The sequence below is a fragment of the Salmo salar genome, chromosome 18, assembly GCF_965601325.2.
Source record: "Salmo salar chromosome 18, fSalSal1, whole genome shotgun sequence".
NCBI lineage: Eukaryota > Metazoa > Chordata > Actinopteri > Salmoniformes > Salmonidae > Salmo > Salmo salar.
Window position 1 is genome coordinate 79,707,453 of NC_138308.1, and position 123,708 is coordinate 79,831,160.

The 123,708-nt window shown below is 44.6% G+C and overlaps 5 protein-coding genes across 10 annotated transcripts; 4 read left to right on the forward strand and 1 right to left on the reverse strand.

Annotated features, from left to right (window-relative positions):
• Window positions 1-29,462: 29,462 nt before the first annotated feature.
• Window positions 29,463-39,795, forward strand: LOC106577763 (erythropoietin). Of its 2 annotated transcripts, none has more exons than XM_014156088.3 (5): window positions 29,463-29,581; window positions 35,663-35,793; window positions 36,360-36,446; window positions 36,661-36,825; window positions 38,363-39,795. In XM_014156088.3, exons 1-5 carry the CDS (start codon window positions 29,566-29,568, stop codon window positions 38,504-38,506), a joined length of 543 nt encoding a protein of 180 aa, XP_014011563.1. In that variant the 5' UTR covers window positions 29,463-29,565; the 3' UTR covers window positions 38,507-39,795. The 2 variants fall into 2 exon arrangements, with proteins under 2 accessions (XP_014011563.1, XP_014011562.1); XM_014156087.3 differs by lacking the exon at window positions 29,463-29,581 and adding an exon at window positions 29,590-30,060.
• A 538-nt stretch (window positions 39,796-40,333) lies between these two features.
• On the reverse strand, window positions 40,334-41,442 carry LOC106577764 (ribonuclease P protein subunit p20). Its single transcript, XM_014156091.3, has one exon. The coding sequence runs from the start codon at window positions 41,344-41,346 to the stop codon at window positions 40,972-40,974; it is 375 nt and encodes a 124-aa protein (XP_014011566.3). The 5' UTR covers window positions 41,347-41,442; the 3' UTR covers window positions 40,334-40,971.
• A 469-nt stretch (window positions 41,443-41,911) lies between these two features.
• Window positions 41,912-78,431, forward strand: LOC106577760 (GRB10-interacting GYF protein 1-like). 3 transcript variants are annotated; one of them, XM_014156082.3, is made up of 26 exons: window positions 41,912-42,139; window positions 45,934-46,493; window positions 46,685-46,748; window positions 47,352-47,481; window positions 53,242-53,337; window positions 53,527-53,644; window positions 55,810-55,921; window positions 56,404-56,621; window positions 56,765-56,976; window positions 58,638-58,743; window positions 58,914-59,126; window positions 59,305-59,465; window positions 59,715-59,874; window positions 60,143-60,360; window positions 60,798-60,901; window positions 61,074-61,174; window positions 61,400-61,473; window positions 61,680-61,817; window positions 62,011-62,208; window positions 62,545-62,747; window positions 63,610-63,776; window positions 70,873-71,027; window positions 71,130-71,177; window positions 71,266-71,410; window positions 71,669-75,276; window positions 75,464-78,431. In XM_014156082.3, the coding sequence occupies exons 3-25, from the start codon at window positions 46,714-46,716 to the stop codon at window positions 71,734-71,736; spliced, it is 3,180 nt and encodes a 1,059-aa protein (XP_014011557.2). In that variant the 5' UTR covers window positions 41,912-42,139; window positions 45,934-46,493; window positions 46,685-46,713; the 3' UTR covers window positions 71,737-75,276; window positions 75,464-78,431. The 3 variants fall into 3 exon arrangements, with proteins under 3 accessions (XP_014011557.2, XP_014011560.2, XP_014011558.2); XM_014156085.3 differs by having other exon boundaries at window positions 60,143-60,309; XM_014156083.3 differs by having other exon boundaries at window positions 41,973-42,139; window positions 45,937-46,493.
• A 1,635-nt stretch (window positions 78,432-80,066) lies between these two features.
• LOC106577758 (telomerase Cajal body protein 1) lies at window positions 80,067-91,772 on the forward strand. Of its 3 annotated transcripts, none has more exons than XM_014156079.2 (11): window positions 80,067-80,266; window positions 81,114-81,577; window positions 82,123-82,285; window positions 82,487-82,582; window positions 84,191-84,299; window positions 85,097-85,185; window positions 90,093-90,316; window positions 90,493-90,704; window positions 90,884-90,987; window positions 91,110-91,253; window positions 91,413-91,772. In XM_014156079.2, the coding sequence occupies exons 2-11, from the start codon at window positions 81,301-81,303 to the stop codon at window positions 91,645-91,647; spliced, it is 1,653 nt and encodes a 550-aa protein (XP_014011554.2). In that variant the 5' UTR covers window positions 80,067-80,266; window positions 81,114-81,300; the 3' UTR covers window positions 91,648-91,772. The 3 variants fall into 3 exon arrangements, with proteins under 3 accessions (XP_014011554.2, XP_082821304.1, XP_082821303.1); XM_082965178.1 differs by having other exon boundaries at window positions 80,067-80,174; XM_082965177.1 differs by having other exon boundaries at window positions 80,067-80,161.
• Window positions 91,773-97,090: 5,318 nt separating this feature from the next.
• On the forward strand, window positions 97,091-103,960 carry si:dkey-111f13.5 (uncharacterized). The gene is made up of 6 exons (XM_014156075.3): window positions 97,091-97,810; window positions 98,726-98,919; window positions 100,065-100,310; window positions 101,776-101,903; window positions 102,934-103,003; window positions 103,532-103,960. The coding sequence occupies exons 1-6, from the start codon at window positions 97,729-97,731 to the stop codon at window positions 103,682-103,684; spliced, it is 873 nt and encodes a 290-aa protein (XP_014011550.1). The 5' UTR covers window positions 97,091-97,728; the 3' UTR covers window positions 103,685-103,960.
• The last annotated feature ends 19,748 nt before the right edge of the window (window positions 103,961-123,708 follow it).

Genomic DNA, 123,708 nt, shown 5'->3' on the forward strand with positions numbered 1-123,708 from the left:
ACCGTTTTAATAGTCGAGTAGATCTGTTTTTCTTACTAAATTGGACATTGTTCTCAGATGATCTCCCTCGGTGCTTGACTTGGACTGAAATAGGTGCTGGTACTCATTTTGGGTGCTGGCACAGTTTATATTTAGGTGCAGGAGCTCCACAATAGTTTTGAGTTCATATTCTATAACAGGAACAGGAGCTCAAGTAGTAGAATGGTGAGCTCCTGCCCAAGTCAAGCACTGCCCATAGCCGTGGGAAGTATGTTGGGGGGGGCTGGAATCAGCTATATCAGGACTATTAAAAGGCTCAGTGCAATACTTTTATTTTATTTTTATTATATATATATTTATTAACATTTTATTTGTGTCAGATTCTTCAGGGGGTGCTGTAGCACCTTCAGCACCCCTACTTCCCGCGGCTATGGCACTGCCAACAATCTTATGTTTTACAATTTAAAAAGTGTTTTCTCCATTTAATTGTAAACATGGTAGCTAGGCCTACACACAGACACAGGCCCTTTTTTGTCATTGACCATGAAATACTGCCAGCCAAAATAATATTGAGAAAGACCATTTACTCTGGACTCACTCCCATAGTACTGTAATCCTGAATATAGGACCATTTCAGATGTAGCCCAGAGACACCATGTTCTGAAAAAGGTGTGCAGGAATTCAGTGGATCGTCACCGTTGGATCGTCACCAAGACGAAAATGTGATGGTTAGAAAAGGATGCCTCTGCTTTCGATTAATTACCTCCACTGCAATTCCCACGTTTATTTATTCACATTTTACCTGTAGTTCGTCTTTATCCCAATGTTGTTCTGATTTTAGGGTACTTGGAGACACATTTGAGACAGGTTTTTGGCTTGAATGAGAAGCGGTGGATCAAACTGGCAGAGCTGGAGGCATCTCGAGATGACCGTTGGAATTCAAAAATCTGCAGTCATCATCGGCACGCGGGCACAAGGTAGGGAGAGTTACAGGATAATTACTTTAGGCCTGTTAATGGTTCTTCTCCTCACCCTTGCAGCTGAATGGATAATGGCTGATCTACTCCAACAAGCTGGTGTTATCTCCTGGAATGTTCCCCACCCTCAGTGGAAGCCTGATAGTCAGAGGGGTTCAAATGGTCTTACCTGTTGAGTGCCACCAGAGAGGAAGAGGCAAAATGACACAACTGTTACCCCTTGGGGCAGCAGGTAGCTTAGTGGTTATAGTATTGGGCCAGTAACCAAAAGGTTGCTGTATTGAATCCCGAGCTGACAAGGTAAAAATCTGTCGTTCTGCTCCTGAACAAGGCAGTTTCAGTTCCCTGGTAAGCCGTCATTGTAAAAAATAATTTGTTCTTAACTGACTTGCCTAGTTAAATAAAATAAACTGAGACAAAAATGTATTCTCCAGCAGGTGGTGTTGTTTTGTTTCTTTCGCTCACCAAGCGAGGAGTTTTTGTATGGAGGTCAATGAGAGGAGTGTACTGATATAAGTAGGACACATGACATCTCGGCAACTTTCAGAAAAAACACTTTTTTATCGGAGTTGTCTCGAGATGGCTATGCATATTCATGATATGAGGCTAGTAGCATAGCATCTGTGTCCATTGAATACAAACGGTTGACATCAACGCCCCTCATCCAATATTCAAAAATGTATTAAAATAATGAGATGTATATATCAATCCAAAGAGAGGAATAGGCGGGAGCTTAAAGCCTAGGACCAATAGGCATGGAGAGGCAGCCTTTAGTTACTATGCCCCCAGCCTCTGGAATAGCCTGCCAGAGAACCAGAGGGCCGAAACTGTGGACATATTTAAAATGGATCTTAAAACACACCTTTTAAGCTTTGCTTTTCCTCAGGGTGCTTTTTAGTCATTCAGTTTTTATTATTCTTTAGTTTTGTATCTCCTTATGTTTGTTGTGTAGTAAATTTCAGTATTTATTTTCATTGTTTTAAATTAGTTTTTTCCCCAGTGATGCACATTGCATTGCATTCCATGTCTGAAATGTGCTGTATAAATAAAGCTTGATTTGATATGATAGTGGAGGTCATAGGTAGCCATGTTGGGGTCAATGGCTTCTCACTCTTTTTCTCCTACAAATCAAACAAGTTCAGAGATATAATATCCATCCAACTGGGATCAAGATGTAAAATAGCGGGTTAAATATAGCCTACATCAGGATGGGAATGCATGTGTTTTTTGTGATATGTACCATTTTCTCTAAATAGGCCAAATATTATGTACCTACCCCCATCATGGCACTCACGACTGACCTCTTATAGTGGCACCAGAGATTATATAATGACAAGCTACCTATGTCTCCACCCTAACATTGGGATTCATTGTCCACCGAGCAGAATGTCCGGCTTTGGTATAGTTAAAAGGCCAGTGTCAGAGGACCTGAGGGACCTACTGGGTTTGTAACTTAAAAGCATGTCTGACATGTATTGGGGTGCACAATCATGGGTTGATTTAAAAACCAATAGAAGAATCTTAAAATTAATTCTAAAACTCACAGGTAGCCAGCGCAGAGTCTTTAAAACCGGTGTAATGTGTGCTCTCCTTCTGGACTTGGTCAGTACCCGTGCTGCAGCATTCTGTATGTTTTGCAGTTGACCAATGGCTTTCTTGACTAGACCAGACAGTCAATCACATTTATTTATAAAGCCCTTTTTACATCAGCAGATGTCACAAAAAGCTTATACAGAAACCCAGCTTAAAACCCCAAACAGCAACCAACGCAGAAGCATGGCAGCAAGGACAAACTCCTTAGAAAGGAAGGAACCTAGGAAGAAACCTAGAGAGGAACCAGGCTCTGAGAGGTGGCCAGTCCTCTTCCGGCTGTGCCGGGTGAAGATAAGATTACATGGCCATTAAGGCAAGATCGTTCTTCAAGATGGTCAAACGTTCATAGATGACCAGAAGGGTCAAATAATAATCACAGTGGTTGTAGAGAGTGCAACAGGCCAGCACCTCAGGAGTAAATGTCAGTTGGCTTTTCATAGCCGAGCATTCAGAGGTCGAGACAGCAGGTGCGGTCGAGAGAGAGAGACAAAAACAGCAGGTCCGGAACAAGGTAGCACGTCCAGTGAACAGGTCAGGGTTCCATAGGCAGAACAGTTTAAATTGGAGCAGCAGCACGACCAGATGGACTGGGGACAGCCAGGAGTCATCAGGCCATGTAGTCCTGAGGTATAGTCCTGAGGCATAGTCCTAGGGGGGAAGGGGGCGGGACAGAGTGGGGGACAGAGCGGGGGACAGAGTTCTGAGCCAGTGGGACACTGAAGAATGCTCCACAGTCATCAATCAAGAAGACTGATAGTGAGTATAGGTCTAGCACATGTGAAATGCATGTGATAACAGAGGAAATATTCAGGCGGACCTAAATATTGACTGGCTTTCATCAAGCTGCCCAATCAAGAAAAAGCTTCAAACTGTAATCAGTACCTGCCACCTGGTGCAGGTTATCAGTCAACCTACCAGGGTGTTTACAAATAGCACTGGTGAAATCATCCACATGTATTGATCACATCTTTACTAATGCTGCAGAAATCTGCTTTAAAGCAGTCTCCAAATCCATTGAATGTAGTGATCATAATATAATAGCCATATCTAAGAAGTTCCAAAGGCTAGGCCTAATATAGTGTATAAAAGGTAATCAAATCAAATCAAAGTTTATTTGTCACGTGCGCCGAATACAACAGATGTAGACCTTACAGTGAAATGCTTACTTACAGGCTCTAACCAATAGTGCAAAAAAGGTATTAGGTGAACAATAGGTAAGTAAAGAAATAAAAACAACAGTAAAAAGACAGTGAAAAACAGTAGCGAGGCTATATACAGTAGTGAGGCTATAAAAGTAGCGAGGCTGCATACAGACACCGGTTAGTCAGGCTGATTGAGGTAGTATGTACATGTAGATATGGTTAAAGTGACTATGCATATATGATGAACAGAGAGTAGCAGTAGTGTAAAAGAGGGGTGGGGGGGCACACAATGCAAATAGTCCGGGTAGCCATTTGATTACCTGTTCAGGAGTCTTATGGCTTGTGGGTAAAAACTGTTGAGAAGCCTTTTTGTCTTAGACTTGGCACTCCGGTACCGCTTGCCATGCGGTAGTAGAGAGAACAGTCTATGACTGGGGTGGCTGGGGTCTTTGACCATTTTTAGGGCCATCCTCTGACACCGTCTGGTGTAGAGGTCCTGGATGGCAGGCAGCTTAGCTCCAGTGATGTACTGGGCCGTACGCACTACCCTCTGTAGTGCCTTGCGGTCGGAGGGCGAGCAATTGCCGTTCCAGGCAGTGATGCAACCAGTCAGGATGCTCTCGATGTTGCAGCTGTAGAACCTTTTGAGGATCTCAGGACCCATGCCAAATCCTTTTAGTTTCCTGAGGAGGAATAGGCTTGTCGTGCCCTATTCACGACTGTCTTGGTGTGTTTGGACCATTGTAGTTTGTTGGTGATGTGGACACCAAGGAACTTGAAGCTCCACTACAGCCCCATTGATGAGAATGGGTGCGTACTCAGTCCTCCTTTTCCTGTAGTCCACAATCATCTCCTTAGTCTTGGTTACGTTGAGGGATAGGTTGTTATTCTGGCACCACCCGGCCAGGTCTCTGACCTCCTCCCTATAGGCTGTCTCGTCATTGTCGGTGATCAGGCCTACCACTGTTGTGTCATCTGCAAACTTAATGAAGGTGTTGGAGTCGTGCCTTGCCATGCAGTCGTGGGCGAACAGGGAGTACAGGAGGGGACTGAGCACGCACCCCTGGAGGGCTTCAGTGTTGAGGATCAGCGTGGCAGATGTGTTGCTAGCTACCCTCACCACCTGGGGGCGGCCCGTCAGGAAGTCCAGGATCCAGTTGCAGGGGGAGGTGTTTAGTCCAAGGATTCTTAGCTTAGTGATGAGCTTTGAGGGTACTATGGTGTTGAACGCTGAGCTGTAGTCAATGAATAGCATTCTCACATAAGTGTTCCTTTTGTCCAGGTGGGAAAGGGCAGTGTGGAGTGCAATAGAGATTGCATCATCTGTGGATCTGTTTGGGCGGTATGCAAATTGGAGTGGGTCTAGGGTTTCTGGGATAATGGTGTTTATGTGAGCCATTACCAGCCTTTCAAAGCACTTCATGGCTACGGACGTGAGTGTTACGGGTCTGTAGTCATTTAGGCAGGTTGCCTTTGTGTTCTTGGGCACAGGGACTATGGTGGTCTGCTTGAAACATGTTGGTATTACAGACTCAATCAGGGACATGTTGAAAATGTCAGTGAAGACACCTGCCAGTTGGTCAACACATGCCCGGAGCACACGTCCTGGTAATCCGTCTGGCCCCGCAGCCTTGTGTATGTTGACCTGTTTAAAAGTCTTACTCACGTCAGCTACGGAGAGCGTGATCACACAGTCGACCGGAACAGCTGATGCTCTCATGCATGCCTCAGTGTTGCTTGCCTCGAAGCAAGCACAGAAGTGATTTAGCTCGTCTGGTAGGCTCGTGTCACTGGGCAGCTCGCGGCTGTGCTTCCCTTTGTAGTCTGTAATGGTTTGCAAGCCCTGCCACATAAGACGAGCGTCGGAGCCGGTGTAGTATGATTCAATATTAGCCCTGTATTGATGCTTTGCCTGTTTGATGGTTTGTCGCAGGGAATAGCAGGATTTCTTGTAAGCTTCCGGGTTAGAGTCCTGCACCTTGAAAGCGGCAGCTCTGCCCTTTAGCTCAGTGCGAATGTTGCCTGTAATCCATGGCTTCTGGTTGGGGTATGTACATACAGTCACTGTGGGGACAACGTCCTCGATGCACTTATTGATAAAGCCAGTGACTGATGTGGTGTACTCCTCAATGCCATTAGAAGAATCCCGGAACATGTTCCAGTCTGTGATAGCAAAACAGTCCTGTAGTTTAGCATCTGCTTCATCTGACCACTTTTTTATAGACCCTTGTCACTGGTGCCTCTTGCTTTTTGCTTGTAAGAAGGAATCAGGAGGATAGAGTTGTGGTCGGATTTACCAAATGGAGGGCGAGGGAGAGCTTTGTACGCGTCTCTGTGTGTGGAGTACAGGTGATCTAGAATTTTTTTCCCTCTGGTTGCACATTTAACATGTTGATAGAGATTTGGTAGAACTGATTTAAGTTTCCCTGCATTAAAGTCTGGCCACTAGGAGCGCCACCTCTGGGTGAGTGGTTCCCTGTTTGCTTATTTCCTTATACAGCTGACTGTTTTAATGCCAGCATCTGTCTGTGGTGGTAAATAAACAGCCACGAAAAGTATAGCTGAAAACTCTCTAGGCAAGTAGTGTGGCCTGCAATTTATCACAATATACTCTACTTCAGGCGAGCAAAATCTACAGACTTCCTCAGATTTCGTGCACTAGCTGTTGTTTACAAATATGCACAGACCATACAATAAGTTTTGTAATGATTCCTGTGTTGAGTAATGAGGAGCAACCAGACACTGCCACATTTATGAAATTGCTTATTCCAGTTACTAATAAGCATGCACCCTTTAAGAAAATGACTGGAAAAACAGTTAAATCCCCGTGGGTTGATGAGAAATTGAAAAATTGTATGGTTGAGAGGGCTGAGGCAAAACGAATGGCGAATAAGTCTGGCTGCACAGCCGATTGGCAAACGTACTGTAAATTCAGAAATAATTTAACTAAACTGAACAAACAGAAGATGAAACGGTCCTATGAAGCAAATATAAATTATATAAAGAATGATAGTAATAAGCTTTGCAGCACCTTAAATGACATTGGTCAAAAAGGCAAACTCGGCTCCATCATTTATTGAAACAGATGGTTCATTCATCACAAAACCCACTGATATTGCAAACTACTTTAATGTTATTTTTTTCATTGGCAAGATTAGCAAATTTAGGCATGACATGCCAACAACAAATTCTGAACCTACACACCCATGCATAACTGACAAAATTAAGAAAGACAAGCATTGTAATTTTGAATTCCATAAAGTGAGTGTTGAAGGGGTGAAAACATTATGGTTGTCCGACCAATCAGCCTGTGCCCAACCCTTAGTAAACTTTTGGAAAAAATGGTGTTTGACCAGATACAATGCTATTTCAAAGTAAACAAATTAACAACAGCTTTTCAGCACGCTTATAGGGAAGGGCATTCAACATTATCAATCTAATCTGCTGCTGGAAAAACTTGTGTTATGGCTTTATATCCCCTGCTGTAATGTGGATCTAGAGTTACCTGTCTAACAGAACACAAACAGTGTTCTTTAATGGAAGCCTATCCATCATAATCCAGGTTGAGTCAAGCATTCCCCAGGGCAGTTACTTTTTAAAATCTTTACTAATGACCTGCCACTGGCTCTGAGTAAAGCCTGTGTGTCTATGTATGCTGATGACTCAACATTGTATACATCAGCTACCAGAGCAAGTGAAATCTCTGCAACACTTGACAAAGAGCTGCAGTCAGTTTCAGAATGGGTGGCAAGAAATAAGTTAGTCCTAAATATTTCAAAAATTAATAGCATTGTACATGTGTTTGGGACAAATCATTCACTATACCATAATTACAATTGGCCCAGAACAAAGCACCTGGGCTGGTCCTTAAATGTAAATTGAGAGGTAACATTAATCATATGCATGTCAATCTCTCCTGGCTCAAAGTAGAAGAGAGATTGACTTCATCACTACTTGTTTTTGTGAGAAGTATTGACATGTTGAGCTGTCTGTTTAAACTACGAGCACACAGCTCAGGCACCCACGCATACCCCACAAGACGTGCCACCAGAGGCCTCTTCACAGTCCCCAAGTCCAGAACAAACTATGGGAGATGCAGAGTAATACATAGAGCCATGACAACATGGTACTCTATTCCACATCAAGTAAATCATGAAATCAATAAAAACAGATAACCCCCCCATAAAAATCACCTTATGGAACAGCAGGGACTGTGAAGAGACACACACAGGCACAGACACACGCATACACACACACGATAACGTACGCACTGATGGCGCTGACAGAGATGGCCGCCTCACTTCTAGTCCTTAGGAAACTATGCAGTATTTTTTTATAGAATTATTTCTTACATTGTTAGCCCAGAAAATCTTAAGTGTTATTACATACAGCCGGGAAGAATTATTGGATATCAGAGCGACGTCAACTTACCAATATTAAAACCAGGAATACGACTTTCCCGAAGCGGATCCTTTGTTCGCACCACCAACCAGGACATTGGATATGATTCCAGAGGCCAACCCAAAACAACGTCGCTGCAGATGAGGTAGACGAAGCGGCCTCCTGGTCAGACTTCGAAGACATGCACACCACCCACCGCTTCCGAGTATATTACTCACAAATGTCCAGTCTCTAGATAACAATGTAGACAAAATTAGGGCAAAGGTTGCTTTCCAGAGATACATCTGGGATTGTAATATTCTCTATTTCACGGAAACATGGCTCTCTCGGGATATGTACAGCCACCGGGATTCTTTATGCGTCGCACCAACAGAAATAAACATCTCTGGGAAGAAGGGCAGGGGTGTATGCTTCATGATTAACGACTTATGGTGTAATCGTAACAACATACAGGAACTGAAGTCTTTTTGTTCACCTGACCTAGAATTCCAAATGCCGACCAAATTATCTCCCAGGAGAATTCTCGTCGGTCATTATCACAGCCTTGTATATCCCTCCTCAAGCCACCGGGATTCTTTATAACCTAACCAGAAGCCGATACCACGACGGCCCTCATGGAACTTCACGGGACTCTATGCAAACTGGAAACCATATATCCTGAGGCTGCATTTACTGTAGCTGGAGATTTTAACAAAGTAAATTTGAGAACAAGGCTACCTAAATTCTATCAGAATGTTGATTGTAGCACTCGTACAGGCAAAACACTGGATCACTGCTACTCTAACTATCGCGATGCATACAAGGCCCTCCCCCACCCTCCCTTCGGCAAATCCAACCACAACTCCATTTTGCTGGATATACCCATGACTAGAACTATCCAACGCTGGTCTGACCAATCGGAATCCATGCTTCAAGATTGTTTTGATCACGCGGACTGGGAAATGCTCCGGGCAGCCTCAGAGAATACCATCGATTTACATGCAGATTCAGTGAGGAAGTGCATTGAAGATGTTGTACCCACTGTGACTATTATAACCTAACCAGAAGCTGTGGATAGATGGTGGCATTCGTACAAAACTGAAAGCGTGAACCATCGCATTTAACCATGGAAAGATGACTGGGAAAAAGGCAGAATATAAACAGTGTAGTTATTCCCTCTGCAAGGCAATCAAACAAGCGAAATGTCAGTATAGGGATAGAGGGGAGTCACAATTCAGCGGTCTGCCCAACGCATCACCGGGGGCAAACTAGCCACCCTCCAGGACACCTACAGCACCCGATGTCAGGAAGGCCAAAAAGATCATCAAGGACATCAACCACCTGAGCCACTGCCTGTTCACACCGTTATCATCAAGAGGGCGAGGTCAGTACAGGTGTATCAAAGCTGGGACCGAGAGACTGAAAAACAGCTTCTATCTCATGGCCATCAGACTGTTAAACAGCCATCACTAGCACATTAGAGGCTGCTGCCTAGAGGCATAGACTAGGAATCACTGGCCACTTTAAGGAATGGAACACTAGTCTGTTTAATAATGTTTACATATCTGGCATTACTCATCTCATATGTATATACTCTATTCTATACTATTCTACGGTGTCTTAGTCATTTAATGTTTACACATCTGACATTACTCATCTCATGTGTATATACTGTTTTCTATACTATTTTATGGTATCTCATTCACTTAATAATGTTTACATATCTGGCATTACTCATCTCATATGTATATACGGTTTTCTATACTATTCTACTATATCTTAGTCTGTTCCCGCTCTGATATCGCTCGTCCATATGTATATAGTCTTAATTCATTCATACTTAGATTTGTGTATTGGGTATACGTTGTGTAATTTGTTAGATATTACTTGTTAGATATTACTGCACTGTCGGAGCTAGAAGCACAAGCATTTCACTACACCCGCAATAACATCTGCTAATCACGTGTATGTGACCAATAAAATGTGATTTGATTTGATTTAGCACTGTGCCACCATTGCGACTACCAGATGCTCTCGGACTATGAGAGAACACACAGTCAGGTGACGAGAGAACAGCTGGAGTAGTTGTGTTCTCTGGGGAAATCCATGTAGGCTGTCTCGTCATTGTTGGTGATCAAGCCCACTACTGTTGTGTCGTCTGCAAACTTGATGATTGAGTTGGAGGCGTGCATGGCCACGCAGTAGTAGGTGAACAGGGAGTATAGGAGAGGGCAGAGCACACACCCTTGTGGGGACCCAGTGTTGAGGGTCAGCGAAGAGGAGATGTTGTTTCCTACCTTCACCACCTGGGGTCGGCCCATCAGAAAGTCCAGGACCCAGTTGCACAGGGAGGGGTTGAGACCCTGGTCCTCCAGCTTGATGATGAGCTTGGAGGGTACTATGGTGTTGAATGCTGAGCTGTAGACAATGAACAGCATTCTTACATAGGTATTCCTCTTGTCCAGATGGGATATGGCATTGTGCAGTGTGATGGCGATTGCGTCGTCTGTGGACCTGTTGGGGTGGTATCCAAACTGAAGTGGGTCTAGGGTGGTCGGTAAGGTGGCGGTGATATGATCCTTGACTAGCCTCTCAAAGCACTTCATGATGATAGAAGTGAGTGCTATGGGGCGGCAGTCATTTAGTTCAGTTATCTTTGCCTTCTTGGGTACAGGAACAATGGTAGCCATCTTGAAGCATGTAGGGACAACAGACTGGGATAGGGAGCAATTAAATATGTCTGTAAACACACCAGCCAGCTGGTCTGCGCATGCTTTGAGGACGCTGCTAGGGATGTCATCTGGGCCAGCAGCCTTGCGAGGGTTAACAAATTTAAATGTTTGACTCATGTTAGCCACTGAGAAGGAGGGGGGTGGGGGGCGCAGTCTTTGTTAGCGATTCGCGACGGTGTCACTGTATTATCCTCAAAGCGGGTAAAGAAGGTGTTTAGTTTGTCTGGAAGCGTGACGTCAGTGTCCGTGATGTGGCTGTTTTTGTCCCTGTACTGGCATTTCACTTGTTTGATTGCCTTGCGGAGTGAATAACTACACTGTTTATATTCAGCCATAGCTCCCAACCTCTTTCCATGGTTAAATGCGGTGGATTGCGCTTTCAGTTTTACGCGAATGCAGCCATCCATCGATGGTTTCTGGTTAGGGTAGGTTTTAATGGTCACAGTGGGTACGATGCCTCCAATGCACTTATTTATAAATGCACTCACCAAGTCAGCGTATAGGTCAATATTGTCCTCTGAGGCTGATCAGAACATATTCCAGTCCGTGTGATCAAAACAATCTTGGAGCGTGGCTTCCGATTAGTCAGACCAGCGTTGAATGGTTCTCATCACTGGTACATCCTGTTTGAGTTTCTGCCTATAAGCCGGGACGAGCAAGATGGCGTCGTGGTCGGATTTGCCGAAGGGAGGGCGGGCTTTGTATGCATCGCAGAAGTTAGAGTAGCAGTGGTCGAGAGTATTAGCCTTACGTGTCGTGCAATCAATATGCTGATAAAATTTAGGTAGCACTGTTCTCAAATTTGCATTGTTATAAGAGAGGATCTGCTTCTACCTACAATACAACATGCCCTCAAATGAGCAAGACTGTTACACAAATAGGCCTGAAACTAATCTAAATCCACAATGACAGTCACAAGTACTGAGCAATCAGACAGTTCAAACAGCCATGACTAACTAGGCTACTAAATAAAAGACAGCACTTAAATGAAATGACCCTAGCAAGACAATGTCAATCAAAAATGATCCTTGCAGCTCTTGTAAGAGTTGATCCCCTTCCAAACTATAGATGTAGACTAGACGAGAAGCTTGTTCACGTTGACATAATATACACCGATTATATTGACTAATTGGATGGGCTACTGATGGTTCATCAGTGCTTCTCATCCTTGCAGTGATTAGTGAATGACATGACTATAACTTTCCTCCTATCTCCTCTGTCCTTACAGCAGAAGAGTCAGACACCACAGTGGGCCCACTCCGGACTTGACCGTACTCCCATTGAAGAGGCCAACTTTCTATTGCTGGACAACCTTCTCCACTTCCAAACACTCCATCCTGAGTTTACTTCAGGTGGGTACAGAGGATTTTAAGCGAAGAGAATACAATGAAAATACACTGATAAAAATAAACATTGTGAAAATAATATGTTGATTTTGTTTGCATGAATAATGTCTCTGAAAGCATGTGGTGTTGAGATGAAAATGGGTAGAACCCACAGGTAGTGAACTATACTGGGGTCCAGATGGATCAGGTAGTTTGAGTATCACCATGAGTGTGGTGGGGAAACTCCCTCATAGGTAGGGCCCTGTGTTTTGGTTGATCATGGCCAGGATTTTAACCTTTATTTAAAGCTTTTTCATCCCACTGTCTTTTTATGTCAGATGGTCCTGCACCATCCTCAAACAATTGCTTACATTTTTGGTTTAATTCTCATTTCTGGAAAAGGCTTAAAATAAAAGTTCAAATCCAGGTCATGTGACATGATAAACCAAAACACAGGTCATACTCACAGGTCATACTTCTATTTTCTTCTGCACAGAGGATGTTTTTTTCTGAAACAAGGACATTCAAGTAGTATGTCTAAATACTGCCTGTAAAAGCTGTGCAAAAAAATCCAGAGTTACACTTGAACATAATGGATGTTATGTATCTACCTACGATTAACTGAACATACCCATAAAATCCCAATCTGTGCTTTCCAGAAAAAGCCTGCCATTTCAACGAGCACCAACATATCCCCATTGTGAAAAGAAAGGAAAACAATCATGTTAACATAGACAACTGAGAGGCTTAACATTTCTTCTCCTCTATAGCTCGTATGTGCTCTGCATCCCTATCTGCTGGAGAAAGTCACTGTTAAAAAAAAAATCTCGTATTTTTCTTAAAACTGCATTGTTGGTTAAGGGCTTGTAAGTAAGCATTTCACTGTAAGGTTGTATTTGGCGCATGTGACAAATAAAATGTGGTTTGATTTGATTTTCCCATCACAGGAAACGAGGCAGTTCGTATTGGCGACTGTGGTCTTGCTTACAAGAAATCTCTTATGGTCAAGACCTGACTGTTTAGTCCGGCTCTGGATCTAGGACCTGACTGTTGCATCTGAATCAATAACATTCATAGGGGGGAAAAAATTACAAAGAATTATACCACATTATATAATCACATGGCCTTATCTGTTGCTTTTCCTTACAGCATGAACTTTTCCCATGATAGAGCCAACTTTAGACATTAGGAAGCTCAGTCAATGAACAGGGGCCTCAATGATTTTATAGATTACAGATTATTCAAATAGGGAACTCTGTGGCCCAATAGCTAAGGAGAGCATCAAGCGTGTTCAACCACGGAACCACAGCACCTGCGAGAAAAAATCCATGCATTTTTATTCGTTTGTTACGCTTGTTGGATTTGCGCCTTGCCTGCTATTATGCAATGTTACACAATGGGATTGGGGCTTCTGAGAATGTAATTGGCTTCTGCTCCCTAAGTTTGAACAGCTGTGTGAGCCCTCAGCCCTCCACTGCTTATAGTCATAGGGATCTCTCTTTTGGCACAGTTCAGGAGCATAATAGATGTTACAATGTTTTGTTTTTGTTTGATGAGGTTGTAGCATTTAAATAGGGCCATAGTGTTTTGATTGCTCACCTGCCACAAGTTAAAATGTCAATGGACCAACCAGAGTAGGGCCCGCCAATGTACTGGTAGACAGCTTTCTAAACAACCTGACAGGATAAACCATAAACGGAATCCTCCAGTAGAACTACCGCAAATTAGTCCAATTATCATTTGTCAGGGGTCTTACATAGGCTAAAACTTGGATCATTTCCCACCCTAAGAAGAATCTAAAAGTAGGCTGACCTTTCCCCGTACAGAAGTATACGGTAATATAAGTGTTTATTATTCATTCAAATGATTACAGAAAAGATCTATGGAGGAGTGACAAGGTTAAATACCGAACATATCTCTGCTCTTTCCTGCCAGTGTAAAAAGGTTATTCTAGCAACGTGGAACCTGTCCCAGACCAAGTTGTTGTTTATCAGTAGAGGAGGCTCTTCTCAGTCTATTAAAATCTTCCTGCTGAAGAGTCGCCTGGTCTTCCTAAAACAATCAGCAGGGGTGACTCGGGGTCGGCGGGTGGGTGGGTGGGGGGGGGGGGGGGATGGGGGGGGGGGGGGGGGATGGGGGGGGGGGGATGGGGGGGGGGGGGGGGGGGGGCGGCTAGGCCACAGGGACAGGCGGTGTGTGGAGCCTGCCAAAAGTGAGATTGTCATATACAATGCAGTTCAAGTGTGTCTGGCATCCAGATAATGACGTAGAGTGGGGAGGTAGTTGTGATGGTTATCATAAGCATTGTTTACATCCATAAGGCCAGGAAGTTCATAAAATGTATTAGCCTAAGTGGCTACTTGCTACTGTTATTATGGGCAGGACACAATACAAAAGACTCGGGGGAGGGGCTCCCTAGCCTTGTGGTGACGAGCTTCGGGGCTTCCTGTCCCAGAAAAGCCCTATTGGACGTGAACAGTATCATAAGTGACCAGAGGGCTGTAGAGGTCACGACATTAGTGGAACCTGTCCCAGGCCAGACACGACTGGAAGATTACTCTGCCTCCGCGGACAGACGCCTGTGTTGGTCCAAAACAATAACTTCCGACAGGCTACTGTCCTGGCTCCTGCCTCTCTGGTCTACCCATTCTTTTATGTGAAATTCCTGTCTTGTGTCGCGCCAGTGGACTGACTCGCAGAAAGTAGATCTATCTGGCTCTCTTCCCAGCGGCAGGGAGAAAGACTGTCGCCATGAACTTTCACTGGTGCTGTTTACTATGTTGTGGATTCTCTCTCTCTCTCTCCCCCCCTCCGACTCCTGGCTTTCTTTGTTTATTATCAAAAAGGGCAGGGGGGTGTCCTTGGGTTCATCCCGCTTTCCCTTTTAAATCATCCCTAATTCAACGACAACATTGGTTCTACCCACGGAGTCATTATGACGGGACGCCCCCGCACCCAGCTCCGACACATGGCTTGCAGCACGTACCTTGTCTCTCTGTCCCCTCTCTCATTTTGGCTCAGACATAAGCAAACAGCCCAGGGTTTTATTTGAGCAAACAGTACAGCAAGCCATGGTCCCAGACATTCTGAGAATCATGACGATGTTAAGAGCCAGTGGGACTGGACAGCCAGTCACATGTGGGTTGTCTTTGACGCCTCACTGCGTGTCTTTGTGAAGGTGTCCTTTGTAGTCCACCTGTCCTTTGGAGTCTACCTGTTCAAGGTGCCCACAAGTTATTTGAAATGCAATATTTTACAGCAATAATTGGTTAAAAATCCACACCTTCTGCCTTCCATGGTTTTGAACAAATATTTATAGAAAGTCTGAAATTATGCCATTATTGTTTGAATTTGAATTTGGTCTGTAGTGTTTCACTTCACCATTGAACTTTGTTTCTTAGCAAGTTTAAGATTTTTCTTAAAATTCTATCAGTTTAAATAATGTGTTCCAAACTTATTTAAAGTTGCACTGTGTAGAAATTGCTCTGCCATTTTCTGGTTGCTAAAATTCTAATAGGTCGCCTAATTTCAGTTTATTTGACAAAACAAGCAAGTACAGTGTAGAGAATCACTGTACCATCTAAACCGCTGAGAAATATATTTTCCTTAAACAAAAATATAGTATTTTCAGCTGTTTTGAAGCTGGTGTACAAAACCGAAAGTAAAAGACGCAAAAACGAAACTGTTGGGGCTAGGGGGCAGTATTGAGAATTTTGAAAAAAATATGTGCCCATTTTTAACTGCCTCCTACACCAACTCAGAAGCTAGGATATGCATATTATTAACAGATTTGGATAGAAAACACTCTGAGTTTTCTAAAACTGTTTGAATGGTGTCTGTAAGTATAACAAAACTCATATGGCAGGCAAAAACCTGAGAAAAATACAACCAGGAAATGAGAATTTTGTGGCTGTACTATTTTCGAGTCATTGCTAATAGATCACACAGTGACAAAGGATTCATTTCGCACTTCCTACGGCTTCCACTAGATGTCAACGATCTTTATAAAGTTGTTTGAAGCGTCTATGATGAACAGAGACCGGATGACAACGAAGAGAAGTTGACGTCCCTGGGATGTCGTCACTTCATTATTGTGCGCACCTGCGCATGCATGTGAGGCGAGACATTTTTCAAAAACGGTTTTCAAGACACAGGAGAGGTCGGGTTGAAATATTACTGATGTTTCACGTTAAAAATGGCCCTAAAGATTGATGCTAAACAACGTTTGAGATGTTTGAACGAACGTAAATAGATTTTTTTTTTTTACTTTTCATCGTGACTTCCCCCCCTACATTTTGAGGAGCCTACCGAACGCCTAACAACATGGAACAATTTGGAGATATTTGGACATAAATTATGAATTTTGTCAAAAGAAACCACATTTGTTGTGGACCTGGGATTCCTGGAAGTGCCTTCTGATGAAGATAATCAAAGGTAAGGGATTATTAACAATAGTATTATTGATATTAGATGGTGCTAACCTGTATATCCTAGCCTATTGTTCTTAGCATAGGATCCTGTTTATTGCAAAGTGTGATTTCCCAGTAAAGTTATTTTGAAATCTGGCAATGCGGTAGCATTTACGAGATGTTAATCTATAATTCTTTGAATGACAATATTATAATTTACCAATTTGAGGGAGAAAAAAATTCTGCCACTGTAAAATGCTGTTTTTGGATATAAATATGAACTTGATGGAACAAAAATGCATGTATTGTATAACATAATGTCCTAGGAGTGTAATCTGATGAAGATTGTCAAAGATTAGTGCATAATTTTAGCTTGTTTTCTGCTTTTGGTGACGCCTGTCCTTGAATTGAAAATGGATGTTTGTACTTTTTTGGCTATGTACTGTCCTAACATAATCTAACTTTATGCTCTCGCCGTAAAGCCTCTTTGAAAATCGAACAATGTGGTTAGATTTAGGAGATGTTTATCTTTTAAATGGTGTAAAATAGTTGATTGTTTGAGAAATTGAAATTATTAGATTTTTGATGTTTTGAATTTCCCGCCTTGCTAGCAATCCCAACTGGGGGATTAAGGCTACCCTCGATCCCCAACAGGTTTTAAAGCTGCAATATATAACTTCTTGGGCGACCTGACCAAATTCACATAGAAATGTTATAGAGTTATAGAGTTATAGATCTGTCATTCTCATTGAAAGCAAGTTTAAGAAACGGTAGATTTGTTCTATGTGCATTATTTTTTATAATTCTTGTATTTTCAGCTTCAAATAACTGACAATACAATATTTTTGGTTATGTAAAAGATACTGTATTTCAAAGCGGTTTAGATGGTACAATGATGCTCTACACCAGGTATTCCCGGTATCCCCCAGGAGTACGAGCAATGCCGTCGGGGGTTCACCAAATAAAAATGTAATTCACGTTTATTTTTTTTTAAATCACATTTTCAAACAGTCCATTTAGATTTTCCAACGGGGCAATACATCTGGTTGATAGTTTTTTTTCTTTCCTTAGTAGCCTCGTTTCACTGCCAAAAATAAAATTAAACCATCTAGTGTTCAGCGAAATAACAACACAATGTCAAATACAGGTAGCCTAGTCAAATAATTAACATCCAATCACATTAACCGGGAATTACACTAACGGTCTGTATCTAGCCAAACGTAGCTGCTGCTCATTCTGTTTGCTAAAAAATTGATTCATGTTTTAAAAAAGTAAGGCCTGCATCCATAGAGACACATACCAGCTCTACTGGTAGTACTGCTACTACCATCAGTACTACCCCTGCACCTGTCGACGACACAAGCTGTTCTGTTTCCACGAGCACATCCAATGCAAGCATCAGTAATTCTACATTTGCTGTTAGCCCAGCTAGCATGGACACTGACAGTTGTGAATCTGATGCAGCCGAAGAGCTACTTCCCCCTTTACCCGGGAAATCACTGAACAACAGACAGGGACGTTGGACCATCGAAGAGGCGCAAAGATGATGAGAACTAAATTGATTTGGGATTCACTTATATTGGGAGTAGTGCCTTTCCTCAGCCACAGTGTGTTATATGTGCAAAAGTACTATTTCACAACTCGATGAAACCTTCACTCTTGCGCAGACATTTAGAAACAAAACATACCAATTTTAAAAATAAGCCACAGGAGTTTTTGAGGAAGAATTAAGACGACTTTCGATTAGTAAGACGTATAAAAGCAACAGATACCATTAATAAGAAGGGGCTAGAAGCGTCTTATATGGTGAGCTAGCGAGTGGCTAGGACAGGCAAGCCCATATTATTGTGGAGGACTTAATTCTTCCTGTTGCTGCGGATATGGCTGGGATGCTGGGGGAAAGGCCCAAAAAACTATACAGACAATCACTTCATCAAACAACACCATTTCACAACGCATCAGTGACATGGCAGGAGATGTTTTGAAACAGTTACTGCTTCGCATACAAGCCAGTGAATTCTATGCGTTACAGTTGGATGAGTCAACAGACGTGGCGGGCCTGGCACAGCTCCTGGTATATGTCTGTTACGTTAATGAGGGGACAATTAAGGAAGACATCCGCTACTGGAAACCATTGGAAACCAGGATAACAGAAAAGGATATTTTGTAAGTACTAGACAGTTTTGTGACATCAAATGGACTTTGGTTGTCAAGATGTGTTTATCTGTACTGATGGCGCAAAAGCCATGACAGGGGGACATAGTGGAGTGTTAACGCGCGTGCAAGCAGTTGCTCCTGACACTATTTGGGTACACTGGGTCCCTGAACTGTAGTGTATTTTCTGCATTATGCAATGATATGGGCAGCGACCATGTAACGCTTTTACAACATACAGAAGTGCGCTGGTTATCAAGAGGCAAAGTATTGACACGTTTTTTAAATTGAGAGACGGCTTAAAGTTTTCTTTACTGACCATCATTTTCACTTGTCTGACCGCTTGCATGATGATGAGTTTCTCACACGACTGGCCTATCTGGGTGATGTTTTTTCTCGTCTGAATGATCTGAATCTAGGATTACAGGGACTCTCCGCAACTATACAAAATTGGGGCAAAGGTTAAGAAGTTGGAGCTCTTCTCTGTCTGCATTAACAAGGACAACACACAGGTCTTTCCATCATTGTATGATTTTTTTGTGTTGCAAATGAACTCAAGCTTACTGACAATGTCAAATGTTATATAGCGAAGCATCTGAGTGAGTTGGGTGCGCAATTACGCAGGTACTTTTCCGAAACGGATGACATAGACAACTGAATTCGTTATCCCTTTCATGCCCTGCCTCCAGTCCACTTACTGATATCTGAACAAGAGAGCCTCATCGAAATTGCAACAAACAGTTTTGTGAAAATGTAATTTAATCAGAAGCTACTGCCAGATTTCTGGATTGGGCTGCGCTCAGAGTGTGCTGCCTTGGAAAATCGAGCTGTTAAGACACTGATGCCCTTTGCAACCACGTACCTATGTGAGAGTGGATTCTCGGCCCTCACTAGCATGAAAACTAAATACAGGCACTGACTGTGTGTGGGAACTTATTTAAGACTGAGACTCTCTCCAATACAACCCAACATTGCAGACTTATGTGCATCCTTTCAAGCACACTCTTCACATTAACCTGTGGTGAGTTATTCACAATTTCCGATGAACAAATAAGGTTTTATATGTAAGATGGCTAAATAAAGAGCAAAATTATTGATTATTATTATTATATTATTATTTGTGCCCTGGTCCTATAAGTGTCACATCTGATCCTGCCATGCCCTCTAGTGCTCATCCAGTGTCCCATAGTGTCACTGAGATGGCAATCGAGTTTCGCTCCCTCGCCGCTGAGAGTGGCTGGAATGAGGAGGCCCTTCAAGGAGCATTCCAGAACGCTCTCACCAATACCATCAAGGATGAGTTGGTGTCCAGGGATGAGCCTGGTGGACTCGAGGAGCTCATCTCTCTCGCCATCCTTATCAACAACATCTCCATGAGCGTCAGAGAGAGAGGGCAGAACCCGAAACCACACGGCTCGACCGGGCCCGTCTCTCTCCTGAGGAGAGGCATCGGTGAGTCAGAACTAGGAGCTGCCTATACTGTGGCCAGGTTGGTCAATTTGTCTCCACTTGTTCACTGAGGCCAGTCAAAGGGGGTGGTTCGGCTGTTGTGGGGGATATACTGTTAAGTCAAAGCGCCTGTCCATCTTCCCCCAGACCCTTGCTAGATGGCACTCTTGTATGGCAAAGCTAGGCTTTTTCTCTACCTGCCCTCATCGACTCGGGTGCCGATGAGAGTTTCCTGGACCGAGGTGTTGTTACGCAGTTGGGTCTGGACACTGTTCCACTCGATTCACCCCTCGATGCTAACGCTCTCAATGGACAGCTCAATGGACAGTGTCAGTGAGAGAACCGTGCCGGTCATCCTGTGTCTCTCTGGGAATCACCAGGAAAGGATCAGTCTCCACGTAATCGACTACCCTTGTTCTCCCCTGGTTCTTGGCCATCCTTTGTTAAAGCTGCACAACCCACAGATCGAATGGACTGCTGGAAGGGTCACCACTTGGAGCACATTTTGTCACTCTAATTGTCTACATTCTGCCCTTCCCCCTGCCTTGTCTGTGCCCCAGTCCATTCCAGAACCTCCGGAACTGTCATCAGTTCCTCCAGAGTATCATGATCTAGCTCCTGTGTTCAGCAAGCACCACACCCTGTCTCTGCCACCTCATCGGCCATACGACTGTGCTATTGACCTCTAGCCTGGAGCTCCTCTCCCCTGTAGCCGGTTGTATAACCTCTCTCGCCCTGAGCAAGGGGCTATGGAGGGGTACATCCAGGATTCCCTGGCTGCAGGACATGTCAGGCCTGCTTCCTCTCCGGTAGGGGCTGGATTTTTCTTTGTCAAGAAAACAATGAGTCACTGAGGCCATGCATAGACTTCCGTGGGCTGAATAGTATCACTGTTAAGAACAAGTATCCCTTGCCACTCATCAGTTCTGATTTTGCCCGCCTCCAAGGTGCCATGGTGTACACTAAACTCGGCCTCCAGAATGCCTACCACCTTGTCCGCATCAGAGAGGGGGAAGAGTGGAAAATGGCATTCAACACACCACTTGGACACTTTGAGTATTTGGTCATGCCGTTTGGTCTCAGTAACGCTCCTGCTGTTTTCCAGAGACTGGTTATTGACGTTCTGAGGGATGTGATTGGACGCTTCGTTTTTTGTCTATGTGGATGACATTCAAATTTTTTCTAAGGACCCTGAGGCTCACAAACAACACGTTTGACAAGTTCTCCTACGGCTGTTGGAGAATAAGCTTTTTGTTAAGTCTGAGAAATGTAAGTTTCATGTTTCCTCTGCGTCCTTTCTGGATTACATATTTGCACAAGGACAGTTACAGGTGGACCCTCGCAAGGTCAGGGCAGTCACAGAGTGGCCTGTGCCCTCGAATCTGAAGCAGCTACAGCGTTTCCTGGGGTTTGCCAATTTTTACAGACGTTTCATCCGTGACTACAGTCATTTGGCAGCTCCTCTCACCACTCTCACCTCCACCTCCACTCCGTTCCACTGGTCCCCTGAGGCAGAGGCAGCGTTCCAGGAACTCAAACTCCGCTTCACTTCCGCTCCGATCCTCACCCAGCCAGACCCAGAACTCCAGTTCGTCGTCGAGGTGGACGCATCCGACACCAGAGTAAGTGCTGTTCTGTCTCAACGTTCCCCCTCTGATCAGAAGCTCCACCCATGCGCTTTCTTGTCCCGCAAGCTCTCACCTGCAGAAAGAAATGTCGCATAGGTAACCAGGAACTTCAGGCTGTGAAGCTGGCTCTTGAGGAGTGGCGTCACTGGTTGGAGGGCAAGGTTCTCCCCTTCATTGTGTGGATGGACCACAAAAACCTGTCCTACATCTAGACCGCCAAACATCTGAACTCCCTGCAGGCCAGGTGGGCATTTTTCTTTGGAAGATTCAACTTCACATTCACTTATCGCCCCGGATCTAAGAATACCAAGCCTGACGCCCTCTCCCGTCAGTTCACCGCCGACAACACAGGTTCCGAGCCAGAGATCATTATGCAATCCACGTGCATCGTTACCGCTGTCTCCTGGGAGATCGAGTCCCGTATTTGCCAGGCTCAGCAAAACCAGCCTGACCCAGGTAACTGTCCTAGAAAGGCTCTGTTTGTTCCAGATCCAGTTCACTCTGAAGTTCTTCAGTGGACCCATTCTACTCACCTCATCTGTCACCTTGGCATGAACCGGACTGTCACCTTCCTACGTCAGCACTTTTGTTGGCCCACCATGGAGAGAGACGTCCGGGAGTTCGTCTCAGCCTGCTCGGTCTGTGCCCGGAACAAAACCTCAACCAAACCCACTTCCGGTCTGCTTCACCCTCTTCCCATACCCAGTCGCCCCTGGTCACACATAGCTCTGGACTTTGTCACTGGCCTTCCCCCATCTAACAGTAACTAGGTCATCCATGCCATTATCGACAGATTTTCCAAAGCGGCTCACTTCATTCCCCTCTCCAAGCTTCCATCCTCCAGGGAGACTGCGGACCTGCTGGTATCCCATGTGTTTCGGCTGCATGGAATTCCCACTGACATCATTTCCGACAGAGGGCCCCAGTTTACATCCCAGGTATGGAGATCCTTCTGTTCAGCACTTGGTATTAATGTTAGTCTTTCATCTGGATGTCACCCCCAGACCAACGACCAGACCAAACGGTCCAACCAGGAGCTGGAGACTGCCCTACGTTGTGTGACTTTGGCTAACCCTTCCTCCTGGAGTACTCAGCTACCCTGGGTGGAATATGCCCACAAGACGCTCATCCACGTCTCGTCAGGTATGTCACCCTTTGAGTGTGTTCTGGGCTATCAATCCCCTTGTTCCCTGCCCAAGAGGTTGAGGTAGTGGTGCCCTCAGTCCATGATCACATGCGCCGTTGTCATCACACCTGGAGGAGGGCCTGGGCCGCCCTTCACCGTGCCTCCGCCAGGACCCAATCCGAAGCTAACCGTCACTGTGCCTCAGCTCCAGTCTACACTCCAGGCCAAAGGGGATGGCTTTCGTCGAAGGACTTGCCCTTGAAAGTGGCTTCCAGAAAACTTGCCCCCCAATTCATTGATCCCATTGAGATTGATCATGTCATTAACCCCTCTGCTGTGTACCTGAAACTCCTAGACTCTCTTAAGATCCACCCAACCTTCCATGTGTCCCTGATTAAACCTGTCTGCTCCAGTCTCGTCTCCTCCTGCAGCAGCTCCTCCACCCCTCAGCTCATCGATGACCATCCTGCCTATACCACCCTGCAGCTTTTGGATGTGCGCTGTCGGGTTCGTGGCTGGTAGTACCTGGTGGACTGGGAGGGATACGGGCCTGAGGAGCGCTGCTGGGTGCCCCACCGTCACATGCTGGACCCCTCCCTCTTACGGGATTTCCATTCCTCACACCCAGATAAGCCTGGTCGGGCGCCATCTGGGTACTGTCACATCTGCTCCTTCCACGCCCTCTAGTGCTCATCCGGTGTCTCCTTGACCTGACGCTGTTTTCTTCTCCGCTACAGTTCTGCCCGCTTGGTCCCTGTCTCCAGTCCGACTTGTCGTCAGTCCTGCTACTTTGTCCTGGATTCCCCACTCTACGCTCCCTTGGATTCCCCTCCGGACCTGCTTACCCTGTCCCCACACCTCTCGCTCCAGCCTCAGCCTCCGCACCTGGTTTCCAGCAACCAGCCCGAGCTTGATGGCCTGCACTCAATCTTCTCCCTGTGTTTCAATAAATACTTTGGTTACCTCATCCCAGTCTCCTCGTCTGAGTCTGCTCTTGGGTTCACCTGTTCCGCTCTACATAACAATAAGGACTCTTTGTCACTTCCCCGTGTTGTGACAAAAACTCACACTCATTCTTATGTTTAATAAATGTATCATATAGTGTGTGTGTGGCAAGTTTACAATGATGGCAAAAAAATATATTTGAGAGTGCGCTGACCCTGGTGCTAGAGGGGGTACGCAGCTGGAGGTTGAATGTTTGAAGGGGTACGGGACTATAAAAAGTTTGGGAACCACTGCTGCTTCACTATACTTGCTTGTTTTGTCACATAAATCAATCAAATGTATTTATAAAGCCCTTCTTACATCAGCTGATGTCACAAAGTGCTGTACAGAAACCCAGCCTAAAACCCCAAACAGCAAGCAATGCAGGCATTTAAGCACGGTGGCTAGGAAAAACTCCTTAGAAAGGCCAGAACCTAGGAAGAAACCTAGAGAGGAACCAGGCTATGAGGGGTAGCCAGTCCTCTTCTGGCTGTGCCGGGTGGCGATTATAACAGAACATGGCCAAGATGTTCAAATGTTCATAGATGACCAGCAGGGTCACATAATAATAATCACATATTAAGTTTTAGCTTTAGCCAACACCATCTTCAGATTAGCCTTAACGTCGGTAGCCCTGCCCCCTGGTAAACAGTGTATGATCGCTGGATGATTCGTTTTAAGTCTAATACTGAGGGTAATGGCTAGGGTTTTCAATTTGTCAGAGCTAATGGTGGGAGGCTTCGGCATCTCAGAACCCGTAACGGGAGGAGTAGAGACCTGAGAAGTCTCGGCCTCTGACTCCGACTCGCTGCTTAATGGGGAGAACCGGTTGAAAGTTTCTGTCGGCTGAATGAGCGACACCGGTTAAGCATTCCTACAGCATTTCCTTCCAGAAGCCATGAGAAAGTTGTCCGGCTGAGCGGGGACTGTGCGAGGGGATTTAAACTACTATCTGTACTTACTGGTGGCACAGACGCTGTATCATCCTTTCCTACACTTAAATTACCCTTGCCTGATGATTGCGTCTGAAGCTGGGCTTGCAGCACAGCTATCTCGCCGTAAAGCGATCGCTCTCCTGTACATTATGAGTATAGCGACTGCAATTAGAAGGCATCATGTTAATGTTACTACTTAGCTTCGGCTGGTGGAGGTCCTGACGAACTACGTCCAGATAAAGCGTCCGGAGTGAAAAAGTTGAATGAAAAAAGTCGAGAGAGGGAAAAACAAAAAATGTAAATGGTAATTAAAAAGTAAAAACCATAAAGTTGGCAGTTAGCAAAGTAAGATTAGCAACAAAACGCACAGCAGCACGTAAACAAGTCTACAAGTTGTGACATAAACTGAAATTATGCGAACTATTAGAATTTTAGCAACCAGGAAATGGTGGATTGATTTCTGCATAGTGTATCTTTAAGCATGGGAAGCATAGAAATAGTGCACATAGAACAGATATACTGCTTCTTAGACTTGTGTTTAATGAGAATGGCAGATGTATAACTCAAATTCCTATGTGAATTTGGTCAGGTCGCCCCAAAAAGTTACAAATTTCAGCTTTAAGGGTAAATCTATTTGATTCAATCTATATGATTGGACCTGAATGCCAAGATATTCAGGAGATAAAGGTGCTCAAAGTTGACCCATTTTGCATACCCCACCATACCATCAGACATCCATGTCTTTGTCACTGGAAAAGATGAACGGTTAAGTTTATCATTTACAAACAGGGTTGTCAAACTATTTTATAATATCTTGGGGGAACGTTTTTTAATTAACATTTAAAGTCATATATCTAAAAAAAGTGTAAAGTCTGATTTTTTCATATTCGCAGATGTAGCTTAGACCCTACTTTACATCTTCTAAGGTTTCTGACACAACAAGCTCTTGACTACAGGGTATTATATAGAAAAATAATTAATAGAATGGGTCTATCCCTTCATACCACTGCAATTGAGCTGGTACACCATTGAAATGTAATTAAAATGTTAACTTCTAATTACTACCACAAAGATCGCCACCAGTCCACCTAACGCCGAACGTCAATTTAAATGTGTATTCTATTATTTATATTTATATGATTTCAACAGGTTTCATATTGAGGCTTGATAGTATAATTTAAAAGAGCAGATATTCCCATTCAAATCAACATTCTCTGATGTGTAGATCTCCAACCATCTTTGTGGTAGCATCTGAAAGTTGAAATTTCCATTTGATTCCCATTTTAGTACATTTATTAGCCAAAACACAACACCAACCCTGTATTCAAGAGCATGTTGTCTCAACCGATGGTGGGCACAACACCAAAACATCAGATGATCTAAAATAAGGTCTAAGCTACAATGTATGCAAAAAAGAAAAAAATCAGAATTTACTAGTTTTTAGATAATTGACGTTTAATGGTAAAAAATGACAATTGTTTTTTAAACAAACTTTTTTTTATAAACACATTTTCTAATATTTTGACAACCCTGTCTGTTAGCTTTTAAATTATGTCAATGTCAACCGTTTAGCTTTTCCAGTGATGAAGACATGGATGTCTCATGGTATGGTGGGATAAGCAAAACAGCTCAACTTTGAGCACCTTCATCATTTTAATGTTTTGGCATTCAGTTCCAAAAAGTCCCTTTCTGAACACTTCTACAACGGGCAAATATGAATGGAAGGTTTAGTTCAGATCAAAAGAGGTGCTATCAAAAACTGATTGAATTCAAAGGGATTTACCCTTAAATGACTTGTGTAGTTTGAGTAATTTACCCAGATGTTTCACAGAACACTGGGTGTATTCTTGTAGACCAGCTGGCCCGTGGTGCCACGAGCATAGTCACTGTGTGTGTACGTGCATGTATGCGGGTGGGGGTGCATTTACAGTACGTTTGTACAGTATAGAATGTACATGAACATGTATGTGTCTACAGTATCGGGTTTCCCTGTATTTCTTTAAGTAAGGCAGTATGATCCGCTAAGCATCAGAGACACCTGATAGGGCACATTCAAACATACCACTACTTCCTCTGTGACGTACAAGGATCTCATATTCAGCTAAAAGGGGAACTCTTTTAGACCTTCTATTATTCCAGGAATGAAGAGGAGTAATAAAGTCATCCTACAAAAACTATCTTTAGAGTGTACAGAACTACTAGGGCGGAGTACTTGTTTCATTGTAACTAACACAAGGGAACTATACCAGCAGGAAACGTTTCTAAGAATGCCATCCGCAAACATGCATCAAGTACTATACGTACTATACGTCAAATACTATGCATACTATAGGTCAAACGATTTGGCGGAGTTCTGAGCAACAACCATGTCATTACGGTTTCTTAATGAAACCATATATAATCTTATAAAATGTAGGGCTTATGTACAAGGCTTTATTCGATAACCCAAGTCCAAAACAGAAGGAAACTATTCGGACCTCCTTCTGTGATTGGCTGTATATCAAATCAGGGTCTTAGTCTATATCCAAATGAAAACTATGTTAGCCCATTGAGCTAAAGCTTAGACATTTATCTAGGGGAGCCAACACAGGACCTCGGGTCTTACATCACTTGAGAGAATATTAAATAGTGTTTTACAGTGCACACTACCAAATTAGGTCTTCTTGTTTGGCCATGAATATGTTTTTTTTTGTCCCCCCACCACTCCCCAGTATCTAACATGTTGATGTTAATTGAGGAGGGGATCATCAACTCCTGCATCTGAGAGCAAAGAAATTGACATTGGTCCCCCTATTGTGCTGATGTGTCATCTGTTTCTGTGAACGTGCAGGACAGTGACCAACATACACTACTTGACCAAAAGTATGTGGACACTTGCTCGCCGAACATCTCATTCCAAAATCATGAGCATTAATATGGAGTTGATCTCCCCTCTGCTGCTATAACAGCCTCTACTCTTCCGAGAAGGCTTTCCACTAGTTGTTAGAACATTGCTGCGGGGGCTTGCTTCCATTCAGCCACAAGAACATTAATGAGGTCAGGCGTTCTAATTCATCCCAAAGGTGTTCGATGGGGTTGAGGTCAGGGCTCTGTGCAGGCCAGTCAAGGTCTTCCACACTGATCTCGACAAACCATTTCTGTACGGACCTCGCTTTGTGCACATGCTGAAACAGGAAAGGGCCTTCCCCAAACTGTGCAACAAAGTTGGAAGCACATAATCGTCTAGAATGTATGCTGTAGTGTTAAGATCTCCCTTCACTGGAACTAAGGGGCCTAGCCGGAACCATGAAAAACTGCACCAGACCATTATTCCTCCTCCACCAAACTTTACAGTTGGCACTGTGCACTTGGGCAGGTAGCGTTCTCTTGGCATCCGCCAAACCCAGATTCGTCTGGTGGACTGGCAGATGGTGAAGCGTGATTCGTCACTCCAGAGAACGCGTTTCCACTGCTCCAGAGTCCAATGGTGGGGAGCTTTACACCACTCCAGCCAACCCTTGGCATTGCTCATGGTGATCTTAGGCTCGTGTGCGGCTGCTCGGCCATGGAAACCCATTTCATGAAGCTCCTGACGAACAGTTCTTCTGCTGACTTTACTTCCAGAAGCAGTTTGGAACTCGTAGTGAGTGTTGCAACCGAGGACAGACGATTTTTACGCACTTCATCACTCGCCGGTCCTGTTCTGTGAGCTTGTGTGGCCTACCACTTGGGTGCTGAGCCATTGTTTCTCTTAGACGCTTCCACTTCACAATAACAGCACTTACAGTTGACTGGGGCAGCTCTAGCAGGGCAGAAATGTGAACAACTGACTTGTTGGGAATGTGGCATCCTATGAATGTTCCACGTTGAAAGTCATTTTACTGCCTATGTATGTTTATGAAGATTGCATGGCTGTGTGCTCGATTTTATACACCTGTCAGCAACGGTGTGGCTGAAATAGCCGAATCCACTCATTTGTAGGGGTGTCCACATACTTTTGTATATATAGTGTATTTGGACAGGAACCTCGCAGGGCTCCATGCCTCTCCACCCCCGCCACGCGTGGCTGTGTCTCCTAGACAGCAAGCTACAGGTCAGGGAGACAACCGCTAGAGACTTGCGTCAACAAAACTGGGTGGGGGGTGTTTGCGTCTCAACAAAGCTCTAAGATGTTGACGCTAAAGGCCTCTGAGGAATACCATCAACATGCAAATAACGGCATTATTAAAGTAACAATCTAGGACAAGGCTATTTCATTTGGTAATGTTCTAGGCTGTCAGCGCACCATGGCGCACCGGCACTTCTGGCACACTTGCATTACAGGATTACAAAGAATGTCACTGTGTCCAGTGAATCAAAAGTGAGGAATATTTGATCTATTGTTTACAATGTTATTTCTGTAGAAATTGTAGTCAGCCAAGTGAAAAATGTGTACAGGGATCAGAAGATTTGTGAATGGGAAGTCCCTGCTTGCTTTTTTATAACATGATTTACATTTGGGTACTATTGTTTGAAAACATGGATATTATTTGAATGACAATATAATAAAATAAATGTCCTAAAACAAAGGAAGTCGTTCAGATAGTCATCACAGGACAACGTAACTTTATTTTCATTGTCATCAATTTTAAAAAAATCTCACGAATCAGTTGTAGAAACACCTACCGGATAACCCAGGGACCATAAAAGAGCTTCGGGTTGCAATTAGTGGGCAATAGACGGGCCAATGTGCGAAACGGCGAGGATCCTGTGAGGGACTATGCAGATTCCGATATGGAGTTGCCACCCAGTGAGTAACTAGTAATGCTTTAGTTTTATTCTACTGAAGTTGAATATTTTCATGGTTTGGCAAAGGACGACCTGAGTTGAGGTTTTATAGCTCTTGTCTGTGTTGATGCGTAGGCCTGAAGAGCGTGCGCTCATCCCAATCGGCTGTATGGCCTTATCGCTTTGCTGAGGGGAGGTAAATACGCGTTTTAGTGACTTGCCAAAGCAGTGATGAAAAGCCTGATAGATCGTTGCTCCGGTGAGGAGGCTACTTACTGTAGCCTATATTTGGCTCTGACTGGTAGACGCACCTACCCAGCACTAAGCTCCTCGCATTCAGCACCTGGAGAATACGAACCAGTACACTGGGCATGGTTGGGAATTTTTAATGGACCGATGGCTTTTGCATGTTGAGGAGTGGGTGAACAGATGTTATTATTTCGCGCAATGTGTTTAAACGACACATCACTGCTTTGCGAATGTTCCACAATTCAAGTCGAGGTAAGACCGTTTTCTAATTACTTGGTATGCTATAAACGAAATAGTCTGCTAAAGTCACATTTTCTGGTACGACTAATAAGGAGGCTATACATATTATACAGCCCAAATAATGTGGAGCCTAAATTCTGTCGATGTGCCCTTGGGCAAGGAACGTAACCATAGTCGCTCTGAATAAGAGCGTCTGCTAAATGTACATATCAGCATTTCAACCACGTTTTAATTTTGGCTTTCAAATTATGCTTTCCTAAAGGAACTTTATTACAGTAAATGTAGTTTATTTTCACATCTAGGTTTTGACAGAGAATGGGACAACTACGTGCGTAAAGTCCCCTATATCAATAGTCAAGTGAGGCGAAGCATGGACGCGCAATATCTCCGCCGTTCCAGCTCAAACAGTTTGGGATTTTGTGTAGTTTAAAAAAAATACATTTTATTGATTGATCGATTGATTTAATCAGAAGGTACTCATGGTTGACATATGCACAGTACTTTTTTACCCATGACCTTTCCATGAGTACCAACTCAGTGGCCTTGTGGTTAGTGTCATCCCTGAGATTGGAAGGTTGAACTGATGGATTGGGGGTAAAGCCCTGCCCTGCGATAGAAGGCTCAGTATCCTGTCCAGGGGGTATACTTGTACATCCAGTTGGCTCAAGCTACAGACAGAAACAGGAGAGAGGCTCCTGCCCTATGGGCCGTTCCTGCTCTGACAATGCTACTTCTTACTTATCATGAGTAAGGCTATGGATGTGTTTCCTGTTAGTTAACTGTAGCATGACTGCAATGTCGAGGCAGCAAGGAAGTGACAGGCTTCAAGTTAATGCTGATTAATGTTAGAATGGGATGACTTTACATTTCTCTAAGGATGATTTAACAGACAAGGGATTTCCATAGAGGAAGTCCAGGATTCCACCCTTTGACTTTGCATTACATTGGGATTCCTCACAGGAAATGATGTCACATCAGTGTGACCTGCTTGCTGATTACTCACAACTTTGCACTTTCAGTCTAAGAGACAAGGCTGGCTGTGTAGTAGGTTGTTATACATCCTATATCTGTCACTCTTCCCAATGGGATTGAAGTGTTGAGTTCACCTCTAAGAGAAAAGGCTGGCAGTGTAGTAGGTTGTTATACATCATTTATCTGTCACTCTTCCCAATTGGATTGAAGTGTTGAGTTCACCTTGAGAATGAACCAGTGTCATGTAGAAGTCATTTGATTTATTAAACGTCAAGAGTAGGAATGAAATCGTCTCAAACGAGAGCATCACTGACAGCTAGGTGACCTTTGAGAGATTAATCTGCCACTCTGTGTCTGGTGCTTGCCAAGGTTCACCATCAGTGCACAGCACAGAACTAGACCCTAGAATGGCAAAAAATAGAAGTCAAATCTTGGCATTTGGTGCTGCTGGCACAGGTTCTGTTACCTTTCACTTTGGCCAGCTTCCTGGACTCCAGAGTCCCTGTGCTCAGCACGTGACTGGCAGACAGGCAGGCAGGCAGAGTAGTCTATGGGTCAGCGTTGTCAGTCAGTGAGGGAGTCTGGGAGTGAGTGAGTGTGGGGGCATGGGGGGGCATAGGGAGGACACGCAATCAGTCTCACACATAGGTCGGCAAAGGTCGGGCGGTCACACTAATCAACTTGTTAAACATAGTGATTGAAAAGTGTGGAATTCAGACATTCAACCCTAGAGGAGGTCAGTTATGAGGTTGGCTATGCTGCTCTTTCCAAACCACCTACAACCTCTCAGACTGGAATGGGGTGTAAGGTTATATGAGTGTAATCCATACTTTTGTTTGTCTTGTCATTACATCGTGTCTCTAAGTACCATGCACACACACACACACACGCACACTTAAACACACACACGCTGCTGCTGGCCTAATTTCTTTGTCTCCAAAGAACCAGTGTGGGGTTCCACTATGTGACACAGATAATCAGCATTACTTTAGAAGCATGCGACCATATCACCGCAGCTAGTGCTTATAGCTGACTTAGTTACGACTAGGGTTGCAAAGCTATCGGTAGTTTACCAAAGTTACCAGAACTTTTAGTAGTTTTGGTAATTAACAGAAAGTCTATGGCAATCTATTGTAACTTTGGTAATTTATACGTGATTAACTTTTTTTTAAAGTATTCATATATAGCATAATTTTTTTTATATCAGTCCATATTGTCCATGAGTTTCTAATAGATGGACAATGTGGTTATTCATAAAACATAAAAACACACTTTTATTTATAAAATAAATAAAAGTGTGTTAAAAAAACAATATGCTGAAACCCTCATATTAAACACCAATGGTATTCACTAAGTTGATGGGATAATGTTTTACAGCTTTGTCATTCAAGTTGTTTGAAAATCATCTTATTTCATTATTTAATATACACTGAACAAAAATATAAACACAACTTGTATAGTGTTGGACCCATGTTTAATGAGCTGAAATAAATATTCCAGAAATGTTCCATACGCACAAAAAGCATATTTCTCTAAAATGTTGTGCACATTTGTTTACATCCCTGTTGGTGAGCATTTCTCCTTTGCCAAGATAATCCATTCACCTGACAGGTGTGGCATATCACGAAGCTGATTAAACGGCATGATCATTACACAGGTGCACCTTGTGCTGGGGACAATAAAAGGCCACTCTAAACTGTGCATTTTTGTCACACAACACAAATTTGAGGGAGCACACAATTGGCATGCTGACTGCAGGAATGTCCACCAGAGCTGTTGCCAGAGAATTGAATGTTCATTTATCTACCATAATCCGCCTTCAACATAGTTTTAGAGAATTTGGCACTACGTCCAACCAGCCTCACAACCGCCGACCACGTGTATGGTGTCATGTGGGCGAGCGGCTTGCTGATGTCAACGTTGTGAACAAATGCCCGGCCTAATGCACCGCCCCACGTCGCAAGGATCTATGCACAATTCCTGGAAGCTGAAAATGTCCCAGTTCTTCCATGGCCTGCACACTCACTAGACATGTCACCCATTAAGCATGTATGGGATGCTCTGTATCGACGTGTACGTCAGCATGTTCCAGTTCCCACCAATATCCAGCAACTTCGCACAGCCATTGAAGAGGAGTGGGACAACATTCCACATGCCACAATCAACAGCCTGATCAACTCTATGCGAAGGAGAGGTGTCACGCTGCATGAGGCAAATGGTGGTCACACCAGATACTGACTGGTTTTCTGATCCACGCCACTACCTCATTTTTTAAGGCATCTGTGATCAAGAGATGCATATCTCTATTCCCAGTCATGTGAAATCCATAGATTAGGGCCTAATGCATTTATTTCAATTGACTGATTTCCTGATATGAACTGTAACTCAGTAAAATTGTTGAAATGTTCATGGTGCGTTTATATTTTTGTTCAGTATATTTTACATGTGATGAGACCACACAAAGAGCCAGAGACAATTACAGACATCTGTAAAAAATTGGAAGTACCCAAAAGAGACACTAGATGTCTTGTAATAGATTACATAAATCCTTGAAAGATGCCAAAGTTCTGGTAGTTTACTGGTAAACATAGAAAGTTCCCAGTAATATACCCTCCCTTTCCAACCCTAAGTATGACACAGGGGACAACACAGACAGACAACATAAAGGGGTTTTATGTACACACAGGGTGAAGACCCTGAGAGAGGGTTAGGGTTAGAGGGGGCATTTCCTCTGACCCTTAAAAGGGATCTCTGTGAGTCCTCTTTGTCCTCCCCACAGCCAACATTGTTTTTTAAAAACATCAATGGTCTAAGAAAATCTTTTATTATCTGAGTTTAAAAAAAATCTTGGTTGATAAGCCAACTTTCTATGTTTAGACAACTAAAGGCTAAACCCAAATAATTGGCAAACATTTTACTGAAGAATCTTTTTGGGGAAACAGCTGCGGAGGCTACCAGTGCTCAGCCTGACACGAGGCAGCCTTGGAGAGCTGTCTGTAATCTGTAGCATTTTACTGCGTCAGTGAAAGAGCTCATTCAGCACGATGTCCATATTTGTATTTATTATGGATCCCCATTACTCTTCCTGGGGTCCAGAAAAATGAAGGCAGTTATATGACCTGAACAACTACATTGAACTGTCATGTGTAACACATAGGGTTTACCACAATTATTATGGAACAGTTTGCTCTAGGAGAGGTCCGTGCGAGACTGAACACGTGGAAAGGCCGGGGGTGTATTCATTCCGCCGATTCTGTTGCTAAACGTTTCTTAAACGTAAGCAAACAGAACGAAACAGGGAGGGACTTACCTGATTTGCCCAATACAAACTCTTGTTTTGCTCTGTTTGCTTCCATTTGGTTCTTAAATGGTAAACGATTTCCATAATGCATACATCACTGTTGAGCCCATTTTTACCAGGCTGTCACTAGAAATACCACAAAATGCATACACTCTAAGAGCACACATGAGCCAGTATGCATGAAGTTCAGGAATACATAGACAGCAGATTTCCACAAAAGCACTGTTATGTGCTGTGTACAGCAGCATTGTGCTGGAATACTAGCCACTCTGTGTGTCCAGGACCATGTCTGATCTCATGTTCTGGATGACAGATCACAAGTAACCTTGACCCATTGCATTGCTTGCAGGTCAAGAATACCAAGTAACACCCAATTCAAACAGTTATTCTTCTACAGTGTAAAATAAATAATCTTGGCCTGAATAGAACAACACTAGTTTGTCTTGAGTGAAGAGGCAAGCAGTGGAGAACATAGTTACAGTAGTGTGCTGAGAGACCCAGCCCGTGCTACAGTAGTGTGCTGAGAGGCCCAGCCCGTGCTACAGTAGTGTGCTGAGAGGCCCAGCCCGTGCTACAGCAGTGTGCTGAGAGGCCCAGCCCGTGCTACAGCAGCACGGTCAGAGCAGGAAAGAACAGTTCAGACGTCAGAGTATGGGTTTGACTTAGGGGTAGCTCCTGTGACTGGGTGGTTAGTATGTTGCTCCTAGGTTCACAGGGGGGTTGCAAAGGCCCATGGGATGGGCTCAAAATATGTGGCAAGGAGATGGGGGAGGGGATGCTACAGAGGATGAGAGGCAGGGAAAAGGGATTCAACTTGGGACAGATGGATGTAAACAGAACTGGGAGAGACTAATAGAACCAGAGAGGTCTGGGTAGAGAGGGGATGACACCTACATGCATAGGCTAGCATACATAGCTCCAAGCCAATGGCATGTATTTAATGAGAGTTTAAAAGCCTGAACACAGCTATTCATTCATTGGCATATATATATATGAAGAAAGACATTCTTTGCATCAGTATTAGTAGTGTTGGAGCTCCTTGTGTAGTGATGCAACATGCAATATGACTCCCTGCTAACATACAGGATAAATAACATCCAGAGTCCCTCTTGTGCTCAATACTAGTGCCAGAGCATGATTGCATTTGACTCACCCAAATACAGACACATGTAGTCTATACGTAATTAGTCAGCCTTGCTCAAATCCACCCCTTGCCCCTACCCCTTAGATAACATGTTTTCCATATTGTTTATGGGTTAAGCTACATATTGGTTATGGCTGATAATGGTATGGAGTGTTGATAGTGTGTTTGCTGAAGCCCCTCTCTGTGTGTGTGTGTAGGACTCTTTACGTTCCTGCTGATGCTGTTGGAGTGGACCAGACCAGGCCTACCGTCCCCCCTGCGGCCGATCTGTGACCTGCGGGTTCTAAAACACTTCATTGAAGAGGCCAGAGATGCCCAAGCAGCCATGGTGAGAGACACACCACATCCATGTCTGGTCTGGTCTAGTCTAGTCTAGTCTAGTCTGGTCTGGTCTGGTCTGGTCTAGTCTGGTCTGGTCTGAGCCCTTATTAATAAATCGTCTAAAAGTAGGAGTGCTTATCTGAGATCATGGCCCCCTCCCCCCTTTTCAGTTCTTTATAATCTTATGGCTCAGACACACCAATAGAGTTCGCTGGCTGAGAGTACTCTGAATATCATTTGTGAACTGAGTGTGCACCGATTTCACATGTAGAGTCGCATGAAAAATAACGGAGGTCGGACCTTTACAGCCGGTGGTCCCTAAAACACAGTGCGGACACCACGCAGACGAACGCGAGATCCACATTCGGTGCGATTTGTGCGAGCTTTAAGAGGAAAACTGATCCTTAATCAGCATTCATATTCACCCTTTATGAATACGGGCCCTGGCCATGAACTGGTGCTTTTTACAGTGATAGTGATAGTTACATTTCATCTCACACATCTCTCTTATTTTCTATCAATTTTTTCTTGCCCTGTTTCTTTTCTCCATCCATCTCCCGCTCCCTCCCTCAGCTGACTTGTAAAGAAGGATGTGGTCTTCCAGAGCCCGTCACTGTTCCCCAAACCAAAGTAGACTTCAGCGTCTGGGAGAGAAAAAATGTAAGTAACAACAGTCTCCCTCTCTCTCTCGCTCTCTCTCCAAGAAGAAGAACCAGTCTACCTAAGAATGTGCTCTACTGTTATCAGATCAGCAGTATATCCTGTTATCTCATTGCAGAGCCACATGGAGAGAGTTTGGGCATTGATGTTTCAACCTAAACCACATGGCTCTGGTCAACTGGTGAACTATGTCTGTCTCTGTGTGTTTTTGTAGGCACTGGAGCAAGCTCAGGAGGTACAGTCTGGCCTGTGGCTGTTAAACCAGGCCATTGGCTCGCTACGAGCCTCCGTCACCAACACAGCGTTGCAAAGCCACATAGACAACAGCCTCATAAACATCTTCAGAATAGGAAAGGTGCTGCGCAGCCTCAACATCCAGGTGAGCCAGGTCAGGGAATAAAAGTGCAAGGGCTTGTGGAAGTTGCTATTGCAGACAAGCATAGGAATGCATAGGAATGAATGGTCACTATCTTATGTTCACTTTGGGCCCTGTCCAGATGCATTCCTAGAGACACGCAATGTTTAACCTGAATGACCCAGTTACTGCTATTCCCACACAGTGGTTGGAGCTTGCTGCTGATGGATAGCTGTGTCATGCTGACTGTACGCTCTTTGGGGGAAAAAAGGTGTTATCTAGAACCTAAAAGGGTTCTTCGGCTGTCCCTATAGGAGAATTCTTTGAAGAACCGCTTTTGGTTCCAGGTAGAATTCTTTTGGGTTCCATGTACTGTAGAACCCTTTCCACAGAGGGTTCCACATGGAATCCAAAAGGGTTCCACATGGAATCCAAAAGGGTTCCACATGGCCAGGGCCACGGCAAAAAGGGTTCTTACTGGAACCAAAAAGGGTTCTCCTATGGGGACAGCCAAAGAACCCTTTTGGAACCTGTTTTTCTAAGAGCGTAAGGGACTGTTAGGTAGAGAAATTCAGAGAATCCCCTCGGGGGCGGTGGTTCTTAGATAGTAGCAGAAATGACAACAACCACACTCACATCCACCAGTGAGTTGGGGCACTAACTGGCAGGCAGAGTTTACTGGGTATACACCAAGGCCATGGAAAGACAAAATTAGCTCCAGTCATTCCATCTGTCCTTTCAGGCTTAAGGGTTACTGCAGAGCTTTCATAGTATAGACATCAATCTAACAGCGCCCTAGGCTTGTACCTTGGTGAAATACTGCTGAAATACTGCTGATATTCCTTAATCATGGGGATATTTTTTTTATCTTTATTTTTTAAATCTTTTTTTATTTATTTTTAATCTTTCCATCCAGTCTAGTGTCTAGTGGCATGTGTCATTTTTTAAATATTGATTTCATGGTTGTGTTCATTAGGGTACACTGTAGCGAAATGTTGTACCACGGAAAAAGAAAACAAGCGCTTCTTGGACAAGTTCAGATGGAATCTCCCCGTTTCTCGCCGTTTCGGACAGTTTTCTTCTGGCTTTTGCCAAGTGAACAAAACCCAGTAGGCTACTCCATTTTGTGTATACTGACCAGGCTTGGGCGATATACCATATACTGGGGTATTTAGACATACTGACGGGGGGCTCCGGTAGTGCGTGTTATGCCACTGCTTATAAATAAATTATCTAAGATATGCCAAATAAATGATATCCAACTCAGGGCTCCAGCTATGCATTTGGTTTGCTAACTTGCTAGCTAAGTGGCTAGATGGCAAGATCAAAGTTATTGGTTACAGCAGAGACCATCAATCCCCTCCTGGATTAAGATCCATGTTGCCTAAATACATTTTGTGTGTAAAAAAAAAAGTACATTTTCTAAGAAAGAGCGCCCCTTGTGTGCACATCCGGTAATACCATATACCCCGGTATGGTACAGAAACGATATGATGGTAGGAACATCTAGATACTGTCCAACCCTAATACTGACATATTTCTTCTCCTGTCTTCCTGTCAGGAGTGCACCCCTCCAGCAGGAGGAGTGCCTGGAGGAGAGGAGACATGGCGGGTGTCGTCTGCTTCAGAGCTGCTCCAGGTCCACGTCAACTTCCTGCGAGGCAAGCTGCAGCTCTTGCTGTCCAACGCGCCCGTCTGCCACTAGGGCGGCAGCTTATTGGGGCTCTCCGAGGCGGGGCCGAGTTGATTGGAGCTTCCCGAGGCAAGGGGTGGGATCTGACACTATTGACCCTGCTTGTTGCCAGGTAGAACTCTAAAAGATGAGTGTGGACCAGATCTTCACAGGAGAGAATGAAGCTATATGGACAGAACAGTTCCTATTGGACTTTAAAAGGAAAAGAGCAGGTAGCACCTTGAACATGGAGATGAGGGAAGTATGTGGTTAAGAAATCACACGCCGAAAATGAATGGGGCCTACAGAATACACAGCTCCACAGCTCTTTAATGGGCAGTCTTCAGCACTTTGTGTGTGTCTGTATGTCTTTTAGCATGAGTGTAATTCTGTGGCCCCTACTGCAATGGAATGTGAGTTCTCATCGCCAAGCCCGCGTAATCGACACAGATTGCACATGATGACACCTTGTTGGAGTTCTACTCAACTGTCATTGACTGCCTATCAAATACCAGAATGAGGGGGCCTCCTAGCCTGTACCACAAACTCTTCAAACACCACCTGCCTCGTTCTTAAAACACAACACTTTTCCAACTGCTGTCTATCAGTGTCCTTATATGTATTTTATATTGCTAATGTAATTACTTATTTATAGAGATTTATATTTTTACTTTTAAGCTGCAGTTACTGTCAGGACTATAGTATTATGAGAGATATACTGTAACTAGGAGCTGGAGACCACAGTTGAGCTCTAACGATTGACCATAATTACTGTATACCACCACTGAACATTGTTGTTAAGATATTTGTACAAGTCAATATCCAACTGTTCACTGTCTGTTACCCTTTGTAGAAGAAATGATCTGTGTTTGTATGTACTGTATGTGTGAGAGAGTACCTGTATGAATGAGTTTTATACAACTCCTTATAACCCTATTGAATGGACTAGAGGGGGGGGGGGGGGGGGGGGGGAAGAAACAGAAGCAGAGGTTCTGTCGGTTGAAGGAGGAAAAGATTGAGCGGAAGAGGGAGAGGGGGGCTTACGTGAGAACTCCGAAGCTATGCTGTGATTATCAGTGTCTGGTTTATGCAGACCAGCACTCAAATAGAGCTTCGACGCAGATAGCATGACTGCCAGGAAAAATATTGATTGGTTCTCATGATGAACATCCTGCATGCCTCTCTCTCGCCTTCATTCAAGCAGCAGCCAATCAAGCGCAATCCTGGGAACCTTTGGAGTCGCTGACGTTGGGGATTCTTCCAATTTCTGGATTAGTTTTTTTCCTCCTGTGTTTTGTTTCCCGTATTAAAAGTCTTGCAGGCACGTTGCTGATGTTTGTACATGTTTTTTCCTGTTTGTTTCAGATGTTTTGTCCCTTCTATTACACTGCCATTTGGTATTTAAATACAAAATATTATTCTTAGATTAAAAGGATGGATGAAAACAATGCAAGAGGAAGTTTGTCTGTGTGATAAGTGCCTCTCTTTTGAAGTCCAGATATATCTGGTGTTGAAAGAAAGCCTTGTTTTGGGGTTGCATACTTAGCAACAGTTCAAATTAATTCAGGTAGAAAACATGTGTATTGTCAAATTTCAAACTCAAATCATGGTTCAATAGTTTCGCATACCTGAAACATGCATTGTGCAAATGAAGCATTCTATTGTCACCTAGTGGAAATTCACTGTTACTATACCTGTAAAAATGACCGGATTATAGTTTTGCACTTTAATGTTTTATTAACTTCAGTACTTTTCTAATTTTATTTTATGGCACATAAAAAAATTTGATTGAAAATATACAATAAATACTGTATATACATGTTCAAATACTGAAGCTAAAAAACAAAATGTGGCCAAAAGTCAAATAAAAAATAAACATTTATTGACTCTTCGACAGAGCTAGATTTGAATGTATGGAATCGGTATGTAAAACACATGATTGGCATGTCTCATGCCCAGACTTAGTTTGTAAACTTAAATTTGACCAGAAATGACTGAAATATTACTTATTTCCCATGGTCAAATAATATTCAGTGTTATCACAAGAAACAAAAAACGTGTAACAAATACATTTTATGAAAGATTCAAATCCACAACCTTTTCAGAGATTAAACATATTCCCACATGTGGAACAGGTGTATTGTAGCTTGCATGAGTTGGTGTGTGGTCTGTCCCATTTCCTATGGGAGTTTGTTTCAGGCAGTAAGGGATTGTCTGGAAATGACGATGCAATGAAACAACACACTCTTGATACTGACAAATACACTACTCTGACTGACATCATGCATGACAAAATATGTAACAAAACTGAGAAAGAGATTCCAATAGTTCATAGATAATTCTCCCTGCATCTAAACAACACTGTCAGTTTTAACCACTGCAGGTGGATGGAATAAGTGTACCCCTGATATGACTAGACTCCATCAGTACGATATTACAGACACATCAATGGAGGTAGTTAGCCATATCCAAGCTAGGGACGATAGTTGTGTTTTGGGTCACTGTGGGTCTGGGTAGAACACATTGATATGAATAGCAGAGTTATTCCGGGAGCGCGCCATGGGTTCCCCCACCTCGTCAGGGTCCTCAGGCTCCATATCGTCCACCAGCTCCACTGTAGACGTGTTGGCTGCCAGCTGTAGCGCCCCCTGGCTACTGGCCTGGAGCTGCAGGGCAATGTTGATGGCCCTGTTGATGGCCAGGCCCAGACCGTGGACACAGATCTCTCCGTGGCCTCCTCCTTCCAGCAGCTTTTGGCAGCGGGCCAGCTGGGCCCGGAAGTCTGTCTTCATGTTGACGTACACGTCGTTGCGGCGCTTGGGCAGCTTCCTGGGGAGACGCTTGCGTAGGGTGTACTCTATGGGGTCCATCATCACCGCCGTACCAAATTATTCTTATTTTTCGTCTATCGTGCTGGAGACTTTCAACCTGACTATGAACGTCCGGAAACAGAGGTGCCCCGGAAGTAATCATTTCATAATGACAACGTTCTCCTCCAACAGGGAATTATTAAAAGTAATATTGCGCCACCCTCTGACTGCTCGAGAAATTAAAACAACGTTGCAGTCTGACCAGAGTGACTTTTCAAATCAAATGGTTCGATTGAATCGGTGCGATAGTTATCTGTTACAAATTTGCAGGCGCAGCCCCCCATGTAAACAACACGCGTGCATTATAGCCTAGGCAGCGGATAGTGAAGCAGATATAACGCTCACTTTCGGCTGCCTAATAAGCGATGCACAGTGCGGTGTTTCGTATGTGGATCGATTACGGACCCACTACAACCACTTGCGAGCACTTAAAAAAGGCGTTATTAGCTTCAACCAAATTGACAAGAATTATACATGTTGTGTATGCTAAGTTATACATGCTGTGCAAACGGGGTGATTCATCTTACAATAGTATACCGATATACCTAAACACTGGTCAACAACCACTAGTAACGCAAGTCAATGTAAAGTCACGTGGTGCGAGTAGAACGGCCATCTTTCTCTGAAAACACAAACAACAAGAGTAGCGAGCCGACAAGACATCAACACGCAGTGACCGTAGGAGAGGGGGGAAATAATACATACAATATTTTTAATCATTCACAAAATATTGAATGAATGAAGATTGTACACAAAAATAACGTATTTGAAAAATAAACAACATTGCTTCAGTAAGGTAAGCTATGGTTGTTAGTGTCACATATAGTAGCTAGTTAGTTTGCTAGCCGCTTGATTTAGCTGGCAAATCACTTAAATATGAGAGGGCACACGCAAACACGAGTCGAATGCCTAGCTAAATTATCTTGTTTAAGAAGATAGGGCTGTGAGCGAGCCGTTGTAGAGTGTTTTTTATCGATTACCATTGCTGTTTTATTGGTTTGTTTTGCTCAGGTTGTGGAAGGCCAAAGTAAGCAGCGAGGTAAGGTTAGTTGTAGCTTGGGCGGCGGATTGACGAGGGGGGAGCGCGATTAACACACGGCGGGCACTCCGCCCCTCTTCGCCATATCTCGTGTCATTTGAACCTTGGACGTAAACCCAAGGCCTTACACGGCTAAAGATACACAGTGTAAGTGTTATGTAATCTAAATATGATTAGCTGGAGAAATCAGTGTTCAATGATAAGTTACCCAGGTAGTTAACATTTTAGCTAAAAGCGATTGTCCAGTTCATTTTCAAATTGCGTTTTTGACTCGAGCCTTGTTAACGTTCCTACATGGCCCCACAACGCCGGTAATGTTAGCTAACTAGTTGCTACTCGAATTCCAAACAAGCGGGATACTGTAGTAACTCAAATAAGTAATTTCCATAATGGTTAAACTTTAAGGAAACTATTTATAAATTATCTGACATTAAAGGCAGTAACAAGCTGATATTATCACTTTATTTTTCTTAAAATAACACCGGAATCCTGCTAGGTAATTGTCGTTACAGAACCGACCAATCGGACACCGGTTGGCCATGTTGTTTACTGTAGGCTAATATTGGACAGATTCGATTATTCTGAGCCGCGGGGCACTAGTATATGGTCTGTGACTTGAACGGGCAAACACGGTGTGGGAGGAGCGCCCTCTTAACTCAAACAGTGAGGGGGTTCGATTAATCTCACCGGGGTGGCCGCGTAGGCAAGTTTTGCATCGGCTGATTAAATTCGATTTGGAAGCGGGGCTGCCTCCTGGGCGTGAGCCAGGTTCCCGTATCAAAGCCCATGGCGAAATCTGCTCAAAAAGAAACTGACGTAATTACGCGCGTGTAATAAATAATATGATTCTGTGTTTATGTGCAAAAGTCCACCTATGCATAACTGGGCATCTCTAGGAAGAGGAGAAGCCATAGAATTAGAATCACCTGATCAGATTGTGCTAAGCCCCTCAGACTATGGCATTCTATGAATTCTAATTCTATGGGGACAGCACTACAAGCCCATAGCCTAGGTGTCTGACTGTTGGTTGTCTGTTTTTACCGCAAAGCCTGGGGTTGGCATTCTGTTCCTTGGATATTGTTGTTGCCATTGTGTTTTCAGGTTCTGTCTCCAACTGGTGCAGTTTTTTTGTAAGTGTGTGACATCATAATTGTATTAGTCGCTGGGGCTCAATTTCTGTTTAAATTGAAACTTAAGTTAATTATTATTGACGGCAAAGGTCTTGCACTGTTGACTATTAATTTGTGTGAGGAAAAAATACACATAGGAACACAGATGCATGCTCATGGTGGAAGGCTAGAGTACAGTAGCTGTGCATCGTTTTCCATGAGTTTGCCTACAACTCCCGCACCTGCGGAAAGTACCTAGATGTGCGTATGTTCTTCAGCTAGAGTACAGTAGCTGTCATATTATACAGAAAAAGAAATCCTGAAAATGTCAAATGCTTTAAGAAGTTTACCAATCAACACTCACTAAGCATTCCAATCTGCTTTAAAAAAATGTTTTAGGTAGGGATGCACGATATATCGGTGAACATATCGGAATTGTTCCGATGTTGTCCTACCGGAGTTACACATTAATAGCGTCACTGCTATTACCTTCACGACATACGTACTATTGAACGCTGTTTGGGTCTGTGCGTGTCAAAAAAGATACAGTAGCATTGTCAAAGCTCTACAGAAAAGTCAGCAAACAAGCAAACACCAGCCACCAACTATGTGTTTACAATACCGCGTTGGTAATAAAGCATAATTTGTTTGACCGCAACTTCTGGGGTAGCTAGCTTTAGCTTGATACCTAGCTAGCACCAATACAACCAGCCTGAAAACAATGACCAGTAAAAACTGCAGTCATTTTCATTATTCTTTGCAGTGATTTAGGAATCCTTGTGAGTAAGTATTAGCTAGGTTGCCACTTGTTCGCCTATTGAAAATGAACATCAGTTCATGAAAATAAATAGCTAGCCAGCTACTTAACCCTGTTGACAAAAGCTAATGTTATAAGCAGCCAGCTAGCTTCATCTGGCTGGTGAGGCTCGACCGGACCGGGTTATGTGTTGTGAAGCTTGCCACATTAAGGATTAGGCACAATAGTGGAATTTGCAGTTTGCTTTCAAAATAAAAGTGTGTCATTGACAGTGATGCGAATGAATACAAATTGTATAATTATGGAATACTTTTATTTTGCAGGCTAACCGCAAAGTCCACTATTGTGGCCAGCTTCACATAGATGGGTCCGACCACCATTATTCAAATAAGATGATGACACCTAGCTATATAGCTAACTATAGCTACTGAATCAGATTTTCGTTTAGCTATGTTTTTGGGGAAGAACATTGTTTGCATCCATGAGCTAGCTAGCTTTTTTTTAATGACCAGCACTGTAGGTGTGCGAGACAACTTTACCAGCATCATAGCATACGTATCGATGAATCGTTTTGACATATGAAATACAAGTGATGGTATAATCAATGTGTAATAACTAGGTAAAAAATGTATGAACATGTTTCAATTATTGTGACTTGCAGTCATGCAGGTCCTGATTGGTCAACAAGCTTATTTGACACGTCAAATAGTGTTAAATAGTATTTTTTTTGACATGCAAAGAACCAAACGGCGTTCCACAGAAATCCTGGTTGAGAATGAAACGACTGAACAAATGAACAACTAAACAGCACAGCAAGTAAGTGAAAGAAATAGGTTTTGATTATGTTTTACTGGTAATGGGGACATACGTAAATGCTGACAAAATAACTTTTTGGTCAGTGTGTGTAACCTTTTATTTAACTAGGCAAGTCATTTAAGAACAAATTCTTATTTAAAATGGCGGCCAAACCTGGGCGACGCTGGGCCAATTGTGTGCCTCACTATGGGACTCCCAATCATGGCCGGATGTGATACAGCCTGGATTCGAACCAGGGACTGTAGTGACGCCTCTTGCACTGAGATGCAGTGCCTTAGACCGCTGCGTCCGTGTGTGTGTTAACTATTTAACTTTACTAGAATGCTTAAAAGGCCGCAAAAACTTTAAATATCGGTTATCGCTATCAGGTTTTTTGGCAAGGAAAATATCGGATATCGGACAAAAATGTCATATTGGTGCATCACTAGTTTTAAGGCAAAACAAGAATCCAATTAGAAGGCTGTCTGCCAAACAGTGACTGGGTGTGTGTTTCTTACTCTTCTGTCCCTGTGTCTATTTGTGTGGGTTAATTTATTTTCAAATCAAATTATATTCGGCACATGCGACAAATACAACAGGTTTCACCTTACAGTGAAAGGCTTACTTACGAGCGCTTAACCAACAATGCAGTTTCAAGAAAATACCCCCCAAAAAGTAAGAGATAAGGATAACAAATGATTAAAGAGCATCAGTAAATAACAATAGCGGGGCTATAAACGGGGTACCGGTAGAGTCAATGTGCAGGGGCATCAGTGTCGAGGTAATTGAGGTAATATGGACATGTAGGTAGAGTTATTAAAGTGACTATGAATAGATAATAAGAGAGTAGCAGCACTTGCTATTATTCACTTCTTTTTCTTGTTTTGCAGCAGTTTGAAGGGAGGTGGTCAGGAATCAAAGGTGTCCTCACCTGGAGAGTCTCGGTCAAGCCACGTTTCAGTTGGAGAGAGAACGACAGAAGGAGAGGGAAGAGAGGGAGAGGAGGAGGGAGAGAGTCGCGTCTGTTCCTGGCAGCTGTTCCAGCAGCCTGTTTTCTTCCCTGCGTTTAGATTTAAATCGAGAAGGATCTTTATTTTTTTAAGTGTGATATTACTGCTGTTGTCGTCCAATCATTATTGTTACTATCGACAGTGTTTTATTTTGTTTGTTTCATTGTTATTGACTTGACAGTTTATTCCAATTTCTTTGTTCTTGTTTTTTATTTGTACTACTTTTTTCGGCTGTGAGCAGAGGCTTCTTCCAAACTGTTCTCTTACCCGAACCAGCACTCTATCCCCTATACACACTTGAAACAGGCAGCTATTCTCTATCTCTGTGTGTTTTGGGGAGCTCTGTGATCACAGCTAAATAAGCACCACTCAGCCTTCTCACCTAAGCCTAACTAAGCCAGTCCTAGCCTGATCCAGCCTGGTCCGATCTTCTGGACAGGGTAAGAGCAAAGTGCGTGTGTGGGTGGGGGGGTGGGGGGTGTTCTTGTCTGGAAAATGCTACGCCTAGTTGGTGTGATTATACTGCCTGTATGCGTGTGCACACGTGTTTGTCGGTGTGACCAAGCATGCATGCTGTGTGTTAGTTGGTGTGTCACTGACAGATGCATCCTTTTCTTGCACTTTTCTCTAGATACTCAGCTCTATAAAGACGTAAGGAATATGACTGCTGAGACACTTAACTTCGGCCCCGAATGGTAACTCAATCTACTTCTCTTCCTCTCTCACCGCTCTTGCTACTCCATCCTTACCACTGTTGATCCGGACTCCTTCCCTTACCCTCCTCGTCCTCTTCTTCTACTTCTATTCTGTCCATTTCCTCTCCTGGGTGCTGAGCCCTCAGTAAATGTTTGTGTAGAGATTAATGTGAGGCGGGAGGGAGGCGTAGGCCTTGGATTGGTAGGCGGCCAGTGGCTGGTCACCTCTAATGGACTGCTGGCTGCTGTGCCGTGTGCATCTTGGTGCTCCGCCAACCACCAGATCACTCCACCCACCAACGTAACGTTTGCATGCAGCAGTGCACACACACATTCGATGCCTTTTTCCACTTTCCTTCCCTTTTCTTCAAAAGTACTGGCTGGATATGGGGTGGTGGCTTTGTATCCCGAAAGTTTGTAAAATAGAGCTATTGTTTGTGACAGCAGGTCTTAGAATCTAGTATTTTCTAAGACATTTTTCAATTAAATGCTCAGATTGTAAATGAGGTTACTATTATACGTTTGTGGTGTTTGCCAAGAAGTGAGTTGTGACGTAATCTGAGTGTGAATGTGTGTTGACTGTCGTCCCCCCCCCCCCCCCAGGCTCCGTGCACTATCCAGTGGGGGGAGTGTGACGTCCCCCCCTCCTTCCCCCGCCATGCCAAAGTACAAGCTGGCCGAGTATCGCTACGGCCGAGAGGAGATGTTAGCACTTTATATCAAAGAGAACAAGGTGAGCTGGAGGAAGCCACACGGTGCTCAGTCTTATGAAATAGGTGGTTACAAAGGTCAAGATGAAGTCTGTTGCTGCTGTGGCTACTGTTGCTGCTGCTGTGGCTACTGTTGCTGCTGCTGTGGCTACTGTTGCTGCTGCTGTGGCTACTGTTGCTGCTGCTGTGGCTACCGCGGCTGCTGCTGTGGCTACCGCGGCTGCTGCTGTGGCTACCGCGGCTGCTGCTGTGGCTACCGCGGCTGCTGCTGTGGCTACCGCGGCTGCTGCTGTGGCTACCGCGGCTGCTGCTGTGGCTACTTGGAGATGAAATGGTCTGAAAATTTCATATCACGATTATAGTGACCAAAATTATCACGGTTATCAGTATTATCGCGGTATTGTTAAAATGTGCTGGAAATGTTCAATAAGTACTGATATACTGAAATCATTTCACCAAGTTTAATATTTAAAACCAACAAACAACAAATACAATTAGCAGCACTTTTTGTGTGCATAAACATTAAAATAAGAAATGGCATCATGTCCTTTGCAATGTATTAGGAAAGGGCTGCAGTGAGGGCATGAGAATTTTTTGATGTGGGTACATAAGCAGCCTGCCTTTTTAAATGCTTCCTCGAGTGTCTGTCACAATTGTAGAGGAGGGACCAGTAGCATCACTGGGTTTGCCTGCTGCACACTGTAAACAAGGGAATAGTGACTTTATTATTATTATTGGTGTTACATTATAATTTATTATTCACACACACACACAGTCTATCTTCTGGATTGCATTTGAGTATATGCGATGACCGCATGCACAATTTACATAAATACAAATGAGTCTTAAGAAGACAGTGATAGTAATTGCAATGAGCCCAACAATTGACATAAATACAGGAGTCTTGTATAGGAGTATATAGTGTTTCTCCTGTTGGAACACTTTAACAACCAAGTCGACGTCTTGACGGATTTTAAATGAACAAAATATGTTGGTTGGTTGACTAAACTACATAACGTGTTATCGTGTGCAATGGGCGAATAATCTGCAGACACACGACTCATACAGCAGCAGAATAATGTGTAGTGTTTTTACAAGAGTACCGTAAATTCCGGACTATAAGCCGCAACTTTTTTCCCACGCTTTGAACCCCGCGGCTTAAACAATGACGCGGCTAATATATGGATTTTTCCCGCTTTCAATTTTTTTTTTCTCCAAAAAAACATTCTGTGACGTGCTCAGTTTTTTGGCGGCGTGAAGCTTTCATTAGACCAATGAAATTGCCGAACGGGTTAAGGTCAAACAACTTTTTTGTTTACTATTTAGATTAAATTGAGCGCTCTCAAACTTCCCATCATTCTGATTACGGTAGTCATTTTGTCACCCTCATCATGGCAAAGACACGGAGAAATGCATATGATGCAGCTTTCAAGTTGAAGGCGATTGATCTGGCTGTTGGAAAAGGAAATGGAGCTGCTGCACGGGAGCTTGGTCTTAATGAGTCGATGATAAGACGTTGGAAACAGCAGCGTGAGGAATTGACTCAGTGCAAAAAGACAACTAAAGCTTACTGCTAATTTTTTATTTTTTGTTACAAGCCATGTTTCGTTAAAGCCTATTTATTTTTGTTACAAGCCGTGTTTCGTTAAAGCCTGTGTAAAGTTCATTTGTTTCAATGTACTGGTAGGCACCTGCGGCTTATAGACATGTGCGGCTTATTTATGTTCAAAATAATATTTTTTTTAAAATTCAGTGGGTGCGGCTTATATTCAGGTGCGCTTAATAGTCCTGAAATTACGGTAGGTAACACTGAAAGCTTCAGTTTACATTATTGACAAGCTATTAGCAAGTTAGACTGACAAACCACATCATGCATTGAGCTAAAAGTTAACTTATCTTGCATTTGCTATAAAGTAGTGGGTGGTGGTTGCCCCCTTTCGCAGCGATTTTGTTGTTGCATGTTCGACAGACAGGGTGACCATCTTTGATTTAAGTTTCCCTCAGCACTCATGTAAAACCCAAAATACGACCGCACTTTAGATTTGGTCCTCTTAGAAGGCTGAAAAATCTCCAGAGCGCTGTCACTGCCTTCCACCATGTTTTCACACAAAACAAAAACCACTTTGCAGGCTGCGCCTGCGTCAGACTGTTGCTAACTTTGGTTGATGCTGGACAATTTACACCGTTCGTTTTAATGATAATTAAAATTTGAAACGGTAATACCAATCGCTGGGAATTTTACCGTGGTTTATTGTGAAACCGGTAACCATTTCATCCCTACTGCTACTACTACTGTTGCTGCTACTACTACTACTCTTGCTGCTACTGTTGCTACTACTACTGTTGCTACTACTACTGTTGCTACTACTACTGTTGCTACTACTACTGTTGCTACTACTACTGTTGCTACTACTACTGTCGCTACTACTACTGTCGCTACTACTACTGTCGCTACTACTACTGTCGCTACTACTACTGTCGCTACTACTACTGTCGCTACTACTACTGTCGCTACTACTACTGTCGCTGCGACGCTACTACTACTGTCGCTACTACTACTGTCGCTGCTACTACTGTCGCTACTACTACTACTGTCGCTACTACTACTACTGTTGCTACTACTACTACTGTTGCTACTACCACTACTACTGTTGCTACTGTCACTACTACTGTTGCTACTGTCACTACTACTGTTGCTATTACTGTCACTACTACTGTTGCTGCTGTCACTACTACTTGCTGCTACTGTCACTACTACTGCTGCTGCTGTCACTACTACTGCTGCTACTGCTGCTACTGTTGCTGTTACGACTACTGTTGCTGCTGCTACTGCTACTGCTGCTGCTACTGCTACTGCTGCTGCTACTGCTCGCTGCTGCTACTGTCGCTGCTGCTACTGTCGCTGCTGCTACTGTCGCTGCTGCTACTGTCGCTGCTACTACTGTCGCTGCTACTACTACTACTACTACTCTTGCTGCTGCTGCTACTACTACTGTTGCTACTGTCGCTACTACTACTGTTGCTACTACTTTTGCTGCTACTGTTACTACTACTGTTGCTACTACTACTGTTGCTACTGTTGCTGTTGCTACTGTTGCTGCTGCTACTGTCGCTGCTGCTGCTGTCGCTGCTGCTACTGTCACTGCTACTGTCACTGCTACTGTCGCTGCTACTGTCACTGCTACTGCTGCTGCTGCTGCTGCTGCTGCTACTGCTGCTGCTACTGTTGCTGCTACTACTACTACTCTTGCTGCTGCTACTACTTTTGCTACTATTGCTGTTGCTACTGTTGCTACTGTTGCTACTAATACTGTTGCTACTACTACTACTCTTGCTGCTGCTGCTACTACTACTACTGTTGCTACTGTTGCTACTGCTACTGTTGCTACTGCTACTCTTGCTGCTACTACTACTACTGTTGCTACTACTACTCTTGCTACTACTACTGTTGCTACTACTACTACTCTTGCTGCTGCTACTACGACTACTGCTACTGCTGTTGCTGCTGCTACTTTTCTACTGCTGCTGTTGCTGCTGCTACTTTTCTACTGCTGCTGTTGCTGCTGCTACTTTTCTACTGCTGCTGTTGCTGCTGCTACTTTTCTACTGCTGCTACTGTTGCTGCTGCTACTTTTTTACTACTGCTACTGTTGCTGCTGCTACTTTTTTACTTCTGCTGCTGTTGCTACTTTATTACTGCTGCTGCTGTTGCTGCAGCTACTTTTCTACTACTGCTACTGTTGCTGCAGCTACTTTTCTACTACTGTTGCTGCAGCTACTTTTCTACTACTGCTACTGTTGCTGCAGCTACTTTTCTGCTACTGTTGCTGCAGCTACTTTTCTACTACTGCTACTGTTGCTGCTACTACTACTACTGTTGCTACTGTCACTACTACTGTTGCTACTGTCACTACTACTACTGTTGCTGCTACTACTTTTCTACTGCTACTGTTGCTGCTACTACTTTTCTACTGCTACTGTTGCTGCTGCTACTTTTCTGCTACTGCTACTGTTGCTGCAGCTACTTTTTTACTACTGCTGCTGTTGCTGCTGCTACTTTTTCTGCTACTGTTGCTGCTGCTACTTTTCTACTACTGCTACTGTTGCTGCAGCTACTTTTCTACTATTACTGCTGTTGCTGCTACTACTTTTCTACTACCTACTGCTGTTGCTGCTACTACTTTTCTACTACCTACTACTTTTGCTGCTACTACTTTTCTACTACCTACTACTGTTGCTGCTACTACTTTTCTACTACCTACTACTGTTGCTGCTACTACTTTTCTACTACCTACTACTGTTGCTGCTACTACTTTTCTACTACCTACTACTGTTGCTGCTACTACTTTTCTACTACCTACTACTGTTGCTGCTACTACTTTTCTACTACCTACTACTGTTGCTGCTACTACTTTTCTACTACCTACTACTGTTGCTGCTACTACTTTTCTACTACCTACTACTGTTGCTGCTACTACTTTTCTACTACCTACTACTGTTGCTGCTACTACTTTTCTACTACTACTACTGTTGCTGCTGCTACTTTTCTACTACTGTTACTTTTGCTGCAGCTACTTTTCTACTATTACTGCTGCTGTTGCTACTACTTTTTTTATTACTGTTGCTGCTACTACTACTACTACTACTACTACTACTACTACTACTATTATTAGGGTGTCAGTTAGCTTAGCAGTTAGAGCATTGGACCAGAAATCAAAAGGTAGCTGTTTCGAATGTTGTTTCTACTACTACTGTTGCTACTACTACTAGTAGTACTGCTATTGCTACTACTACTTTTTTACTACTGTTGCTACTACACCTCACGACACAGCGCCTCCTCCCCTATTTGACCTAGTTAGTTTGTGTATGCATTGATATGTAGTCTACGTGGCCTTTTTAAAAAAATTATGTAGTTCTGTCCTTGAGCTGTTCTTGTCTATTAATGTTCTGTATTATGTCGTGTTTCATGTTTTGTGTGGACCCCAGGAAGAGTAGCTGCTGCTTTTGCAACAGCTAATGGGAATGCTAATGAAATACCAAAATACTACTGCTGCTGCTGTTTCTGCTGCTGCTGTTTCTGCTGCTGCTGTTGCTACTACTACTATTAGCTTAGCGCTTAGAGCTTTGGACAAGTAACCGAAAGGTAGCCGGTTTGAATGTTACTTCTACTGCTGCTGTTTCTACAGCTACTACTGCTGCTTCTGTTGCGGTATTGCTACTACTGCTGCTGTTGCTAATGCAGCTGCTACTACTACTACTACTGCTGCTGCTGTTGCTACTACCGATACTACTGCTGTTGCTGCTGTTTCTACTACTGCTATTAGGGTGTCAGGTAACTTGGCAGTTAGAGCATTGAGTCAGTAACCAAAAGGTAGCTGGTTCGAATACTGGAGCCAACAAGGTGAACATTTTGTCGATGTGCCCATGAGTAAGGCACTTAACCCAAATTAACACCAGGGCGTTGTACTACTATGGCTGGCCCTGTAAAACAACACATTTCTCTGCACCTATCTGGTGTATCTTTTTTTTCCTACTGCTGCTACTACTTCTGCTACTACTTCTACTTCTGCTGCTACTACTGCTACTTATGCATTTAAGTCCAGGAGTACGCTTAACTTGAGCCCTGCAACCTGCCGTAATTGTGAAATATGACATGTAATGGTGGTATGACTGATTTCATGTGAGGTTATGCTACAATTCTAAAGTGTTTTGTGTTGTAAACTTCCCCATATTAAGTTGTTTGTTTACATTGTGTTGCTGTTGTGTTCTCTTGTTGTGTCCAGGCCCCGGAGGACATGCAGGATAAGGAGTTTGCTTCTATTCTGCAAGATGAGCCCATGCAGCCGCTGGCACTGGAGCCTCTCACTGAGGAGGAGCAGGTTGGACACACGCACACGCGCACACGCACACACACACACACACACACACACACACACACACACCTGTCTCAAACTGCTGGTCATACAAGCTGCTAAACACTCAAATCTATTTTATCTCTGTCTGAGAGACACATACTTGATCACACCCAACTGACATTCTGCTGACATTCTTTCATTCTCTCCTACCAGAGGAACTTCTCAATGTCTGTGAACAGTGTGGCTGTGCTGAGGCTCATGGGTAAAGGAGGGGGTGTTGCCCCAGCAGGCGTGGCCCGAGGCAGAGGCACCACGCGAGGAGGAGGCCGAGGTGAGACACAATATCAATAATTGCTCCCTAGACACTGATCGAAGATCAGTTCTGCGTTTTGCCACTAATGATTAAGGTTAGGATTTATCAATCAAATGTAATTATAAACCCCTTTTTACATCAGCAGATGTCACAATGTGCTTATACAGAAACCCAGCCTAAAACCCCAAACAGCAAGCAATGCAGATGTAGAAGCACAGGAGGGTAAGCTGATCCTAGATCTGTGCCTAAGGGCAACTTTTACCCAGAACACATAATCACAGGAGCAATGAGCTCAAGCCATAACAATTTCAGTCTAGGGAAAGGAAAAGCCAGACTTATTTAAGCCAGACTTTTGCTTGTGTGACCTCATCTGATATCTGTGATTCCTCTTGGCCCTGTCCAAATAGTCCATTTGTCAGGACACAACTGTCTTAGACTGCCTTGCTTATGTAACCTTGTTAAACGCACAGTACTTACAGTGCATTCGGAAAGTGTTCAGAGCCCTTGACTTTTTCCTTGTTTTGCTACATTGCAGCCTTATTCTAAAATGGATTAAATAAAAATAAAAATCCTCATCAATTTACACACACTACCTCATAATGACAAAGCGAAAATAGGTTTTTAGAATTTTGGGAAAATGTATTATAAATTAACAACATTTACCTAAGTATTCAGACCCTTTAACACAGGTGGATCCTGTTTCCATTGATCATCCTTGAGATGTTTCTACAACTTGATTGGAGTCCATCTGTGGTAAATTCAATTGATAGGACATGACTTGGAAAGGCACAAACCTGTCTATGTAAGGTCCCACAGTTGATCGTGCATGTCAGAGCAAAAACCAAGCCATGACGTCAAAGTAATTGTCCGTAGAGCTCCGAGACAGGATTGTGTCGGCAGAGATCTGGGGAAGGTTACCAAAAAATGTCTGCAGAATTGATGGTCCCCAAGAACACAGTGGCCTCCATCGTTCTTAAATGGAAGAAGTTTGGAACCACCAAGACTCTTCCTAGAGCTGGCCGCACAGCCAAACTGAGCAATCTGGGGAGAAGGGCCTTGGTCAGGGAGGTGACCAAGAACCCGATGGTCACTCTGACAGAGCTCTGGAGTTCCCGTGTGGAGATGTTTGTCCTTCTGGAAGGTTCTCCCATCTCTGCAGCACGCCACAAATCAGGCCTTTATGGTAGAGTGGCAAGACGGAAGCCACGCCTCAGTAAAAGGCACATGACAGCCCGCTCTGAGTTTGCCAAAAGGCACCTAAAGGACTCTGGCCATGAGAAACGAGATTCTCAGGTCTGATAAAACCAAGATTGAACTCTTTGGCCTGAATGCCATGCGTCACGTCTGGAGGAAACCTGGCAACATCCCTATGGTGAAGCATGGTGGTGGCAACATGCTGTGGGGATATTTTTCAGCAACAGGGAGTGGGAGACTAATCAGGATCGAGGGAAAGATGAATGGAGCATAGTACAGAGATCCTTGATGAAAACCTGCTCAGGACCTTAGACTGGGGCGAAGGTTCACCTTCCAACAGGACAATGACCCTAAGCACACAGCCCAGACAAAGCCAGAGTGGCTTTGGAACAAAGCTCTGAATGTTTTTGTGGGCCAGCCAGAGCCTGGTCTTTAACCCGCTCAAACATCTCTGGAGAGACCTGGAAATAGCTGTGCACTCATCCAACCTGACAGAGCTTGAGAGGATCTGCAGAGAAGAATGGAAGAAACTCCCCAAATACAGGTGTGCCAAGCTTGTTGCGTCATACCCAAGAAGACTCAAGGCTTTGATCGCTGCCAAAGGTGCTTCAACAAAGTACTGAGGAATGGGTCTGAATACTTACGCAAATGTGATATTTCTGTTTTTTTTATTTTAAATAAATTTGCTAACATTTCTATAAGCCTGTTTTTGCTTTGTCATTATGGGGTATTGTGTGTAGATTGAAGCAAAAAAAAACAATTTAATCAGTTTTAGAATAAAGCTGTAATGTAACAAAATGTTGAAAAAGTCAAGGGGTCTGAATACTTTCTGAATGCACTGTATGTACTTGTACCTTGTTAAACGCACAGTACTTATGTGCTTACACGGCATTGTTTGCATATGAATCTTGTGTGTCCGGTCTGGTGCAGTGGAGGAAGTTACATTTGGAATGTTTGTGTGATTTTCATTGTGTGTGTTCTTTTTCCAGGGCGAGGTCGAGGCGAGAGTGGAGGATTCTACCAAAGAAGTATTGAGGAGGGAGAGGCAGGCTTCGGCCGTGGAGCCAGAGAGATCCACCGCAGCCAGAGCTGGGACGACAGGTAAAAAACGCGTATTATTGCTTTTAAGTCTGAATTAGTTAGGCTTGAGGATATGAACGAAAGATATTTGTAATTAAACACTGTAGACTAGTGGTTTCCAACCTGTGGTCCGCGAACCATCTGCGAGGGTACCTCCGGTGGTCCAAAAAAAAGAAAATGTAAAAAGAAAATGTAATAACAGTTGGGAGTATTAATGGTATTATAAGGAATTTTACTTTTCACAATGCAAATTGTTTAATAATAATAATAGGCCTTTAATTTATTACATTCACTGCTAAAATGGACTCAATTTGACCGTCAAGATATTTAATAATAAATACAAAAATATCCAGTTCTTGGCCAATGGTAGTCCTCGAGCTTTTGATGGTGATTTGGTGGTCCCCAGAATGGAAAAGGAACCACTTCTGTAGAGGCAAGTGAGTCGATCCAGTCATCATTCCTGACCTCTCTTTCCTCCCTTGTCTCCCTCCCTCTTTCCCCAGGGGCGAGAGGCGTTTTGAGAAGCCTGTGCGTGCCAGGGAGGGGGTACGTGTTGGCTTCGAGGAGGCGACTGGTGTCCCTGTGCCTGGTGTACCGAGGAAGGACTACACGCGGTCGGACAGTGAGAACTGGCGTAGCCTCCGAGAGGAGCAGGAGGAGGAGGAGGAAGGGGCCGACCCCGGGGGCAGCTGGAGACTGGCCGGAGCACGGAGATTAGATGGTAGGAAGTTCTATGCAAACACATTATTTTTCATGTCAGTTTAGTTGTAAGAGAAAATGTTGATGTTGCTGATTGTATCGCTCATGGAATTCTCCCCCCCCCCCTCTCTCTCTGTCTATTTCTCTCCCTCCTCTTTCTTTCAGATGGAGGTCCAAAGTCAGCAGGCTGGCGGGAGCACGACAGTCAGGTTGAGGGGCGTCGCAGGAAGTTTGAGTTTGACTTCAGCGGGGGTCGCAGGCGGGCCGGCAGCGAGGGGTTAGAGGACGACAGAGACGGACTGCCTGAGTGGTGCACTGATGAAGAAGGAGAGATGGGCACCTTCGACGCTTCCGGAGCCTTCCTACCCATATCCAAGGTAGTGTGTGTTAACCTGTTGGGTCTAGGGGGCAGCATTTGCACGTCTGGATAAAAAAAATGTACCCGATTTAATCTGGTTACTAATCCTACCCAGTAACTAGAATATGCATATACTTATTATATATGGATAGAAAACACTCTAAAGTTTCCAAAACTGTTTGAATGGTGTCTGTGAGTATAACAGAACTCATTTGGCAGGCAAAACCCTGAGACATTTTCTGACAGGAAGTGGATACCTGATGTGTTGTATTGACTTTAAACCTATCCCATTGAAAAACACAGGGGTTTAGGAATATTTTGGCACTTCCTATTGCTTCCACTAGATGTCACCAGCCTTTACAAAGTGTTTTGAGTCTTCTGGAGGGAGATCTGACCGAACAAGAGCCATGGAACGTTGATGTCCCATTAGACACCTGGCGCGCTAGTTCATGTTGGGTACCCTCGTTCCAATACGTTATAAAAGAGTATGCATTCGTCCACCTTGAATATTATTCATGTTCTGGTTAAAAAAGGCCCTAATGATTTATGCTATACAACGTTTGACATGTTTGAACGAACGGAAATATATTTTTTCCCCTCGTTCATGACGAGAAGTCCGGCTGGCTTACATCATGTGCTAACGAGACGGAGATTTTTGGACATAAATGATGAGCTTTTTTGAACAAAACTACATTCGTTATGGACCTGTGATACCTGGAAGTGACATCTGATGAAGAGAATCAAAGGTAATGGATTATTTACATAGTATTTTCGATTTTAGATCTCCCCAACATGACGTCTAGTCTGTATCGCAACGCGTATTTTTCCGGGCGCAGTGCTCAGATTATTGCAAAGTGTGATTTCCCAGTAAGGTTATTTTTAAATCTGGCAAGTTGATTGCGTTCAAAAGATGTAAATCTATAATTCTTTAAATGACAATATAATATTTTACCAATGTTTTCTAATTTTAATTATTTAATTTGTGACGCTGACTTGACTGCCGGTTATTGGAGGGAAACGATTTCCTCAACATCAATGCCATAGTAAAACGCTGTTTTTGGATATAAATATCAACTTGATAGAACTAAAAATGCATGCATTGTCTAACATAATGTCCTAGGAGTGTCATCTGATGGAGATTGTAAAAGGTTAGTGCATCATTTTAGCTGGTTTTATGGTTTTGGTGACCCTGTCTTTGACTTGACAAAACATTACACACAACTCTTGTAAATGTACTGTCCTAACATACTCTAAATTTATGCTTTCGCCGTAAAACCTTTTTGAAATCGTAAAACGTGGTTAGATTAAGGAGATGTTTATCTTTCAAATGGTGTAACATAGTTGTATTTTTGAAAAATTTGAATTTTGACATTTATTTGGATTCAAATTTGCCGCTCTTGAAATGCACCTGCTGTTGATGGAGTGCACCACGGGTGGCACGCTAGCGTCCCACCTAGCCCCAAGAGGTTAAGTGCGTGCGTGCGTGCGTGCAAGGTTGTTGTCTACAAATATGCCCATCTTTCTGTTTCCCCGTCATCTAGTTATTCTCTGAATTCAGTTGGTCGTTGACACCTAATGATTGATTAGAAAATCGTAACTCTCACTCTCTCCGTGTCTCTGTCTTCTCTCTCTCTCTCTCTCTCTCTCTCTCTCTCTCTCTCTCTCTCTCTCCGTCGGAAGGGAGGAAAGGAGGATGAATTTGACTTCCAGGGAATAGAAGAGGAGGAGGAAGAAGAGGGGGAGAGTCTTTCTGACATGAAGAGGATCATGAATGGAGGACAGAGAGGTGAGGGGAACTGCACTCTTTCTTACCTTAATTTACTGTTTAATTGATATCTTTACCTCAATCGCCTCATGGTATCAAGGTTTACGATTGTTTTTACATATTGTCTATTCTTTCTAAAAAAAAAACCAGAAAAAAACAAATATTTACTGGACTTTTTCTCCTCTCTCCAGTCGATGTAAAGGAATCCGCTGGTACCAGTCCCTCTTCCTCCTCCTCCTCCTCCTCTCCCCCTGGCCCCCTCTCTGCCCCTCCCGCTCTGGCTCTCAACCCCCCCATGCCCCAGCTGTCCCTCACCGTGGCTGAGCTGGAGGCCTCTCAGATGGCCAACAGCCACCCTGTCCCTGTTCCTGTCCCTGTCAAGGCCAGCAAGATGCCAAGTGAAGGTACTACATACACACTGTGACAGAGAGACAGTCATAAGACTATCGCTAATGAAATGTAAATTAAGTAACATGTACATTTATTTTAGCAGTACATGAAAAAACCAAAACCATACAGATACATATATAAACCGTGAGCACATCAAGTGCTCTTCACCGACATGCTCTGATTTTGTTGCAGTTCTCGAGGGCTCTCCAGCAGGGTCCTCCACCACCCAACAGAGCCCCAGCACCACCTCCAGTCTGCCTTCACCCCCTCCCTCCTCCTCTGCTGCTAACCATCTCTCCCTGCCACCGGGGGGTGACACTGAGGACGACGAGGGCATGAAGCACCTGCAACAGGTACGAACAGTACTGGGGCTGGTTTCCTGGACACATTTTAAGCCTAGTTCTGGACTAAAATGCTAATTGAGAATCTCTTCTTTTGGTTTGGTGTAAGACAATTGATGGTCTGAAACACTAGTCTCAGTACGTAGTAATATTTCTGGTTAAGGTGCTAGTTGTTTTGGAAGAACCTTTGGTAAGAGCACAGCCCAGATAAGTGTTGTCGATGTTTAATGAACCATCCTGTGTGTCTTCCTCTGTGTGCAGGAGGCAGAGAAGATGGTGGCGTCCCTGCAGGACACGTCTCTGGAGGAGGAGAGTTTCACTCAGACGCTGCAGGAGAGCAGAAACACAGCCTCCGCCCTGCCCCTCTCCCACGACGCTGCCATGAAGTGGTTCTACAAGGACCCCCAGGCAGAGATCCAGGGTACACGCACCCATACAGAGATGCATAGGTCTACATGTGGGCAGACACACAATCATATGGACATGTACAAAACCACACACACAGGAAATGGCACATACCTAGGCAACAAGTTGCACCTCTCAACTCTGCTACCTCTTCTCAGCCTCTTTCTCCTCACATCATCCTCTGTCTCGCCCTCTTTTTTTTCTCTCCTTTATCTTCTTTCGTTCACTTTCTTTTTTTGTTATATCTCCCCCTCCCTCTACTCTCCCACCACCTCTCCCCCCAGGTCCATTCACCACCCTGGAGATGTGCGAGTGGTTCCAGGCGGGCTACTTCTCCATGTCTCTGCTGGTGAAGAGGGGCTGTGACGAGGGCTTCCAGCCGCTGGGTGACGTCATCAAGATGTGGGGACGCGTGCCTTTCGCCCCTGGGCCCTCCCCGCCGCCCCTGCTGGTGAGATCTCCACCGCCACGCCCTCAACCTCTACCGCCCCGGGGGTCTGCTGTGAGTGAAAGAGCTGTGGATAGGGGGGGGTTTGTGTGTGTGTGTGGGGGGGGGGGTGTATGTGGAGTTTGCTGGAGGGGAAACACAATGTTGTTGTGGTTTATGGACTGTGGAATGTAGAGTAGTGAAGGTTTACTGCCTTGAATGAGTTTCTTGTTTATTTTTAGAGCAGTGCTGTTATAGTAATAATCTAAGCCCTTCAGCAGACGCTTTTCTCCAAAGTGACTTAGTCATGCGTTCTCAATGCTCTAGTGCCCTGTAACTCAACTGTGGGACCTGGAAGCCGGTTCTAGTGCGTGTGTGTAGAATTGTAGGGTTTGCTCTAGTTTTGTTGTATAAGATTTACTGTTGCGTACGCTCGTGTGTTTTTTAATTCCGATCTGTGTGTGTGATTGCCCCTGTGTTTATCCTGTTTGTTCCTTACCTTCTCCTCTCAGGGTAGCATGGATCAGGACCGTCTGAAGAAGCAGCAGGAGCAGGCAGCAGCAGTCCTCTATCAACAGCTCCAGCAGCAGCAGCAGCTATTCCAGCTCATCAGCAGGTGTGAATTACACATGACGTTTGTGTGGAAGATGGAATTTGAAACTAAGAAACAACAACAAAAAGTGAAAATGATTGAGTGAGAGCTGGGTTGACCTATGGGCACAGGAATGTCTCCCATATTTTCTCTTTATTTTTCCATGTCTTATAAGTCTCTTGCTTTTCTGTCCTAGGTGCGGAGAGCAGGGTATTTTGCCTTCGGTGAACAGGTCGATGTCAGTGCCAGATACAGGGTCCATGTGGGACATGCATACCTCAGCTTCACAGCAATCAGGTACACACACACCCATATATATTAGAGGTCGACCGATTTTTTTTTTAAATCGACATGGCCAATTATTTCGTATATATATCGGTGTATCGGCCGATTAATCGGTATCGGCTTTTTTGGTCCTCCAATAATCGGTATCGGTGTTGAAAATTCATAATCGATCAACCTCTAGTATATATGCTACATTATAGTGTGGAATGACTGCAACACTCTCTTCTGTCCAATCAGGCGGTGAAGCCAGTTTATGGGACTTAACAATGAATTCTTCAACTCAGGGTCCAACTCTCGAACAGCTTCAGAAGGTGAGTGCTGGCGCCCTCTGGCTGTGGGAATCTAGTAGCACTTGTCAAAATGGAATAACTCTGTCTAGTAGAGTAGAACCCATATGGACAGTACAGTCCAAAACATTCCTTTTGCCCCTTTTTCATTTTGAACTCGCTCTTTGAAAACAAAGCGATCTGTATTCCACCCTGACCCCCATGACCTTTGCCCCCTGACCCCTGGTCAGCTCCAGCAGGAGAGGAGAGAAGCTGAACTCAGGGCGAAGCGCGAGGAGGAGGAACAGCGCAAGAGGAGGGAAGAGAAGAGGAGGCAGCAGGAGGAGCAGAAGAGGAGGGAGGAGGAGGAGATCTTCAGACGCAAACAGGTGAGCGAGACGGAGGAGGAGAATTACTTTATCTAGATTTATTTATCTCACAAAGGGCAATTGTGATGAGGCGGTAGTGTGATTGCTGTCTCGGCGAGTGTTGGCTGTGTGTATGTGACGTGTGTGTGTTATGGCAAGTGTGTTTCCATCTTATGTTGTACCGTACCCTCATACTGTGTGTGTCTTCCTCCAGTGTCGCCAGCAGCAGGAGCTGATCATGAAGCTGCTCCAGCAGGCCCCCCAGCAGGGCTCAGGCTCCGGGGTGGGGTCTGGCTGGGGCACTGGGGGTCTCAACAAGTCAGGGGCCAAGGGCCTCAGTCTGCTTGACATGCAGGAGGCAGAGAGGCTTCTTAAACAGCAGCAGAGAGCCCAGCAGCAGCAGAGAGAACGTGTAAGTAGTTACTAAAAGACACACACACACAGACGGCAGAATAGCATACGTAATAGCATTCACACACACGTACGTGTTCTTCAGAATTTATGGGATTACCCATGTTCACTTTGCCTAAGAAAGCCAACTCAAATAGCAAGAGAGGGACTGTGTGAGCACAGACACGTCATCCACAAATGGGGGAAAATGAGAGAGTGCTGACACTCCCACGCAGCACTCACAGTGAGTGGCTGTGAACGATACAATGCATTAGTGTATTACATTTGGTGCTTTTCTGTTGGTTTCCTATCCACTCTGTTCTAATATTGATGTTCCGTCTCCTTTCTCTCACCTCAGCACCAAGGCCTGTCAATGGGGGGTTCCTCCATGGGTCAGTGGGGGGACAGAGGTGCTGTCACGGGGGGCCTTTGGGGAGGCGGAGGGGGGATGGAGGGTAAGGCTGGGGGCGGCATGGGTCTGTGGGACGAGGCGGTGAAGAACCAGACCAGAAGTAGCAGCATGCAGGGACTGAAGAACAGCCGCAGCAGCCCCTCACTCAGGTACTGACAACAGACACACTGACTGTACGAAACATTAAGAACACCTGCTCTTTCCATGACAGGCTGACCACGGGAATCCAGGTGAAAGCTATGATCCCTTATTGATGTCACTTGTTAAATCCACTTCAATCAGTGTAGATGAAGGGGAGGAGACAGGTTAAATACGGACTTTTAAGCTTTGAGACAATTGAGACATGGATTGTGTATGTGTGCCATTCAGAGGGTGAATGGGCAAGGCAAAAGATTTAAGTGCCTTTGAATGGGGTATGGTAGTAGGTGCCAGGCGCACAGGTTTGAGTGTGTCAAGAACTGCAACGCTGCTGGGTTTTTCCCACACCAGTTTCCTGTTTTTGTCAAGAATGGTCCACCACCCAAAGGACATCGAGCCAACTTGACACAACTGTCAGAAACATTGGAGACAACATGGGCCATCATCCCTGTGGAACGCTTTTGACACCTTGTAGAGTACATGCCCTGACGAATGGAGGCTGTTCTGAGGGCAGTAGGGGGTGCAACTCGAGGTGTTCCTAATGTTTGGTGTTCTGTCTGTCTATACTAGCTACGTATTAGGTGTGTGGGTTTTGAGTGTAAACTTTCACTCACCTGTCCCTATGAACAGTAAATGGTCCTAGTGTGTTTACATAAAGGGTTGCTCAGTGGAGATTCTCTATTGAAAATGCTTTTTAGTCTAAGGGGAACCAGCCCTTATTGTGTAAAGTGTATTTAACCTGTACCTCTTTCCCCTCCGACTGCAGTGAGTCGTACATGTTGAGTGTGTGTCCAGGTATGTGTCTGTATATTTAAATGTTAAACCTCTCTCTCTTTTCTGTGTCTTTTGTGTCCCTCTCTTCCCTCCCTGTAGTGAGCAGTATATGCTGAGCTGTAGGAAGCAACGTACGGATGAGGAGGACAAACTGCTGAAGCTGCTGCAGGGCATCAAGACGCCTCAGGACGGGTTCACCACCTGGTGTGAACAGATGCTGCACGCCCTCAACACCCAAGCCAACAACACCTCCTCTCCACTGGACGGTAGTCTATGCTGTTTGTCAGAGTTCCTCTCTCTTGATATTAACTCGCTTCCTTCTCCACACCCCCTGTCCTTATAGAACAATCAATAGTTCAGCGCTCCTCCTATATCACTCAATCCTCCACCCTGGGCCTGGTTTCCCGATGAGCGATCGAAAGTAGGCTTACGAGCGTTTTGAACGATGCATCGTGTGAATAACGGTCGACGACATCGCACCTGTTTTCCAAAAGGCCACGCAGTGCACTTGTTACAAAGTGCAACTTAACCGTGTCGTTACAGGAGCTGTCCTGTGCTGAAAAAGACTCCAGAATATAGCCTGAAGAGCTCACTGTAGCTCTTAAATGATTTATGGCTTTTCAAAGTCATCTTGAAAAAAATTGTTACACAGGACGTCTTTCCTTTCGAGAGAAGTGTTCTGTAGCCTATTGTGTTTTTAATGTTCGCCATGATGCAATCATAAGTGTCTTCTCTTCGCTATTTTGCATGCAATGTTTATGTAAGTTCTGCGTTTCTTCAGTATGTGTAAACTATAATATCAACGTCACCTAAAAATTAGGACAGGATGACAACGGTTTAAGTAATTGCTCAACAAATCATTGCAGCCTAATGGAAGGCAGGAATTGAGCTTCAAGTACAATTAAATTATTCAACCAATTAAAATAACTACAATTATTAAACATGAAGTAGCAAGTTAATCGACATTGCCATAGACCTAATATGTTGACCTTCAGGTCATTGGTTAGGCTACAGTGAAATAATAATTTTGTCCTAATAGATACCAATATTGAAGCGGCTCAGATGTAGCCTAATGGCTTAATACTAGGTCAAGTCGGAAGTTTACATACACTTATAGTTGAAGTCTGAAGTTTACAAACACTTAGGTTGGAGTCATTAAAAGTCATTTTACAATCACTCCACACATTTTTTTGTGAACAAACTATAGTTTTGGCAAGTCGGTTAGGACATCTACTTTGTGTATGACAAAAGTAATTTTTCCAACAATTGTTTACAGAAAAATGATTTCTCTTATAATTCACTGTATCACAATTCCAGTGGGTCAGAAGTTTACATACACTAAGTTGACTGTGCCATTAAACAGATTGTGAAATTCCATAAAATTATGTCATGGCTTTAGAAGCTTCTTATAGGCTAATTGACATCATTTGAGTCAATTGGAGGTGTACCTGTGGATGTATTTCAAGGCCTACCTTCAAACTCAGTGCCTCTTTGCTTGACATCATGGGAAAATCAAATGAAATCAGCCAAGACCTCAGAAAAATTATTGTAGACCTCCACAAGTCTGGTTCATCCTTGGGAGCAATTTCCAAATGCCTGAAGGTACCACGGTCATCTTTTTTTAAACAATCGTACACAAGTATAAACACCATGGGACCACACAGCCGTCATACCGCTCAGGAAGGAGACGCGTTCTGTCTCCTAGAGATGAACGTACTTTGGTGCTAAAAGTGCAAATCAATCCCAGAACAACAGCAAAGGACCTTGTGAAGATTCTGGAGGAAACGGATACAAAAGTATCTATATCCACAGTAAAACGAGTCCTATATCGACATAACCTGAAAGGCAAGGAAGAAGCCACTGCTCCAAAACCGCCATTTAAAAAAAGCCAGACTACGGTTTGCAACTGCACATGGGGACAAAGATCGTACTTTTTGGAGAAATGTCCTCTGGTCTGATGAAAGAAAAATAGAACTGTTTGGTCATAATGACCGTCGTTATGTTTGGAGGAAAAAGGGGGATGCTTGCAAGCTGAAGAACACCATCCTAACCGTGAAGCACGGGGGTGGCAGCATCAAGTTGTGGGGGTGTTTTGGTGCAGGAGGGACTTCTGCACTTCACAAAATAGATGACATCATGAGGATGGAAAATTATGTGGATATATTGATGCAACATCTCAAGACATCAGTCAGCAAGTTGAAGCTTGGTTGCAAATGTGTCTTCCAAATGGACAATGACCCAAAGCATACTTCCAAAGTTATGGCAAAATGGCTTAAGGACAACAAAGTCAAGGTATTGGAGTGGCCATCACAAAGCCCTGACCTCATTCCTATAGAAAAATGTGTGGGCAGAACTGAAAACGTGTGTTTGCGAGCAAGGAGGCCTACAAACCTGACTCAGTTACTTACACCAGCTCTGTCAGGAGGAATGGACCAAAACTCACCCAACTTATTGTGGGAAGGTTGTGGAAGGCTGCCTGAAACATTTGACCCAAGTTAAACAAATTAAAGACAATGCTACCAAATACTAATTGAGTGTATGTACATTTCTGACCCACTGGGAATGTGATGAAAGAAATAAAAGCTGAAATAAATTATTTTCTCTACTATTATTCTGACATTTCACATTCTGAAAATAAAGTGGTGACCCTAACTGACCTAAGACAGGGAATGTTTACTTGGATTAATTGTCAGGAATTGTGAAAAACTGAGTTTAAATGCATTTGGCTAAAGTGTATGTAAACTTCCACTTCAACCGTAGGTCTATCGATTGCACATACTGTACCAGTCAAAGTTTGGATACACCTAGTTATTCCAGGGTTTTTCTTTATTTTTACTATTTTCTATATTGTAGAATAATAGTGAAGACATCAAAACTATGAAATAACACATATAGTAACCTAAAAAGTTTTAAACAAATACAAATATATTTGAGATTCTTCAAAGGAGCCACCCTTTGCCTTGATGACAGCTTTGCTCACTTTTTGTGTTCTCGCAACCAGCTTCATGAGTTAGTCACCAGGAATGCATTTCAATTAACAGGTGTGCCTTGTTAATTTGTGGAATTTCTTTCCTTCTTAATGCGTAAGTTGTGTTGTGACAAGGTAGGGGTGGTACACAGAAGATAGCCCTATTTGGTAAAATATGAAGTCCATATTATGGCAAGTACAGCTCGAAAAGCAAAGAGAAACGACAGTCTTTTTTTTTTGGGGGGGGGGGTTTATTTAACCATGTAGGCCAGTTGAGAACAAGTTCTCATTTACAACTGCGACCTGGCCAAGATAAAGCATAGAAGTGCGACATAAACAACAACAACAGAGTTACACATGGAATAAACAAACGTACAGTCAATAACACAATAGAAAAAAAGTCTATATACAGTGCGTGCAAATGGCGTGAAGATGTAAGGCAATAAATGGGCCATAGTAGCGAAGTAATTACAATTTAGCAAATTAACACTGAAATGATAGATGTGCAAGTAGAAATACTGGTGTGCAAAAAGTAAATAAAAACAATATGGGAATGAGGTAGTTGGATATGCTATTTACAGATTGGCTGTGTACAGTAAGCTGTAAGCTGCTCTTGACAGCTGGTGCTTAAAGTTAGAGGGAGATATAAGACTCCAGCTTCAGTGATTTTTGCAATTCGTTCGTCATTGGCAGCAGAGAACTGGAAGGAAAGGCGGCCAAAGGAGGTGTTGGCTTTGGGGATGACCAGTGAGATATACCTGCTGGAGTGCGTGCTACGGGTGGGTGTTATTATGGTGACCAGTGAGCTGAGATAAGGCGGAGCTTTACCTAGCAAAGACTTATAGATGACCTGGAGCCAGTGGGTCTGGCGATGAATATGTAGCGATGGCCTGCCGACGAGAGCATACAGGTCGCAGTGGTGGGTGGTATATGGGGCTTTGGTGACAAAATAGATGGCACTGTGATAGACTGCATCCAGTTTGCTGAGTAGAGTGTTGGAGGCTATTTTGTAAATGACATCGTCGAGGATTGGTAGGATCGTCAGTTTTACAAGGGTATGTTTGTCAGCGTGAGTGAAGGAGGCTTTGTTGCGAAATTGGAAGCCGATACTAGATTTAATTTTGGATTGGAGATGTTTAATATGAGTCTGGAAGGAGAGTTTACAGTCTAGCCAGACACCTAGGTATTTGTAGTTGTCCACATATTCTAAGTCAGAACCGTCCAGAGTAGTGATGCTCAACGGGCGGGCGGGTGTGGGCAGTGATCGGTTGAAAAGCATGCGTTTAGTTTTACTACAGTTTTAAGATTAGTTGGAGGCCACGGAAGGAGTGTTGTATGGCATTGAAGCTCGTTTGGAGGTTTGTTAACAGTGTCCAAAGAAAGGCCAGATGTATACAGAATGGTGTCGTCTGTGTAGAGGTGGATCAGGGAATCACCCGCAGCAAGAATGACATCATTGATATATACAGAGAAAAGAGTCGGCCCGAGCATTGAACCCTGTGGTTCCCCCATAGACTGTCAGAGGTCCGGACAACAGGCCCTCCAATTTAACACACTGAACTCTATCTGAGATGTAGTTGGTGAACCAAGCGAGGCAGTCATTTGAGAAACCAAGGCTGTTGAGTCTGCCGATAAGAATACTGTGATTGACAGAGTCGAAGCCTTGGCCAGGTCGATGAATACAGCTGCACAGTACTGTCTTTTATCGATGGCTGTTATATCGTTTAGTACCTTGAGCGTGACTGAGGTGCACCCGTGACCAGCTCGGAAACCGTTACTTTAAGACATGATGGTCAGTCTATCCGGAAAATTTCAAGAATTTTGAAGGTTTCTTCAAGAGCAGTCGCAAAAACCATCAAGCTCTATGATGAAACTGGCTCTCATTAGGACCACCACAGGAAAGGAAGATCCGGAGTTACCTCTGCTGCAGAGGATAAGTTCATTAGCGTTACCAGCCTCAGATTGCAGCCCAAATAAATGCTTCACGGAGTCCAGAAACATCTCAACATCAACTGTTCAGAGGAGACTGTGTGAATCAGGCCTTCATGGTCGAATTGCTGCAAAGATACCACTCCTAAAGGACACCAATAAGATGTTGAGACTTGCTTTGGTCAGGAAACACGAGCAATGGACATTAGACTGGTGGAAATATGTCCTTTGGTCTGATGAGTCCAAATTTGAGTTTTTTTTTTTCCAACCGCCGTGTCTTAGTGAGATGCAGAGTAGGTGAAGTGATGCTCTCCGCATGTGTGGTTCCCACCGTGAGGCATGGAGGAGGAGGTGTGATGGTGTGGGGGTGCTTTGCTTGTGACACTGTCTGTGATTTATTTAAAATTCAAGGCGCACTTAACCAGCATGGCTACCACAGCATTCTGCAGCGATATGGCGTCCCATCAGGTTTGCTCTTAGTGGGACTATCGTTTGTTTTTCAACAGGACAATGACCCAACCCAACTCCAGGCTGTGTAAGGGCTATTTGACCAGGATGTAGACTGATGAGTGCTGCATCAGATGACCTGGCCTCCACAATCACCCGACCTCAACCCAATTGAGATGGTTTGGGATGAGTTGGACTACGGAATGAAGGAAAAGCATCCAGAAGTGCGCTGCGTATGTGGGAACTCCTTCAAGACTGTTGGAAAAGCATTCCTAGTGAAGCTGGTTGAGAGAATGCAAAACTGTCATCAAGGTGAAGGGTGGGTACTTTGAAGAATCTCAAATATGAAATATATTTTGGTTTGTTGAACACTTTTTTGGGTTACTACATGATTTCATGTGTTATTTCATATTTTTGATGTCTTCACGATTATTCTACAATGTAGAGAATAGTACAAATGAAGAAACTCTTGAATGAGTAGGTGTATCCAAACTTTTGACTGGTACTGTACATGAAAGTGATATCAATATTTAGCCTTATCTTGCTATAATATAAATTGGTTCTCGGTTTTTATTTAAAAAAAAAGGTGTCCTTGCTTCGCTTGTTTATAATATTGCAAACTTTTTATGCTATTTATGTTGAGAACTATGACGTTTTCAGCGGTCACAGAGAGACAAACATTTTTATTCTATGTTTAGCAGATGTTTTCTGTATCTAAAGTGACTTGGCAGGGCAAATGGTTAACTAAAGATGCACTTAGCTGTTCTATAAGTGGTCTGAGGCAGGCGTTGCGTTAGATTACGAGCGTTTTCAAGTGCAACATTAATAAAGACGGTTTTGGGAAACAGCTCGGAAATGTAAAGATGCTCTTCCATCGGTTCTAGTAATGAACTTAGCCTTAAGATCAATGTACCCTCTAATTTGTTTCGACACAGAGCAAATTTCAGGTCTGCAGGGCGCAAACTTGAATGTTGTGAAAATTCTGTGCAACTTCTAGCGCACGTTTACTGTGAACACTGAGGCTGTACCTGCTTAAATTTAGTTTTAACACTGGTCGAGTAGTCTACTGTGGCTATTTGATCATAATGTAGGCCTACCAGAGTGGACTACCATCAAAAACAATGGAGAAAATGCATCCCATAACATTTTAACATGGAAATAGCTGTTCTTTCATTCAGCATACAGTAGCAGCCAATGTGTGGTGTTTAATGTAGGCCTACATTCCATGAGACTTTTGAAAAAAAACATGCGGGGCTTGACATTTGATCCACTTGCCCTTCAGAGGAGGTGACTGAAAATGTTGTTTGATGCAAGAAACCACATTGCAAAATAAAATGCATTATTATTCCCATACCGTTATTACAGATAGAGACAAATTATTCTACCCTCTGCCTATTGGCTACTAAGCTTATTCAAGCCTGTCTCAAAATACACCACTGCCCATTTAAGACAAAAACAATCTCTTTACCTGACTCTCTTTTCAAATAGTCTAGAAATGTATACATTTTGTGCTCTTGTAGGAAGTAATCACTCCCTTTTACTGACTACAAATGATCTATAACTGGGCTAATAACTAGCAAAGGATATTAACAAAATGTGCACATGTGGCTACAATCACCTCTTGCTTTGATCTCAAAACAAGCGTACCTGCTCACGACTGCTCATAGGCCTACTACAGCTCTGATTGGTTATGCGGCACCGGTCTGTGTCGAGCGTGTCAGTGCAACAGAATCCTACTTTGATGCGTTCTGCCTACAACAGAATCTCTTGCGTAGTTAGTTTTTGTTTCGGTATGTTGCGTTGAAAGTGGCTAATATTGCCGTCTAAGCATCCGTGCGGAGCTTAGACGGAACTTTGCTTAAGATGTTTTGGGAAACCGGGCCCTTGTCTATAGCCTCATTAAGTTTTTTTTTTTTTTCTCCCTCCCATCTTTCCAGATTTGAGGCTTACCATTTCCTCTCTTCTGTCTGTCTTGTCCCCATGGGATCTATGCTTATCTTATCACCATGTGTGTCCAGTGTCCACCATCGTGGCGTACCTGAAGGAGGTGGAGTCTCCCTACGAGGTCCATGACTTTATCCGCTCCTACCTGGGAGACACCATGGAAGCCAAAGAGTTTGCCAAGCACTTCCTGGAGCGCCGTGCCAAACAGAAACAGAACCTGCAGCAGCAGGTACGTATTCTCTGCCTGTTGTGTGTGTGAATTTATAGCTTTGAGGATGCCTTGGTTCATATAATGATCTGCCGTTCGCCCTGTCCTCTCGTCTTCACCCAGCTATCAAAGGAAGTAGCAGGGCTGGCCATGAACAACTTCCCTCTGCCGGTAAGACTTGTTTCTCACAAGTCTCCCTGCTATGCGTGACACTCACCTTAGTGGATCCCTCGTAACTCCTCCTCCCATCTGTCTCCAGGACTCCATGCGGGGAGTGAGCCCCAGCACCCTGCAGTCCATGTTCCAGGCCGCCCAGATGGGGAAGGGAGGGCTGTACGACACCCAGGGGGCCATGAAGAAGAAGAAACAGCCTGTGGTGTTGCACTCTGACCCCAGCATCTTAGGTAGGACTGGCCTCTTCAGCCTATTGACACCTGTTACATAGTGTACTTATTACTTCCTTACATGTACCTGAATATGACCTGTGACCACCCAACTCAGGGAAACTGCATACCTGATGGATGTTCTCATCGGCTGCTGGGAGGCTGGTCATAGCTCTAACTGATTGAACTGCTCTATGCCTTCCCACATCCATCTCTACCCTCTCCTTTTCCATCCTCCTACTTGTCTCTTTCCCTCCATCTCTCCCCTCCTGACTCCAGGGTACTCATACCACAACGCGGGCGAGCGTCTGAGCCTGAATGAGATGGAGATGGTGGAGGATTACTGATCCAGATCTGATCAGCGGCAATAGCTACTACCTGAGGCCTTCTGTCTACTAATCAGACAAATCTGATGACGAATGTGCACTGCTTGAAGGGAGGGAGGGGGATGGTGGAGAGAGGGAGGGAGGGGGATGGGCAGAGAAAGAGGACGGAGAGGGGGAGGGGAATGGGTGCTTCGAGGAGGGGAGAGAGGGAGGGGGGCCGAGAGGGAAAGAGGGATGGGGCAGACGGGGATGGAGATAATGGGGGGGGAGAGAGACGGGGGGAGAACTTGTATGGGGAGAGGGAGGAGAGGATTGTGTTCTCCATCTCCCTGCCCTTGAAAAGAGAAAGGCTCCCCTGCTTTCAATCGTTCACTTGAGAAGGGAGAGTGATGTGGTGGGGGAAAGAGGAATGATGGGTATCCCTTGGCACTTATAAGACTAAGCACCTTAAACTGAACTAATGCACTTTATTATTAAGAGGGGATTTGAATAGGGTTTTTGTTGTCAGTGTACGTACGGTGTGTGTGTGTATTGAATCTACACAAGATGCTGTACATATACACGTGAAAATCTGAACTGGAAGGGTTAGGTGAGGTGTAAGGTTGGTGGGATAGATTCACTGGGAGGGGGAACTCAAAGATAGAGGGGACCTTTTTTATTTTGAAACCTTATCAGAAAAACAAATCCTTTCTTGAAAGACAAACACTGTTGTTTTTTGTTTTTTACAATACATTTATATGAAAAGTAAAGCTATGACAAAAAAAATACATAAAAAAAAACTTGAAGACTTGCACTTGTGTTAAAAAAAACAAAGATAAAAAAATAGAAAAACAAATTAGAGATTAATATTTCTGTGTGTGTGTGCGTGCGTGTCTGTGTGTGCGTGCGTGTGTGCATTGTGCAGACTAGTATGTTTCTAATGTCTGTTATTTTTTCTCCATTGCTTACCAAGATGTATGAACACATACCAGGCCATTATGTCATTTTGTTCAAATAAGAATTGTTGTATTTTCCATGAGTAGAATGTGTCCTCTTGTACAGAGGGACTTTCTTTGTATCTACGTGTGTGCGTGTGCGTGTGTATGATTGTGTGTGTGACAGAGAGAGGGGGCAATGGCACAACACATCCTTTCTCTCACCAGCTCTTCATCCCCAGAGAAACGTAATAGAAATTCAGACATTTGTAGAGGAGGATTATGGCTTTGCGCTCCTTCGTGTGTTGTTAAAGCACCACTTGTTTCTGGGGTGTTTTGGAGTACGGGCTGATGGAGCAGTGCCCCTCCCCGCTGTCTTCTCTCAGCCACGGCCTCTGAGCGTGTGTGTGTGTGTGTGTGTGTGTGTGTGTGTGTGTGTGTGTGTGCATGCATGCATGCACATTTGTGCCTAAGAACTCTGAAAGGGTAAATGGGACAGAGGGAATGTTCAATGGCCATTGAGACATTTACTTTTTGAGTGTGTTATGTTTATGTTAAGCGCTCTGTGTATGTCAATCATATATCCTAATATTTCAGGTTTAGTCTGGGGATGATGATTCATTGGAAGGTTAGTCCAGTTTAAGTTTCCTGGGATGTGATCTCGTTGCCTTGTCAGTTCTCTTTAACTCGCGTGTGGAAGGTGTGCGTGCGGTTTCAGATTCTGCTCAAAACAATTAGCATCAAACTGTCCACGTACAGGATGGTGCACAAAATGTTAGCATATTCTTGTGTTACTTATTCATTATTGTTGCTATTGTTGATGATGACGTTTCTTTTTTAGGAATATAAATGAAAATGCATACATGAATAATCAAAGAAGAAAAAAAAAAGTATTTGGACTACGATTATGATGAACACTGCTATTTTTTTATTTTTTTTATCCCTTAATTTTGTTTTTGTTGCATTACCGCCATGTGAAGTGCGTTTTGTTATTTCTTTCTTAAGAAAACATTGAATGTATTCCCAAAAAAGTCAAAAAAATGTGATACGGGATTTCTTTCCTCACAAAATGTCTAAAAATGGAATCTAAAAAAACCCTAAAAATCTAAGATTGAAGAGGTCGGCGAGTTCTTTACTCTTTTCTTTTTCTTCACAAAAAAGGAAGAACTCGGGAAGGCTACAGTTGAACACACTGCCTCTGCAATCCTGTTCGTACAAAAACAATATTACTATGAAAAAATAAAGAACAGACTCTTTACTATTCCTTACTGGAGTTTTGGTTGTTTACAAAACACATGGATTTCTGTGGGTGCAGTTTTTGGGGGGTTAGGGTGGATAGTGGGTAAGGGCAGGGTTTTGCAAGTGCGCTTCTGCAAAATGGACATTCAGTGGCCTATGTTGTTTTGACCGGAAGGAAGAAGGACATCACAATGTGACCCTTTAGTGGATGTGGCTCTTTTAACTGACTGATCATCAAGGAGTGCAGGTGAAAAATCAAAGATTGTCATTTCTTTTTTTTCTTTTTTACTGCCTGTATTTGAACTCAAGGACTAAGTGTTTCTGTTCGTGGAGTAGAAAGCTTAATCAAAAAGCAGAAACAGCAAAGGAGTTTTTGGTACTTAAAACATGCATAAAGGAAACAATATCATCGCTTTAATACATAAGTCTCCTGGAGTAAAAATATGGAGTACATTTTTTTTCTTTCTCCTTGAACATGTAAACGAAACAAAGATGGACAAACCCGTGAGGAGGAGTGGTTGAGAATAAAGGAAATGTAAGAAGATTTTGTAAAACCGTACATACAAATGACATTGACCTCAAATCTACCATTGCATTCAATTGGACCGTGTGCAGGCAGAATTATTTTTCCTTTTTTGTTTAAAAGGGGTCTCAGGGTGTGCAGTGGGGGTATTTTAACCCTGCGATGAGGGGAAATGAAAGGATACTAGTACTGATCTCTGGTGGACACCCATCAGCCCTCGTCAACACTCACTGTTGACGAGGGCTGCCCCGACCACTCTCACTATGCACTTTGGTTCATTCAAACTGTGAGGTGCCATCACATTTGGGATAGGAGCACAGAAATATTGTAGTACAAAGGGAGGGTTTAAAAAAAAATGTAACTTTGAGTTAATACCGTCTCACTGAAAACAAGATTTTCGAAACGAGAGACAGGAACACGCCTTCTTCCTCCTGTACATAACCATATTTTTGTATTAGGCCTAACTTTAAAGAAGATCACTTGGACAAAACTGCAAGGCTTGATATACAGACTAACAGAAGAAGGAAATTCACGAGACATTGATTTACAGAGTGAACAATCCTGTGGTAAATGAATTACCTGGAAATTCCCCAAACTTTGCCAGTAGCCCCATGTCTTCAGGGATGGGGAAAGAAAAGACTTAACATGGATGGCGCTGGGGACTGCAGGGACTCCCAAGACTGAATGATGATCGCTGCTGCAGAACCCAGCCCAGAGTGTTTGACCAACCAATGGAGAAGGCAGGGGAGAGACACTCAGGCGGATGTACCAGGGGACCTGCTGCCCAGATGCCCCCCCCCCCCCCCCCACACCCAACCTTCTGTCACCTAGCCACTACCTGGAGATCAATCACGAGCTGACTGCAAGAAGACAACCATCATATGGGTAAGAGTGTATTTCTTACCCATCTATTTAATGTTTATAGTGAATCTATGGACTGTGTAATGTTGGGAACTGTCTTTTTGGAAATTCTGTTTTCAGTATTGTTTCATTTGGAGATCTTCATTCCGCTCTTCTGTCTCTTGCTCGCTCTCCCTCTCTCCCATCATTCTCACTGGCTCTCATTCCACAGGGTCCTCACTGTTCCTAGCTGCCCTCTGCTGGAGAGAAGATGGAGCAGATCCTCAGCCCTTTCTTCTTCCACTCCTCCTCTCTGCACCCCTGGTGGTGAAAGAGCAGGAGCCACATCAGCTGCAGTAGCAGAGGACCTGGAACCATGGAGAAACTGACCACACACACACAGCTTTACACACATGTCCATGCAGCATTCTCAAATACTCTCTTTTCAAGTACCACATTCTTGAAAACCACACACACACACACACACACACACACACAAAAGCAGAAAGGCTCAATACCATACACTTGAGTTCTGACTGCTATGTAAATAATATAAAAGTATTTTCTTTTTTCTGTTCAACATGCCTTAACTGTGGAGATCCACTTTTGTATGGCAAACTCTAAAACATATATTAACAGTAAGAGTGAAAGCCAGTTGGAGAACCTGATAAAGACTATAGCATTTGAATAAGGGGGGGTGGTGTCAATGTTCTACTTACCTGGACGGCGTCTTATTGACGAACAATACTGTTGTATGTTACGTTATTTCTATCCAGCATCTATGGCAACAAAGTAGAACTGAAGGCAATCCCTGACAACGATGATTAAGACTGATGGTTTGCCTTTTTTCAAAGCAAGAGTGACTGTTCTGTTATCCAGTTTTAAATGCCCAGACATGTAGCTGACGGTGCAGGCTGAGTAATGAGGAATCTGAAGCCTGTGTATTATGGAGCTGAGCTGACCAGGAAGAGTGTGTTAAATAAACCCTTATGTTCCTTTACAGTTCTACACAGTGCCCCACTACATATTACTGTGTACCCCATCACTGTAGTCATTTTTTGACAAAGGATTTTGACCCAATGATTTTGACAGTTTGAGACTTGATTTGAAAGAAGTGTTTTATCCTGTTGAGGACCACCCTTTAAAATGAAGGATATACAGTGCCCTCTGTAGTTATTGAAGAGTTGTTTTTCTTATTTTGGCTCTGCACTCCACAAGTTTTGATTTTAAATCAAACAGTTATGAGGTTAAAGCATCGGTTCTCTGCTTTTATTTGAGGGTATTTGTGTGTACATATTGGTTCCACTATTTAGAAACGACGACACTCTTTATGCATAGTCACCCCATTTCAAGGGACCAAAAGTATTGGGACAAATTCACCTGTGTGTATTAATGTAGTAAAAAGTGAAACATTTGGTCCCATATTCATAACATGCAATGGCTACATCAGCAATGTGACTACAAACTTGTTGGAGGCATTTGCTGTTTGTTTTGGTTGTTTCAGATTCATTTGTGCCCAATAGAAATGAATGGTAAATGTCTTGTCATTTGGAGTCACTTATATTCTATTCTTATTTACAATAAGTTTCTAAACACTTCTACATTAATGTGGATGCTACCATTATTACAGATAATCCTGAATGAGGCTTGAATAATGGAGTGAGATCATACCCCCAAGACATGCTCACCATTACAATAACAGGAGGTTAGCATTTTTGGGAGGTACGATATTTGTGCGTTTTTAACTTTATCACTCATTATTCACGATTCATTCAGAATTATCAGTATTGATGGCAGCATCCACATTCATGAAGTGTTTATAAACATATTCTTATTAACAATAAAAGTGATTCCAAAATGACCCAACACATTTACCATGAATTTCTATTGGGCACAAAATAATCTGAAACGCAACCAAAACAAACAGCGAATGCATCCAACTAATTTGTTTAGTCACAAGCTTGATGTAGCCATTGTGTGCTATGAATATGGGACCAAATATTTCACTTGTTACTACTTTAATACACACACAAGTGAATTTGTCCCAATACTTTTGGTCCCCTAAAATGGGGGGGACGATGTATAAAAAGTGTTGTCATTTGTAAATGGTGAAACCAATATGTACACAAATACCCTCAAATAAAATCAGAGAATGTATAGTTTAACCTCATAGTAATTGTTTGATTTAAAATCCAAACCTTTGGAGTATAGAGCCATAAGAACAAAAAATGCTTCACTGTTCCAATAATTTGAGGGCACTGTATCTCTTTTTGGTGGTCCTCTGAGTAGATTATCTTTGTAGATTGTCTATTTGACACTTTGATTACTGACCATTGTACAGATTGTCCTTGTATATTAGAAGCATCTTACTAATGTGAATGGCTGTGTATGTTGTATGTATGCCATCTATGCAGTTGGTAATGGTTTTGTCTGTCTCTTTAATAGAAACCAGGTTTTCAATAGAGAAGCTCAATTCTTCCCCTGTCAGTCAGGTTGAACGGATTAATTGTTTTGTAAAGTGTTTTCCTATTTAGAATCTGCTTCGGTTGGTCAGACAAACGAATATTAACTTTGGGAGATGAGACCCTCTACTTTGAATGAAAAATAAATAAATATATATGAGATATAGTTTGGATCAGTTGATCTATTAGTTAATGCAACTGGAGGAATATCTAAAATGTCACTGAAGTATTTTATGAATACTGTGGATTTTGACTTCTATCTTTCAACTCCATCAGTGTTGGATAAGAATACCGTTCATAGGCTGGTTTGCAGTGAACTGTTAATATGTAGCCATCTCTAAATTATTATTCTCTGAGTTATATGTGGGTGTTTCATTTTTTAAAGTTAGCATTGTAATTGTTGGTCACCTGTAGGAGAACAGTGGGTCTGTTCTGTCTTTCTGTTAATCATTGAAGTTCAAAGTTATTGATGTTTTGGCACTGTGATGCCCCTGGGTGAGATTGCCATGACTTTGACGTATGATTCATCAACAAACAGATTTTGATCAAATTATATCCATTTTCTTTTCCCCCCCAAATGGTTGGCTCAGTTCCATCGCTTAAACTTTTTGAATGTTTTAGAGATAAGTAACATAAAAACAAATGCATTCAGAAAAATAACCTAAAAAGTGTAAATAGTTTGGGTTTTGTTGGTTTGAAGAGAACAAAAAATGATTAAATAAAATGCATTTAACAATGGATTTGACTGACTGTTTCTGCTATGCTCCTATTCTTACTATCAATTGTCATTCATTTTACTCAAACAGACAAACTCGTGAAATGGAACATACCTAACTATACTGAACAAAAATATAAACGCAACATGTAACAATTCCAAAGATTTTACTGAGTTACACTTCATATTGTGGCAGCCCAGGGGAGTCAGAGGTGAAACTCACAAAATAAGATGGCGGGAGACCGTTTTGAGGTGCTCAAACGAAAGCTGTTCTTTAATTAAGGTTGGGGGGAACGGGGAGGAATACAACTGAAAGGCCTCTCGGGTAACGGGTGGGTCATTTGGTGTCCGGTGTGGCAGCTCCTCCGACCGCCTGGGGTAATGAAGAGAGAGAGCGATGATTCCGGTCTTTCAATACTTGTTCTCAACTTGCGCCGGGCGGTGTGCTGCCCGGGAATGGGTCCTCTTCCTTTCGGGGCAAAGAAAGGGAAGTGAGAGAGACAGGTGAGTCAAACATTGCCTAGTATCTTCTTTGGCGTCTGATCGAGGTACTTATCATACTCAGTCTGGTTCTTTTGAAGTCTAGGCGTACCCTCTGCCTGTCCTGTCCGAGTGACTACACCTCTACTTCTACTCATTTGGTGGGACCAATTCCAGGTGCCAATTGGTTGCAGCACCTGGACTGAGTAGTATTTGTGTTGAATCAAAAGCCCCAGTTAGTGCCTGTCCATGGTGCTGACTCACCTTGGCTCTCTAGCCCTCTGGAGCTGACCAAGGCCCCGCTCCTTTCTTTGTAGCTCCCTGCTGGCCCCCGGGTTGCCACAATATACGCTGTAAGAGCTTTCGTACCCAAACCACTGCACTGTAAGAATTGTAAAGGATTTAGCCATGTTCTAAGTGTGTGCAGACGGACAGCGTATGCTGAAGAACAGTGTAGAAGGCTGACGGTGGCGATCATAATTGTGGTGGGGATCATGATCCCGAGTTCCTGGAGTGCCCTGTAATGGTGAAGGAGATTGAGGTGATAAAAGTAAGAGCGGTCAAACAAAGGCTATTAATAGAATTGAGAAAACAAGTGATGCTAGTGAAGACATGGTAGTGGTTGCACCACAGCCTGTAGTAAATGTTTGCTGCCAGTCGAAAGATTGGATTTTGTGGCGTTCATTGCCACAGTTATAAACTGTATGGTACAAGTCTCAAAGACTTCTAAGAAACTGGCATTATTGTGGCAGAAAAGTTTTTGGGACTGGTGCCGGAGGACCCGCCCTCCCTGGTTCCCCTAGAGCCTGTGTAGGGATCAGATTGGTTTAATTCTTTTACAGAAAAGTTGTTTATTTAATTAATTTTTTGGTAGTTTTTTGGTAGTTTGTTCCGTTTTTTGGGGAATCCTGTTTCCATCCGGCACAGTGGGTGGCGGGATGCACATTAAATTGTGCAATCACCAATATACCATAGAAGACGAACAACAAGAATAACAACAACATGAACAACAACATGAATAACAACATGAACATCCTTGTTTGGAGGAGGGGGGGCATTCAATACCCCGTACAGCTGGTGGCGGTAACGCACCATTAACTTTGGATGCTAACCGCCGTTAAACTCCATCGAAGAAGAAAGAGGAGGGCGGGCTATGATAGCCTGAAGTCTCGCGATAGTTCCCCTCAAGGCAGTCAATGTTTCATGGTGGCCCCCCGTGTTTACAAATTCGCAGCATGACTTGATTTCGTGACTGCTGCTATATAACTCCAGGGTACGGCTACGTTGTAAGCAGACTTCTAGTCATTCGAAGAACAGTGATTACTTTGCCGAGGAGGCTGGTAAACCTAATAGAGAAATCGTGAGGCAGACCAAATTGGTAACTTGCTAGCTAGTTGTCCATCAGTAGTTAACTCATGTTTTGTAGTTAGTTTGCTAGATAGCTTGTCAGAAGATACCGACCCTACCGTTTCGCTTGTTTACACTGAACTGCCCTGGGATCGGAAGGCAATCATGGTTACATTTAGACACTGGAGCAGGAGTGAGATATCAGTCGGAAAACGTACCCCCAATGCAGGGATGGGATATGCGACTGTACAGTACTCCAAATGTTACCTTTGTCCACACTGCGCCATCGAGAATATAAAAAATACTACCAGTTTTAATGGGAAATGCACTTTTTGTCCCTGTGCAAGCTAGCAGTGGCCAAATCAGCCATTATGGAATGGCACATTGCTTGAACAACAAATGAGCTGATTGTCAGACACTGCCATTCCAAAATTGCTGCGGTGGCTACTGCTAGCTAGCATGAGGATGAAAAGGACAGTATTTCAATCTTCTCGAAGTATCAGTGTGGATAAAGGTAAAAGTTGGAGTACAGTGGCATATCCCATCCCTGCATCTAGGTACGTTTTCCCGACGCCAAAGCGTCTTAACGTAACCATGATTGCCTTCCGACCCCAGTGCAGCACAGTGTAAACAAGCGCAATAGTAGGGTTGGTATCTTCTGGAAAGTTATCTAACTAATTGCTGAACTAGCCATAATTTAATCAGCCCATCATTAAATATCGTTTTAACAACACTGCTAGATGTAATTTTGTTGATTTTTGTGATGGTGTGCTTTATCATTGGTGCTATTGCTACCACGATGTGTTTTATTTTACGTGTACCATATATGTTTTGTCTTATTCTCATTCAATTTCTCCTCCATTCTTTCTACCCTCCAGTGTCCCGTGGGAGCTGTGATGAACCCACTCTTCCCCCAGACTGAGACATCCACACTGCAGGAAGAAGCACTACCCCAATAACACCAACGTCTGACACAGGCAGACCACCAGGGAGCCAGAGGAAAGAAGATTTGAGAGGAGGCACAGAGGGATATAAGGAAAAAATAAGAGTTATTGAGATAAAGAGATGTCTGATCCAGTAGAGAGTGGTGAAAGTGGGGTTGCGGCAGGCGTTGGGCAGAAGGCAGAGGCCGATAGTGAGCCTCCTCAGTCAACCCCACATCTTCCACAGGGGTATAACCTGGAGTTGGGGGTCAATCTGGAAGAAGAGACCCCTTCAGCGGCTAAACAGCCCAGGCTGTGTGGAGAGGGGCTGATTCTTGACCCCTATGATACATATAGAGGACCCATAGAACAGGCCAGAGGGGGTCAAGAAGTCTTGGCCGTACTGAACCAAGATGGAGGTAAATTAGTCATTTTTGTATTTTAGCTGACAAACGTATCCAGAGCGACTTACAGGAGCAATTAGGGTTAAGTGCCTTGCTCAAGGGCACAACAATTTATTTTATTTTTTTACGTAGTGACCTTTAGGTTACTGGCCCAACACTCTTAACTGCTAGCCTCCATAATGGTGAATGGAATCATTAGTGTTCAACGGTATCCTACATTTCTGTCCATAATGATGAATGGAATCATTAGTGTTCAACGGTATCCTACATTTCTGTCCATAATGGTGAATGGAATCATTAGTGTTCAACGGTATCCTACATTTCTGTCCATAATGATGAATGGAATCATTAGTGTTCAACGGTATCCTACATTTCTGTCCATAATGATGAATGGAATCATTAGTGTTCAACGGTATCCTACATTTCTGTCCATAATGATGAATGGAATCATTAGTGTTCAACGGTATCCTACATTTCTGTCCATAATGATGAATGGAATCATTAGCTTTGGACTAGTAACTTAGTAGTATTTAGCCTGTGACTATGGGAATCTCTTACAGGGGCCACCCAGCCAGGTGAGATTGAAGGAGGAGCCGAAGAAGGAGCTTATCATCAGAATGGAGACTGGGGTCCTTGTGAGGATCATGGCACGACAGAGGGAGGAGAGGAGGAGGAGGAACAGGAGCACAGCGGCCCAGCTGAAACCCCTAGCGAAGGACTAAAGTATGTGAAGTATTTTAGGATTATTCTAGATAAATACTGTAGAAGCTAATTGATATATTACGATATTTGAAAATACATTTCGGGTGTTTTTTGGATGCCCAAACCTTGTAAAATATCTGCCCTTTGCTTACGGTTTTCCCATGTCTTTGTATTTTTAATTTCTAATGTACGTCGCCCTACTCCTATCCTCCGTCCCTGCAGCCTAGGCCTCGACTTCAGCCAGAACCCTCAGATGCTGACTGGTTCCTGGGCTGAGTACTCCACCCCCCCTGAGAACTACCTCAAGGGCTGCAAATGGTAACTCCCTCTTAAAATACTGTTCCTTGGTTTATTGCATGGCTTTAGCATCCATTTAGCTACGAAGACTTTGAATTCTATAAAACAGAGTATCTCTGTGTTACATTGCCTTCAGGAAGTATTCACACACCTTGACTTTTTCCAAATGTAGTTGTGTTACAGTCTGAATTTAAAATGGATTAAATTGAGATGTTGTGTCACTGGCCTACACATAATACCCCATAATGTGAAAGTGGAATTTTGTTTTTAGAAATGAATAAAAATGAAAAGCTGAAATGTCTTAAGTCAATAAGTATTCAACCCCTTTGTTATGGCAAACCTAAATAAGTTCAGGAGTAAATATGTGGACTCACTCTGTGTGCAATAATAGTGTTTAACATTATTTCTTTATGATTACCTCTGTACCCCACACATACAATTATCTGTAAGGTCCCTCAGTGGAGCAGTGAATTTCTAACACAGATTCTACCACAAAGTCCAGGGTGGTTTTCCAATGCCTTGCAAAGAAGGGTACTTATTGGTAGATGGGTACAAAAAAAAAAAGCAGACATCGAATATCCCTTTGAGCATGGTGAAGTTATCAATTACACTTTGAATGGTGTATCAATACACCCAGCCACTACAAAGATACAGGCATCCTTCCTAACTCAGTTGCTGGAGAGGAAGGAAACCGCTCAGGGATTTCACCATTAGGCCAATGGTGACTTTAAAACAGTTACAGAGTTTAATGACTGTCATAGGAGAGAACTGAGGATGGATCAACAACATTGTAGTTATTCCACAATACTAACCTAAATGAAAAAGGAAGCCTGTACAGAATAAAAGTATTCCAAAATATATATCCTGTTTGTAATAAGGCACTAAAGTAAAACTGCACAAAATGTGGCAAAAACAAACTCTATGTCCTGAATACAAAGTTTTATGTTTGGGGGTAAATCAAACAACACATCACTGAGTACCACTCTTCATATTTTCAAGCATGGTGGTGTCTGCATCGTGTTATGGGTATGTTTGTCATCGGTAAGGACTATGGAGTTTATTTAGGATGGAAATAAATGGAATAGAGCTAAGCACAGGCAAAATCCTAGAGGAAAACCTAGTTGTCTGCTTTCCAACAGACACTGGGAGACAAATTCACCTTTCAGCAGGACAATAACCTAAAACACAAGGCCAAATCTACACTGGAGTTTCTTACCAAGACAACATTGAATGTTCCCGAGGGGCCTGTTTACAGTTTTGACTTAAATTGTCTTGAATATCTATGGCTGTCTTGACAGAGCTTGAATCATTCTTTTAAAGAATAATGTACAATCCAGGTGTGCGACGCTCTTAGACTTACCCAGAAAGACTCACAGCTGTAATCGCTGCCAAAGGTGATTTTGACATGTATAGACTCGGAGGTGTGAAAACTTATGTAAATCTGATTTTTCAGTGTTTTATTTCCTAAAAATTATCAAAAATGTAAAAGAACATGCTTTCCCTTTGTCATTAAGGGGTGAGGATATCTTTTTTTGCTTTAGCCATGTTTTAATTTAGGCTTTAACACAGCAAAATGTGGAATAAATCAAGGGGTATGAATATATTCTGAAGGCAGTGTAATTCTCCCAGGGCCCCAGACGGCTCGTGCATCCTGACCAACAGTGCAGACAACGTGCTGCGTGTCTACAACCTCCCCCCTGAGATCTACAGCTACAACTGGGACCTGCTCACGGAGATGGTGAGGGCGCCACTACATCACTGATCTTCACTCCTGGTTAGTGCTGAGTGATTAGTGCTTTTTGACGTCCGGTTTGATTATTAAAAAAATAATCACTATTTTCCATTTCGCTTTCAATCATTTAAAAAACAAACATTAAATGCGTTATGATATTAAAATGAATTTAGAGCTTTTTAATGGAAACATATTGACCATTCAATTGCCAAAACATTGAAAATATTCAATTTTCTCTGTCAGGTCCACATTGGGTAGACATCAATAAAAAAAAAATGCTAATTACTACGAAATAATACAATGTTTCAGTTGTGTATGTTCGTTTTTATTTGAGAACGTTGTTATTTTTCATTCCTTAGTCATCATCTCATCTCTGCTCAGGTAGTAGCAGCCAGCCAGCCAAACCATCTAACGTTATCTCTGTGCTCCCCATACTGTACTGTCTTTAGTCATTCTATTTAGCTAGGCTAGTCTGCCTAAGTAGGTTGCAGAGCTGTCTGACAAAGTAATTTGACTAATTCTTCAAAGTAGATAAGGCATACTTTGAACTGTTTCTATCCTTCTTGTTGTTGTGTTGTGTACATTCCTCGCTCATTGCGGTCTATACGGTCTTTGTGTATCGAACCTAACGTAGCAGGCGTCTCTGTCTGAGACAAAAAATGGGTGCAATGGATTATGGTCATTGTAGTTAATTACCACGTTTCTGCACTGAACTAGCAACATAAGCTGTCCTATCCTGTATAGTCCTAGATGGAGGACTTGACCCCCCCCTCCCTCTCTCTAATGGTCTCCCCGCCCTACAGAGTCCAGTGTTGAAAATGGCAGAGGGGGATACCATCTATGACTACTGCTGGTATCCCAAGATGAGCTCTCTGGATCCAGACTCCTGCTTGTGAGTTCAGCAGCCCTCCTCTACTACTACCACCACTCATATCAGAGATATTCCATTAGCATTCGATTATAAAGAGATGTTTTATTGTCACATACTGTAGATCGGATCGGTACAGGGGAAGGTGTCGTTTTACAGGATCAACCATAGTAGTATGGCGGCCCTCGGAGCAAATTAGGGTTAAGTGCCTTGCTCAAGGGCTTGACAGATTTTTGCACCTTATCAGCTCATGGAATCAAACCAGTGACCTTTCGGTTACAGGCCCAATGCTCTAACCGCTAGGCTACCTGCCGCCCTATATCCTGTTTCAATGCGGTTTATAGTCTTTGACGGGTTCCAAAAAGTTGGACCCATTCCGAAATGGATCCGTGGCTTCCCCACCTGACTTGATATGTGTGAACTAATTAAAAAAAGAAACGGAGACCTGTTCTGAATGGACCCGAGGTGAGTCAGACCTGTTAGGAAAAGGCCCGTGCTGGTTCGGATACGAGAGACCAGTTCAGCTCCGAGAGATGAAAGAGAAAGAAACGCTGCCAGCTCCATCAATAAACGAGTGATATTGGCCAAGTGATCCACAGTTAACTGCCTACAACAAATTACAAAAAAAACTATTTGTTACGTTTCGATGTGTAGCGTATTCAAAACTGTAGCCTATTTTATTTATTGATTTATTTTTTTACTGTCAGAGATTTGAGCACTAAATGCATTAGGGCATTGCATGCATATGAGCCCAGTGTATGATAATAATATTTAAAAACATTATATAAAGGAAAAGAAGCTTAGCCCTAGAGAGATGGAGAGTAAGATGGAGATATGCCGGCGTCATGTTCCCAACACCGAAATTCATTTCTTTATACTTGTCAGGCTACTACTGCTATACAGATACAGGAGGAGGCTACTATGTACATTTTCCTTCAGAATATTTTTTTTGGAAAGATGAGCATCTTTATATTGTTAGATTAAAGGAGTAACTGATAGGCCTAAAACATTGTTCTTCACCTCAAGTTCAACTGTCGGAGCCAGTTGGTGTGCTGGTGCCCACTGCCTTCATAGGCCTGCAGTAGCTAAGCCTAATAATAGCCATACCACACCAAACCTTCACAAGAGTTTCTTAACTTTATAATGGGAATATCAAAAGTAAGTCATTGTTTATAGGGAAAATATGAACATGTTCTTATATTGAGGCATTAAATTAAGTTTTGCATCTCGCCGCCTTTGGTTTTTGCTTTTCATGGTTTAAGTGCAAGTAGCCGTATAGTAGGCCTACCAGTAATTCTATTATATTGCGGCAAACACAACATTATAGTTGGAACTTAATTTGGTCAAAGAAAATGTCTCAACAGAATGAAACAAAACACTTTTTATTTTTTAAAGAACTGGTTTAAACCTTCACAAAAGTTTAGAACAGGCTAGGATAATGCAGCAATTAGGCCTGCCAACAAAGGTGAGTGCCTACTGTAGAACTACCCAACAAATGACGGCAATAGGCTAATGATATTTATTTTACAACAGGCCAACTTTTAACCTTCAACTAAACACGTAGCACAAAATTTAAAAGACAGTTCGATCTTAAATTAGCCAGTGAAAATGTCTCAACAAAATGAAATAAACAAACTTGCTTATTTAAAGAACTGGTTTGGTTTCTTAAATAGGCCTATAATGATAAAACTAATTATAATGAATACAAAAATAAATGCGTTTAAGTTGCATTAAACCTCAAAAACGATATGCACACAGTCCATTTGGCCGCACCAACTTTTCTCTCATCTTTGTGCACTACAATATTAAAACTTGTCCCTGGGGACATTCCACTTGTCGGCTTCTTTTCACTATACTCTTTCTCCTCTAACTTTTGTTTTCACTTCAATGAAAAAGGCCTCAATCTTCTCAATCAACAGTAGACTGGGGTGAGCTGCCAGAACCAGTTTCAGCTCGACATAAGCTATACATTGTATTGAGTTGCAATTGGCTGACACAGATAACAAGCTTGCACAGTTCTCATCCTCACACACATTATATTAACAGAGTACCGGTCCAATCGGTAAATAAATTGTAATTGCACATACCTGAGACCTATGGCAATTATCAGACCCGACTCCGATCCGAGACCAAAGTCAGAATTTAGGACCCGGACCCGCTACGGTCCCAGGTTGGATCTCGGAATTTCAGCTCTGTTGGACACGTGAAGACTTCTACCTTGCGGTAATTGAACCCACAACCTTGGTTGCTGACTTAACTGAGCCATGCTACATTGTATGCGCTGTACTGAGTTCCATATTAGACTGTTGACAGTGAAAATGGAGTCAGTGCTAGTACTTGAGCACTGTAGTTTAGTTGTTTTGCATCTAGTTGCTAATCTGTAAAATCATCATTATTTCTCTCTCTATTTGAGGAGTCTTGGCCTTTTCCACTTGAACCCCAGTGCTGTCTGTCTGTTTGTTTGTCCGAGACCTGTGGTGCTTTAGGTGATGACTCACCCTTTAACAGAACGAACAGAAGAACTAACAACTCCAGACGCTTTTTAAAAGGCCTCATGATTTCTCCTGGCTCTCTCTCTCTCTCTCTCTCTCTCTCTCTCTCTCTCTCTCTCTGTGTGTTTTTTCTAGCCGTACAAAAGCACGCAAATTATTAAGACATTGTCTGTGCTGTGGAAAGCTGAGATCAATGGCGCCCAGCCGTTACTGTGGAGAATGCCGTTGTTACGGGCAACGCTGGTAGGGCCTACTAACGAGGCCTCCTTAACAACAGCATCTCCCTCCTCCCATGGTTCCTCTCTGATCAGTGCCCAGCGTGGGCCGTGGTCCACCCCACGGAGCGAGGGAAACAACATCTCCTCTAGATGAAAGGGAATGAGAAAATAAAAAAAGGGTCATTGTGTGTGTGTGAGAGAGAGAGAGAGAGAGAGAGAGAGAGAGGTGCACACCATAGTCAATACAAGAGCATCAAACCATAAACCACATGCAAAATATCTCTCCATGGCAAGAAGAGAGGGGGAATAAGAATAAAGAAAGGGAGTTTAAGAGGGAGAGAGAGACAGGAGTCAAACAGGGTGGAGGATGAGAGCATAAACAACCTGAGGAGATGATTTATGTGAAGGATGAACCACTTGAGAGCTGGGGCCTGAGAGGAGCCAGGGATGAGGGGGCTAGTCAGAGCTGACACCCCATGTCAACTGTTATCCTTCATCTGTGTGCGTGTTCAGACGGCACAATGTTGTTTTGGACCGGTTCGCCTGGTGTTAAGGGTTACAGAGTGGAGTCCGGTGGAATGACGTGGCCTTAGCGTTTCCTAAACATCTGTTCGGGGCGTCAAACGAAACATGGACATATACACTGAGTGCACAAAACATTAAGAACACCTTCCTAATATTGAGTTGCACCCCTTTTTGCCCTCGAAAGAGTCTCAATTCATCGGGACATGAATTCTACAAGGTGTGGAAAGCGTTCCACAGGGATGCTGGCCCATGTTGACTCCAATGCTTCCCACACTTGTGTCAAGTTGGCTGGATGTCCTTTTGGTGGTGGACCATTCTTGATACACACGGGAAAAGGTTGTATGGGGGAAAAAAACAGCTGCATTGCAGTTCTTGACACACTCAAACCGGTGCGCCTGCCACCTACTACCATACCCCATTCAAAGGTACTTTAATATTTTGGCTTGCCCATTCACCCTCTGAATGGCACACATACACAATCCATATCTCAATTGTCTCAAGGCTTAAAAGTCCTTCTTTAAACGGTCTCCTCCCCTTCATCTACACTGATTGAAGAGGATTTAACAGGTGACATCTATAAGGGATCATAGCTTTCACCTGGATTCACCTGGTCAGTCTGTCATGGAAAGAGCAGGTGTTCCTAATGATTTGTACACTCAGTGTATGTTCACTCTTTCTCTGTCTTTCTCTCTCTCTCCATCTCTCCCCCTCTCTCCATCTCTCCCCCTCTCTCCCCCTCTCTCTCTCCATCTCTCCCCCTCTCTCCATCTCTCTCCATCTCTCCCCCTCTCTCTCTCCATCTCTCCCCCTCTCTCCATCTCTCTCCATCTCTCCCCCTCTCTCTCTCCATCTCTCCCCCTCTCTCTCCATCCGTCCCCCTCTCTCTCCATCTCTCCCCCTCTCTCTCCATCTCTCCCCCTCTCTCTCCATCTCTCACCATCTCTCCCCCTCTCTCTGCCAACAGCCTTGTCCTGTACTCTCCTGTAGAGAGTGTAGAACAGTTGCTGGTGTTCCTCCTTTGTATTGCTTTCTGGGCCGGCGTCCAGGCTAGCTGTGGTGTACCATTATAATGGGGTGATTCCCAACAGCCAGAACAAAGACACAGTGCCATAACAGCACTGAGCCGCCCAGGTTAATTTCCTCTTGGCTAATTGAGCTTCAATTCAGACAGTGATGTTTCGGCGTTTGGTTTGTTAGGTTCACTGTTTGGCTGTGGCCCCCCCGCAATTATGTGAGTTGAAAAGCCATAGCCATGTGGCATGTCTGTTGACAGATCGTTTTTGTCCATTATAAACCCCAGTGCGACAACAAACTGCTATTGTTTCTGAATAGATAGTAGAGGGGAGGAATGATATTAAAACTGAAATGCATAGTGAAGTCCTGAAATGGCGTCAGTGGGGTGTTTCACTGATGACGCCAGATGAATCTGGCACAAAGCAGTGTCGGTGTGTGTCTGTCAGTTATTTTTCAACGGAGATGAAATGAGTGTGTGTACATTACTGCTCTTCCAGTTGTCACCACCACTCCCCATCCTTTTCTCTCCTTTCTACATCCTTCCTTTTCCTCACTGTCTTTCCATTCCTTTCCTTTCTCCTTCCATCGTTCCCTTCCTTCTCTAGCCTCCCTCGCATCATATTCCGTCCTTCTTCCCTGTGTCCCTCCGTCTCTCACCAACCGCTGTCTCTCTCTCCACCAGTATAGCCGGCAGCAGTCGTGATAACCCGGTCCATATCTGGGATGCGTTCAACGGGGACCTGCGTGCCAGCTTCAGACCCTACAACCATCTGGATGAGCTGACCGCAGCCCTCTCCCTCTGCTTCTCCCCAGACGGGTCACAGCTCTACTGCGGCTTCGACAAGACTGTCAGGGTGTTTTACACAGACAGGCCTGGACGGGACTGTGAGGAGAGGCCCACTATAGGTGTGGAGTAGAGTCCAGTAGCAACAGAAACAATACTGGGTACATCTTTATTTGGGGAGTTCCCTTACAGAGGGTTTATAGAAGTGCTATTAAATCTCAACTAACTATCCCCTAACCCTATTCTTAACCCCTAACCCGATTCTATAGATGCTGAGTGTGTTCCCTCTCCTCTCCAGTGAAGAGTCAGGGTCAGAGTGGCATCATATCCTGCATGGCGTTCAGCCCGTGCCAGTCTGTGTATGCCTGTGGCTCGTACTCCCGCACCGCAGGCCTCTACTCCTGCCAGGACGGCTCCCTGCTGGCCCTGCTGCCGCCCAGGCACCACGGGGGCATCACACACCTCGCCTTCTCACCCGACGGACACTACCTGTACACTGGCGGGCGCAAGGTAGGACGACACAGGGCTCAAAAAGTTGTCCGTCTTCTTTTAAAAACTGCTCACAGAGAGAGATTGGGGAAGAGGAACACAGTGTCACAGTGGAGAACGTGGTGGTTCTCCACATGCAAACACGTGCCCACATTCACGATCAGTGTTATTGTTGCTCGTGTGCGTGCGTGTGTGTGTAGGACCCAGAGATTCTGTGCTGGGATCTGAGAGACCCGGGCAAGGTTCTGTTCTCTCTGAAGAGGAAAGTGGCCACCAACCAACGCATCTTCTTTGACCTGGATCCGTAAGTCTAAACCTGGGCCTTCTAGATAGACTATGTGCTAGACTGGGGCATCCCAAAAGCACAAGGTTTCTTTACTCCACTCTTTTCATTTGATGCTGATTGCTGCCCCTGTGTCTCTGCAGGTCTGCCCGGTACTTGTTGAGTGGCGATACAGAGGGGGTGGTGTCAGTGTGGGACACCCTCACAGCTCCCCTCGATGGCAATGAGGAGGTACTGCAGCCTCACCTCCAGTTCCAGGCTCATAGGGACTGCACCAACGGCATCAGGTATACCAGATGGTTGTTGATGGGCCTCCCATATGATTTATTTGGTTGTCTTCTGACTTTGCAGAAGTGTATATTAGTCATATTTGCCACTTTCTGATATTTAACTACATTTCTTTCTCTCTCATCCCGCTCTCCCTCCCGTTCACTCTCTCCCCCCAGTGTCCACCCCTTCATGCCGTTGCTGGTGTCAACCAGCGGGCAGCGCCAGTTCCTCGACCCGGGGGACAGTAGCGACGGAGACTCCTCCGACTCGGGTTCAGAGGGTGATGTTGTAATACCACCAACCCCAGAGGTCAGACAGGACAACTCCCTGACTCTGTGGTGGGTCGGACCACTCAGCCCAGCCAGCGAGGGGGGGCAGGAGGAACCAGCACCAATGGTGGTGATTGATTGATTGATTGATTGATTTGATTGATTGATTTGATTGATTGATGGTGGAGTAGCCCAACTCAAACCCCTCTCCTCAGGACTAAACCAAATGTAACTTCAAACTGCCACTGAGTAAAGTTTACTACAATATTGGGAGTACCTTTTCTGTTGAGTATGCAAACCAGTGTGTTGAGTTGAGTCCCTTGGTTTCAGCGAACAACAGTTTCCCCAGTCTCAAAGCCAAGGTACAAACTATGGTGAATGCTAACGTGTTATTAGGAATGAATGGTAACATGTGTAACGGTTGTCTTCATGAATGGACCAAGGCGCAGCAGGTATGTGAATACTCATGGTTATTTTATTACCAAAAAAAGAGTAAAGCATCCACTTGAAAAAACAATGACGGTGACAACAGTAGCAGTTTTACAGGCTATACACGCAGTGTAAAAACAACTACCCACGAAAACCAAACAAACACACACCTACTTATGGGACTCCCAATCACAGGCAACTAGAAACACCTGCCTCCAATTGAGAGTCCAGCACCCAAAACTACACATAGAAAAACAAACCTAGAACCTATACCAAACTAATACACCCCACTACACCACACACACAAAACCCCATAATACAAAACAAATATACCTCTGCCACGTCCTGACCAAATATAATAGAAATAATACCTAAATATTGGTCAGGACGTGACATTACCCCCCCCTAAAGGTGCAGACCCCGGAATGCACCTTAAAAGAAAACACGAAAAATCCCCATTACCCCAACAAAACCAAAAAGCAATACCCCCTAAACAATAAGGGAGGGAAGGGAGGGTGGCTGCCGTCAACGACGGCACTGTGCTACACCCTCCCTCCCCAACCCACCTATCCTGGAGGTGGCTCCGGTGCAGGACGTGGACCCTGCTCCACCCTCGGCGTCGCCCACTTCGGTGGAGCCGATAGCTGCGCCAGGCAGACGGACCCCTCGGGCCGGGCCGGAGGACAGGAGGGCCCCTCTGGCCGGGCCGGGGGACAGGAGGGCCCCTCGGGCCGGGCCGGGGGACAGGAGGGCCCCTCGGGCTGGGCCGGGGGGCAGGAGGGCCCCTCGGGCTGGGCCGGGGAGCAGGAGGGCCCCCGGGCTGGGCCGGAGGCTGCGGGCCCTCGGGCTGGGCCGGAAGGCATGCGGGCCACTCGGGCTGGGCCGGAAGGCATGCGGGCCACTCGGGCTGGGCCGGAAGGCATGCGGGCCACTCGGGCTGGGCCGGAAGGCATGCGGGCCACTCGGGCTGGGCCGGAAGGCATGCGGGCCACTCGGGCTGGGCCGGAAGGCAGGAGGACCACTCGGGCTGGACCGGAAGGCAGGAGGACCACTCGAGCTGGACCGGAGGGCAGGAGGACCACTCGGGCTGGACCGGAGGGCAGGAGGACCACTCGGGCTGGACCGGAGGGCAGGAGGACCACTCGGGCTGATCCTGACAGGCCGGGCACCCTGGCAGATCAGGGCAGGCGGGCACCTCTGGCAGAACCAGGCAGTCTGGCCACCCTGGCAGTTCAGGGCAGTCTGGCCACCCTGGCAGTTCAGGGCAGTCTGGCCACCCTGGCAGAACAGGGCAGTCCGGCCACTCCGGCAGAACAGGGCAGTCCGGCCACTCCGGCAGAACAGGGCAGTCCGGCCACTCCGGCAGAACAGGGCAGTCCGGCAGTTCAGGGCAGTCCGGCAGTTCAGGGCAGTCCGGCCACTCCGGCAGTTCAGGGCAGTCCGGCCACTCCGGCAGTTCAGGGCAGTCCGGCCACTCCGGCAGTTCAGGGCAGTCCGGCCACTCCGGCAGTTCAGGGCAGTCCGGCCACTCCGGCAGTTCAGCGCAGTCCGGCCACTCCGGCAGTTCAGCGCAGTCCGGCCACTCCGGCAGTTCAGCGCAGTCCGGCCACTCCGGCAGTTCAGCGCAGTCCGGCCACTCCGGCAGTTCAGCGCAGTCCGGCCACTCCGGCGACTGTTGACTGGCGGGCAGCTCCGACGACTGTTGACTGGCGGGCAGCTCCGACGACTGTTGACTGGCGGGCAGCTCCGACGACTGTTGACTGGCGGGCAGCTCCGACGACTGTTGACTGGCGGGCAGCTCCGACGACTGTTGACTGGCGGGCAGCTCCGACGACTGTTGACTGGCGGGCAGCTCTGGTGACTGTTGACTGGCGGGCAGCTCTGGTGACTGTTGACTGGCGGGCAGCTCTGATGACGACTGTTGACTCCTGATGCGTGGGGCAGGTATTGGACGTACCAGCCTGGAGACACGCACCTCCATGCTAGTGTGTCTAGCGGGAAACACCGGACCGAAAGGGCGCACTGGCGGTCTTGAGTGCAGGGTTGGCATCACCCCTTCCGGCTCGATGCTCCCCTTGCCCTGGCACCTGCGGGGCGCTGGTACTGGGCGAAGTGGGCTGTGCGTCCGTATAGGCGAGATGGTGCGCACCTCAGCGTAACATGACGCCCTCCACCTCGTACGCACCTCCCTGTAGTCACGGGTAGCTGGCTTACGGCTCTTCCCTGGCCTGGCCAAACTACCCGTGTGCCCCCCCCAAAAAAAATCTTGGGGCTGCCTCTCGGGTTCCCTTAGCTCCCTTAACTTGTCCGCCCAGAATTTTCTTTCGTCCTGCCAGGTCCATTCTTCCATTTTCTTCTCCTGTGGCTTCCTCCTCTTCTGCTGCTTGGTCCTTTGGTGGTGGGTAGTTCTGTAACGGTTGTCTTCATGAATGGACCAAGGCGCAGCAGGTATGTGAATACTCATGGTTATTTTATTACCAAAAAAAGAGTAAAACATCCACTTGAAAAAACAATGACGGTGACAACAGTAGCAGTTTTACAGGCTATACACGCAGTGTAAAAACAACTACCCACGAAAACCAAACAAACACACACCTACTTATGGGACTCCCAATCAGAGGCAACTAGAAACACCTGCCTCCAATTGAGAGTCCAGCACCCAAAACTACACATAGAAAAACAAACCTAGAACCTATACCAAACTAATACACCCCACTACACCACACACACAAAACCCCATAATACAAAACAAATATACCTCTGCCACGTCCTGACCAAATATAATAGAAATAATACCTAAATATTGGTCAGGACGTGACAACATGCTACTATGCTAACTGAGTTCTTCCCCATCTCAAGCGACCATGTAATTGTAAAACCACAGCCAGACCAGGCCCACTGTGTTGGAGGAGCACAGTGTACATTGTGTTGTGTTGAATGGACATCTATCTACTTTCCACTCATGTTTCTCCATGGGAGTGTTCTGTTGTTTACCTTGTTTTAGTCTGTATAGCCTGGTCCCAGATATGTCGGTGTTGTTTTATGGTCATTGTTTAGCATGACAATCTGGGATCAGGCTATCGTCTATAGTCCTGCCCAGAATAACCTAATACCGCAAGTTTAAGTGCAATTCAGAGCTTTGATTTGCGAATATTATTTTTATTGTTCTAAGTGCCAAGGTGTCGCTATACGTGCGTCAGTAAATGTATATTTTTCTATAGCCATGATGAATATTTAGTTTCTGAATGTATTCAAATCGGTAAGCAGTTGGCATAATTGCTGTAACCACAAACAAATGGAGAGTGCAAACGTCTTTTTATAGTGAATGCAATGTCCGTGAGAGATGACACATTAACATTGGTCCTTTTATTTTCCCAGCGATTCAACATGACACTCAGTAGAGGATTCACTGAGTGATTTCTTGTGGCAGTGTGGATAAAATGATCAACAATACTTGTATATGTAGAATGCCTGCTATGCTGCTTTTGTGTTGTAGCACAACTTATGTTTGTATAAGTTAATTTGATATAGTATATATACACTGCTCAAAAAAATAAAGGGAACACTTAAACAACACAATGTAACTCCAATTCAATCACACTTCTGTGAAATCAAACTGTCCACTTAGGAAGCAACACTGATTGACAATAAATTTCACATGCTGTTGTGCAAATGGAATAGACCACAGGTGGAAATTATAGGCAATTAGCAAGACACCCCCAATAAAGGAGTGGTTCTGCAGGTGGGGACCACAGACCACTTCTCAGTTCCTATGCTTCCTGGCTGATGTTTTGGTCACTTTTGAATGCTGGCGGTGCTTTCACTCTAGTGGTAGCATGAGACGGAGTCTACAACCCACACAAGTGGCTCAGGTAGTGCAGCTCATCCAGGATGGCACATCAATGCGAGCTGTGGCAAGAAGGTTTGCTGTGTCTGTCAGCGTAGTGTCCAGAGCATGGAGGCGCTACCAGGAGACAGGCCAGTACATCAGGAGACGTGGAGGAGGCCGTAGGAGGGCAACAACCCAGCAGCAGGACCGCTACCTCCGCCTTTGTGCGGGGAGCAGGAGGAGCACTGCCAGAGCCCTGCAAAATGACCTCCAGCAGGCCACACACGTGCATGTGTCTGCTCAAACGGTCAGAAACAGACTCCATGAGGGTGGTATGAGGGCCCGACGTCCACAGGTGGGGGTTGTGCTTACAGCCCAACACCGTGCAGGACGTTTGGCATTTGCCAGAGAACACCAAGATTGGCAAATTCGTCACTGGCGTCCTGTGCTCTTCACAGATGAAAGCAGGTTCACACTGAGCACGTGACAGACGTGACAGAGTCTGGAGACGCCGTGGAGAACGTTCTGCTGCCTGCAACATCCTCCAGCATGACCGGTTTGGCGGTGGGTCAGTCATGGTGTGGGGTGGCATTTCTTTGGGGGGCCGCACAGCCCTCCATGTGCTCGCCAGAGGTAGCCTGACTGCCATTAGGTTCCCGAGATGAGATCCTCAGACCCCTTGTGAGACCATATGCTGGTGCGGTTGGCCCTGGGTTCCTCCTAATGCAAGACAATGCTAGACCTCATGTGGCTGGAGTGTGTCAGCAGTTCCTGCAAGAGGAAGGCATTGATGCTATGGACTGGCCCGACCGTTCCCCAGACCTGAATCCAATTGAGCACATCTGGGACATCATGTCTCGCTCCATCCACCAACGCCATGTTACACCACAGACTGTCCAGGAGTTGGCGGATGCTTTAGTCCAGGTCTGGGAGGAGATCCCTCAGGAGACCATCCGCCACCTCATCAGGAGCATGCCCAGGCATTGTAGGGAGGTCATACAGGCACGTGGAGGCCACACACACTACTGAGCCTCATTTTGAGTTGTTTTAAGGACATTACATCAAAGTTGGATCAGCCTGTAGTGTGGTTTTCCACTTTAATTTTGAGTGTGACTCCAGACCTCCATGGGTTGATAAATTGGATTTCCATTGATTATTTTTGTGTGATTTTGTTGTCAACACATTCAACTATGTAAAGAAAAAAGTATTTAATAACATTATTTCTTTCATTCAGATCTAGGATGTGTTGTTTAAGTGTTCCCTTTATTTTTTTGAGCAGTATATATTTTTTAAGTCATCCATTGCATGTTGCTGTCTAGTTCGTCGGAAAGTTTAGGAAGAGGCCACCAGAGGGCAAACGAACTCTTACGGGTGGATTTGCTGTCTGTCCAAGAGTTGGATTGAATAAGGTGCTGTTCACTCAACCAGTCTCATAATGGTTCATTTTCTTCTGCCAGTATTATGCTGAATTCATGTGTCTTAAAATTATTTTTATTTATTTGTATTCATAGTTATTTAATATAAGCTATTTTGGCAAAGTGAGAAGACTATATAGATGTTACATTTCTGAAAAAGATCTTAGTCAAATGCCTTTCGAGCATACCCTCATTACAAACCCCGGGTATAAGTAGAGTTAAGTGCCAAGTTGAAGAGCGGCACTTTTTGTTGTTGTGAGCGTTGCTAAGCGACCGTTTTTAGAAAAAGGGAAGAGCCTAGCGAGAGAAGTGGGGTGCGCGACGGAGAAAGAGCGTGTGATACAGAAAGGGTGAGCGGGCGTTAGTGCAGAAAGAGAGGGGTGAATCAGTGGTGTGGTCTTCAGTGTCGAACAGTGGGTATTTCAGTAGCAGTCAAACAGTGAATAGGGAGGGTATGTTCATCTATCCAGCCAAAGGTTGTGAATAAGAAGGGGTTGTAATCTTCTATCCAGTCTAAGGGGTCTGTGCTCTTTGTTAGTGGGGTAGGAGCATGTCTGACATGGGGCCTCTACAGAGGATGCTGAACCGGACCACCCTCTCCACACAGAGGCTCCTCCACACACACATCCTGGGTGAGACTCAACAATGCAACACTCAAACCATGCTTTATGTACGCAGGGCTCAACTCACAATACAGTGTAAAATGGGCTACTTCACTCCTAGATGACACGCGATGTTCCTCTTGATTTCTTCTCTCACGTTCTCTCTTTCACTTCTAGGCAGCCTCCATAAAAACAGTGCAAACAGCGAGGGATATTTTCTACCTTCATGCCATGACACTTTTGTTAGTGTATTTGCTTGAGTGCAGTCAGTTTGTTATTTGCAAATGCACAGAGGCTTTGGTTCCATTTTTGAGAAATCCGTTCTCGCCCCCCCCCCCCCCCCCCTCCTCTGCCTGCCTCCCCACTCTATAGTCAGAAACGCTTGTCGTCCGAGTGGGGAATATCAGGCAAGTAGCAACGTAAAGTGAAATGGCGTTTTGACGTTGAGAAAGACATTTGAAAACAATTATTCAAATGGCTGCCCTCTGTTGGAGCAGCTAATCCTAGGTAGAAAGTACTAGAACACACATCACACACCCATACACTTCAGTTTGACACAGGGTAATTCCACATGGAAAAAGACGCATATCTGGAGGTGGAATTGTAAATGTCTAGCTACACTTGTATGGTGTTTCTCATTGCTCTGCTCCTCTCTTTAAGGAACATGTTTTCAGGGCAGTGGAGGGAATAGATTTTCTGTCACTGAGGGCTTGTGACATTGATATCATATTTAAAAGGAATTTTCCTCAGATTTAGAATATCCAAGTTTGATTCAATGGCAGGGGTGGGATATATGGCCCTGGAGGGGTTGTAATGTTAACAGGCTTGGTGTGTTAATGCTGGCCTGGAACAACACCCTGCACTAACAGTGGCCCTGCAGGACCAGTGTTGTCGGACCTTGTTCTATGGGAGTACTGATACTGGGGTGGTTATTGGTCCTAACAGGTCTGGGAGAGTATTTTCTCTCTCCTTCCACCTCTACCTCCACAAGCACCAGCCAGGACCCAGGGCCAGCCTCATTCTCTCCCCACTCCGAGCAGCTAGAGGTGGGGGCCACACAGGGGGAGTCACCCTGGATGGCAGTATTTCTGCAGAGGGCAGAGGAGGATAAAGAGAGGTCACTGAAACAACAGGAAGAGGTGAAACGCACACACACGAACAAGACAAACCATGGTTGAAAAATATTTCAATGGTCAAGTCATCTTTGCACAGCACATTTCATAGCTCCTCAATGCCATTTTTTATCTACCTATATGTTCTCTCCTCTCTTTCTTCCATGTCCAAGGCTTTAGATATGATTGATGTACACATTTCCTCTTGCTTACACTGGAGGTGTGGGTAATTGGCACATGTTAGCTCTATATCCTGCTATACACACACACACACACACACACACACACACACACACACACACACACACACACTGTGAGAATCCAGGAAAAGATGACACACACAAGGTTTCTCCCTCATCAGCACTACTCTGATCTCACCTCATTCAATCCAGATGTGTTGGATATCCCTGTGAAATACCCACCTTGATTAACATACCGTATAGACGTAAGGTATCACTATAACCCACACATTAAACTATACATCATACACTAACTCAGACCAGGATTCTAAGGCACCAGATTTGAATTTCCAATATGTTCTCATACATAAAGAATAAGTATTTCAGCGCACTTCGCTTCATCTCTCCCCCCATCTCCCCCTCCCTCCCTCTCTCTCTCTCCCTCCCCCTCCCTCTCTCCCCATCTCTCTGTCTCCCCATCTCCCCCTCCCTCCCTCTCTCCCCCTCCCTCTCTCCCCATCTCCCCCTCCCTCTCTCTCTGCTCCCCACTCTCTCTATTCCCTCTGGCAATATATAGTTATGATAAACAGGGCCTTTTGAAGTGGCTGTGGAGTCTCCTGTATGCAGGTGAGGCCTGGCAGATAGGACATATGGCTGGAAGTTTAGAGGCCCTAGCTGGAGTAATGGATTCTATAATTGCACTTTAGGGAAAGGTACAGCAGCCAACCCTAAGATCCCCCTCTTCCTCACCAGCCCTGAGGCGTACTACCACAAACCACTGAGCACAGTGCCAATTCTGACCACCTTCAGTCTCTCTTTATTTCCCTCTCTCCATCCATCCCTCTTTCCATTCCTCCCTCCATCCCTTCTTCCTTTCATCTTTCTTTCCCTCCCTCTATCCATTCCTCCTTACCTTCCTTTTGACCACCATCGTTTTATGTTTCCCTCCCTCCCTTCTTCTCTCCCTCCCTCTCTCCCTTATTCCCTCCCAAGTGTCTGCAGGTGTGCTTCAAAGAGGCCTTATTGGCAAGGGAGAGGCTGGAGGCTGAGCAGAGGCAGGGGGAGCGGGTAGAGCAGCAGGCCCAGTTTGAGGAGCGCTGTGTGGGGCTGCGGGAGGAGATCGAGAGGGAAATGAGGCTGGCGGTGGAGGAGACCTGCGGAAGGATGAGGGCTGCGATACAGAGAGAGGTGGAAGAGGAGCGACAGAGAGAAGTAGAGGCCAAGGAGGAAAAAGTACAGGTGGGAGAATTCAAAAAGTGAGGGTGTGTGGAGGTGTTTAACTATTCTTGTGGGGACCAGAAGTCAACACAAGAATAGTAAACTAACAAAAATTGGACCAACTGGGGACATTTTCTTAGTCCCCACGAGGTCAAATGCTATTTCTAGGGGGTTTAGGGTTAAGGTTAGAATTAGTGTTAGGGTTAGAATTACATTAAGGATTAGGAGCTAGGGTTAGATTTAGGATTAGGAGCTAGGGTTAAGGTTAGGTTTTTGGGTTAGGGTAAGTGAACGGGTTAGGGTTAGATTTAGGGGTTAGGGAATTTTGAATGGGACTGAATTGTGTGGTTAGCTGTCGTGTGTGTGTGTGTGTGTGTGTGTGTGTGTGTGTGTGTGTGTGTGTGTGTGTGTGTGTGTGTGTGTGTGTGTGTGTGTGTGTACTACAGCTTGTAATATTTCACTCCTCTCTCTCTCTCAATTCAATTTCAATTCAAGGGGCTTTATTGGCATGGGAAACATATGTTAACATTACCAAAGCAAGTGAAGTAGATAATATACAAAATTGAAATAAGAAACAATAAAAATGTACAGTAAACATTGCTCACAGAAGTTCCAAAAGAATAAAAATATTACAAATGTCATTATGTTTATATACAGTGTTGTAATATTGTGCAAATAGTTAAACTGTGAAAGGGAAGATAAATAAACATAAATATAGGTTGTATTTACAATGATGTTTGTTCTTCACTGGTTGCCCTTTTCCTGTGGCAACAGGTCACATCTTGCTGCTGTGATGGCACACTGGTATTTCACCCAATAGATATGAGAGTTTATCAAAATTGGATTTGTTTTCAAATTCTTTGTGTATCTGTATAATCTGAGGGAAATATGTTTCTCTAATATGGTCATACAGGTTAGGTTAGGAAGTGCAGTTCAATTTCCACCTCATTTTGTGGGCAGTGTGCACATAACCTGTCTTCTCTTGAGAGCCAGGTCTGCCTATGGCGGCCTTTCTCAATAGCAAGGCTATGCTCACTGAGTCTGTACATAGTCAAAGCTTTCCTTAAGTTTGGGCCAGTCACAGTGGTCAGGTTTTCTGCCACTAGATACTCTCTGTTTATGGTCAAATAGCATTCTAGTTTACTCTCATTATTTTGTTAGTTCTTTCCAATGTGTCAAGTAAATATCTTTTTGTTTTCTCATGATTTGGTTGGGTCTAATTGTGTTGCTGTCCTGGGCCTCTGTGGGGTCTGTTTGTGTTTGTGAACATATCCCCAGGACCAAGTTGCTTAGGGGACTCTTTGTTATGGAAGGTTTGGGAATTGCTTCCTTTTAGGTGGTTGTAGAATTGAACAGCTCTTTTCTGGATTTTGATAATTAGCGGGTATCGGTCTAATTCTGCTCTGCATGCATTGTTTGGTGTTTTACGTTGTACACGGAGGATATTTTTACAGAGTTCTTCAAGCAGTCTCTCTCTCTTTTTCAGGAGAATGTGAAGAGGCTTGTTCGGGAAACAGAGGTGTGTGTGCGACAGCAGTGTGAAAGAGAGGCACAGAAGGACCTACAGACTCTCCAGGACAGACATACCGTGGAACTCGCTCTAATGCAAAGCCGGCAAGAATGTCTACAACATGCACACACACACAATGTGCATGGGACTCACTGACGCTGAGCCATTTCTCCTCCTTCATCCCTATCTCTCCATCTCTCTGCTCTGCATTCCCTGTATGCATTCCTCTCCCTCCTGCATACCTGCCTACATGACTACTTCTCTGTCATTCTCCATAGTGTGTATGCCCTTGCATGCCCTCTCTTCACACATTGTGTATGTGTGTCAGTGGAGGCTGCTGAGGGGAGGACGGCTCATAATAATGGCTGGAACGGAACGAATGGAATGGCATCAAACACATGGAAACCATGGAAACCGTGTGTTTGATGTTGTTGATACCTTTCCACTCATTACCATGAGCCGTCCTCCCCAATTAAGGTACCACCAACCTCCTGTGATGTCTGTTATTGTGTGTTTCTCATGCCTTGGTAATATGAATGTGTGTGTGTGTGTATGCGTGCTGTTGTGTCATGCCTTGCGGTGTTTGTCTGCGTCATGTTTTGCAATGTGTGTATGTGTGTCCACGTTTTTGGCAATGTATCTCTCGCTCTCTGTCTCTCTCTATTCCTCTCCCTCTGTCTCTCTCTCTCTCTCTCTCTCTCTCTCTCTCTGTGTTTGGCCTTGTCTCCTTCCCTCCCTGTCTGTCTCTCTCTATTCCTCTCCCTCTGTCTCTCTGTCTCTCTCTATTCCTCTCTCTCTGTCTCTCTCTATTCCTCTCCCTCTGTCTCTCTGTCTCTCTCTATTCCTCTCCCTCTGTCTCTGTCTCTCTCTATTCCTCTCCCTCTGTCTCTGTCTCTCTCTATTCCTCTCCCTCTGTCTCTCTGTCTCTCTCTATTCCTCTCCCTCTGTCTCTCTGTCTCTCTCTATTCCTCTCCCTCTGTCTCTCTGTCTCTCTCTATCCTCTCCCTCTGTCTCTCTGTCTCTCTCTATTCCTCTCCCTCTGTCTCTCTCTCTCTCTCTCTCTGTGTGTACTCCCTCTCATGTGTTTGGCCTTGTCTCCTTCCCTCCCTGTCTGTCTCTGTGTTGTGGTGTTAGGTACAGGCAGCTGGAGCAGGGTCTGGCCAGAGTCACAGGGGAGAGGATGAGCTATGAGACAGAGTTTAAGGTCAGCACACTTAATGAGGTCACCATGAATAAATGAACACCACTAAACTACCACCCATATCCATAATGGACCACATGAGCTAGCTGCAGTCCTCTTTCGTTCTCTCTCTCTCTCTCTCTCACACACTCTCCCCTCTCTCCATCCGTAACATGCACATGTGAGCTCCAGCCTTCCTTCCCTCGCTCTCTCTCTCTGAGCCAGAGCAGAAGCCTTGTGTTCCGTGCCAGCTCATCCCCTGACTTTTGTTTTGTGTTAAACATTTTGTCTCTTTGCCCTTCGTTTGTGACCACGTCCACTATGTTAATTTTGGGTTGTATTTGTGAATCTCAAGCCATCTATTCTCTCATTAGATCTCCCTAGTTTTTCTCAGTTTGACCTTCTCATATAAAACCATAGATTTGAACACCTACCGTCTCTTTTTCACCATCTCCCTCTCTTTCACTCTCCCTCTCTCTCCTACTCGCTCTCGCTATCCCTCCATCTCTTTCTACCTCTCTCTTACCGTCTCCTGTTCTCTCTCTCTGTCAGAGGTTACAGTGTAGTTACAGACAGTTTGTGGATCTGACCGAGTCCTCCCTCCACTCTGACTACCTGTTGAAGCTCCGTCGCCTGGGCAGAGAACCTGGCTATACAGACGTGGCGGTCCAGACGGATGATGTCACCAACACACACTTTACCTGATGATGCACAGGCATCTACTTGCTACTACAGCTACAACATTGCTGTTGCCTGTGTGCACAGATCTAGGATCAGCTTATTCTTCCCAATCCTGATCTTAACTATTAGGGGGAAGAATTCAACACTGACATTAGATCAGTGTTTAGGAGCAACTTCATCCAACTCCTTACCAGCTGAACTCACAGATGCCTCTCTGCTCTGTCATCATCAGGAATGTGTCCATATAGGGTATAAAGGTCATATCACTATGTATTCAGCAATAAACTGATACCATTTTAATATGTTGTCTTATCATATCATCTTAGTTTAATCTGCACGGAGAATGTATACAAGCTTATATCAGAACTAAGAAATAGCTCATACCTTTTGTTAGATCCTGTTTAGATCGTCATCCAGGCTGTATCACAACCTGCCGTGATTGGGAGTCCCATTGGGCGGCACACAATTGGCCCAGCGTCGTCCGGGTTTGGCCGGGGTAAGCCGTCATTGTAAATAAGCGTTTGTTCTTAACCGACTTGCATAGTTACATTTTTTTTTAAGTACATCTAATTCCACAGTAATGTCATGCAGTTACATATCTAACCACAGGGCGGCAGTGCAGGCAAGGTTTTGGTCCCTACTTGACAGTCGGATGGCATGTGGCCCCGTCTGTTCTCTTGGCGAGCAGGGCCCCACTGTAAACAATAGTGTGCGGCCACCGAGGTGCCTGTCGCCCGCAGTGCTCTGCACATCGTCAAATCAAACGGCACTTTCAATTGTTAGTATTGGAAGTTATTGCTTAGGCTATAATTTTTCAACAATGTCAAAGCAAAGAGACAGAAAAATATGGGTGGGAATCCGGGGAATGACCAGGGTCATAGGCCTTGGGACACTTGTCCGAATTAGAATGACATTCACCTAACATAATGTTTTTGAACACATTTCCCGAATTTGGCTGTCATTGAATAGTTATTATACAGTAATAATGAGAGAGTAGAGACCTGTCATTTTCTTTCATAAAATCCACAAATAGGCTATATCTAGAATAGGCTACCACTTTGTGAACAAGGAGAAATACACACTGGGGGCGCTCGAGGCCTTTCACCAATCTTTAACAAATTGCCTCACCAAGGAATCGCAGTATTTGTCGTGCATGATGGTCAGCGTGAGCGACTGTTTGCTGGAGTCTGCGAACAGATGAAGCAGAGAAAGGGGAAGCTTTCTTTGGAAGAGGCAGAAAAGACCGAAAGGAGAGACTGGAGGAGTCCGAGTTTGTCCGGCGTGTCTCGGCTCGGGGTCCAGAGCGGCTGCCACCCCCCACAAGGAGAGGGGAAGGAGGGTGATATATACATTGAGTGAAACCGACTCGACCCCCCCCCCCCCCCCCCCCCCCCAAAAAAAAAAACGAAAGGAGTATTCCGCTCCTTTAGTGCGCCTGCCAGTCGGGAGATGGGTCTTTTTTTCCATTCGAGTATACACCTCCCATTTGCCCTCCCCTTTTCCCAAACAAGCAGGCAGTCTGTCAATGCGCTCCGAGCGTTAGGCAAGTCAAACGAGTGGGAATTTGAACTAGTGAGACGAGGGAGATAGGCTATCGAATGGGAAACATTGACGGAGAAGGGAAGCTATCAATATTCCAAATGACTCGCCACACCAGACCGGCTAGTCTATAACATAAGGATATTGCCTATGTTAAACGTATATTTATTATTCCAAGTTTTATTTTGCTCATATTCGTCTGGTTAGTTGAAGTTGAATAGGCTGGAGATGTTCTAGTCTTCAGTTGTCTTTCTAGTCAAGTGTTTTTATTTGTTCTGTGATAAGTTGGTTCTTGGATGGCAACATTAACCGAGGTTTATTTGCCAGTCGCATTTACAAATCATTTGGGATAGGATCTCGGATTTACTAATTGGAAGTGAAGAGAAAGAACAAGGAGTGAGTGGGGACCAGACCGCGCAATGACAAATCCACCGACCAGCAAGCATCAACGCGTCCTTATGGGGATGGAGCTGCTGTTCTAAACGGGAGAAAATCCTCTTCCATTTTTAAACACACATTAGCGCTTCTATCTCGATTTTTTTTCTTCATAAAGTACCCTTTCTATACTGGTGGAAAATCCGTAAAAAAAGAAGGAATGGGAGAGAAGCCGAACAGAATCGGCGCAGACAACAAGGGAACATTGTTTGGGAAAAAAACAATTATAGCTAAGACCAACACGCAACATACATACCAGTAGAAATCGATTCACGGGATTTCTTTTTGAGTAAGAAGGGGAGTTGTGCACGAGCCAGTGGACATCGCATTGAGGAGAAAAAATAGGGACTAATGACAAAATAATCAGAAAGTCATGGGATTGGCATAGTATTTCTCCTGGACACGCACAGAAAATATTGTCGATTTCCGCAGGACGCAGCCTATATTGTCGTTCAACGGTCACGGATAGAGCAACTTTTATCTGTCATAGTTCAGTGTCAATTACTGCGTTTTGTGTTCTAGTTTCGGTTTATATCCATGCTGTTGCCCAAGGCACAATATCTCATATTCACGCATTGAGTGGACTCACCTATAGTCTTTGTTTTGAAAGTCCCCCATCTCCAACCTCATAGAAAAACTCACATTTATTTTTAAATGGGGGTAAATAATCGGGTTAGTGTGGTTGCAATGGCGCGTCGGAGAAGTGGGAGTAGACTGGGTTTTCTGCTGATAATCTTAATGGATTTACTGGGGACGGCGGCGAGCAACATGGAGCCTATCTACTGGAATTCATTGAACAAAAGGTAAGAGTGGAAAGTAAAGCCTTGCGGTGCAGCCTATGTGATGTTTACCTTCTAGTCTTTTGTAAACGATAATTACAGGCCTATCTTTATTATGTGGGAGTTTAAAGCTCTCAACGAAGTTTGGAGAAGGGTGTGCAATAACTCCAGGCCTATACAACTGTAGCTCTCCCTCTCTCTCCCTCTCTCGTTATCTAAGGCTAAAGAAGTTATGGGCTTTTATGTGGCCCAGGCTCGTAAATGACAGTTTGTATTGTGTGTGTGTGTGTGTTGAGGGATTTTACGACAGCATTTCGAAAACGATTTGCCCTTTCTGGGCATGAAATTCGTTTACCTCATCTAGAGCAGTGTTTCCTAAACTCCGTCCTGGTGCCCCAATAGCGTTAATGTTTTGGTTATTGCCCTAGCACTACACAGCTGATTCAAATAATCAAAGCTTGATGAGGAGTTTATTTTAATCAGCTGTGTAATTGTAGGGTCGAAAAAAAGGTGCACCCAGGCAGGGCCCCAGGACCACGTTTGGGAAACTGTGATCAAGCCTATCTATTGCAATCAGACATTGAAATCAAAATCCTGTGTCAATTATCTAGTTGCATTTGTTTGGTTGTTACATTGTAGTTAATGTGCATAAACGTGGTTACTTTTGGCTACTGTCGCCTAGGCCTATGTCATTTCTGGGTGAGATTCAATGAGGCTATAGGTATATACATAGACTTGAATAATAAAACCATATTCATCTTAGAGGTCTGGAAATCGTGCAGCCTTGTAGGCCAAGTTGACATTGATTAACAATAGAGGCTGTCTGCCCTGAACACATTCAAGTCATTTGCATTTTTCCCCTCTGGAAAAAGGAAAGTCCATTAGGTGAGAAATGTCATTTTAAACACCTCCCATTAGCTACTCTGCCTAACAACCGAGACCACCTTCCGTCAGTTTCCTCACACCTCCGCCAATTTCGGTGCGTCTGAATTGACACCCGGTGGCGATGGCGTGTGTGGTACGTAGCCTACTCAAACCTCAAGACTCCATAGCTGGTCTCAGTCTGGAACGGAATGTAGGTTATGCGCGGCTATTAGGCCCAGCTACAGATGCCGAGGGCTGTTTTTAAGATGAATAGGTTTTTAATGCGTCCATGTGGTCCGTGGACTGGGCTACTCCGGGGCCTCTTTTTCCTTCAACAGATGCTACAGCGAGGAGAGATCTAATTCTGCACGGCTCTGCCGTTGTAGCTCTTGGCAGAAGCCCCTAATGAGGGTCTGCGTCCCGAATATCTCCCTATTCACTTTGTAGTCCACTACACAGGGAATAGGGTGGCATTTGAGACGCACACAGAGAGTCTTCGTCAGCAGTGGGCGTAGTAATCTGATGGGTACATCAGCCTTGGACAATGGAGGGTGATTTTCACCGAAGGAGTGGAGGGGTAGCAATGGAAGGACTTTGTGAGTGGGCCTAATGCTTGGTTAATTAAGAGTATGTGATTGGGTTCTAATTTAATTGACTTTTCACTTCTAAGTTCTGTTACCTTCATTTGTTAGGTAAGTAGGCCTATGTCTCGAACTAATGTAAATGTAAGTAATGGGAAACCGTGGCGACGTTCACACTCGCTACCCTTTCACACTGCCTTAAGTGCCACGGAATGGAAAGAGACAGTCACAAGAGAAATAGACCCAACGTTTAACTTCATCGCACAAAATAATTGCTCTGTAAGTCATGTTGTTACATGTTTGAAACATGGTGATTACACAAGTTATTACACGTTGACAAGTGTTTAAGAGAAGAACCCCAACTTTCCCAACACACACACTATATTTCCTGTATACTGTCAAAATGATCACGTACTGCTATGTGAAGCCTGAATAAAATAATACATTCACGTGAAGTGCGAGCAGGGTCCACATTTTGGCTTTGTAGCACTGGTGACTGTGATGAGGAGTTATCCTGAAGACCATCCCTCGTTTAGCTGCTTTGATGTTTAGGGTTTTCACCTCTACATTACCCAACTCCCCCGCTGCCCTCCTCCATCTCTCCACTTGTCAATCTCTTCTTCAAGTTACATTGGCCTGTTTTTTCATGGACTTTTCATGGACTCGTTGCCTCTCTCCCTCGCTGCCTCACTCTCTCTCTACCATTCCACCTATCACTCTCTCTCTCATTCTCTACCTCTAACTCTCTCCCAGTCTCTTGTCTATTTCCATCCCCTAGTCCATTCCTCTCTCGCCGCTCTCCCTCCTACCTCTCTCTCTCTCTCTCTCTCTCTTCCTGTCATTCTCTGTCTCACTCTCTCACTCCTCTCAGAGCGTAGTGACTAGACGTGGCAAATGAAAAACGTGTCACATTCAGGCGCTAATTATACAGCTACACAGCAGGGGACACTCAGGGACTAAAGGTAGGTCAGAGAAAGGAGCTGGGGAATGAGGGAGGGAGGGAGGGAGGGAGGAGAGAGGGAGGGTTGCTGGATGGATGGATTGAAAAAGGTGGAATGGTTGCAACATAGGAAAAGGTAGGCGAAAGAAGAGAGTGAGGGAAGGGGAAGAGGGGTTGGATGGATGGAACACAGGGAAAGGTTAGAGACAGAAAAAGGGTGAGTGAATGAGAGGTGGAGGGAAGAACAGAGAGGAGGATGGAGTCAGGAGGATTAAAGGTGGAATGACTCAAAATGTACGCCAATCGATACGCGTTAAGACACAAGTGCCAGTACACGTTATGCTTTAAGGAACAGGAATTGAACCAGAACGATCACCTTGGGAGAATCTCCCCTAGACATACATTATCCTTATCCCAGACACACTTAACACACTTAACACACACACACACACACATACACACCTTTATTCTTATCTCAGCATCTCCCATTATCAACTACACGCTGGGCTAATGAAAGATCGAATCTGTTATTACTCTCTGTGAGTTAGGAGGGGGACTGGAAGGAAAGCTGGTCGCTAATGCTGTACAGCCAACACACACACACACATCAGGCCGATGGCGTTGGGTCACATTGGCTGGGTCTCTGTACAGAGAGTGCACCACCCTTGGAGATGCATGTGTCTACACACGCACACACACACACACACACACACACACACACACACACACACGCACACACACACAGTAGAAGATAAATGGCTTCATTAGATGTGATATGATTTTAGCCTATGCTAGGGTTTTGGATGCTCCAGTGCGTACGATCAGATTGGGAGTTGTTAAAGGGTTTGAGGGTTGCATGCCTCTCGAGCTGGTCTGGTCTATCAGCCTAAATCAGTCTGCTGTCGCCCTCTCTCTCTCCGTCTCTCTCTCCCTGTCTCTCTAACCTAAAAGGGTTCTTCAGCTGTCCCCATACCAGAACCCTTTTTGGTTCCAGGTAAAACCCTTTTGGGTTCCATGTTTAACCATTTCCACAGAGGGTGTAAAAAAAGGGTTCTCCCTGGCACTGAAAAAGGTTATCCTATGGGGACAGCTAAAGAACCCTTTTGGAACCTTTTCTAAGAGTGTAGGTTATTGTAAACGTGGGTGTGTGTGTGTGTGTGTGTGGGTGTGTGGGTGGGTGTGGGTGTGTGGGTGTCTCCCCTCGACTGTACCCCTTCCAGATTCTCAATAATGAATTAATCGTTTGCTAATTTAACGCCGGATAAAATGCTGGTTAACTAGGCTAAGTGTTTCAAGTCAAAAATAAAAACAGAACACAACAGGGTCTCAAACAGAAAGGTTGCTGAAAATGTAATCGGGAGGAGGGTGAAAAGAAGAGGGGGGGAGAATGTTACTGTAGGTCATATTATTAATGCAGTGTAATTTCTATGGTGAATTAGTGACTATTTGTACAGGTACAATCAAACCTTAATTCAACCATAAATCCACCCTTACGTTTCCCTATTTATGAATGATGTATTTTCCATTGAGGGATTTCTGTTGTGTGGATAGGAGTGTACGAGAAGCAGCAAGCTTAGTCACACGGATCCTGGGGCAAAAAATTATTAGCGAAAATCTACTGTTAAGTTTAATAGGGGGGTAAAGAAGAAAAGAGTAGGAGCTTGGAGTGCGCTGGAGGGAGGAGAGACGGATAGAGAGAGAGAAAAGGAAGAAACTCAGGGAGAAAGGGAGAGTATGGGGAGCTGCTTGTCTCCTAGCTGCACGGCGAAGCGTCCTCAGCAGCAGGCACTTGTTTTTGCTCCTCTAACTGAAAAGGCCAAGTTCTGTGTGAGAGAGAGTTTACGAGCCGAAAGCGTCGGGGAGATATGAATAGAGCTTTCAGCTGATGTGGCAGAAAAGAACAGGCTAGCCACTACACTACACAGCTGGCTCACTGAGAGAGAAACTAGTAAGGTAGCCAGCCAGGCGGGTAGCCAGCCAGGTGGGTAGCCAGCCAGGCGGGTAGCCAGCCAGGTGGGTAGCCAGCCAGGGAGGGCGGGTAGGCAGGGTAGTAGTGGGGTGTCCTTTTCTGTCTCTCTGCTCCCTGGGGTATGAGATCAAGCAGACAGACACACACATGGACATGTCTCTCACACACAAACGCACAAAACACACACACACACACTGTGCATTACACTGAATACTCAGACGACCTGACTTAACTAACCCTTTGAAGCGTGTGAGTGTGTGGGCTTCATATATCACAGTCACTGTGTGTGTGAAGTGAGAGTCCAACACACACCATGCCCAGACAGCATGTCAGAAGCCCAGACACACACACACACACCACATGAGGTTTCAGGAATGAATGGTAGTCTGATACATTTTGGTTCTTTAGGGTCACTAGTTGTATAGGTTTCAGTCCCCGGGTACTTAGCTGAGTAACTGTCAAAATCACAATATGAGAAGATCTCCACCTGTAACAGACAGACTGGCAGAATGGTCTCTCTACAGTTATAGGGGACTGGTGGACTGCTCGCTCACACACGCACAGTGAAAAGCAATGGGGCCTCTCTCTGCTCTCCAGTACATCCAGATGAGGAGCAGTGCCCTGGGGTGCAACAGCATCATGTCCATCCACATGGCCTTTAGATCAACAGGCTGGCCCACTGAGATCTAGGATTCTCCTCCTGATCCACTGGTTAAACAAAGCTAATCGGCCTTGGCCTGGGTGTGTGTAGGAGAGATGGGGAGACAGGGGCAAGGGGTGGTGCCCCCCAAATCCCCCAGGTTTCCTCTGATCTAGGATCCGCTCTCAGCACGTGGCCCCTCTGTCAACCCCACTCCAGCCTCCCAGTCCTCCGGTCCTCTCTGGGCCAGACCAGATGCCTCTGTGAGTGGAGGGATGATCCTGCTTAGAGGGGCGGTGAACCAAGCTAATGAGTGGCCTGGCCTCACCACGGCTGGGCTGAGCTGGTCTGGGACTGACCTCACAGGGCAACCCCTCCGCTCCTCCTCCCCGTCTCCTCCTACTCCTTCCTCTCCTCCCTCTTGCTCTTCCTCCTCCTACAGATGCTGAGATGCACAGACCTGACCCCACAGACCTGGGGCCTGGATTACAATTATCACCTCTGTGTGTGTGTGTGTGTGTGTGTGTGTGTGTGTGTGTGTGTGTGTGTGTGTGTGTGTGTGTGTGTGTGTGTGTGTGTGTGTGTGTGTGTGTGTGTGTGTGTGTGTGTGTGTGTGTGTGTGTGTGTGTGTGTGTGTGTCAGTACCTGTGTGTGTGTGTGTGGGTGGGTGTCAGTACCTGTGTGTGTGTGTGTGTGTGTGTGTGTGTCAGTACCTGTGTGTGTGTGTGTGTGTGTGTGTCAGTACCTGTGTGTGTGTGTGTGGGTGGGTGTCAGTACCTGTGTGTGTGTGTGTGTGTGTGTGTGTGTGTGTCAGTACCTGTGTGTGTGTGTGTGGGTGGGTGTCAGTACCTGTGGGTGGGTGTGTGGGTGGGTGTGTGGGTGGGTGGGTGGGTGGGTGTGTCAGTACCTGTTTGTGTGTGTGTGGGTGGGTGTGTGGGTGGGTGTGTGGGTGGGTGGGTGGGTGGGTGTGTCAGTACCTGTTTGTGTGTGTTCCAACCAAGGTGTGTTCCTATCCCCCTCAGGTTGGTAAGGCGAGGCCTTCATTTGCATGTCTGGCTCAAAGTTATGCAGAAAAGCACATAAACACAAAGCAATGGATAAAGCCACAGTTATTTTGTTATCTCCCATTCCTGAGAAACTGGATCTATTCAAAACAGTTCCTGTCTGTCTTTGAGCTAGTGGCGTGAAATGGTCTCTTTTCACCGACAAACTTTGCATGTGTTTGAAATGGCACCCTATTCCCTCTTTAGTCCACTACTTTTGTCCAAGTCCAATAGGGAATTGTTGTTCACTATTTAGGGAATAGGGTGCCATTTGAGAGACAATCTTTGTCTGCTCCTAACAGAAGTGCTCCGTTCTGTGTTTATTCATGTCAGTTTTAGTCAAACATGTTTTATGTTTTTCTCTTTTGGCAACTGGGTATGAGTGCGCGCGTGTATTTGTGTGTGTGCACGCGTTTGTGTGTCAGAGAGCAATGGGAATGTTTATCCTGACCTAGCCAGCTGAATCATGTCACAGTAACACAGTAACTGACAGTGCTTACCGACTCTTTGGGGAGGAGGAGGGAGAGCGAGAGAGAGAGAGGGGTGGATGATGACATGAGGTCTGGCACTGACGGCGAGAGAGAGAGAGAGGAGGAGAGGCCGGTGATTGACTGGGGAGGGAGAGAGGGATGGAGAAAGTGGGAGTAGAGGAGAGTGAGCAGAGGGGTGACGGGGCTGTGGTCTGATGTGTCGTGACCCAGATAGTGAGTGATGGCCAATTGATCATCATCACCCTGAGAGCTTCTTCCTGTGTGCCATTAACACCGCCGAAGACACATTCTTCACAATATCTCACACACGCACAGAGTTGACCACTGCACACAGCTACAATATGGGAAGAGGCTGTGATACTGCTTGGCCATACTACCCCAACCTTTTCGTGCCTTTATTCACCATTCATACTTCTATATACAATACTACTATGGTATTACTGTCTTATAACCCTTAATACTACTGCTTTATTATAACCCTCATAATACTTCTTCCTGCTTCATACTCTACTTACTGCTATTCATGCAGGTTAATGTGATACTCCAGGGCTTTTGTATCATTTCAGCCAGTAGTTTTCAAAGGGGTGCTCACGAGCCCAAACGGGTCCCTGAAAATTGTGAACAACTGTATACTACGTTTTTTATTTGCAAATTTGTATGATATGTTACGGATTCCAATTTGTACGATATGTTACGAATTTGTAAGTGCTTAAGATCCCGGACTGCATCTTCGATACTACTTCATACCACTGTCGCTGTGTTCGTAGCTAGAACCCACTGGCATAGGGACAGCCTGTATGAATTCAGTTCCCTTCTAAAAAAAAATCAAAAAACTGGCAGCCATAAGAACAGACTGTATGAAATCAGTTCCCTTCAGTCCATCTGGACAGACCATTAGACCACATCTAAAGCACTTTGAAGGGAAACCATGACCTTGTCTAGCTAGCTAGCCTATTTCTGAGAGCTTAGACTACACAAACTCCACTCAGTATAGTACCCTTAGTGATCAGGGTTGTGTTCATTAGGCATGAAACAGAAGAAAACAGACTGAAACAGGGAGGGACTACCATAAATCTTCAATTAAACGCTGAGTCTCAAATAGCCTAAATGAATTGTTTATGAGGTTACCATGAATTTCCATGAATTGTTTACAAGGTTTAATGTTTAATTTGTTACATTAAAGCTGCAGTATGTAACATAGAAATGTGAGTTATAGATCTGTCATTCTCATTGAAAGCACGTCTAAAAAGCGGTAGCTCTGTTCTATGTGCACTATTTCTATGCTTCCCGTTTTTAAGTTTCATTTTTGTATCTTGCATCAGCTTCAAACAGCTGAAAATACAATAGTTTTGGCTATGGAAAATATATTTCACAAAGGTTTAGATGGTAAAATGATTCTCTACACTAGCTTGTTTTGTCACAAACTAAAATTAGGAAATGGCGGAGCAATTTCTGAATAGTGCATCTTCAAATAATTCAGTAACTACTCAAACAAATTATGTCAATCATCCATTTTCATGCTAGCAAGACACTGCTAGCTGTTGGCTTCTAATGGCTGAGAACTGCTAGCTAACTGGCAAGCACAAAAACAGTCAACAACTTTGGGAGTACAGAACCCTAGAAATTGACCGATCGCCCTCTAGCGGTAAGTAATAAGAACAGCAGAAAATGCACAGTCAAAGAGGAGAATAATTATTGTCAAGGAATTATTATTATTATTTTTTTTATAGAGGCATACATAGACAGAAAAAAGCGTGCCAGTGTCTAAATGATAACACATTAGTGCAGGAAATTAAGAAATTGATTAAAATGCTGGAATTGAATGCTGGAATTATCAATTAACTATGCAAATGAGCAAAAGTTGTGTGCATTAAGGAAAGGGACAACTGACTCTCATAAGAACATGTGTTCAGTGATTTAAGAAAATAAACGCTGGGCTTTTAATTTAAGGTTTTCGGTATCTGAACTACCTGAATAGGTTTTTCCTTTTTGCAAAACATTTTTGTTTGGTGTGTACTAATGAATATGACCCTGGATGCAAGGTGTCTGTGTACAAAATGTTGTAGGGAACGAGAAAAGAGAGAGCACTTATCTCGCGGTTGTTGTTGGTCGGCTATGAAGATAATGGAGTGAAAGAGGGAGAGGATAATGAAAGGACAGTGGTTCTCCACTCTGCATAGTAGCTCCGGTGGCCAGGATGTTAGGTCTCTGTGTACAACACATTGGAATGGGAAAAGAAGACATTTCCATAGACTGTGAACACAGTCTTTGTTGTCCACGACAACTCCATAACAAGATCCGTCTTGTATAGAGGTTGCTCCACCAACAGGATTAAATCGGATCCTCTGGCTGCTTACACACACGCACACACACACACACACACACACATGCAGACACAGACGCACAAACTTACACCCGCATCTTACTATGCATGCCTGGAGGTATGGAGCGAGCTGTTTTTTCTTTTCTGACGTTTTCTCTCTTTCTCTTTGTCCGCCTGTCTTGTGGTAAGCGCTAACACACACGCACATGATGCACACACACGCACACACACAGATTCATTTTTTTATTGCTCCCAGTGCTGGCCAAAGTCCAACTGGAGGAGTTAGATTTCCTTGGAGGCGCACCCCTCTCCTTCAGTATCGTATCGCTCACTTCTTTTTCTACCTTTCAATCCCTCCTTTCTTTCCCTTCTCCTCTCCTCCCCCCCTCCCCATCAACAAAAGAGCTCCCCCCCAGTGCCTTGCTGAAAGGCCTCACACATACACACACACACACACACACACACACACACACACTCACATACACACTCACACTCACATACACACACACACACTCACATACACACACACTCACACTCACTCACACACTCACACTCACATACACACACACACTCACATACACACAGACAAACACACTTTCTCACACGCATACACTTATAACTCATTCTTAACCTCTCTCTTCTGTTAAATTAGTCCTCCTCTACTTACTATTCCCCCCTTCACTTCTCCTTCCCTCTTCCTTCTGTCTGTCTTCCCCCCTTCCTCCACCACACCAGGCCAGTGGAAATGTCCATCTTTCCATATCCTCCCCTCTATCACGTTACACAGAGTTGGCAGCCGATAAGGTTTATACGTTTTAAATTGCTCTGTTCTTTTTCCTTGTCTCTTTTTCTTTGTTCTCTCTCTCTCTCTCTCTCTCTCTCTCTCTCTCTCTCTCTCTCTCTCTCGCCCTTTGTGGGTGGTTTAACTGGTTTGTGCCAATCTCTCTCTCTCTCTCTCTTCCCCTTATTCTCCTCTCCCTCTGGTAAATAATAAACATTTCAAAAGGCAGGATGAATAGTCATGATTGTCTATCAAAGTGGTGTCAAAGCAATTTGGGACTTCCTGAGAATGAGAGAGACCTGAACCTGTCCTGCATCTGGTGCTAGGGCCACACACACACACACACACACACACACACACACACACACACACACACACACACACACACGGAGGGATGTTCTACTCTTTCATCCCTCTCTCTCCATGTTCTACTCTTTCATCCCTCTCTCTCCATCCCTCTTTCTTTCCCTCCACTGGTGTCAAGCTGTAGTATAGGAACCACGGGAGAGAAAACAGATGGAATGGTCTCTCTTTCTCTCTCTCTCTCTCTCTCTCTCTTGCTCGCTCTCTCTCCCTCTCTTCCCTTCTCTCTCTCTGCAAAGAAATGAGGGCCAGAAGAATGCTGGTCATTGGGGGAGAGGAGAGGGGGACAAAATATCCCTTTCCTGTATTTCTTCAACACTCCAGCCCCTCTCCATCTCTGGAGCTCTTTGAGAATGTTTACTTGATGGATGTGGGTGCTACCGTGTGTGTGTGGTGTATGCATATGAATCATAGTCATTGATTGTGCCCTGTAACCCCTCTAGATGTGTGTGGTCTGTAGTGTTGCTACTGGTTTGTGTGCGTCAGTGTGTGTGTGTGTGTGTGTGTGTGTGTGTGTGTGTGTGTGTGTGTATGCACCTCAACAGTGCACATACATTCAAGGATCTGCACTGAGTGTACAAAACATTATGAACACCTGCTCTTTCGGTGACATAGACTGACCGGGTGAAAGCTATGGTCCCTTATTGATGTCAATAAAGGTATGACAACGTATGCACTCAATACTGTAAGTCGCTCTGGATACGAGCATCTGCTAAAGGACTAAAATGTCAAATGTAAATGTCACCTGTTAAATCCACTTCAATCAGTGTAGATGAAGGGGAGGAGACAGGTTAAATAATGATTTTTAAGCCTTGAGACAATTGAGACATGGATTGTGTATGTGTGCCATTCAGAGGGTGAAAATCCTTCTTCAAGTGCCTTTGAACGGGGTATGGTAGTAGGTGCCAGTCGCACCGGTTTGTTTTCAAGAACTGCAACGCTGCTGGGTTTTCCATGCTGAACAGTTTCCTGTTTGTATCAAGAGTGGTCCACCACCCAAAGGACATCGAGCCAACTTGGCACAACTGTAGGAAACATTGGAGTCAACATGGGCCAGCATCCCTGTGGAACACTTTCCACACCTTGTAGAGTGCATGACCTGACGAATTGAAGCTGTTCTGAGGGCAGTAGGGGGTGCAACTCAATATTAGGAAGGTGTTTCTAGTGTTTTGTACACTCAGTTTAGAGTTGTGTGCTTATGTTGAATCCCACACTCAGATCTAATTTGATCTAAACTAGAAGTGTCTGATGAAGAATATGCAGTAATTCAATTGGATTTCAACCCTATCTCTTTTATACAAAGTTAGTTTATTCACTTTAAATTGCTCACAATTCAATCACCCGTCATTCATGTGACAGAACAGTCAACTCCCTCTACTTGTCAGTGTCACAGTACTGACAATAAAGACAATAGTTTCTCTTGTCCTTCTTTTTGACAGTCTGAGTGCTGTTATTCCTTTATTTAAAATCCTTCACATTGGAAAGAGGGAATGGAAGGGCCTCTATTGCTCTGTGTGTGTGTGTGTGTGTGTGTGTGTGTGTGTGTGTGTGTGTGTGTGTGTGTGTGTGTGTGTGTGTGTGTGTGTGTGTGTGTGTGTGTGTGTGTGTGTGTGTGTGTGTGTGTGTGTGTGTGTGTGTGTGTGTCATGCCTCCTTGCTTCCCTGCCTGTTGCCCAGATTTACCCATGTCATATTAAGCATTATTAACAAAACAATAAAAACAAGACAAAGATTGTTTTCTTGGGGAGTGTGAAAGAGAGTGTTGAAAATAACAGAAAATAGCATGTACCACTTGACCTGGTCTTAGGGGGGTGTGAGAGAGGGGAGGATAATCCTCGGGCTCCCCCCACTTCGCCTCAAACGTGGCACGCTCAGCTGTCAATCACTCAACAAAGCAGTCTGTATGGGGATTTAAGACCACCACCCTCTTCTCCAGTTCTGGATCTCTCTCTCTCTCTCTCTCTCGCTCTCTCTCTCTCGCTCGCTCTCTCTCTCTCGCTCGCTCTCTCGCTCTCTCTCTCGCTCTCTCTCTCGCTCTCTCTCTCGCTCTCTCTCTCTCTCGCTCTCTCTCTCTCGCTCGCTCTCGCGCTCGCTCTCTCTCTCGCTCTCTCTCGCTCTCTCGCTCTCTCTCGCTCTCTCGCTCTCTCTCTCGCTCTCTCTCTCTCAATTCAATTCGCTTTATTGGCATGACGGAACAATGTACATATTGCAATCAAAATTGTCAACGGGACAACAGTAACAACAAAATAACCATACATTGAACAATAACAATAAGCATATGGTAGAGTACATGTGCAGGTTGATTGGTCTGTCAGACACTGTCCCTCAACTTATGGCAGGCAGCAATGTAGTGCGCTGCCAACCCACAGCTCTCTGCATCCTCCCCCAACAGGACGGGTAGCCTACTCTCATCAGAGAGGTCTTTGAAACCTTGAATAAGGGTTTCACATTTGGGAAAATGACACTCTAATTGTTTTATATTTTTGACATTTTGTCAGGAAATGCAGCTCCGTCTCAGGTTCTGCTGTTGTGCAGTGGTTGCACAGCCTTTCCTCTACAAGGAGCCAGGTTTTCCTGTGTCTACCCTCCTCAATGGCAAGGCTGTGCTCACTGAGCCTGTACTTTGTCAAGGTTTTTCTAAGGTTTTGATCAGTAACCATGGTCAAATATTTAGCCACGGTGTACTGTCGATTTAAGCCAGATAGCACTGCATTTTGCTTTGTGTTTGCGCTTGTGTTTCACAATAAGCAATATAGTTTTGTTTTGACCGTGATGTAATTTGGTTTATTCTGATTGATTGGATGTTCTGGTCCTGAGCCTTCAGTGTGTTAGTAGAACAGGTTTGTGAACTCAGCCCCAGGACCAGCTGGATGAGGGGACTCTTTTCTTTGCTCAGCTCTTGGCATCTCTCTCTCTCTCTCTCTCTCTCTCTCTCTCTCTCTCTAGTAGCTCTCTCTCTCTCTCTCTAGTAGCTCTCTCTCTCTCTCTCTAGTAGCTCTCTCTCTCTCTCTCTAGTAGATCTCTCGCTCTCTCTCTAGTAGCTCTCTCTCGCTCTCTAGTAGCTCTCTCTCTCTCTCTCTAGTAGCTCTCTCTCTCTCTCTAGTAGCTCTTTCTCTCTCTAGTAGCTCTCTCTAGTAGCTCTCTCTATCTAGTCGCTCTCTCTCTCTAGTAGCTCTCTCTCTCTCTCTAGTAGCTCTCTCGCTCTCTCTCTAGTAGCTCTCTCTCTCTCTAGTAGCTCTCTCGCTCTCTCTCTAGTAGCTCTCTCTCTCTCTAGTAGCTCTCTCTCGCTCTCTAGTAGCTCTCTCTCGCTCTCTAGTAGCTCTCTCTCTCTCTAGTAGCTCTCTCTCTAGTAGCGCTCTCTCTCTAGTAGCTCTCTCTAGTAGCTCTCTCTAGTAGCTCTATCTAGTCACTCTCTCTCTTTCTCTAGTAGCTCTCTCTCTCTAGTAGCTCTCTCTATCTAGTCGCTCTCTCTCTAGTAGCTCTCTCTCTCTCTAGTAGCTCTCTCTATCTAGTAGCTCTCTCTCTCTATCTAGTAGCTGTCGCTCTCTCTCTAGTAGCTCTCTCTCGCTCTCTAGTAGCTCTCTCTCTCTCTCTCTAGTAGCTCTCTCACTCTCTCTCTAGTAGCTCTCTCTCTCTCTAGTAGCTCTCTCGCTCTCTCTCTAGTATCTCTCTCTCTCTCTCTCTAGTAGCTCTCTCTCGCTCTCTAGTAGCTCTCTCTCTCTCTCTCTCTCTCTCTAGTAGCTCTTTCTCTCTCTCTCTAGTAGCTCTCCCTCTCTCTCTAGTAGCGCTCTCTCTCTCTTTCTCTCTCTAGTAGCTCTCTCTCTTTCTAGTAGCTCTCTCTAGTAGCTCTCTCTATCTAGTCGCTCTCTCTCTCTCTCTCTCTCTCTCTCTCTCTAGTAGCTCTCTCTCTCTAGTAGCTCTCTCTCATAGCTCTCTCTCTCTCTCTCTAGTAGCTTTCTCTCTCTCTCTCTAGTAGCTCTCTCTCTCTCTAGTAGCTCTCTCGCTTTCTCTCTAGTAGCTCTCTCTCTCTCTCTAGTAGCTCTCTCTCGCTCTCTAGTAGCTCCCGCTCTCTAGTAGCTCTCTCTCTCTCTTTCTCTCTCTCTCTCTCTCTCTCTCTCTCTCTCTCTCTCTCTCTAGTAGCTCTCTCTCTCTCTAGTAGCTCTCTCTCATAGCTCTCTCTCTCTCTCTGTAGTAGCTTTCTCGCTCTCTCTCTAGTAGCTCTCTCTCTCTCTAGTAGCTCTCTCTCTCTCTAGTAGCTCTCTCGCTTTCTCTCTAGTAGCTCTCTCGCTTTCTCTCTAGTAGCTCTCTCTCGCTCTCTAGTAGCTCTCGCTCTCTAGTAGCTCTCTCTCTCTCTTTCTCTCTCTAGTAGCTCTCTCTCTAGTAGCGCTCTCTCTCTAGTAGCTCACTCTAGTAGCTCTCTATCTAGTCACTCTCTCTCTCTCTCTAGTAGCTCTCTCTATCTAGTAGCTGTCTCTCTCTCTCTAGTAGCTCTGTCATACACTTTCTATCCAGATCTCCAACTCTTCTCTACCACTGATTCCCTCATAACTCTTCTTTTCACTCTCTTACTTTCTTACATGTTCCTTCCTTCTCAAAGTTAGGGCGGCAGGGTAGCCTAGTGGTTAGAGCGTTGGTCTAGTAACCGAAAGTCCCCGAGCTGACAAGGTACACATCTGTAGTTCTGCCCCTGAACAAGGCAGTTCACCCAAAGTTCCTAGGCTGTCATTGAAAATAAGAATTTGTTCTTAGTTGACTTGCTTAGTTAAAAAAGAGAAAAGTTCAGACATTTCTTGTCTTTCATTCCTCATCTTTCACCCTCCTGTCTCAGAGAAGCTCAGTATAGCTGAATTCGTCTTCCCCTCTCCATCCCTCTCTCCTCCATTTATAGCCCCACATAAGCCGTGTTTCCGCCTTCTGGTCTCTAAACCCTTCTCTCTCTCCTCCTCTATCTCTCTATCCAACCCGTGTGTTCTCTCCTTCCTGGAGGAGAGTCATAGTGTGTGTGTGTGTGTGTGTGTGTGTGTGTGTTTGGCTCGTCCCCCAGTGTGCCGTGCCAGGGCGCCAGTGACAGGCGTCCGACAATGTCACACTGAGAGAGAGAAGCCAAGACGTGTCCCTGCAGCACACAGAGATATCACCTAACACATACATACACATGCACACATTCACAATCATTTGCATACACACACATTTTCTCTCAACAAAATCAAATGCTTAAAACAGATTTGGTGTACACTGTATGTCCCTTGATAGCATCAGTGTTTTAAGCCAATAGACTCTGGTTGTTGTTGTTACCTCTGATTCACACAGTAACTCTGACAGACGTGGTCGTCCGACCCCTCCTTTTCAATTCTTCCCAATTAGGAGGACCCTGTCTACCTTTCCTTTCATCTCTCCATCTCTCTCTCTCTCTCTCTCTCTCTCTCTCTCTTCTCTCTTCTGTCATCACTCCCCTCCTCTAACTGGTTTTCCACCACTCCGCTCATCTCCTCCTCCTCTCGCTTTCTCTCCGTCTCCAATGTAGAACGTTCATCTGTTTGTGTGCATGCACATGCTAAATGAATAAAATGTGTGTGTGTGTGGGTCAGCTTCTTTTTACTGGTAATCTGCTCCAATCTCTGGGAGTAATCCGGGGAGGTAATCTCATCGGACTGGAGAAATGGGGGAGAGAATGAGAGCGGGGTAGAGACGGATTCACGAGGGCGAGAGAGAGAGAGAACCTGCCGCTGTCATCGTCAACCTTCCCCACAGCGCTCCCTCCATCTCACACCTCTCTTTCACACCCTCTCCCTCTCTCTTTTTCTCACCTAGTTTTCTCACAAACCTCTCTCTCTCTCTCTCTCTATCTATCTCTCTCTCTCTATCTCTCTCTCTCTCTCTCTCTCTCCCTACACCTCTGTTACACAACCAATGATGCGCCCTCTTCTTGTCTTGTGTTCTCTTCCCAGTCCTCGAGGACAATACTGAAGTAAACGATGGCACTTTTCTTAGTTTGCTCAACTAGACACTTCTCTCTAGCTTGACCACCATGCACTTCTTCATTCCTTCCACCAAGAACAAGGGAGCGGATGAGGGATGAGGAAAACGGAGGGGATAAGAAGGACTGAAAGGGGATCGGGGGAGTTTTATATTATTAATTTTCTCTCCAGAAAGAAGGGAAGAATTCCATTCAATCTGCTACACTGCTGTTCTATAGTCCGACACACAATGTCACAATGGAGGGGGGATAAAGAATGAGAGAGGGAGAGGGGGAGAGGGAATGAAAAGAGGAGAGGGAGAGATAATCCATCGCGCTGTATGTAAACCACGTCGTTAACCGTTTCATAGCGTCGCATCACATCACGTCGCCGGCTGTGCGTCTTTGTGCAGCCTCTCTCCCCCCACTCTCTCTCTCTCTCTCTATCGCGCTCTCTCTCACTATCTCTCTCTCTCTCTACCTCTCCATAGGCATTCTTCCTAATCCCTGCACAGTCCTCTAGACCTACACTATAATCAACCTGCCCAGCCCACACCAACCCATGCATGGGGGTGTGTGTGTGTGTGTCTGGATGTGTGTGTGTGTCTGGATGTGTGTGTATGTCCGTGTATGTGTCTGTATGTTTGTGGTTGGCAGGCCGCTCTCCTGTTGGCAGAATATCTTCTGGCTCAAGGAGACGATGGAGAGAGTCCCACAGAGGGATTACACCGATTTACACACACACACACACACACACACACACACACACACACACACACACACACACACACACACATATATTCACAGAAACATGCATACTTGGAAACTGAGAAACACAGTAAAGTATTGCCACCCACCCTCATGTACTGGAGGTGCAGTCTCTTTGTTCTCAGACGTGTGTGTGCGCGTGCGTGTGTGTGAGTGTGTGTGAGTGTGTGTGAGAGACAGGGTGATAGAGTGGGTCTCTCCCTCTAGCCCTGTTGATTGATAGGTGAACGTGACCTGTAGAACCCTTAGAAAATCCAACATGTCATTCTGACCCGCTTTGGCCTCACACACACACACACACACACACACACACACACACACACACACACACACACACACACACCCTCCCCAGAGAGGCCGCAGATGGAAAACTAATTCTGTCTTTCCTTTCTCTTCCCTTTTCAAAAACCTACCAATTACAGCTACTTCATTCTCCACCTCCCTCCCTCTCCCTCGCTCCGTCCCGCTTTTGTTAACGAGCAATCTCGTTGACGTCAGAGCACCTCTCTCCCCCTCCCTCGTTCTCTCTCGCCCCTGCTCAGTTTCTTGGAATAAGGGTGGTCATTCAGGCTTTTGC

Coding starts and splice junctions, on each gene's coding strand:
- LOC106577763 (XM_014156087.3), top strand. CDS start 30,039: ATGTTCCACAATTCAAGTCGAG. Junction 30,061..35,662: donor GTTCCACAATTCAAGTCGAG/GTAAGACCGTTT, acceptor GTGTGTGTGTAG/GACTCTTTACGTTCCTGCTG. Junction 36,826..38,362: donor TGCGCAGCCTCAACATCCAG/GTGAGCCAGGTC, acceptor TCTTCCTGTCAG/GAGTGCACCCCTCCAGCAGG.
- LOC106577758 (XM_014156079.2), top strand. CDS start 81,301: ATGTCTGATCCAGTAGAGAGTGGTGAAAGTGGGGTTGCGGCAGGCGTT. Junction 90,317..90,492: donor TGAGGAGAGGCCCACTATAG/GTGTGGAGTAGA, acceptor TCTCCTCTCCAG/TGAAGAGTCAGGGTCAGAGT. Junction 91,254..91,412: donor GACTGCACCAACGGCATCAG/GTATACCAGATG, acceptor CTCTCCCCCCAG/TGTCCACCCCTTCATGCCGT.
- LOC106577764 (XM_014156091.3), bottom strand. CDS start 41,346: ATGATGGACCCCATAGAGTACACCCTACGCAAGCGTCTCCCCAGGAAG.
- LOC106577760 (XM_014156082.3), top strand. CDS start 46,714: ATGACTGCTGAGACACTTAACTTCGGCCCCGAATG. Junction 60,361..60,797: donor TACCGCCCCGGGGGTCTGCT/GTGAGTGAAAGA, acceptor TTCTCCTCTCAG/GGTAGCATGGATCAGGACCG. Junction 61,818..62,010: donor AGATCTTCAGACGCAAACAG/GTGAGCGAGACG, acceptor GTCTTCCTCCAG/TGTCGCCAGCAGCAGGAGCT.
- si:dkey-111f13.5 (XM_014156075.3), top strand. CDS start 97,729: ATGTCTGACATGGGGCCTCTACAGAGGATGCTGAACCGGACCACCCTC. Junction 98,920..100,064: donor CACTGAAACAACAGGAAGAG/GTGAAACGCACA, acceptor TTCCCTCCCAAG/TGTCTGCAGGTGTGCTTCAA. Junction 101,904..102,933: donor CTCGCTCTAATGCAAAGCCG/GCAAGAATGTCT, acceptor TTGTGGTGTTAG/GTACAGGCAGCTGGAGCAGG.